Source organism: Aedes aegypti, chromosome 3 (assembly GCF_002204515.2).
Source record: "Aedes aegypti strain LVP_AGWG chromosome 3, AaegL5.0 Primary Assembly, whole genome shotgun sequence".
In the NCBI taxonomy this organism is placed as follows: Eukaryota; Metazoa; Arthropoda; class Insecta; order Diptera; family Culicidae; genus Aedes; species Aedes aegypti.
In genome coordinates, this window is record NC_035109.1 from 210,679,849 (window position 1) to 210,799,705 (window position 119,857).

The 119,857-nt window shown below is 38.4% G+C and overlaps 1 protein-coding gene, 1 long non-coding RNA gene and 1 other non-coding gene across 3 annotated transcripts; all 3 read right to left on the reverse strand.

Moving 5' to 3' along the window:
- Positions 1 to 4,101: 4,101 nt before the first annotated feature.
- Positions 4,102 to 113,323, reverse strand: LOC5572137 (zinc finger protein 2 homolog). Its single transcript, XM_021852086.1, has 3 exons — positions 112,642 to 113,323; positions 13,703 to 14,024; positions 4,102 to 5,654 (listed from the first exon to the last, which is right to left on the reverse strand). The coding sequence occupies exons 1-3, from the start codon at positions 112,647 to 112,649 to the stop codon at positions 4,416 to 4,418; spliced, it is 1,569 nt and encodes a 522-aa protein (XP_021707778.1). The 5' UTR covers positions 112,650 to 113,323; the 3' UTR covers positions 4,102 to 4,415.
- Positions 26,477 to 27,406, reverse strand: LOC110678763. The gene is made up of 2 exons (XR_002501919.1): positions 27,326 to 27,406; positions 26,477 to 26,507 (listed from the first exon to the last, which is right to left on the reverse strand). It is a non-coding gene; the product is annotated as an uncharacterized LOC110678763 (long non-coding RNA).
- Trnaa-agc lies at positions 67,615 to 67,686 on the reverse strand. The gene has a single exon. It is a non-coding gene; the product is annotated as a tRNA-Ala (tRNA).
- Positions 113,324 to 119,857: the final 6,534 nt, after the last annotated feature.

Genomic DNA, 119,857 nt, shown 5'->3' on the forward strand with positions numbered 1-119,857 from the left:
TTCATTTCACCGAAACTTGAATTGTGGCTCTCTGGGATCAAAATTGATCGATTTTGTGTGCAGTACTCAAGCTTAACCGTCTGCTTTTCTATCTTAGGAGGATAGAGCATGGTTGTAGTAATTCGTGGCTTCGTAGTTCGGAAAATGTTATTTTCGGGTAAATGAGTCTGAGCAAAACTGTACCCTTCATGAAAAACTGGATTACAGTTGAAGGGTATTGCTATGTTGCTAAGCATTATATTTTTCTGTTTCGCTCAAGTTTGATGGTTTTGATCTTTACTTTATTCTTTTTAAACAGTGTTGCCAGCCACATGAACATTTGTGATTCGGCCGACTATAGTCTGGCACGCAGTACTTCCTTCAACTTTGGTGAATATTCGGTATCGTTATCTTTAATTTTTTTTTGGTATTTGCATATCACACCCCCATAAAATTGGCTCTTTTGATAACAATTGAGCAGTGTTGCCATCTATTACCAAAATATGAAAACTTGAACGGCCATTTTGGAAAGTTCTCAACCCATGCTTCAACTTTGCCGAATATGTCGAATCAGTATTTCCGCATCTAGACGTTGCATTTTTCAAAAACATAATTATAACCCTGATTTTTTTACGCCCCCCGATAACGGTCGTAAAAAGAGGTTGGGGTGTATCATCTCCTATCCGTCGGATTGAATTGCTCTATTCAGATAATTTCTTTATTATGGTTTGAAGAATGAGTTTTTACTATGGGATGATAGTTTGTACTGTACATTACAGTGCATACGTGTTTGGATCATTTTTCAAAATTTCTCCATAGAAACCTACATCGTGTTTTAGCCACCTTTAAATCGCCACCTTGAAAGCTGAAAAATTCTCAGAGCAATATTTTTATGGTAAGGATAGTAACGAAGATATGGGAGATTGGATTTACAAACTTTTTTATATTTTGAATCACGCTAATAATGCAGTCTTCATTGAATTTCCTGGTCAAATACCTGAAAGATATCTGTGAGAATACTTTAAAAACCTATGAATCGATTTCCAATGTATTTTGAAACATATACCATAATATCAATTGGATGTTTTTGCGGATGGAAGATTTATGTTAAAACGGAAATGTTCGGTGAGTCTAGAACCATTTTTATTTTTCTACTGATTTCTGGAAATATTTGTTTTCGGGTAATTTATAAAGAAAGATGACGCACAATAGATGAGGGAACAAGCTTTCATTTGGTGGGTATGGCAAAGTGTGCTGTTTCGCTTAAGAAAAGTAATTAAATTCTCCACGCATCGAGATAGGCGATTCCTATTTTTGTCAGTAGCAAACCAGCCTTATCTTGGAGATAATTATTTGTTTTAGGGGGGTCTGTAGCCTTGAGGTTACGCTTTCGCTTCATAAGCGGAAGGTCATGGGTTCGATTCCCAGCCCCTCCACAAAAAACCCGTCCAGCCACCAGAAGACGCCTCACGGAGGACCGTGCTTTGGGGAGCACATCCATCCTCCGTCAGTATCAGATGGTGACTGAGACAAACTGACCCTCTTCGCAGGCAGCTAGCCTCACTAATAGCAGAGCTCTCTCCTACCTGCTCGGTGTTAGAGTAAAAGAGTAGGAGAGAGTGAAACTAGATGTAAATATAGATAAGTTGAAAATAGATCTGTATCGATAAAGAAGCTACAGATCAACTGAGTCCGGCACAGTAGTGGCCACGAGCACGGAGTGCCTATATATATGAAAAAAAAAAAAAAAAAAATATTTGTTTTAAGACACTTTGATCATAAGATCGTAAAAGCCTCATTCAGTACGCACGCTTTTCTCTCAGAGAGCTATCAGAGTTATTTCTTACCAGAACGTGAATGAACTAGATGGTCTGAATTGGATCAACTCTGTTCCAGTTCGGGCCCCAGGGTAGGGTGTTAGGCATAACATGACATGCCTTACAAAATTTTTGGGAGACTTATACAAAAACATCGTATATCCGTCTGTGCGCCACATTATCGCTGACGTACAATCGCAACTTCGTCAAGGCTGGTACACAAAATGGCACCGATGCACTATGGGCAAGGTGGAAAAATGACTTGAACAGATAGGGTTTTCTTTCTTTTAGTAATCACTTCTATTAAAATGTCTCTGTCAATGTTAGTTTTAAAGAAAAAAAAAAATTCAGTGCACACACGTATACCACGTTTGCACTGCATAATAGTATTATTTATACGGATTTTCATACACCGTTCGGAAACTATCTCAAAAGGCTATCCTACACACTAAGCTCATACGGTGAATTTCACCGTAATCTCAACAGCTGAACAGTTCGGTGAAATAAAACACCGTAATTCCGTCGAAATTTTACGGATTCCGGTGATTTTTAACCGAATACTGTAAAAATTTACCGTATTCCTTTAATTTATTTCACCGAACTGTTCAGCTGTAGAGATTTTACTGGAATCCGTAAAATAATTTAAGTGTGTAGAAAGAAAAGTGTAATGAAAGTTCGTAGTTTACTTCAGTTAAATGTGACCACTACACTGAATAATTATTGAATGAGCATGAGCATTGATGTCCGTACAATTCGTAGTTGCTACTCCGAGATTGACCAGAATAATCTAAATTGTTCAGGGAACCAACAGATATAGCTTGGGAGTAGCATACCATCTTCAATGTATAATTTTGAGGACTCTCAAATTAGTAATATCAATAGCGGCGCCGGCCACGTCTCTACGGTCATCGGGGAAGGGAAGGAATGTTAGTGTGACATCCATTGTTACTAAAGACCGAGTATACCTCTGCTTCATGGTGGTCTCGGGAAGGAGTATCGTTAGTGGGAGGGCTTAAAAGCTACATGACAAGCATTCATCTTGGTAAGTGATGCGATTCATGCAACCTCTGTTTAAAAAGTTATCTATCAATGTGTCGACATCTTAAACATCAAACTATTCAAAGGTTTGAGCCTCGATTTTTTTTTAAACATGAATAAGCGCTCATGCCAACACTTTAAGTGTCAAACCATCCATAGTTTGTTCAACAAATACATAAAAAATACATGTCATGGTACAAATGTGTTATTACAAGCATGAAACGAGCTCACCAGTCGGTAATTCATCCTCGACTGAACAGACACAATCTCAGCGTCAACACGCTCAAGCTGGAATACAAAATCACTCCGATGGCGCGCGAATGAAGTGCTAACTGAGAAAAAAATCGCTCCGAGCGTGAGAAAATGAATGCAACAGCTTGTGCCTTTGCAAAGCACTACTCATGCGAACAGAGCCAACTGAAAAAACACTTCGAGTGCGCGAAAAACGAATCGAACGCCTTGGGCCTTCGCAAAGCACTCTGGGACCACTACTCTGTATAATTATTGAATGATCGAGAAATAATGTTTCTGGGAATTTGGAAAACAATGACAAAATCAAAAAAAGATTGCTACTTATTATCCAGAAGTGAATGGCTTTATGAATATCAAATAAAAGTGTTTGATACAACTTTTACTGATTAAAAACTGACCGGAATCGTTGCCTCAGTTACTGTAATAATATTACCAATCAGACTCACTCACATAATTCTCTTCAAATATCATGGGGAACGTTTGTCATTTTTTCACCTCAATTTTCCGTGACAGAAATAATTAACGGTGACAAGGTTTCCTATTTCGCACACAGCTTTCCCACCCTCTCTTCCATCCCGCTAGTAATGCACAAAGGTGCCGTCCCCTAGACGCCCATATTGGGCGATTATTCTATTAGGTCTTCATCATACGGCAGGCTTGGATCATTAGTGTTGGCTGCGTTGGATGTGGAGTTTAGGGTACATGTCTTACTTACACGGATGAGACGCCATTAACATTTTATGACCTATGACGCGTGTGCTCGACTTTCGCATATGAATCTCTAAAGATAATTCCAAGACGTCGACCGATGGTGGGGGAATTCCTATGGGAAGGAGCACTATAGTTTCTTCTGTTGCTCCTTTGTAGACGTCCACTGTCTTACAGCAAGCGGGATGAAGGGACTGCAATAAACAGCAAATGGGCCGGAGACCTGTTTCCTAATTTCAGTGCAAAGGGATTTCGGAAGGAACACGCTTTTATTAAATTAAAATAAAACCAGAGCAAAGGTACGGTTTCCAGATATGACTAATACGATCTTTATTGTAATTTAAATTTATGAAATTATTGCCCCAGAAGAGTCAACTCTCTTATCCCTTTGCCTTTTAGTTGGCTTGTTCTTGCCTTGCTTGGGGATCTGTCCTAGTGGATGCGAGTGCATAATTAAAAATAATCTTATCCTAATCTAAATGTTGTACAATAAGAGAGTCCTAAATATTTCCACATATCACAACACTTTTCCTTTTGCTTATCTAGGAATGCATAAAGTACCTCCACTGACTGAGGGGCGCGTGCAAAAGGTTTCCGTTTCCCCTCTTGGTTGCTAATTACCTACGCCTGACTCAGGTTCAAAATCCCACACATCCCACACTGGAAGGGACAGTCGTCCGCCTCGTGCAGCATGAAATGTGTCGTCAGTTCGGATTCCTCCTCGAAGGATTTGCTACATATGACACATTTAAACAGCCTCCGTTGGTCTTCCTCTTCTTCACGGTGAACGGTTTCGTTGTGTTTGGCAAAGGTGGTCTCCTTCTCGAACACCAAACCGCAAATTTCACATATTAACGAGCCGGCCTTTCGGTGGGACTTTTTGTGGAACGTCAAGTGGCTTAGTTTTACGAAAGTTTTACTACAAACAGTGCACTGGTGTGGTGATTCATCCCTGTGAATATGTTGCATATGGCGCTGGTAGGAGTTTTTATACGCAAAATTGCGACCACATTTGGAACACGTGTACTTCTTGTCCTTGGTGTGGGTCATCAGATGGTCCTCGTAGTGCGATTTAAACCGAAATGTTTTGAAGCATGTTGAGCACTTGAATGCATGTGTCCCATTGTGTAATTGAAGGTGAGCTTTCAAATTACAAGACTGAGTAAAAGATTTCCCACAGACATCACAGATAAAAGGCCTTAGTCCTTTGTGTACTTTTTCATGCTTCTTAAACGCAAACTTGGACTTGAAGTCTTTCTTACACACATCACACTGATGTTCTTTTTTATCCTTGTGAAGCTCCTTATGAACGGTCAACGCACTGCCTTGGACGAAAGTTTTCCCGCAAATGTCACACCGAAAGGGGCGCTCTCCGGTGTGGATTCTCGAGTGCTGGCGCAAATTTGATCTTAGTTTGAACGTTTTTCCGCAGATGTGACACCGGTTTAGACTTTGGCCCGGATGTTGCACAGCGAGATGGTCACGAAGCAGTTTTTTCTTCGGAAACAGTTCCTCACAGATTTCGCATTTGTATGATTTATTATCGCTAGCCTTCCGCTTTTTCTTACTCTTGATAAGCGCAAAATTAATGTCCCTCCCATCGACTTCATCTTCGTCTTCCTCATGGCAATCGTGCTTTCTTTCTGGGTTGAGATTATTGCTGTTCTTGTGGTGGCTGTTGTTGTTGTCATCCGGAAGACTTTGATCATCCCCGGAATCATCTGTCGCGCTGAGGCCAATTCCTTCGTCGATGCTTGAAGTGGAGTCTTCTATTATCGTATCTTCAATAATTTTTGGTAAACGATCGGAGGTAAAATAGCCCAATGGTGAATGAAACTGCGATTCCAATCGAGTGTCAATCTGTAAACGAGGTAGAAATATTTTTTTTTATTAGGTATAACATTACAACATAATATTTTGTTTTAGCTTGGAATTATATGTTGAGTGATTACAAATTTGGGAGTGGTGTTTCAAATGTCGAAAGTTTCCCGCGTACCCGAGGACGAACGAATTACTTGTACATATCTATTTGTATCATATTTTCCAGAGCAGGCAAAACAAGCTTAGTTACAGCAAATTTTGATATAGATATCTAAAAAAAATATATTAACTTGATATCACGTTTTGATGATCAGTACTTCGCTTCTGCTCGGGTTGGTATTATACCTTAGTTAGGAATTGTGCAGTAGTGCAGGTTTTGTGCACATCTCAATTCGGTATTATTATGGTAATGAATATAAGGAGCCAGATTTTATTCTTGGCACTTTTGATTCACTCCGACAGTGGTTTTTTTAAGCTACAGTTAACTCTCCCTTACTCGATATTCCGTATCTCGATATCGAGTTAGAGAATCATAGTGAAAGTTGGTTTTCATGGCTAACTCGATGGTCCCTTGAATCGCAGTTGCATTGGTTTTGTGTTCTGTAACTCGATACCTCCCTAAGTCGATGGTCCCTTCAATATCGAGAGATGACTGTACTAAGCTCATATTTGGCCACAATATGCGTCGTACTGAAGCGCTTACACTTATTGCAAAGTTTCAGACAACCTCTCCATGCCAAAGTGAATATGAAGTATGCCAAAATGACGTATGGGATATCTATTGACGACTTCTTTGTTGGAGCTGGGAGGACAGTGGGAATACCATTCTCTCGGATGTGCTGAAAAAAAAGTAATAGCTCGGATACAGTTCAAACACAGAATGAAAGTTCTCAATTACTTTTTAGCGGTAGACCTGTGTCGAGTTGAGCGAAAAAGGATTGCCCGATGAAGAATAGGTTTTTGCTCGCTCGCCGATTTCTTCATATTAGGCATTTCACGGCGAAATTCTATCTCTTTCGCTCTTCAACTAAACTTGAAAACAATGATGCCAGTACCTGTCAATTTTGACAGGAACTGGCACCGTTGTTTTCAGATTTTCCGAAGGAGGAAAAGAGAGTGATTGTCTGATGACGTCACCGTGCAATGGGCAATAGGGTGGTTCTTAAGAGATGGAGATTGTCAGCACTCCTACACTCCTCCTCAATCTTCAACTCGTCCATCCGTGAGTCCCAGCATCTCCGAAAAACGATGATGTTTGATTGCGACAAGAAGCTTTGTGAAGATGTCCGCGATCATGGCATCTGAGGGGCAGTACTCCAAACGTATGTCCCGGCGGTCACAAAGGTCCTGAACGAAATGTTGACGCGTTTCAATGTGCTATGAACGCTTACTCATCCGATCAGAGCTGACAAAACTCAACTTTGATTATCCTCAAAAACAAGAATTGGTTGTTGCTGTTCTTCTTTGAAGTTCTTGAGCTAACCGCGTATCCAAAGCAGTTCTTGGCAGGTTTCACTCAAGACACAGTATTCGGTTTCCATAGAGGACAGGGTCACCGAATTTTGCTTCCTGCTAATCCAGCTTATCGCACCGCCGTTGTAGAACACACCCGGTCGTTGACTTCTGGCTGAACACATCTCCGGCTCAGTCAGCGTCTGAGTAACCTATAACCCTGTATCTATCGCTTCACTCATCCCGAACTTTCGAATCGTTCGCACAATGTAACTGCGCAGGCTGATGGAATACATTCCGTTCTCCTGTACTATCACCATTCCCAAGAAATAGTGGGCCAAGGTCAGAAATCTGGAAGAACTGTTGCAATCCACGGTAGATATCGTCGATCATTGATGGTTCTGACACCGTAACCAACATGTCGTCTACGTAGACTAACACGTAAATCCTTCTTTCATCCGGCATCGCTTTAAAGAAGAGGCATTGATTTGTTGAGCTTCACTGGAATCCTAGCTTCATAAGCACCGCCGAGAGCTTCTCACTCCAGCAGCGAAGGGACTGCTTTAACCCGTATGTACTTCGCTAAAGCCTGCAAACGTGGTTTTGTTTCCCCGGCATTTCGAAACCCGGCGGCCTTCTCATGTAGACTTCGTCGTCTAAGGTCCCGTATAGGAAGGTAGTTTTAATATCGAACTGGCTCAGAACGAATTTGTTTCTACCCGCCGCAGCCAGCAGCATCCGCAAAGCTATGTGACTAACAACAGAAACATAGACCTGGTCGTAGTCTACGTCGAACTTTTGTGCGTAGCCTTGGGCCACAACACGCGCCTTGTATTTTACGATGCCACCTTTCTCATTTCGCTTAACTTTGAAGACCCACCGGCTTCCAATAAATTGACGATTCGGCGGTGTCTCCGCAAGTTCCCACTTGGCGTTGTTGTCTTGAGATTTCATCTCATCCTCCATGGCATCGATCCAAAATTTCTTCTCCGGTGACTCCATGGTTTCACGAAATGTCGTTGATTCTGTGGCAGTCAAAGCAACTCCGTCAACGTAATCCGTTAACTTGGTGGGCGTTTTTCCTCGCGTCTTCCTGGACGGTAAGTGCTTGGTCTATATTCCAATTCTCCTGAATCGGATGCTCTTCATCGAAACTTTCAAATTCTTCATTTTCACACACGTCGGAGCCCTCTTCTTCGGATTCTCCAGAATCTTTCACCGACACCGCTGTCGCTGCTTCTGTCAGTTTGGATTGGCGTTCTTCCGGCTCTAGAGTTCCACCTGCGATGAGCCGTTGTCCCATTCGACGAAGGTAGCATCTCTGCTCAGCGTTATTGTATCTATCATACGGTCCAAGAATCGGTATCCTTTCCGATCCTCCGCATACCAAACGAACGTCAGTTTCCGCGACCGAGGATCCAAATTGCTCCGTTTAACGTCGGGTATATGGACATACGCATCGCTCCCGAACACTCGCAAGTGATCCAACAACGGTTTGCTACCGTACCATCTTTCATACGGTGTTCCGTCGACAGTTTTGGAGGGAAGCCGGTTTTGCAAGTACGCTGCCGTACGGATAGCTTCGTCCCAGTACCGCTTCTCCATGCCAGCATTTAGGAGCATGCATGAAGCCATCTCCTGCAGAGAGCGGTTCTTCCGCTTCGCCACTCCTTTGCCCTCTTTCGCCGACAATGCCGACTTTTCTCGCAGCAAGTATACAACGGTGAAGCGACTATGGTCATAAAATACTGGTTACCGCTCCGCGTGACGTTGTCGAACCACTCGCACAGGTCAGTGTGGACAAGATCCAGGGTGTTCTTCGATTTCTTATCTATAACACTGGGGAACGGCTTTCGAGTAAGCTTCCCCTCGAGGCAGGTTTTACAAATTTTTTCTCTTCGACATTCCGTCATTTTTACACCACTTCCGAGTTTTTCCCGCTTCACCTTAACGATTGCGTCCACATCACGGTGGCCAAATCGTCGGTACCACAAATGACGACACATTTCACTGTGGCATTCACCGACCGACTGCATTGCTCGTTCCACTTCACTCAGTTTATACAGATTACCGAATCGCTCACAGACCGCAATAACATTGCCCGAGCTGTTCGCGATGCCACAATCGTTTTCCACTTGACGCACTTCACGTCCTTTGCTTGCCATCTTACCGATCGACAGCAGACTACCGTCTAATCCCGGCATAAAAAAACACGTCGGTAATACGAATGTCTACCGGTTCTCCGTCACCACCGATACCGCGAATTACACCTCCACCCGAACCGACCGTTTTGGTTACGTTCTCGTCGGCGAGAACAACATCTGCTCCAGCACGCTCCGTCAATGACGTAAAGAAGCTTCTGTCACTAGTTATGTGGCAAGACGCCCCATTGTCCGTAATCCACGCATTTTTCACTGTATGTCCCGCAATAAAACACAACGGCTCACTCGTTTTCTGGACTTGCTTGGCCTTCGGAGGCGCTGGTTTATCGTCCTGCTTCGAATCACTACCTCCGCTCTTCTGAAGTGCCAAAAACTTCCGGCAATTCTTCCAAAAATGTCCCGGCTTTTTACAGAAGAAACACACTTTTTCGTTATCGCGTTTTGTGTTCGAGTCCATTGCCTTTTCACTGACGGATTTATCGGGCACCCGATACGCACGCCATTGGTGCGCATCCGAGATCGATTGTAATGTCCGCGTCCGGCTTTCTAAAGCCATCACTAAACTGTCAAACGAACTAGACAAACGACGCAAAATCATTGCAACTTTTAACGAGTCATCCAGTTTTTTTTTCCAACATTTTCAAGCCAATCCAACGCGACGAGATGTCCCTCCATATCACCGCCTTCGGAAAGGTTAATGGAACACAATCTTATTAGAAGTGACACTCGTGACGACATATTTGGCTTTTCATGGTACGCTTTTAGTGATTGCCACGCCTCCTTTGCACTTTCTTTCTTCTTCGACAGACTGTACGCGCCCAGTCGTCGTTCGGCTCCTTTGGTTTTTCAGCGTTAATCACATGCCAAAGTGCCTCCCGAATGAGGGGCATCTGCATCCGGAAACTCCACGATTGCCAGTTACTGTTATTCAGCCGTACGAAATAAAGTTTCAAAACGTCTGCCATTTGGTATCCACTTGTACTTTACTTTGCGTGCCGCAAAAACCGCCGCCAAAACGTACCGACCAAAAAAATCACTACCTCTGAAAACCGCATTATCAAACTTACTCCGTTTTACGGTAGTCCGATTCTCGATACAAAGCCGAAAATTACGTCGGCTGATATTAATTTATTTTTTTTTACTGTGCATCATTCTGTTCAAAATGACCTGGTTAAAAAGCTTACTGAAGGAGAAAAGCATGCTGATTTTACGATAGCTAGAAGTTATAAGACCTCTTTTTGACCCCGGAACCTCACTGCTCGGTTTCAAAAGGAAACCGCCCTACAGCCCCAGGCTGCTGGTCTAGAGCCAACGGCAGCCTCCAGGGTGGGCACTCACGGCCTCTTCTGGTTCCGGGTCTCAGGGTGTTGTGTGCACCGGGGGGAGTTTTCGGAGTGCAGGAATCTAACCGTTTTATTAGGCGTTGTAAATAGCCCTTGGATTCACTGGCCAGGGAATTCCCGACGATGACGAGGGGATGGCTTTGATGGAGGATTTCTACGGCGACAGAATGGGTGGCTTCGATGATGAACGGTGTGGCAGCGGAGGTGGGAGGCGTGAACAGCGGCAGCGGCACCGTTGGAGCCCTGGATGGCACGAAGAAGGGTCGATCGCTTCCCGAAGGTGGTAATGACAGCGCTCAGCACTTGATTAGCCTTAACGTGGAATTCCGTACGAGGTCCCCGTTCTCGGGTGATAGAGTACCTCTCCGCAAATGGATGCTTCGTAGATGACGGCCGTAGCTCTTAGTTTGCGGGTCCAATCGGCCGGAACGTACTTTGCGATCCCGGGGATGACCGACGGTTCGATAAAAATCGGACGCTAATACTTGGCACAGCGTTTCTCCTTGACCCACGTGGGTGGTTATTATCACTCCGAGTTTGTTGCTTGGGCTCAGAAACCTTGTGCTCGATTGCCTGTTGGTTATCTACTGACTCTTCAATTTCATCCGATCGCGCCTTTTCCCTCCACAATTAACCGAATACCCGCTCGTGCCTCTATTTCCGCCCACACCCAGCTATCGTTCAGTGGAGGCGATCACCCACCACACTCATGCACCCAGTTTTGCTCTTCATACGCATCACGCCCAGGTGGGAAGTATAAATTGACCGTTAGGGTTTCGCTTTAACTTTACAATATATTCCCTAATTTCCTTGCACTCCTAATTAATTGCAAGCAAATGTTACCCGCCGGTAACAAAGAAGGGAAACTTACGTCTTCTCGGCAGTCTAAGCCGATGTCGTGCTTCTCTTGTGATTTTTTCGGACATCAGCAGACAAATTACATGTTTGTTTACATTATGTGCTGATAAATCCTCTATCGATTCACACCGACAGACTCGTTAAAAGCTTTTTGGAAACGTTATTACAACGCAGCGAACATCTCTTGTCAGTGTGACTATTGTCGGCAGCCTCATTCCGTTCGGCTGCTTTCCCATAAGAGCTGCAAACAAATCACTTTGGCAGCTCCAAATCAGTCGCATTTTGAGGCGTGTTCATTTGAATTGCTGACATCTTTGACGAAATTGTTTGTTCCGCCTCAGAAATCTCGTTAGCGGGTAGCTGACAGAACGAAGAATCATCTGAATGTTTTCATTGGTGTGTTTTGATAGTAAAATACTGTGTACTTGGCGTTTGAAATTTGGTTGCCGATAATAGTCACAAGGTGCCAAAGCCGTAAGTCTCCCTATTATTGTTACCACTTGATGTTACTTTTATTTTTGAGGTATTCGAGAAACATTATCCAAAGATATATATAAGGCACACCGTAGACCACTGAAAAATGGAGGAATAAATAAATCAGGTACTCAAAAAGTGTCTTCATCCATATTGCAGACAATTTGTTATCTAAGTAGTTTACGAATACAATATAAAAAGCATGTGTGAGTGCAAAGAAATGTATTCAATTTAAAATCATACTCGCTTTTCGATAAGTTACACAGCGAAACAAAAATAGTCATTTCGCCATTTTTTGGGCTACTGAATCCCTGGCGGCTCTCAGAAATTTTAAAGCACGTCGCAATTTTGAGCTACATGTCGTTAAGTTGAATAAAATACTGGTTTTGACGATGTTTAAATGAAATTTAAACTATAATGTAATATCGTTTTTCGTTATTCATTCCACCGAGCTTGCAAAATATGCTTAAACTTGTGTATGAGACATAGTTTTTTCTCTAACCTCGACCAAACCGCAAGTGTTACGGTTCCCCAAAACGTTAAAAAGCAAATGTGATTTTGTAAAAAAAACAAAATCAAATTAATTCGGCTCCGTTATGCCTAACGGAGCATGATCCTGAGGAATAAATGATTAAGTAAAAAACAAGCCAAACAAATTGGATTTATATTTATTATTACCATAGCGAAAAACAATAAAAATAGGGTAATCCGAATTACATCAGGGAAATCAGAATCGGAAAGGGTTAGTCCAAGGCTGACTTCTTGGAACATTTTGTTTGCATATGTCTAGTCATGTCATATTATGAGTTAGCAAGATGCTCTCTTAGAGAAAAAGGACTATACTAAATTAGACTTTTTATAAAACACAAAAATTTTCATCTCGTTTATCGTGTTTGAAAGGTTAAAAGATACTTCGCCAATTGGACTGTCCATGAAAGCAAAATTGTCCGATACGGATTTTCAGATCAACACCTTTTTCGACCGCAACATTTATTTTTAATATATATGAATATGTAAAAATTAACGCAGTTTGTTTAAAAATGTTGTGTAAAAATTTGAAGATGGTACAGTCCCATATTAAAAAATAATGGCATAACGGATACTATATTTATTATTATTATTTATTTAGGAGGTTACAACTACAGAATCGTTTGCCTCCTGGGTACTATATGAACTTTCAACTCAAATAGCGACTGCAGAACGTGGATTGTGTTCAAGAGGAAAATTATGCAGAATATAAGCAAAATAAGTTATTTGTGCGATGATTCTTAATGCAATTCATGACAAACATCTCTAAATCTCTCAACACTGGACCAATGCACGAGTTCATTATTTGACGTTTTAGCGTTCGGCACCGCTGGTTTCCATGGTCACATAAATAACACGGCACCGCTCAAACGTCAAATAGTGAATTCGTGCATTGGTCCATAGGGCTATGCATTGTTTTGATTTTGCATGGGATTTTGACTTTTAATGGCCTTGTTGTTTACAAATTTTATGGAAGAGTGAAAGAGAGAGGATTATTTTTGTGCAGAACCCCATAAGCAAACAATTCATCGCCCAGAATGGCATAACTGTCCCAAATAGAAAAAGTAGGTATTGAGAAAATAATATTCAAAGTTTAAAGTTTGTCTTTTCATGCAATAATTCATATTTTTTTAGCGCATTTCTAGAAAATTATACAAATTACAGAAAATTAAACATAAGTGGATTACCTTAGATATAAAAAAGCTTCTAAAATAATAAAGAGGGCGCTTTGACTATTTGAATAATATTTTGTAAAACACTAATAGCTCACCTCAATTGATCCGACAAAGTCATCTTTAACGACCCAATTGTCCTTCAACAATCGTTCCCTAAGCTGAAATTCCTTATTTGGATCGATTGCCGGTGCGTGTGTATGCAAGTTGGTGCGATCGGGTTTTCTCCCAAATTTCATCTGCTGCTGGACCACATTCTCTTCCGTCAGTGCCTGCTGTTGCTGTATCGAAGCAACAGGACCAGGCCCATCCAGTGGAACTCGGATGCCATTGACAATTTCCACGGTAGCATACTCGAGCGTAGAAAGCTGGACAGCAGGTGTACAGTCGACCGTATGGGGCACGTACACGAGGTAGAGCCTGCAATTTGGAAAGAAGGGAAGAAATATGAAATATGACACATATAAATGACCATCAGAAACCATTTAAGGGTAAGTTTAATATCATTTCAGTGACTTTAGACTTGGCTTCGGATTACGGACGACAAAAGTCCATCACCCGGTGTGGGCGAACGAAATCGTTAGTGCTTTGGGAATAGTCGTATAATTTCGCCATCTATCTCGACAGGGTTTGCTAAATTGTATTATTACTTTCTCGGGGAAAGCCAATCCAGTCGGATACGCTGATGTGAACTTTCAAAATTGATTTTCGGGGTCATATGGGTAGTTTATCAATAAATAAAATTTGTGTCGAATAGGATTTTTTTTCCGAAATTTTATAAAAAAAAGTTTAACGATTTCTGAGCACAACATTAATATTTCAGATTTTTCGGATCGCATGAAATCAATGAAAATCGCAAACAGAAAATTTCACTTATTGAAAGGCAGATAACATAATCACAGCTCGCTTTTTATCACAAATTTAATTGATTATGGATTATCGCACAGTTCGTTTACAAATTTCAAAGGAGTTTATAAATGCTATGTGGTCCAAATTATTTTTTTCTTAAATATTAAAAAATAGTTTTTAAAATATTTTCGGAGCTCACATTTTTTTGATAATTTGGTTAAAATGACGAATATGAAAATGAAGTAAAAGTTTAGTATTCCTTTAGATTGTTTGTCTTTATTATCATATACTGTGTTTGATTGTAAAACAATGAATACGTTTCCACAATCCGCAATAAATTTGTTGGTACAAATTAACCTTCTGTCACCCATCATAATTAACATCCCGAATTCGATTCCCCCAGAAATTGGCAAATAGACCCATTTTCCCTACATCGCAAGCAGCATTCCTCTTCCTTCTTGAGCGATGATTTATGGTCCTACATTGAAACCGTTTGGTGGCAATGGAACGAGAATGATACATAATTTACTGCTGTCGATATTACATTCCTTAGAGTGGTGTTGGTGGTGGTGCGTAACAGCACTAGCTGGCCTCCTGAATTATGGAGGAATTTTTCATCTTAATTTTTTTCTTTGCAACCCTCGCAGATTACCAAAGGGTGCGATTTTTTTCTTCGACTCATTCCGGTCACACACACCGGAGGGTTCAAATCCAATAATTTGTCGTTTTAGTTAGTAGGCGAAGGAGGATTCTCATATTGGTCTTTGATCACAGGCGTGCACTTTTAGGGGTTGTGGTGCATATGAAGGGCAAAACGGTGAGTCGACAACTGGGATGGTGTGCTTGCCAGAGTTGTGTCCTCACAAGTTCCAACCTTACGTTTCCACGGGTCAAACAATGACAACGACCACCAGCTAAGGATTGTGTACTTAGCTCGTGCACTACACTGGGCACTGGTTCACCAGGAGGTGCGGCTCAAACAGCGTCTGCTCTGGTATCCAGCGGCTGAGCAAGAAATGCTGAATCGCGAACAGTTAAATCCAAGGTGGTAGCCCCATCAGCGCGATCGTCCTAGTGTTAGTTCAAATTCCGGACACTCTACTTTGTATGGGAAACATTTCACACGAAATTTTTCAATTTTTGCTGTTCAAAAGTTCTCACTTTCGAGGCTCGTTTTAATAAACTTTTTCCGTAAAAATCTATGCAAATTTATAATGTCCAACTGCCTAAGACGTCTCTTTAGCGGCTTGATGACTTCAACTGATGGTTTGACTTTTCTATCAATGATTTCCATGAGCTGTCCGGAATTCGAATCAAACTGTCCGGAATATGAGTCAAAAGTGAGGAAGCATCCGGAATAAAAATCATGAAAAGGCCACACATTTCGATTAATTTAAAATTATTCAAGTAGCGGAAGCGTATTCTTTACCTACCATTCGAAAGTTAAGTTCTTCCAACGCTCGATAACGCTAAGAAATCATACAGAATGATCTATTTTGTACGCTCTATGCTGAGTTATACTTCACTAAGGCCTTAAGTGTCCGTAATATGAATCAAAACGGTAGCACCGCAACAACAGCATTGCACTTCAGCAGCACTAGGTTCAGTGGCCCCGAATCAGAGAAGCAACTGGTACGACGGCGAATGCAAGCAGTTGAAGAATGCGTACAGCCAGCGTATTCGTGGTCTTCCCCGAAGCCGCCGACCTCTACCTGGTTCCCTGCTGAATATTATTTTCGCAATTATTTCTTCCGACATTCGCACTCAGTGACCAGCCCACTGAAGTCTGCTGTATTTTACACGCTTGATAAAATTCGCATCTTTGTACATTTGATACAACTCGTGATTCATGCGTCTGCGCCATACACCATTTTTGAGTTTCCCACCGAGTATTATCCGCAGCACTTTACGCTCGAAAACACCGAGAGCTTTCCGGTCTGACTCTTTCAACGTCCACGCCTCGTGCTCGTAGAGAGCCACCGGAAGAATCAATGTTTTGTATAGGGCGAATTTAGTTTCCGTTTGCAAGCTGCGGGACCTAAGCTGGTTACGTAGTCCGTAAAAGGCCATATTCGCAGCCGCAATACGTCTTTTTACTTCGCGGGGAACGTCGTTGATTTCGAGCCATGCAGCGTAGCACGTATCAGCTTAATTAGTTTCGCCGGAAAATCATGTTCAGACATTATCTGCCAAAGCTCATTTCTTTTCACTGAGTCGTACGCCACCTTGAAATCAATAAACAGATGGTGAGTCTGCTTGTTATATTCCCGGAATTTATCTAGGACCATTCGCAAGCTAAACATCTGGTCCGTTGTCGAACGGCCCTCACGAAAACCAGCTTCACGGTGCTCCGACAGACCGTTATTATGCAAAATAAAATGTCCATCAAATCTGAGCACAGGGCTCGATTTCTGAGATCATTCTGCACCTCTGGGTCAATTTTTTTAAAAAATCCCTAGGAGGAAGAAATCTTGATTTTAAGTTTTTGGCTTAAAAATTCAATATAATCCTTATTAAAATATTGCAATAGCACTGAAAAAACCTACTAAAACGTGTAACGTTTCTTCCCAGTGGGACCACAAAAACCTCCAGCAAAACAACGAATGCCCGAAACAATAAAAGTCTCGTTGGAAAAATCTCAGCTGAGGCGCCAATCTAAAAGTTGGATTGCCGAAATTTCGCTTTAGGTTTCCCGCTAGCTGTCGGCCAGTCGTAGGTCAAAGCCCTACGGAGCCCAGCCAGCCTGCGGAGCAGAGCACAATCAAGCACCAAGGTGGATTAATCCGCTAAGGGCCTGGTTTTCAATCTTGCTTTAATCTTGTTTTCAAAAATATTCTTACACAGTTGCCACCCCACCGGTGTCCACCGATATTTGGGTGCATTTCGACTGCATCGGATTTGCTCGGCTGTATTGCATGTGGAGGGAGAAGTGATTTTGTGCACGTGTCGACAACCGACGTAAGTCAAGCTGGAAAAAGGACCAAAATGTGTAGGAATTGTGACCTCTTTAAACAGTGCCTAATCTCAGTCGGTTTCATTGCACGATTTACGATCCGACTTCTAAGCGGCTGACCAGAGCAGAACATCGTTGGATGTGGTTGCTGACGGTGTTCCCTGTTCGATTCTGGCGCTGAGCGTAAATCGATAGCCAAGCGATCTTTTTGCAGAAGACCGTGATCTAGGCTCGGGCATCGACCTGGGTTCAAATATCGTTGACCCCCTAAGCTTTTTATAAAACTTCGGGTGGGCAGCGAGTTGGATGATCGTGCTCACTTAGGGAAATTGAATGCTTTCTCCCGACGGGTAGAGAAAGTAGTATGCGTAAAGGCGATTTTTGACCTTCGCGAAATTCTACTTCGTAGATTTCGCGTAATTCCGGCGACGAAAATTTGCAAATCTAGCGCCTATTATGAGGATCCTTGAACTTGACTCTTTCACTTCGTTCTGGTCTGCGGAAGAGGCGAGAGCGGTCCAAGTTCAGTTTAACCGCTCCGTGGTGTGATAGTTCAGGTGAACTAAAAGTGAACGTGAAAAGCCTTTGAATTTTACTGATATAGATCTTTCTTCAAAATTTTCCCTCAAGTAGATTTAGCTAGTTCAAAGTTAAGTGCTAGTGTGATATCTTGGCGATTATAGTGCGAGTGTTGACCATTTGATGCGACAGGTAATTCAGGTGTTGAATAGTGTGATAGGTGCAAATTCTGAATGTCCCGTATTGTTCGACGTTCTTTTCAAATAGATTCGTGGAAAGCTGCAAGGCCCGTCACACCACGCCCCCCAAGTTAGCGACCGGTTTCGACCCCGCATTCCAGCTTCGGATTTTTCCCGGCGGTACACGTGGGCCGGAGAGGGCATGCGTACCATCAACCCGCGCCCTTGGCAGGGCAGCAACAGCGAGCGAGTCGGTTTCGGACCGATATTCAGAGAAAGTTCCGTCGATCGTCACGAACCGGTTTCGAACCGGTGACCCCCGCATGAGAGTCACGCACGCTACCGATTGAGCCATCGTTGGTGACGACTGTACCCCGTCGAGCCAGACCACGAATCCCGTGTGAGGCGCCATTGAGGACGGCAACCCGATGAGTGAGTAGCAGTAGCGAAGTCCAGAGGAGAACCGCGTGTCGGCCACGTGAATTGCCGCAGCAACAGCCGCAACCGCCGATGCCTCCACGCAAGTAAATTCAAACCGTGAGCACTCATTTTCTATCACCCTGCGCATGGTGAATTTCGCCCCTAGCCAGAGATTAACCGCTAGTTTGGCCATACCGTTCATTTCGGCCCTACCGTTCGTCCCGTTTATACGTCGGTAGTCGGCAACATAAATTTAACCCCCGAATGGACACCACCCGTCGCACCGCACACAAATGAATTTACCGCACAAAAGAGAGAAAGAGAATAGCTAGAGTAAAGAGGGAATGCAGTAGTAGAATAGGCCTAGAGTTTAAGATTGTACATATGAAGAGAAACTGAATTGTCGATAAAGTAGAAGTGAAGCTGATGGAAGAAACAGAATGAATTACCGGTTGAAGTTCATTGTGGGCTTTGTGGCCGTGCGGTTAGTGTTACCAAGCATTTAGTCGCATCGGGTCAAGGGGTGTGGGTTCGATTCCCGCTTCAGTTCGGAAAACTCAGGAAGGTTTTTCGACTGTGCCACTAGTCCTTTGTCTAGTGGGGTGCTTCCTTCAAAGGGCAAATCGCCCACTGGAAGCATTAACGTGTCGGTGTCTTTTAAAGTTCAGATAAAGGCGTTTGAATAGATGATTACACTGCAGTCTAAAATTGTTTGAACAGCTATTTTTTGGGAGAAATCTAGAGTGGTAAATGTAAAGGGATATTCACGTTTCGTGTCGTTTTTTGTTATTTTTGGTCATTTTCTGGAGAGGTTGACTCCGAAATCAACCAGACAGCTTTTTAATCGAACGAAGATTCGTTCGAGGTGTTTGAGTCTTGTTTTCCCGTGATGATAACCATCGCGAGCACTACTTTGTCGTCGGCGAAAATCACCTTTACGCCCTCTAATTTCTTTATTCGCACGACTTTGATCGTGAGGCATCTCGTTTCCCTGATCAGCCAGCTTGTTTACCGCCCACCCGACCAGACGGAAGAAACAAGATTATAACAGAATGTGTTCCCCTGATATGATTTTTTTATATCACCAGTTATTACAAAACATGTACCATTAGTAGTTAAAATAACAAAAATTCTAGCAAAAATTGCACCAAATTAAACTAAAATATAACAAACCCTGTTACAATTATATCAAAATTATTACAGAATGTATTGCAAGGATGTTACAAAATAACAAAATTATTGCAAACTATGTTACTGTTTATGGCATCGGATGTTATTTGCAACAAACTTATAAATGCGATGTCAGAAATATAACAAATGTTGTTATAAATGTGTTACTTAAAATATAAAAAGTTGAGAACAAAGCCATCTTAATAGCAAAATTTTATCAAGTTCTGTTATTTTTAACTGCTGTTGATAGGAATTTGTTATAATCTTGTTATGTGGTTCTTTTCGGGCATTCATTTAGAAAAAAAGCAGAACCCTCCCCTGAAGGGTCTCAGTTCGGTCGGGCAACCTTTCAATCTCGGTAAGTGGTCTCCCTCGGGAGTGGTGCGTAAGCCATTTTTACTTGTTCCCGACAAACTCGCAAGGCTGTCGGGTTACATGGAATGAAACGAGATGTTCTTCAGAATTGACTGTTCAATACTGCGTTTTGCGCATATACTTCTTGATTTAGCAGACGATGACTTTATTGAAATCGATCGCAGTACAATAAAGCAGGGCTTCACTATTTTAAAGATGGACATTTAGGATAAGCTTGTAATGCCATGTACTCTACCCAAACGTATATGGTTGCATGTAGAGAAAGAAGCAAGTTCAGATATGTTGGTGCTGAAGCAGTGCTTGATGGAGATGTAGATGATTTTGTTGAAGAGCCATGTAACACTTGTGATGTATGATAATAATGATAACACACGTGTACTGGCTGTGAATATCTCCTTTTATGGATTACGTAACGAGCAACTTGCAAAGGGAAATGACATTTCTACACTGTTGCTTGATAAAGGCTTATCTGATGTTATAGATCCATTATTTAATTACCAACTTCGCCGAAACACCTCGCGATCCTTTATCGCACAACACTGGAAAGTGTTTCGAAAACTAAATCAGTTTTCAATAATAATGCAAACAGAGCAACGATGAATGCAAGCACTGTGCCCTGTAAAAAACGCTTATTCTAGGCTCTCTAGGCACATTTGTTTGAGAACAGGAGCGAAAACTATTTAGCGAATTAGATAGGCAAACTTCAGTGAGCTGGACATTAAGTAAGAAAGCCGCAAGATAAAGTTGCATCATTCAGGTGTACGTCAGCGGCCCCGTTGATGACATCTGCATATGTTCATTCTGATATTGACGTGAGCGTAGCAGAGCTACCAAATCATTCCAGATTTGAAACAAATGATTGATACTAGCTCTAATCGACTAAAAAAGTATTATTAATACCCGCTAGCGTATGACGGCTCGGCATAGTTGCATGTCCGGAAAAACTTGAAACTGTTGAGAACCAAAGCCCTGATAAAGATAGATGGTTGTGATGGTCATCAAACGTTGCTGAAACAAACGGACAATGCTGTATCGTGTCAGCACCTAGGAGGCAGTCCCTTTAGCACGATGTAGGTAGCCTACCCAGGTGGCCTATCGATGACTCTTCACCAGCCAAGATAAGAAAAAGTAGAGCAAACGGCAACCCAAAATTACTGTAGAAAAATGTTCTATTTCCCGCTGCATTTCCCGCTTTTAGAGCCTTCAATGACACTAACGATTTAGAAAATTCATTAACCCAACATAGGCTACTTGATTAGATTCACGTTTTTGATCTACTGTACTAGGAAGAGCCACGTGATTTTCATGAAATTCAAGCCTACTACTATTACCATTCCCAGCACTGGTCAGGACCTGAGAGAGACTCGCGAAGAGGAATAATATCAACGTCATATGCAGCCCAGATTCCGCTGTCACAAAACGTCAAATGCAGCCCATCGTTTTTATGGCTGAAAAAGTGAAAAGTATTGTGTTCAAAATAAACTATTATTAGAAAGCTCAGTCAGCGGAGCAGTTTTTCCAAAGATCCTGATAAATCTAAACAAAAAACTAGTTATTTATAATGTCTGCTACGTTTCCTGGCATGAAATTTCACTCAAAATGCCGTTTATAAGCATATATGCTTCGGCGTGATGCAAACGCAATTGTTTTTTGCTGAGATGGTCACGTGAAAGCTTGAACAGCTTGCGCAAGATTGATGTACACACCGAGTGGAATAAGAAAAAACTTAGCAATCGCAGAAAAAGAAGACCGACTCCGCGAGTCTCGTCTCAGGTCAGGACCTTCCGAGACCTCAATATCGACTCGTATCATTATCTCGTTGTACCTGAAATTCGGGCGCGATTTTTCAGCGTCACGAGTTCCAGAACTAACAGAAAGCTGCGCTGCTGGCAGCCAGACGAGCAGTTGGGAAGAATCAACAGTTCTGGAGATGCCGACAGCCTGTGGGACGCTATCCATGAAGCTGTGACAGCAACGGCACGGTAAGTAATTGACACTGGTCAACGACGAAGACCAAACGACTAGTTCGATCAAGAGTGACAGCCTGATTGCTAGTTGCTAGGCACGGTAAATGGATGGGCATGGCGCACTATGATCTTCCAAACATTTTGGGGGAATGGTCCTCCGAAAATCTAGGAGTTTGGTGTCAGGCCCTGCAAGCCATCCGTAAAAAAAATCAAGCAACGAATAAGCAACAAGGGAATACGAACCGGGACAATCGGCGAAGATCTCAGCGACGTAAAGGGACTAGCGATTGGAAGCTCGGTAGGTACGTGGAACTGTAAATCTCTCAACTTCATCGGGAGCGAACGCATACTCGCTGACGTGTTGAAGGACCGCGGATTCGGCATCGTAGCGTTGCTGGAAACACACTTTTCACGCGCAGCTCGAACGCGAGTACGACAGCTGTCTAAGCCACGACTTCAAAATCATCATAGGAGATCTAAATGCTCAGGTTGGCCAGGAGGAGGAACTCAGACCGACTATTGGAAAGTTCAGCGCCCACCGGCTGACGAAGAAAGCGGCTTACGACTAATTGATTTCACCGCCTCCAAGAATATGGCCATTCGTAGCACCTACTTCAAGCACAGTCACAAGTACCGATACACCTGGAGATCACCACAGCAGACAGAATCACAAATCGATCACGTTCTGATTGATGGACGGCACTTCTCCGACATTATCGACGTCAGAACCTATCGTGGCGCTAACATCGACTCTGACCACTATCTGGCGATGGTTAAAAGGGCCCAAAACTCTCCGTCGTTAACAACGTAAGCAACCGGATGTCGCCAATGCGTACGCGCAGCACCTCGAGGCTGCATTACCGGAAGAGGGTGAGCTGGATGAAGCCCCTCTTGAGGACTACTGGAAAGTAGCCAGGACTTGCCTAGGTAGTAGTGTTACGATAGACGGGGATACGTTCGAGGTGGTCGACGAGTTCATCTTCCTTGAATCCTTGCTGACGGCTAACAATGAAATACGGAGGTGCATCATCAGTGGAAGTTGGGCCTACTATGGCCTCCACGAGAAGATCGACGAAGATGGAGCTCTACAACACGCCCAGCAATGGCGTGACGCTACGTTGTAGCCATCAAGGTACACTGTAATCAGGTTTTGGAAAACCACCCAAGACAAAGAGAACTATGGTGTCGAAAATACAACAAGTCATCCCTTTAGTTTATCAAACAAGATAAACTGGTTTGAAAATATAAATAAAAGTTTTCATTTACAGTTAGAAGGGACCTGCTAAAGATTCTGAAAAGAATTTATGGATTTCTAGGTATTCACAATATCTTGTGAGAATTCTAGAATTTCATGAAAGTAACACACACATTTTGCGGGAATCACGTTCAGATTCTTCGAAGTTTCTATGGATGTGCTCCTGCTGGAGACCCCCCTGCTAAAAATTCTCAGAATATGTCATCAAATTTTCGAATGCCTGCATTCCACTAAATTGCCGACAATATCCATATCATCCGCGGAGCAAACAAATTGGCTGGATCTTGTGAAAATCGTGTGACGTTGACTTGGTCTAACTGAACAGTTAAGCTTGTAACACTACCACTATTCTAATCTCGGCACATTATTCTATCTCAGTTAAAATGCATTAAATGGAAGAACGTACACATAAGGAAAATCGAAGAAAATATCCATGATGCTGAAAAATCTGTTGCCTAGGAACGCCTACGACAATACTGGTATAGACAAACGAAAATATGTTTTTTGTCCTTGCTCTTTGGCATTTACTTTTTAATTTTAAGACGTCTCCTTGAGGTGGTGCTAAAAGTCCAGCCTTCCGTTAATTAATGAAATGCGAAGTACCAGTGTGAGGAATTGGATTTTTTTTCTTGGGCGCTATTAGATGTTGTAAAAATGTAAATTCGATTAAGGCAGGGCAATAAAAATACCGACTCTAGGATTATTTTTCTTCGCCGTTCAAATTCGCCTGAAAGGTTTAGCCTTCAAAGCCATATTCTTTCTCCCTTTACTCTGCAAATCGTACCGTTCAAAGAGATGCTAATTTTTCCAAAAAACTGTCAACCCAAGAAGTGCGCTTCCATCCCGCATAAATAACTAACTGCAAGCTACGTGGAAAAATTGCTCCCTCGCGACGAATGGATAAACTGCAAAGTACACAACTCAAGCAATTATAATAAACACTGTAATCATCTTGTTGGGCTGCGCACTTGGCGTATATTCGCTTTCGCGGAGAAAAGAGAGGAAAATAAATTTCACTTGTTTTATTTGAAAAAGATGTACCCATAAATTTTCCATCTGGTGGTGTGTGCGAGCGCGAAGGTGCAATTTGGGATGCAGATCAGGTCTTGGCTGGTTTTTTTTCGTTGTCTTCCGCCCTCTTTTTTTCCCGGTGGAAAGTGTGAACAAATGGAAGACGGCAGGGGTTATGCTTGTTATCTAAGGGACCTTGCCAATAAGAAACACCAGCGGTAGAACCATTTTTCACATGCAAATCATGCTAAATCAATTTTGATACTGCGACACTGATGTTTAGTTTGTCGAAATGTCGGTAGAACGAAGATCATAGAATGTCTTGGAATGATTTTAGGGGTGAAGTAGATGTAATATTGTACATTGCGAATGTTAGGAAGGAAGGTGATATTGGACTTTGCAATTTTTAAAAGTTGTTGGTAAGAAATTTTTGAATCTGGGACATAAATTTGATTCTCGATTTCGATGAACTATTTCAAACCTCAAGAGCAACGCGAAGGATGACTCCAAAACACAATGATTTGCGCGAAAAATTTACACACCGTAAAACTTAAAACCATGTAATATGCTTAAAGATGTTTGCAGTAACCTTTAATCGATTACTCTTCGCATTTATCACAAAATCTCTTCTAAAAGTAAGCCGTTCGATACGCTTCTCCACCAATTCAATAATTCGTCGAAAGTCGTTTACTAGTAATTGGGTCCTAAAATTTTGAATGAAATCTTATTTTTATTTAATCACACGAAAAGGCATGTTACTGTAACTACTTTAGCAATTTTTCCCGCTCAAATAATGGCTATATCATGTATAAACTTTAATTTAAAAATTTGGTCCATTAATGAACCTTGACACTTGTGATCATGTTTGACGTTCGCTTAGTCGACAAAAACACCACAGGGGTTTAGTTCGACCACTGGGGTTGATCCTATCTGACATTTCGTAAGGGACACGGAAAACAAAATACACCCAACATTTGAGTTAAAGCCAAAGGATGTGACAAAATTTAAAAAAATGTTTTTTGGGCTTAAACCAACGGAAAACATTAGAAAATTGAGTAAACATGTGTTTTTGGCCTAAACTTAAGCGTTTGGCTCTAAAATTGGGACAGGGCTTTAGGACCCTATTTGTACCAAACTCGATATTTTTAAAAAATGATGACTTACCCAATTTTATACAGTAGGGGATTTTTTTTATTACCGGACGATTTGGGCCGGAGGTTCTCCGATTTGGATGAAATTTTCACCAGAGGTAGAGCTCGTGGATACATGACCAAAAGTGAAATTCAAAAAATTATAGTGGCCTATTTTCCCGGGAAACTCTAGATAAATTTTCACGATTTCCCTATATACCTTAAACTTTAAAAATTCATATCTCCTGAACTATGCATCGTAGAACAAAAGTTTTTTAGTGAAATCGAAAGGAAATTTCCTCAGCAATCTATCAAAAATATAAAAAGATTGTAAGTGTAACGCAGTAAACCATCCGTTCCTTTCCAGTCAGAATAAGCTTTTCGTCAATCGGAGCACTCTTCATTGGTCTGTTGGGTGTTTTGTGTGCCTTTCATCAGCAACGTTATTTAGTATTAAAGCTAACAGCCTCTATGAGAGCCGCACGGGAAGTTCTTGTTTGAAGGATCAAATCTCAAGATCCATTTTTGCAAATATATTGTTTCGGCCTTTCCTACATTGTGTCTTTTACGATACAATGGACGACAAATCAAACGAACGACTTTCACTTTAATAGATTTATTGCCACTGAGAGGCAGCATGCCTACTCGGTGGGAAAACGAGAGAAAATACATTCCTACAAGTAAATTGGCGCACAATGCGGACTGACAAAACATTCAATACAGTTAGGCGCACTGTTGGGTTGGCGCCAACTGTAGAGGCTGCACGCTGACTGGCAGTGGAATATTCCACAACAGCCAACAATGGAACAATAGATGGCGTCCTTGAATGTTATACGGTTGATTGATATTATATACATATACATATATTCTTCCAAGCAACAATCAGAATTTATATCAAACATATCATTTTGTATAGAAAACAAAACTGAAAATTTATTCGCGCGTTTTTAGTTCATTATCTAATTATTCGATAAATTGTACAAAATTTGAAAAAGCAAGTAAATAACGAATAGCATTTTATGTTTGCATAATTATCCCTTTTTCTTGGCAACTATATGATAGTGAGGGTCAGTACCTATTAGACTGGCCCTTAAACAAAAAATTTGTAAAACTTAACGGGGCACCCCCTAGATATGAGCCTTAGGGTAAGAAAAACGCTCTCTCAAAATTTCAACTCAATTGGTTGCTCCACCAGCTGGCGCAATCGTTATGAAGTTTGTATGGGATATTCGTCTCAAATATATTGAAAATTGACCCTATGTCACTGTTTCGTTCCGTATACTAATTGTTCGCGTTCAAATAAGCCCAGAATGACAAATACACTAGTTGATACCCTAATGAACATAATTGCAAAAGGTTGTATCTGGATTTAATCTCATGTTCATTACTTTTTCAGTTGTTGGAAGTTAGGCTTAGATCAGCACTCCCGTACAGTCACTTATATGCATGCGACATGTGCCTCAGCTCGCCCAGCGTCATAGGTGGCTATGATGCGCTTAGTGGTTACCTCCAAGCTATGTTGAAGAAATACATGCAGTATTGCATGATATACTTCAGATGGTTAAAACACCAACTTTATTAATTTTGATCGTGGTACAATCTTCTACAATATTCTTCGCTATTATATCAAGTAGTGTTTTTGACATTCTGGGTCCAATTGAACGCGATCATCAATTTTCCTGAACCAAACAGTAGATGATGTGCTGTTGCTCATATGTTTGAGCTGAAAATCCCATATTAACTTCAATTCAAATGCGCCAGCTCATGGAACGACCAAATGAGCTGAATTTTTTAGAAAGGCTTCCTCTAACCCCAAGAAATAATCCTGGGGGGTGCCCCGTGGAATCATTCAACTTTATTTCTCTCCCATACTGAGCTGGGCCAGTCTAGTACCTATTACCTATATCATTACCAATATTATTAAATGTTAGGATCGTTTTCAATTAAAGACTGTTAGTATCAATAGTAAAGGTTCCGTATAAAGGACATACAAAACACCCAACAGACCAATAGAGAGTGCTCCGATTGACGAAAAGCTTCTTCTGACTGGAAAGGGAAGGATGGTTTACTGCGTTACACTTACAATGCGTGTAAATTACTGCCGCCGTTAACGCACGGTTATGAGGGCCACAATAGAACTCATTTTTCTATGGGAAGCGTGCGGGTGGTCATTGGTTTTTCAGTTCTGTCGCCTAAACGGTAAAAGATACCACTTTGGCGTCTATGGACGAAAGTTAGAGTATGGATTGATGAAACAAAAAATATTTTTTTGATTTTTTTTCATGATACAGACGATAGTTTTTTCGCTATTTTTCCGACAATTTTCTCCATGGTGAAAAATTTTCTGGGAAATGTTTTTCTTTTTATATTTTTAATAGATTTGCTGAATTTCCTTTCGATTTTACTAAAAAACTTTTGTTCTACGATGCATAGTTCAGGAGATATGAATTTTTAAAGTTTAAGGTATATAGGGAAATCGTGAAAATTCATCTAGAGTTTTCCGGGAAAATAGGCCACTATAATTTTTTTTTGAATTTCACTTTTGGTCATGTATCCACGAGATCTACCTCTGGTGAAAATTTCATACAAATCGAAGAACCTCCGGTCCAAACCTGTCCGATAATTTAAAAAAATGCCCAGTATTGACAACAAAGTTTGTTATATTCGTCGCAATAACAACAGTTTCCACTGCCGTTGGTCCCGAGATGAACCAGTTCAGGATTCCAAAATTGTGGAGGAAGAATCATAAGAGGATTTTTGTAAGAATTGTTAGGAAAAACCTTTTAAAATTTTGAGGGGTATTAGTGGGGGCATATTTGGAAACACTGAACAAATTTTCAATTTTGTTTTTGCAGGTGCGTCTGGAGGCACGCCTGGAAAATTTTAAACTGAATACCTGCCGTTATCCCTGAAGAAATTTAGCAAGGAAGCCCATAGGTTCCTAGAAGTATTACTGGATAAGTAAACTTGTAACGAATTCTTGAAAATCCTGCAGGAGTTTTCGGAGGAATCCCAAATTTCAGAAGGGAACACCAAATTGATCTTCGCAGGAAACTCAGGAATATTACCAAGGGAAATCTCTTGAATATTCCATGCAGGCATCTCTGCAGGGATTTCAGGAGGATCCTTGGAAGTGTAACTGTAGGAATTTCATGAGTTTTTTTTTTTAAAGAAATCCTTGAAGGAATATCAAATCAAAGGAATTTTGAAGGAATCCCAGGAGAAATGTCTGAAAAAATCCTTTTGGAGCCTGGTATTCCCGTAAGTAGAGTAAAACACCGTCTTGTTAGATGCGTGACTAAGCAGCTACTAAGCTGTAATTTATTGTAAGGTAATTAGATGTAATTCATTGGTAAGTATAGAAGTTTGTCTTACATTGTCAGTGTTTTTCTGGTATTAACAGGATCTCAATCACTCGGATTTGAACTACCACGCAATCTCGAAATCTACAGTTTTAAGTAAGGTAAGTATTAATTATTCTATTTCTTTTTCAGGTTATGTGGACAACGCTGGTACGTATATGCAAACGAGTTCAATTTCAACGTACTTTTAATGCACTTTTTTGTCAAATGACTAACTGCCGTTCGACCAATAACATTACTTCAATAACTAGGCTATAATTAAACAATTCATTACATAAAGCAATTCAAACTGACTAATTTCAATCCCACTTTATAGAGCAACGATTTATCACCATGAATTCAGGACTATGATCAACAATGCTTCTTTGGTGTCAACAACATTCAATTTGCGATGACATCTGATCTCCCTCACACCGACAGTGCGGGAACGGATAGTTGTTTCACCGTCTCTCTGTAACTATGAGGGTATCGTCGACACCTGGGATAACTTTCTTGAAGAAGAAACACTTAAGAAATATCTGGAGCAAATCCTTGATTAATTAATCGAAGAATATATGTAAAAATTCTCGAATTTATTTAAAAAAAAAGGTTTGAAGGAATCCTTGAAAGCAACCCTGAAGAAATTTCTTGAAGAACCCATGACGAAATTATTGACAAAATTTCTCGTGGAATCTTAAGTCAAATTTATGGACGAATCCTGGATTCAATTTCTGTAGCAATCCGTGTTGAAGTTCCTGGAGGAGTCCTTGTTGGAATTGAGGCATTCCATACTCTTTTATTTATTTATTTATTATTAGAAATTCCCGCAGGAATTCGTTCTAGGATTCCTCCTGATGGAACCGCTGGTGATTTTTTTTAGAGGAATTCCTGTTGTAATCCCTGGCGAGGTTGAAATTTTTTCAGTGTTTTCTGCAACATTAGAGAATTTTCCTTAAAAAAATAAAAAGGATCTTTTAGTATTTAATTTTAGAAATCTGTCGAGACATTTATTTTGAGAGTTTTCCTGCAGATTTCTTCGTCAATTCAGCGGCATTATTTTCTAAAATAAATCAGGGATTTCAAGTTTCAAAATTATCTATGAGCTTTTTATGATATTCCAGAACTACTAGGAAGAATCCTATCATTAAGTTGTTCGTTCATATATATAGCAAAATTCCACGTGAACATGAATGGCGCTTTGTGAAGCAGAACTTTTAAAAATAAGTAGTTGTATTTTCCGGAGATGTTTCAGTTTAGTATCTATTGAGTTAAAAAAACAATCATTATTCCTGTCGATGCGGAAGTTATATAGTATAAAACCAGTGCTTTTCAGTGTTAAAATAAAAAGGGTACTTGCAGTGCTATTAAAATAGTACTTTTCAGTACTATTTTTTCTACTATTGATCCTTTTACGATCCTTGTTTGGACCCGTGCCTTTGATTTTTCGTTGGACCCGTTGACGAAAGCTAGCGGTGGTAATCCTTCGTGGACATCGTCTTGGGAAAAAAACCTCTCGAAGGTCACGTCTTCTTTCGTTTATTCACTAAACATGGTATCAACAACAAACAAAAGGAAGGGAGAATCTCTGAATTCACTACTTCCTTCTAAAAAGTCCAAGGGTGAAATGAATAATTGTATCGAAATGAGCAATCCGTTCGATGTTCTAGACAAATGTTCCGAACACCAAATCGAAGCAGCCTCTAGCCCAGGCTCTTTGATTCAAGTGAGGAAGCAAAGAGTGCCGCCTATCGTAGTCAGTTGTTCCGAATTTGGGGGATTTAGGCAGGAGATCTTGAACTCCATTAGGGGAATCAAGGTTTCCTTCCAAATCGCAAAGAAAGGAAACTGTCGCGTTTTGCCGGAAACTCTTAAAGATCGCGAACTTCTTCTCAAACATCTTGAAGAGAAGAAACACAATTTTTTTACTTATGACGACAAAACTGGACGTTTGCTTAGAGTCGTCTTGAAAGGTCTCTCAAGTGACTATAAGTCACCTGAAGAGATCAAAAATGGAATAAATGATTTACTTGGATTTTCCCCAGTCCAAGTAATCATTATGAAAAAGAGAACCCAATCTGGCATTATTCGGAAGGGGCTTTCTCAAGAATATTATTTAGTTCACTTTAACTAAAAAGATCTAAATAATATTAAAGCTTTAGAAAAAGCAAAACTTATGTTCGATGTCCGTGTGACATGGGAACATTTCCAGAAACCTGGAGGAAATTACCAGAACCCCACTCAGTGCCGTCGGTGCCAAAAGTGGGGTCATGGTACAAAAAATTGTCGCATGGATGCTAAATGCATGATTTGCGGAGGTTCTTCTCACGCTAAGGACGTCTGTCCAGTGAAAGAAGATACCACCAAGCAGTGTTGCATTTGAACGCGTTCAGTTTGCGTTCCAGTTCAAACCTTTGAACGAGGGATCAAGTAGGCTTAAACATTGAGCAGTTCAAAAATTTGAACCCGTGCGAGGTGAAAATTGAACGTGAAATGAAAACTGTCGTCATGGGAGATACACGACATATGTCAATGCGGAAGTTTTGCAACGATGTTAGGAAACAATCATAGTTCCATTTATTTGTATTGATATGAATTCAATATGTTCTGACCTGAGAAAGAGGAGACAGCTCATTGACAGTTGGCCTGTTTTCTTGCCTTCTTTGACTTCTTTTTTAAATTCTTGGGTTGTGCACAACGGTGAGGTGAACTTATTTTGGTCAAAATTTATTCCCTTCTTGTTGTTCACCATGAAAAAGGATATGAATGTAAAAAAATCAATAGCAGTTTTGCAAAACACAACTATATTTAGGTTTTCAACTTTTTGAAATGTGAAATCATCGAAAATCACTTAGAAATTTTGATTAATTTTACTTGAATTTTGACGGTTTTTCACGCTTTGCCGGTGCCGGTTTCCCAGTGACAGTTGGTGACAGGTTCCCGTGACTTTTCGGAGCTCGCAATCTAAGCCAGCTGTCTCCTCTCTCTCAGGTTCTGACGTAGGTTTTTCTGGTTTCACCTTCATTGTGCATTTCGAAATGAACGGGCCGTTCATGAGCAGGTGCATAATCTTGCACGAGAGCTCAATGCTTACTAGGATCTCGTGCAAAATTAGAACGCATTCAGTTAACTTTTGGCTCGCGTTCAGTTTAAAATGCATCACTGCCACCAAGTTTATATGCTCTAATTGCGGGGCCAATCATAAGTCAAATTTTTGAAATTGCCCTCCACGCAAGAGAGTCGTTGAGGCTCGTGCCAGGCAGATGAAAGATAATATCCGTTACGATAACGGTCGTTTCCGGAATTTGTCTGGTAGAGTATCGAACAATACTCATTTTTCAGTTAACGATTGCTTGATTAGGAATCATACCCATCAGGAAGATCATAATCATGCTCATTCACAAACTAATTTTAATCCGACGGGTATCCGTTCGAATCTTTTAATTTCGTATGTACCACGGTTAATCCTTTGCCGATATCGTAGCAGGTAATTTGAACTCCTCCCCTATTCGTACTATGAGTACCCGTTCTACTTGTTTCAAATCAAATGAAAAAAAAAACCCTACCGCCACAGGTAACTCCTACTCCGCTTCTTAGTCCACCGAAAATTCTAATGGGAAATCATCAAATGTACCCACTTCAAGTGATATGTCTGCCTCTGATTTTAATTTTCTAACTGAACAATTGAATCTAATGATTGATGCAATGTTCAAAGCCACCACTATGACTGAAGCAGTCCAAGTAGATGTAAAATTTACAAATCAAATTGTTATTGGATTACGTTTTTCTAATGGATCCAAATAATAATTTAAATATTTAAAATTGGAATGCTTGTTCTCTGAATGGTAAAGAGGATGAGCTGTTTATTTTTCTTACAGATAATAACGTGCATATAGCAGTTATTAACGAAACGTATTTAAAACCTGGATCTAATCTCAAAAGAGATCCTAACTTTTTTGTTTATCGTAATGATCGACATAATGGGGAATGTGGGGGAGCTGCAATCATAATTCATAGGCGTATAAAACATCAACTGTTTTCGTCATTTGAAACTAAAGTTTTTGAAACTTTAGGTGTTTCTGTTGAAACACAACTTGGTAAATATACTTTCATAGCTGCCAATTTGCCTTTTAATTGCTCTGGTCAGCAAGTTAGTTTGCTCCAAACTGACTTACGAAAGTTAAGTCAATAGGCCAGGGGAAGTGGTTCACCTAGAGTGAATTTCTGTCAAAGAAAAAGTAGATTTTGTATGAGATTTGACAGAAAAATGAATGACAAGTTCATCCACTTCTCCTGGCCTATTGTTTTTGTCATAGGCAGTGTTGTTGATCGGCGAGAGAATCACCGAGAGCCAGCGATAATTATTCTCTTTTTCACCTTCCCTCTTTGTACCGGGCGGTAGGAGAAGCAGCGCATGGGCAAGTCAATAAATGAACGGATTGTGTCATTCGGTTGACTTGTTCATTTTCTTCTCTTCTTGCAAATGAACAAAGATACACAGCGTAGCCGATTGATTCATGCCATGATAGCGGCTAAATACAGATCGCATACAGGAGAATCGCCGCCCGATAATTTTCAAAAAAAAAAGGGATTTCCACTCATTTGATCGCAATCATTCCATGGCGGTTTTCGCATTATTCGTACCTATTGCGATACCTTTTTTTATTTGCTATGTTGTTCGTTTTGGACACGGCTCGCACCTACGAAGATCTATCTGGCCGTTTGCAAGCTTTTGGAAGTCCGACTGATTGTGCGTGCGTATAATTGACTTTTGACCCTTTTATAATACTTTTTGTATGTTAATTTGACAGTTTTGTATGAACTTTAATATTGTCAATTTCTTTCACTACTGGACTGCGAAGTGCGGCTTCATAAGTGCGAAAATGCAAATAAAAGTGCGGGGATGCATCGAATCATGCTGGTGTCTTCAGAGCGCTTATGCATTGAATTGCAAAGAATAAGCCCGCTAAAGACACCGACTCGATTTGATGCAATCGCGCACTTTTATCAACGTTTCCGCACTTGTAAAAACTTCTGCGATAGGCCAGTGGCGAAGGACATGCGCAATATCATGAGGACAATCATTTGCTGCTTCCTTCAGCGTTGAGCATAAGGTACCCCGGGGCAAGTGAGAATCCGGGGTAAGTGGGGCGTTTCGTCATAGCTCAACTAAGAAAAGTTTTTCATGGGGGTATTCTTCTAGAAAGTTGAAGATACAATGACAAGGAATGTGTTTAGTACTAAAAATATTGTTATTTTTATTACCATGTGGTTAATGTAACAGTTGTCAGTTCAGCGCCATTTTCAACTTGCATGACAAATTGTGACACGTTTCACGTCTTGCATTGACTCGCAAAAAATAAATGTGTTTTAAATCGAATTTCCATCAGTAAGCTATAATTTTTAGTATTATTACAAGCTGCTAACGATAAACCAGTATTTTGTTTTCATTTCATATGAAATTTTCGATGGTCTATCTTACCTCAAAATATATTTGTACCTGGGGTAAGTGGGACCTATCAAAACAAAAACTATAATTCAAACCCTTCGTACACATTTCATACATTTTGCTAGAGAGTAGCACTAAAACATTCAAACAAATGATTTTTATCAAAAAAGATCAACCTCTAATTAAGTAATTGCATAAAAGGAAGAGAAAAAGTGTTATTATTCTTTATTGTTCAATTAATTTTTTATTTTTGAAATACGACTTTAAAATTGAACAAACACACAGCTGAAATTTGAAATGCATCATGAGAACGATTACTTTTCTATGTTATTTGAACTTTTTTTTGTTATTTCTACCAAATTAAGTAGTGATGGAAAACAATTCAATCCCATAAGGTGGTTTTCTGCCATGCATATATAAATAATATCAAAACATATTTATAATTTCGTCAATTTTTGATTGTTTATGTGCTACATTTTAATTAACAACTTATAAATGATATATTTTGAACATGTTTAATTCCTCTTTAAGCTTTTATTGAGGAATTTTCAGTTAATATTAAATGTTAGGTGACATACTATTAAATAAAGGGTTTCTTCCTAAAACGTAACGTATTTTATGATTGATCCCTTATGTACATCAAATATGTACTTAAAATTAAAAATCTATGACTTATCAATCCTATGATTGTAATGGTTGACGTACTGATGTGGATTGACGCATGAAACGGGATGTGTCCCACTTGCCCAACTTAGCGAGGCTCATTCTAAAACTTTCTTCCAAGATTTTCACAATTTCGAAATCATTCGATTAGTTTCATGCACACACCAGCAAACATGTTTCCAAAACGTGATTGTGTTGTTGGATTTGAAAAATATTGGCATTTGAAAATTTTATTGAACAATTTGTTTGAACTATCGTTTTTTTCGTTCCCACTTGCCCCACGGTACCTTAAATACAATTAAATTAAGATTTTATAACTTATAATATACTGCAGAAGAAGACGTGAGATATCCTTGATATTATTTGTTACACAGTTTAAACGGATTAAATTGAAATATCAAACTGCAATACTTAATCGCCCTATTTCGCATTCAACAAAGCGTTCTGCTTATTATTGAAACGCTGAAGAAAACTGTTTTAATTTTATTTTATTTGGTAAATATCCAATTTTTTCGAATTGTTCATTAAAAACGGGAGATCAAATGTTTTTAACAAATTATTTCGTATTATTTTCACAATTTTCGTTTGCAATAAAAGCCAAATTTAGAACGACCTACATCATAAACCTTTTGGAAGAGTGGACATTTTGAAATAAGTTTCGAACATTTGAGCGAATTATAATATGGATTCAATGATTATATTCATAACCCAGAAATAGAACATCTAATATGAATACTGACGTGCGTAATGTCGTGTGGGTGTCAAAAAAGTAATCCATGACCATTAGGGTGCGGCTTATTTTTCAAAAGTTCTCAAAACCAAAAATTCGTATGCTCTACTGAATTTAAATCACATTAAAAGAGAAACCTCAAAATCCGAGCCAAAAATATTAACATTTAGAGGTGGCGCAAGCGTCTTGAAGTTGAATTTTCAGGTTATAAAAAATGACCTGCAGTGAAGGACACATAACTTTGTAATTTTTCAACCGATTTTAAAACTTTTAGCATCAATACCTTCAAAATTAAATTTGTAAAAACTTTGTTGAACACCAAATTTGTCTAAAATTTAAACAAGATTTAGTTAAAAGTAATTTATTCCAATTTTTTCCTCATTCTACTAAAAATTTACAACCTATTCCAAATCTTTTTACATGCTTTTGAAGCTAATTTAATTATTTTCAAACCTTTCATATATATCACTAAAAAAAAGTCTTGACAAAGTTATTCAGCAAAAACTGCACAAAAACATTATTTTTTACGAAAAATGCCAGTTTTGTCAAATCTTTGGCAGTTAAATATTGTTTCTTAAGCTGAAACTGATTTTTCTCATTTGTTAAACCTTTGGGAAGGACTTTGCAACAATTTTTAAATAATTTTGAAACAAAATTATGTTTGCATATGTTGAAAAATATATGTACTATTCAACTCGTTATTAAGGCAAGATGCTTTACATATTTAAGTTTCATAGAAAAAATGCTACTTTCGGAAAAAAAAACTTAAATAATCCAAAGAAATTTGATTTTTTCATTGGAAAATCATGTTTTTCGGTAGTTTTAGTTGAATACCTAAGTCAAAAATATTTTTTAGAAAAAAATGTTGTATGTACAGTTTGAAAACAAATAAATTTGCTTCAAAAGTATGTAAAAAGATTAAGAATCGATTGAGTTTTAATGAAGTTATTGTCAAACAAAAATGATTTTTTTAGCAAAATGAGAAAAAATTTGGATAAAAGTATTTTTAACTAAGACAAGTTTTGATTTTAGACAAATTCGATGTTCTACAAAATTTTTATGAATTTAATTTAAAAGAAAATGGTGCTTAAAGTTTTGAAATCGGTTGAAAAATAACAAAGTTATGTGTACTTAACTGCAGGTCATTTTTTATAACTTGAAAATTCACCTTCAACACGCTTGCGCCATCTCTAAATGTTAATATTTTTGGCTCATATTTTGAGGTTTCTCTTTTAATGTGATTTGATTTCAGTAGAGCACACGAATTATTGGTTTTGAGAACTTTTGAAAAATAAGCCGCACTCTAATCCAGTGGCTATTTATAATGTATTATTCAAATATACCACATTGTTTTCATTATTCTGGTTTTATTTTGCTGTAAAATATTGGCCCAAAGTCATCATTAAGGACCAATGTATATTAACGTTATGTTGGTGTCAATCGAAACTATTATTCTATATATTAATCAGGCTCTTTTCCCAATGTGTTTATTTGGTGACTATGAAATGGATAGGTATATATCTTGTTAACATTTGTTTTTGATTTCTTGGTGTAAACACTTTTTTAATTCAATTACATTCAAAATGTTGTGTTGTTGTCAGGTCTAGAGTTGGGTAAGTATATTGTCGCGCGCCCGCCAAATCGGAACGCGCGTATGGAACACGCGACGTGTGACTCGTTCCCGACATAACTATCATAATGACATGTGTGGCGCTGCATTCTTACGATGTTTGAACACAGCATAATATTCAAATATTAGTCGCGACGCTTGGAGATTGAGAAAAAATACATTTAAAACAAAATGTTTGTCCTTATTTCTGTCGGATCCATAATATGTTATGCATCCAGTATAAGTAACAACACAACAAAATAAAACACTATTAGCCTTATTGAGCTGTGTACATTAGTATGGAACAAAAATCAGATTCTCGCTTAATTTCACTTTTTGGATTGCATTTGAGTCGTGTAAAAACTGTGCAAAATTTCTGCTCGATCGGTGATACCGATCGCGCCAGCCGATCAAAATTTAAAAATTTATCTTGGCGAATAAAAACCGCCGGAGGTCGCTCAATGAGCATTAAGCATTGACTAATCTTGATTGATTAGTTAGAAGGTTTTCTCAAAGTGTTGTAATTCTAAGCTCGTTATAACTACAACTTTTATAGTGACAAAAACTCTCTATAGCGACATTTTTCGGCAGCTTGAAAAATATGTTATTGTAATAACTATTCTCTATAGCGACTTTTCTCTATAATGACGGTCCCTTGCGATGTCGTTATAACAAGCTTCGACTGTAGATACTTTTGGATACTTTGATAAGAATAATGGAAAGACGAATTGCGTTCGTGTGTAGTTTATTTGGACGATCTCGTTCACAGTAACTTGAACTAGTTGAGAAGAATTTTATCTAAATTGAAAAGAGAACATCTAGAAATAAACAAATAATAAAATCTGCCGGATACTCCCATTGGGTTGACCACATTTAAACTGAGTTCACTGTACAACACCATTTCAGTAAACCAAAATTAGTAAAATATAGCAATCGTCAAAAAGGCATAATATAATTTTTCATTTATAATATCAGAAATGGTTTTTTTTGTAATAAATCTTATAAATAAATTTCAATTTCAACATTCACATTGTCAAATTTGAGTATTTATTTTGAACTTCATCGCATATATTCATCTTTACTATCATAAATTCATTAAAACACTAGTTTAATAGAATTTGGTTTAATCTCAGTGGGTTTGATCCTTTGGCCGTGTCGCTCTTGCGAGGGCGAGCGAACACTTGTTCGGCGTGCAATGTGTTTATCGAATAATATCGCGAATCCGCTCAGGCGTGAATATATCATGGATTACATCACCAACCAATGGTGGGTCCCCTCATCCCACTAGCCCAATATCCTCCCCATAACAACTGTGGAGTTGCAGAAGATTCTTCGGTCTCTGGTAACAATCGTTATCTAACTAACATTCCTTTCCTTCCCCGATGACTATAAGGATCTGGCCAGCGTCATTATTGACTTTTAAATTTAGAGCTCTCGATTCGTGCACATTGAGAATGGTAAGCTAATCCCAAGCTCCATTCATTGAATCTCTTTGCAATTGCTTCGATTGCTCTGGTCAATCACGGAGTAGCAACTGTTCGGTCATCTATGCTCATGCTCAATTTGGTTTAATCTCAGAATCCCGGGAATTCCCGAAATCCCGAATCTCGGGATATTCGGAATATAAATTTTCAATGTTTTTTAGCAAAACGGCCGTAAAAATCCACTAGTGCCTATAGTTACACTAAGGTTATGCACACTCTATGCGGCAAGAATTACACAGCGAGGGAAGAAAATTGTCGAATTCAAATTGCTGTTAAACTCAGAGTATAACTTAGAATAATTATAAACATTAATAACCATGCAGTTCGATCAACCCATTTGTTTTTTACTTTTTTTTTCCTAAATTGTCAAACGGTAGTGCAGTCGGAAGGAGTGCGTCCAGACCTATCGCAGGGGCAATTATGGAGTGAAATTTCATTAGTATCAACTTCATGTAGCTTAGCAAAAAGATAATGGTTAAGGCGAAGTAGGCCTTCATTGAAATTTGTATGCGTCATCGATGATTGTGACTAGTTCATCTCTTGACAAATTATTGAAAATCAGTTGGTTTTTCACTGACCTAACTAAAAAAGTATCAGCATACTTTCTGCATGTGAGCGTACATAGTGATCGTTTTCTGAATCAATATTCAATATAAACACTCAGAGTTATTAGTTTGAATTTGCGAGCTGCAAAGTCAACATACAACAGCAACTTACCCTTAAAAACGTGCAATTTTCCCTCTCTAAGTCAAATACCTCTTTAAGTCGATGCTACCCAATTCGATGGGATCTGTTTCAGTTTCCTATAAATATTTATCGATATTTTCAAGAAAATTTACAAATATTCTCCAAATAATAATAATTTTCTTAAAATTGAATTTTATGTTTATTTTAATAGTAATATAAAGGTTTATAACTCATTTCAGGTCACCAAAATTTGAAATTTTTTGATGCTGCTTAAAAACTGTCACGTAGATAAAAATTTTACTATTCTCCATGTTAAATTTTTTTTTAATGTATTTTGTCAATATAATTAAAAGTTGAAGAATATTGGAAAGATTTGGAAAATATGTGTTCTGTATCTCGATACCAACCTAACGCGATTATCCATTAAATATAGAGTTAGGGAGAGTTGATTGAGAAATAAATTATCATGACAAACGCACGGTGACCAAACTTCGGAATTAGTAAATCATAATGAAAAATTCTGAAGGGAATTAAATGTTGCAGATATTGGATTTGTCTTCATTACATAATATCACAAGGTTTGAAAGTTTAATATCTGAAAATAAATAACAATCATTTTTACCACCACCAGTCACACTATTCTATTCCAAGCAAAAAGTGACAACTATGACAATACAACAATATTATGAATTACATGGATAAATTGTCATATACTTAATGCATAGCTTTCTTAAAGCGAAGTAGGCCGTCATTGAAATTTGAGCGTGTCGTTGATGATTGTTGCTAAATCATGTCATAATTTCGAATTACAGAAAATCAGTCGGTATTGCACTGATGCATCTGAAAAAGTATCAGTATACTTTCTGCATATCGACGCATGTAGCGATACTTTTCCGGATCCATGAGGACTGAGATTTATCACTTTGAAATTGCGAGCTGCTATGCCAACATGGCTGCCAAAATGAATGACTGGCTACTTAGCCTTAAAGCACTGGATAATGAAACATTCGAACATTATTCATCCAGAAAACTTCTATCACGTTATAATCAATAATGCTATAAAAATAAAATGTAAAAATTTCAATGAATATGTCTTACTCCTACCTACAGAACCATTTCAATTGCTGAAGACGATACTTCATATATCACAGACATTTGTGAAAACATTGTACTAAACGACTGTTCACGTTAGAATTTTCGTCGGTTTCTCGAACCCTTCTTCCCCATTGCTAGTGTAAGATTTTTTGTTTAAAAATTGAAATCATTTTTGAACAGTGACATTGTTGAAATATTTATTAAAGAAAAAAAATCTTGAAATTCGTGCGAGATGCCGTACTGAATATCAGCGCATATACGAGTATACATTTCAATTCTAATCATAAGAATCACATCCAAGATTCGGCAGACAGTTTCTAATTCTCTACCACGCCAATAGGTATCTTCTGATATACCGTAGGAGTCTCTTATGCATTCTGTTACAAAGTTTAAAAACACGTGACGAACGGGTCGAGTTTTCAAAACATTGACACGCACCGTCTATAATCTATATGGTCGCAAATATTCCTAAGAGCGCCCGAGCGACCGACGCATTGATGCAGGTACCGATAGTATCTTCACACAATCGAATAGTGATCCGATCGAGCGATGCAAATTGACGCGCAGGATCGGATCACGAAACGATAATGAACAGCCTGCTGGCAATGAAGAATGGATCACCAGTCAACACAAGTGGACTGCAATGAACATACATGCCAATCGAACGATGCTGACTCTCGCGCAATGTTCATTTCAACGTTCTCTTTGCCATGTCGCCTTTCGCCTGAGAGGATGAACTCGGTTGCCCTCTCCAAGTGCAACAATCGATTCGGCAATAATTTCGGATTGAGTGTGCATTGAGGCGAGAGAAAACATCCTTGGTCATAGGTGACTTTAATGCCAAGCATCGGTCATGGAATAATTCTCAAAGTAATTCCAACAGCAGAATTTTATTTGATGAGTGCTCTTCAGGATATTTCTCAATTCAATACCTTGATAGCCCTACATGTTTTTCCTCTTCTAGAAATCCATCTACGATTGACTTGGTCTTAACCGACTCTAGCGATCTTTGTAGCCAATTAATTACTCATGCTGATTTGAATTATGATCATGTTACATTTCAAATATCCCATGAAGCGATTCTAAATCCTATCAGCTCCACTTTCAATAATTTTCGAGCTGACTGGAATACATATGAAACGTATATTGACTCTAATTTTGATGCCAACATTTCTTTACAAACTAAACTTGATATTGACAATGCTCTTGAAATTTTAACAAATTCCATTGTTGAAGCCAGGAGCATTGCAATTCCAAAATGTGAAGTAAAATTTTAAGTGAGAAGTGAGAACTATTTAAAAAAAAAAAAAAAATATGAAAGCTCCTGGTGATGATGGAATTTTCTACATCCTCATCAAGAAACTTCCAGAAAGTAGCTTATCATTTTTAGTTGATATATTTAACAAATGTTTTCAATTAGCATATTTTCATGACAAATGGAAAAATGCTAAGGTTGTTCCAATTTTAAAACCAGACAAAAATCCTGCAGAAGCTTCTAGCTATCGTCCAATCAGTTTGCTTTCCTCCATCAGTAAACTTTTTGAAAAGGTTATTTTGAACAGAATGATGGCCCACATCAATGGAAATTCAATTTTTGCCATTGAACAGTTCTGATTCCGCCATGGACATTCGACCACTCATCAACTTTTACGTGTAACAAATTTGATCCGTTCCAACAAATCTGAAGGCTATTCTAGTGGTCTTGCTCTTCTAGACATAGAAAAAGCATTCGACAGTGTTTGGCATGAAGGTTTGATCGTAAAATTTAAAAAAAAAAACATTAATTTTGCAACATACACTGTTAGAACAATTCAAAGTTATCTGTCATTTTTTTTTTTTTAAATTAGGTAATTTATTTCATTATATCTACAAAGTTCTTGACATTGATTAAGACTATTTACAAATACTTACAATAAATACATGTATTGTTTGAATTGATAATTGAACAGTTTTTTGTTACTCCAGCGTTTAACACTTATTTGCTGTTTTAAATCTGCTATACAACCAGTTGAATGATTTTTAATACAATAGGTTAATGTTTGTATGACTAACCACAGAGCTGCTTTGAATTTACAATTTTTAGGTTTTATACCAAACTGCACTAAATCTATCGCGTCTTCTACCGTTCTGATTCGAATTCCGGACAGCTTCAAATTCCGGACACTCAACTTTGTATGGGAAAGGTTTCAATTGAAATGTTTTAAAATTTCCCCCTCAAAAGTTCCCAATTTGAAGACTCGTTTTAATATGATTTTTTCATAGCAATCCATGAAAATTTACAACGCTTAACTAGTTTTGACGTTCTTCTTATGGCTGATAGTGTTTATTTTACGATTCAACTTTTCCAACTTTGCTTTTTACGAGCTGTCCGGAATTTGAATCATAGCGTCCGGAATAAGGAGCAAAAGTGAGGTGGTGTCCGGAATAAGAATCATGAAGAGGACACACCTTTCTATTTATTTAAATTTTTTGAAGTTGTGGAATCCAAATCTTCAACTTACATTCGAAAGGTAAGTGTCCTGATAGCATGATAACGCTGAGGAATCGTATACATTGATTTAATTTTTATGCCTTTAGGTGGCTCACACTTCCAAGAGGCTTTAAGTGTCCGTAATATGAATCAAAACGGTACATTTATTTTAAATTTTGATTTCATTACACCATTTAAACAGCTCCATATTTTTTCAGATCCCGAACAATTTTTGATCCTATGCTCAACAGAGTCGATTCTTCCGCAAGAATCGCAAGTTGGAGAATCAATCCCTCTCACTCTGTGCCTATATAGTTTAGATTTGCATGGAATTATGTCCCGAAACACGAAAAATAAAATCGACTTGGACTCACTGCATACAAAGTTTTGGTTAACATTTTCATACAAGGTTTCCCATTGCAAATGGGGCTGTTTATCGTGCTGTTTAATTTTTATATATTTTTTCTGTAATTAAGTCATCGTAAATTTGTTTGCTTGTTTTTAAATTCCGCTCTTCAAATTTAACTGCAAGTTAAATCCACTCTCTCGTGTTTCGATTCAATTTGTTATTCATTATTTGCTTCATCATAAATTTATCACTAGTGGCTTGTTTTCCGGATAATAGTAAGTTTTTTATAAAAAGTGCTTTGGCTTTCGATTCCACACATGTAAGCGAGAGACCGCCCTTAAGAGCAGGAGCATATAATTCATTCCGCTCCACTTTATAAAAACATCCTTTCCACAAAAAATCCCCACATTTTTTCCTCAACACCGCAATATGCTTATTTTCCGGTGGTATGATTTGTGCAACGTACCACAATTTTGACAGAATATAGGTATTTAAAATCCATATTTTTTAACAACATTCAGTCTTCTTTTATACTGCAGAGATAAGCAGTAATTGATATTCCTAATTAATTCATTGTAGTTTGAATCGATCATTTTTTTATAATCTTCATCAAATGTCAGTCCAAGTATCCTAATGTCTCTCGCTTCACTTATAAGCTGAGGACCAAGAGAACAATTGTTCAGTCTCAAATAGTGTGATTTACTGAAATTTATTTTAATTTTTGAATATATACTAAAGTAATTTATCAGTTCCAATGCAATGCTGAATTCTTCGTCATTTCTAATGAAAATATTCAGATCATCTGCATAAGCAATGACTCTTACGAAAACATCATCAATAAGTACACCTTTAATATGTTTGTCAATCATCCTCAACAAAGGCTCAATATACATCGAAAATAGAGCCATGCTTAATGGACATCCTTGTCTTACAGAACATTTAATTGGAAACGAATTTGTCAAAAAACCATTGAACAGAACTTTGGAGCTTGCGTTCTTATATAACTTTTGCAGACACTCAATAAATCTATTCGGGATCTCAAAAGTTTTCAAAATATCCCAAAGATATTGATGATCAACTCGATCGAAAGCCTTTTCCAGATCAACGAACAATATAACCCTTGAATTTCCTAGATTTATTTGCTTTAATAATAATGTTTCTCAATAACGACAAGTTATTTATACAAGAACTATTTTCAATACTTGCTGTCTGCCCTGGGCCTAGTAGTTTCTCCATTATTGGTTTTAAACGGTTGCATAATAATTTTGTAAAATAATTATAGTCACTATTGAGCATGCTGATTGGCCTTTTATTACCTAGATCGAAGTTATCTCCTTTTTTTGGAATCAAAGCGATAATTCCGGAGGACAATAGTCCAGGAGGATATTCTCCATCAACAAAGTAAGAATTGTATAATGTCTGCATATCATCTTTAAGTAGATCAAAATACGTTGAATAAAATTCATAATTGATACCATCCGGACCAGGTGAACTGTTCTTGGATGCTTCTTTGATTGCATGTTCAATTTCAATCATTTTAATCGGTTTAATCAAACGCTGTTTATCGTTTTCGTCTACCCGCCTGTCAAGATATTCTAGGGTATTTCCACAGCCATTTCGCACATTATTATCGATCTTAAATTTTCCATAAAAATAATTAAAAATTTCTTCTTTTAGCCGCGATGGATTCGAGGTGACTCCATCATCCAATTTCAATTTCAACAATTTTGAGTCTGAAGATTTGTTTATGAATGATGAAACATGGAAAAAAGACAACTTTTCGTCCGAGTGCAAGGAATTCGCTTTTAGTTTACTTCTGAACCTGTTCAAACGACTCTGTTCCAGGTTCATCAGTTAAGACTTTGCCAATTTCAATTCTTCTGAAACATCTGTGTTTAAAGCTTGATATTTTACTGCATCATTGAAGCATTTGTAGTAAAAACTTTTTTCACGAGATAGTTGCTGGTTCATTTTAAACGATTCACCCTTAAAAAAAATTTTAATCCCTCTTTTCAAATCATTATTCCACCAAAAGCTAATGTTTTGAAACGAATTTCTGGTTTTCAACTGGGCATAAAAAGATTTAAATTTTTCTTTTATAACTTCATCCGCAAATAGGCTAGAATTTATCTTCCAGTACCCTCTACCATAAAAATTCATTTGTTCACTGTTGATTATTTCCACCGTCACAACTACACTGTGGTGGTCGGAAAATGGAACTGCAAGTATTTCAACTTTTCTAACGCGTTCTACGAAATTTTTCGTACCGTACAATCTGTCAAGTTTGGATTTCGAATCACCTCTCAGAAAGGTAAAAACGCGATGCGAATTTTTTGAAAGTTCAACATCTAAAAGATCGAGTTCACCAACCAACTTGTTCAGTCCGTTACAAATGTTTTTCACTGCCCCCGTAGAGTCCTTTTTATCAATTATACAATTGAAGTCTCCGAGAACGACGTTCTCTTTGAATTCGCCTAATATTTCATCAGTGAACAAATTATCTCTTTCTCGCTTGTACTTCGAACCGGAATGCGCGTAGACGTTGATGAAATTTACACCATCAATTACAAGTGATGTGATTCGACCATTAGTGTTCATTACAAGATTTGTGTAACTGATGTTGTTGCGTAACAAAATCCCAGTACCCTTACCATCTTCACTGATGTTTACCACAGCTGTGTGTGTTGGTACAAATGAAAAGTTTTCAAATGCCACCTCCTGCATGAATACTACATCAAGATCATTATTCCACACAAACTCCTTCAGTAGGTGTTGTTTCACTCAACAGCTAATAGCGTTCAAGTTAATTGTAGCTATTTTTTGAATGTATCTCTCTACACTACGATACTCGGTAATAGAACGACTACAATCTAAATAGAACTCCACCGAAACCATCGAAACCAGGGCTATAAACAATTCACCCAAAAACGTCCAATATTTTCACACATACCGTCACCGTTTTAGTCGTGTATTATTCTATCAGAAGCTTCCACGAGAGTTACCACGCGAGCGGCTTCTGCTAGTATTCGATGAATTCCCGGTGTGCTGCTTCTTTTTACGACCACGTCCTTTACCTTTCCCTTTCTCCACATCTGAACTATCGTTTTCGCTGGTGGTTGCCGGTGGTCTTTTCACACCGTTCTCCTCCGTGTGTGCGCGTGATGTATCATCCGTCTCCATCGAACCAGCATTGTCTCCGTCGTTAGTGTGCGAATCTTGCACATCTATTTGAGCCGGCTGGATTTCAGCCACGTTTTCAGCACTCACTTGCTCTGCACATGTCCCTATTGTTTCCCTTGGCGTCGCTTTTTCCCCTCTCTCCTGGATCTTACCTGCACTTGGGTGCCACGGAACTTGGAGCACCGTCATCGACGAAGACGGCCTGCTCTCATTTTCACTAGAACTAGTTGCTATTCGTAGATTTGCTGCCACCTGACTGTACATCCTGCTGTTGGCTGGACCAGAGACTCCTTTTTCCTTGATTTCCGCTAGCTTAGGACAGTTGGCCTTATTGTGTCCCTCCGCCTTGCAGAAGAAACATTTATTCTTCAATCCCTCGTAATAGCATCTTGCACGAAAGTGGCCGATGTACAAATTCGCCGGAATTTCCTTTTCGATCTCAATGTGGACTCCTCTTACGCCACTGAACACCTGGTAGCCATAGTCTGCAGGATATCTCTCACGCACGTGTTGCCGAATCCTTCCGAACTGTCCCAGGACTGCTGCGATATCTTTGTCCTCTGTTTCAGGGGGCAAATTGAAAATTCGGACATACTTGAACTGTCTGCTTGCCATTTCGAGTTGCACTCGGATCTTTTCCCCATCTGCATATTCGAACCAGTACTGTTCCTCCATTGTACTGCTGAACCGGTTAAAGCTGTTCTCGTCGATGAATTTTACGTAGAAACGCTGATCATTTTCATTTTTGTACACCGAGTGTACATCGGTCGCCGGAATCTTCAACACGCGCATCATGAACCGAAGAACGTCCAGATGTATCGGCACCCTTACTGACGTAGCAAAAACCAGTTTTACCGTATTCTTTCTAGTCTCCATTCTATCTATTCACTGAATAGATTCCGCTTTTAACAATAGAAAAAAAATCACACTAGGTGTGAGCAAAACGTTTATAACTTGACAAGAACTCTCGAGTACGTGTTCACTCTACAGCGTCCGAGTATAAATTGCCAAATCGTACACTTCAGGTTAATTATCAGAACTCCAGAACTGAAAGACTTCCTGTAAAAGCTGGTGTTCCTCAACGCAGCATTTTGGGACCAATTTTATACAATATTTTCACATCTGACTTATCTGAGGGATGTCAAAAATCTTTGTTTGCGGATGACACAGGCCTCTCCGCCAAAGGACGAAGCCTGTGCGTCATCTGCAGTCGGTTGCAAAAAAGTTTGGATATTTTTTCTTCATACTTGCAAAAATGGAAGATTTCTCCTAATGCTTCCAAAACTTAATTATTAATATTCCCACATACACCAAAAGCTTTTTATTTGAAACCTTCAATTAGACATATTGTCACGATGAGAGGGGTTCCAATAAATTGGTTAGATGAAGTTAAGTATCTAGGGCTCATGCTAGATAAGAATTTAATTTTTAATAATCACATTGAGGGCATTCAAGCCAAATGTAATAAAAATGTAAAATGTCTCTATCCCCTTATTAATAGAAAATCAAAACTTTGTCTTAAGAACAAGCTTTTGGTATATTAACACATTTTCAGGACAGCCATGTTTTATGCTGTACCAATATGGACTAGCTGTTGTAATAGCTCTGCAGAGAATTCGAAATAAAATTTTGAAAATGATTCTGAAGCTTCCTCCCAGGTATAGTACCAATGAGTTACATAGAATAGAATATGTCAAATAAAATAATTAATAATTTCAGGCAAAAATCGTTACAATCTTCTATTGACACGATTAATGCGTTATATGTTTAGGTTAAGTTAGGTTAAGTAAATTGAAAACGTTTTTTTTTTCTCTTATCAGCAGGTGAAATCAACTCGCCTGTAAAAAATCTGAACTGCTATGGCAAATGAAATGTAATATGTTGTTAGCAAAATGTTGATAAAATCTTAAATTTGTTTTACCTAATTAGGATGATAGTGTTGTCCAATAACACAGAACACCTAGATATAAGAAATTAATGTAATATTTGGAATAATACTAATAAATAAAAAAAAAATCGATAATCCTGTTGGTAAGCATAGAACTGCTAAATCATTTCCGTTGAATATCTCCACCCTTTTTCAAATGTTCCGAAACATGTTTTTAACTAAAACAAGTTGTTAACAATGAGCGTGCTTCTAACGTTTCTATGTGTGGATAAAAACCATCCTAAGCACTGAAAAGATGATTAGAATAAGCCTTCATGTAATACGCTCCTTGAATGACCTGAGAAGTTCGTCGTCAAACATGTATTGTGTAAAGAATATAGATTCAAACGATTATCACATTTTTCATCAGCACCGAAAATACCGGTACTCAATGCTTTCCTGTACCGGTATTTCGGTACCAAAAGTTGATCGGTAATACCGATACTTTTAGTACCGATACTCCTGGTACCAGAACCTCATCCGAAAGTCTTCGCGTCGTGAATCAGAAGAAATAAGGATGGTCGGACGATCGAAAGTTGGAAGCATCACTACGTTGAACACAATCATAACACGGAGCAAATAGATAAAAATGATCAAAACAATGTCATATCTTGACGTTAAATTCCTAAGATATTTGGTATCAATAAATATTTCGGTATCGGAAAAACTCATGGATGAGTGAAACTACCGTTATTTTAACTAAGTTCAGATTGAAATCGTTTGATCACTACCTATTTTAGGAACTCAAGAGTGTTATTTTCATTGGCACTCTATTTTGTATCCTGTGATTACTTTTCGGTTTCAATGGATAGCTCGAATATCGCTTCGTTTATATATCCGTTAGTTGACGGAACAGGTTGACGAGCATGGCTCAAAATTGCTTAGTCACAGCGTGAAATTAGATGTAAATAGGCTTTCGGGGATGAAAAATGGACACCGCTTAAGTTGCGAATATTTCTCACTGCAATAAAAAGACTTTCTTCGATAGTAGGCAGAAAAAAATCTGCACACGAAGTTGAAGTTGACCGATAGCAGATGGAAGTTCATTTATCACGACGGGTTATCTCGATTCGGGCGTGCAAAATTCATTCAAATCACGTAACAGATACATATTGTCGGCAGCAATATATGGTTGACTTTTGCCATGGCCCGTAGGAAAACTCATCAATTATTTCTGTACGGGCCAATGGTTTCGAGAGATGCTGCCATTGCCATCGCCATCCGGAAGGAATAACGTAAGGGTAAAAGTTTCTTCACATGCCACCGACTGTGGATGAGAACAAATTTCCTGTCTGTTTCCTTGCGACATTGTCTACCGATCTTGAGAAAACGCCGACGGGAAGAATTTGTTTGCTATTGCTTATCGAAAGCCTTTGAAAGAAACGAGGAAACTTTAAACATATTTTACAAGATTCCTTGTGTCCTCTTGAAACACATGTTCCAAATGGCTTTGTTTCAAAATTGAATCATAAGTCACAAAAATTACATTTTTTTCCATAAGTAGACACTAAATATGCGGCATCGAATCTTCCAACTCCGCAACGTCATTCTCTGCTTCATCCCTATTCATGGTTTAATGATTCCACACCCCATGACAATCAGTCTGTACGCGCTCAATTTAAGTTACGACAGCGAAAAGTCATGTTGGCTATAATTACGTAATTAAACCGTAGTATTACACAAATTGGGTATTTATGAAAATAAGTTTTTCGCACGCTGCCAGCGAGAGAAAACAGGGAAAAAAGAGGGAGGCATCAACTTATCACGATCTACCTCACAAAGATTGAGGAAAGGGCAAGCAGTGAGGAAAATTGACAGCCATCAAATCGCGTATTTAGAGGTACGTGCACATGGTCGACGATGTTAGTAACGGCATCGGGAAAAACTTGGGGGAGAAACAAAACCGATGAAAATATGATGTGAAATTGGTAGGAAGCGTTTTACGAGTGCGAAAAAATTAAAAAGTTTTCGGTTTACAATTTTATTGCGGCACTCTCCTCCGTGCTAGGCGGATCGTGGGGTGCAGAACTCGAGTGTAGGCTCACAAGAGTGGTGTTCTTTGTGGTTCGATATGAGGGGACATTTGTGTGGTTTGACAACATGTGGAATTTATAGGCACAATTCAACAGAGGAATTTTAAAATTTACCTCGGGTGCACATTGGTTGCATTTGTGAAATGAGGCAGATTGAAAGTACATGTATGTATGCACCCTGATTTGATAAAATATTTATTCCATTCTCACTGCATTAAGGGCAGTGTTTTTTACGTACAACGAGTTACGTACAACATTTCTTGCAATTTCATAGAAGACCACTTGAGGGTATCAGAAATTATATGGGAATGCATTCACCAATGCATTTACAATTTGAGCATGAGCAGAGCATAGCATAGATGACCGTACAATTCGTAGTTGCTACTCCGTGATTGACCCGAACAATCGAAGTTGTACATTCAATGAATGGGGCTTGGGATTAGTTTACCATTTTTCAATGTGCACAAATCAAGAGCTCAGAATTTAAAAGTCAATAACGGCGCCGGCCACGTCCTTACGGTCATCGGGGAAGGGAAGGAATGTTAGTGTGACTACCGTTGTTACTAGAGACCGAGCTCACCTCTGCATCTCCACGGTTGTCATGGAAAGGACATTGGGTTAGTGGGATAAGATAGAGATCTGGGAGTCACCAATGATTGGTGATGCGATCCACCATATAATCACGCTTAACCGGATTTGCGATATTATTCGATATTCGCATGTACGCCAAACAAGAGCAAGTGAAGCGATCAATAGATCAAACACTACTAACGACACGCGGCGCTTTTTCATTTCCCTACACAAACGACGCGCGTTATGTTCGATCCTGACCTCATCGCCCGCCCCCGCAGGAGCAAGCATCAAAATCGAAGGATCAAACACTACTCCATTTTTCTTAATCACGTTTATGATTTAAACTTAAAAAATGGGAGTCAATAAATTATTCGTTATATCGAGGTAAAAGTTACGAGTTTTTGGAGAAGAACATCAACCCTCACAATTGCTTTTTTATCACACGTTTTCATATTCGAGAAATTGGTAGTGTAATTACTTTTCCCATACAAAATAAAACGATTTAAATTCTTTTGTTCCATTGTGAACATTAGCATAGCCGGAAGTCCAATCTTAAAACATACACCATTATTTTACAATTTCTGAAAAAATGTTGTGTAATGATTCATTACGCATCTCAAAACAGTTACATAATGAGAAAGCGTTGCGTAATGAACCATTACAACACTGGTTACAGTTGCATAAAGACTATTCCTGCATTGCATACTTCATGACAGATATTACGATGAGAAATTGCAAAAATAACTAAATTTAACTTTATAAATCTGAAATTGCAACATAACATTTGTCTAGATTATTATGAAATCGACTTTATCGAACACACTAAAGATTTTTCATTTCACTTCCTGCATCTCTTTCCCGCGCCAAATTACTGGTCAATCGTGGATTCTAATCTACAGAAATGGCTTCTAATGGCACGCTGCAGTCTGTTATTCGAAGAGTGCGGTCTGCTCAGGCGAAGGATTATCATCTAATGAATAATTTATTTCACTTATTTCGACATAACGAACAAAAGGTCCCGATCAATTCGGGTCAATTTTCGTCAAATCAATAGGCCGTTGGATAAACATTTGTATTCAGCACAATTTCCTCTACAATCAGTTTCTGGACCAGGGCGTTGAATTAATTCTGCTCTGACAGGTCTTGTCACCCCCTATGCACAGAGTGACTGGCTGTTTCAAAGTCCAGCAATACTTCTCGGACCTTTTGGTTTTCCATCTCTCTCTCCTCTATTGGAGATTGAAACGTCTTGGCCCCGAGGCGACAAGCAGTCTACAAGTCAGGCCTTCCCGATTCGAGTGGTGTGCATTGTAGAAAGGGGTTGCTCACTCAGTCGCTTGGGGATGCCATTTTTACGCACTTCCAATCGCTACACAGTGTACTACTTTGCGATAAAAAATGGACGGAATTCTTCTGCGATCGAACGGCTTATGGAAAATATGCTATCTCAAGCAAAAAATACGAGGAATCTTGTGAAGCCCGCTAGCAATTTTATGATCAGAAATATCTCATAATGTAAGCATAAGAAAAAAAACCGAATTTAGTACTTTACCATTTAATTCCATTAGAGTTTGTATTCTTTGACAGATACGCGTATTTCGACCTCAACTGTAAGGCCGTCTTCAATGTCGTGTACTAGACTCGACTGCAAAAGCCAGCCATATTTTTTTGTTATTATCTTTTGTTCTTCAGAAAATATTATGTACAACATGAGTTTTTCACAAAAATTCGGAAAAAGGGCAAAATGAAATACGATGATGATGATATGATAAAATAGCATATTTTTCATAAGCTGTTTGATCGCCAGCTAGATTTCGTCCGTTTTCCCCCCCAGAATAGTACACTGTGTGCTTGAGGAGGGAGGAACGCTATACTATCAGAAGAACAACTTGGTTGGTATAACCCCTCTCGAACAGTTGTTAAAGCGAATCTCAAGAGCAGCTCATGTTTATTAGCACAACAGTTCATGATTTCCCCAAAAGGGGAAAACTCGCTGTTTCTTTGCCCTGATCAATAGAAAAGTTTCCTCCAGAAAAAAATGCCATGCAAAGAAGGGTGATTGCGGGTAAAAGTTGTCTTCCTTGGAACCGCAGGGAAAATGCGAGAGACGGCGATAGTCTCAATCCCGACAGTTTTTCATATGCGATAAACATCTATATGTAAAATACGGGAGGCGTATGTCACACGTGTCTCCCTTGCTTGGAGCAGCATCCAGAAGGCACAAGTGTTTCAGTCGGTGTTTTACATGTGAAAATATCGGCAATCGAAATCCCAAACATTAGTATCAGTCAGTAATAATAATAATACCATTGGATGGTAGGTGGGCGAAATGCTTGTTGAATGCCCCTCGAGTCAAATAATATTTCCAATTTTGTCGCATTTTTTCCATTCTCGGAAGGTCGTCGTCTTTTGCATGTTGGATTGAATCTACCTACGGAAGATGATCCGATATGGATGGGAAAAGCAATAATCCCGTCGGGTCCATTCATGGTCAGCCAACGGAAACGGCAATCTATTTTTATCGCATCCAATCATCTTAATCGATGTCGGACGATTAACTATCTAATGAGGGTCAATTGCGAACCATTCCTGTGATGATGTGAGGGAATGCGTGTAAAGTGAGATGTACTATTAAGTGTTTGGAAGGGTATCGATAGTTTTACATTTAAGAGATTCTTGCGTGTTTTTCCTGCCGTATAATTTTCAAAGCAGGATCGCGAGTGCATTGAAATTGCCTTATCCTCACGTTTTTAAGACGGATCAAGAGTTTAAGATTGTTTATTATGACGGATGTGAATTTTTCTTCACATTTTGGAATTGCAATGCCCCTTGCATCAACAATGGAATTAGGAAAAAAATCAAGATCGTTTTCAATATCATGTTTTGTTTGCAAAGAAATGTTAACATTAAGACTACTATCGATACATGTTTCATATGTCGGCTTGAAAATAATGGAACGTGGAGCTGATAGGATTGAGAATCGCTTCATGGGATATTTGAAATGTAACAGGGACATGATCAGAATCAATATCAGCGCGAATAATAAGTTGGCTACAAAGGTGACTAGAGTCGATTAAGACCTTATCAATCGTAGAGGGTATCAAATGACGACAAAAGTTAATGTTTTATACGCCTATGGATGATGATTACAACTTCCCCACATGCCCCATCAAGTCAATCATTGACGATAAACAAAAAAAAATGGATCTCTTTTGAGTTTGGATACAGGTTTCAAATGAGTTTCAGTAATAACTGCTATATGTATGTTATTAGCTGTTAGATAATTTAACAGCTTGACCTATTTGCCACCTAAAGAGCGAGCATTCTAGTTTAAAGTATTTAAATTATTATTTAGATCCTTTAGAGAAACGTAGTTCAATAACAATTTTATTAGTACATTTTAAACCAACTTAGACTGCTTCAGCCATAGTGGTAGTGTAGATCATTGAAAATCAATGAAAATTCAGCAGTTTTGCTGAACTAAGTAATACGGCACTCCCTATTATCGACAACACCTGAGAAACAGCCATTATGATGATATGCAAGCAAGAGGACATGCTGGAAGCTGGTTTCAATTCATGAGGATTGGCACACAGCTTCACGGAAACGTTTTTTTTTGGCAGAGTTTTGTAAATTGAGAAATTATGATTTTTAACTGCTATTTTGGGATAAGTCTCTGGTAGTCAACAAATATTTTTTTATAACTTATTTTTCGTCACATCCTCCTGAAAATATAACTACTTCTCTCACTTTCTCAAGTGATTGGGCTGGAGGAAAGGGAAAATCTGTAAAATCCCTCCTCATCCTATAAAATTCTGCAAGCTGAATTCTTTTGATGGGTCCGGTGCAACAAGTCACAATAAATTGGATTTATTCAGCTCACACGCCCTACCACCTCTGGATCAGAAGGTCGGCATCGGAAGGTGCGTATGCTTCTCGTGGCAGGCGCTAGAGACAGCAGAAGCCGAGGGTACCCTATTGAATTCATTTTAAATATTTAATAGCACTTTGCAGCGGGACGGCCCCCGGTGCGAACAGAAATGTTCGACATATTGAACGGAATCCGAGGGTGCAAATGATGGTACATGTGTTAGGCGGAGTGCGACATGAGGACAATACATACTTCCAGAGCATAAATCTAGACAAATTTTCGTTGCTTGGAGTCCTCGAATCGATTGAATTTATTAGGAAATTCGTTGCGGTATGATTGCGGTGAATTATGTTGTGTATCAGTCGTGTCAGATGCTTTCAATGCTCTGATTCATACTTTGGAGATGATGGGGTTATATCGAAGTCCGTATGCTAGTTTTCGTCAGGCTTCACATCTTTTGATGGACTTTCACAAGTCTTGTTTCTATTTGTTGATTTGTTTTGCTTAGCTTTTGTTCAAAACTTGTATTCTAGTATGATTAAAAGTAAAAATCGGTATTTGTTTTAATTTTTTTCATATCTTTTCATTATTACTTCACACGTTACATTCATTACTTACACTCGCATGCAAAGTTTAGGTTCTCTCCCTAAAAATCATACAAAAGTGTTCAGTCCATATCTCTGTGACTACACGTCCAATTGAAACTTTGTGGCACATTCGAAAGGTAATGAGTTATTTTTACTTCTTATGTATTTTTCCAAAAACATTTTTTAAACTTTGAATACTAAAGTTGCACTTAAAGTTGTGACATTTTTCAAAAAACACACTGAAAAAACATGGCTAATTTCTAGTATGATGCAAATCGTGCAAAAGTTTGGGATCATCTGAGCCGCACGCTACTCATTTTGTCAATATCGCTTCCATTTTTTGACCGATTTTAATAGTTCATATCTTTTTCAAACGCAAATAATCTTGTGTACATGATTGGTTCGAGATTTCACAGAATATTCGTGTTTTAAGAAAGTTCAGGTGAACACAAACTTTCGCACGATACATAATACTGAGGAGTGAACCCAAACTTTTGCAGGATGACTTGACTGACTGTTTCATTAATTTTAAATAGTTTTTAGATTTATCCGCCAACATTTCGTGAGCGCTCTTCAAAGAATATAAGATTACGAATTTAATGACACACTGATTTAAAATTTTGGTCGATCCAATGCTGAGAAAATTAGCCATATTTTTTCAGTGTGTTTTTTTGCAAAATGTCACAACTTTAAGTAAAAATTTAGTAACAAAATTCAAAAAATATTTTTGGAAAAATGCATTAAGGATAACTCATTATATTTCAACTGCGCCACAGAGAGTTTAAATTGGACGTGTAGTCACAGAGATATGGACGTCGCGTCAAAAGTGCCAAAAGTGGGGTCATGGTACAAAATATTGCCGCATGGATGCTAAATGCATGAGTTTCGGAGGTTCTTCTTACACTAAGGACCTTAGTCCTGTGAAGGAAGATACCAAAAAGTTTATACGGGGCAATCATAAGTCTAACTTTTGGGATTACCCTTCGCGTAGACGAATCGTCGATGCACGTACCAGGCAGATGAACGGCAACGCTTTCCGTAGCCAGAATTCCCCAGGCAGAATATCCAATAGTGTTCATTTTTAGTTAACTATCGCTTGCTTAAAAATCATATTTAGTTTTTCGTGGAAATTGCTTTTATAAATTCATGCAGTTTATGAAATCGCAATGGAGTGCAAAAAATGCTTTGCGCGAGTCGGAGTCGTAACAAAGAAAGAGCCTTTCATTTATTGCAATGGACTGTGTGCTGCGCTGTTCTATGCTAATTGCGTTGGATTGAATATATCTGACCTAGCTGCAGTGTCACTTGCTAAACGAAACAGCTATGGACACCAGAGATTGCAAAGCAGAACGAAACAAAAAGACATCGAACATCCCAATAGACATTGAGCCAAGGTCCACACTTCAACGTGATGTTGATGAGCTTAAGGCAAAAGTTGATTCCATTTTGATTGTATTAGCTACGATTTCAACCTGCTCCTTGGACTCTGTGATACATCATTCAACGCTAAAATTCTTCACGGCAATTTAATGACATGATACGGGAAGCAAATCCTCGCAGAGAAACCTCAAGCGAAATGCGTAGCCTGTGCATCGGAACGATTGGGACTGTTTTCTAATATAACTGACCGGGATGAGAACTTCGCGCAGCGTTTCTGAGCGTGAAGTGCAAACGAAGGTTTCTCAATATATTGGAGCCTGTGATGCTCCAACAAGTGAAGAAGCTCGTTTCACAGTGGGCTGATACCAGTACTTTTGACTGCATATCTTTTAAAATCGTTTCAAACCGCTAATATAAGTCTGTTGCTATGGAATCATCTACGTGGCCAAGAATTATTAAACTCCCAGAGTTTAGTAGAAAACAATGCGCATGGAAGCCATTTACGTTGTAGTTATCGTGAAGTATTGTAGTATGTGAATTAGTTTTAAGGTTTTTGTTTGATTTGTTGATTTTGTATTCTTATCTCTAATGTTATGCACTCCCGTGCATAAGTTCTGACAAAGTTCTTGCAAGAGCTGTTGTTCCTCAAGGCAGCATTCTTTTATTGATACGCGATTGAAACCATTTTTGAAAAGCATATTTTTAGAGGAAACATCTGCGTGCTACTTGGGGTGATTAAGTCCACACCCGTCTGCTCGGGAGAACATGTCAAAAGAAGTAGCAACAAGCTCGGGATCGTTTATTTGCGAATAACCGAGCAAGGTGTGATTTTTTTATGGTTTTGACAGGCAAATAATTTGTATAAGTAAACTACTAGTTTGTAGTAAAAAAACCTTGGAAAGCATGAATCTCGGAGGGGAAGCAGTTTTTTTTTCTCAAAAGCACAATATGACTTTGAACAGCTTCGAACACGATCACAAATCACTTTAGCTTCGGTTACTCGAGAGTACGACAGATGCGAGTAAACCAACGCTCTGACGCTCGGGAGCGTTTTTTTTTTTGTTTTTATTCCAGTTCAGCAGAAATGTTCGTCACTTTCCATCACTGTTTCGGTGCGACTATGGGTCGGAAAGGTTCTTCTCAGAGTTTGATCGTTTGTTGGACAAGGCCTTGTCGAACGATTTGCGTGTAGATGTAGTCTCCCTCGATTTGTCCAAGGCCTACGATATGGCATGAAGGCTTCCTATCTTACATACACTAAAAATGGAACTTCCAAGGGCGCATGTTAAACTGCAGGGTGTGACTATAGATAACAAGCTCACGTTTGTTAAGCACATTAAGGCAGTTAAGGAGTCGGTCAACGCCCAGTTTCACAATCTCCGGACCCTAAGTGGTCGTTCATCAGAGGGCTCCCGCTGCACTTTGACTAAAGTTGCTAGGGCATTGATTGTCCCAAGCATGTTATATGGAACTCTGGGGCAGAGGGGTCTAGCCAGTCCTCAAAATTCTAACCCCTCAGTACAATGAGGCCTAAAAAGATTTGCTGGAGCGCGTTAAAATCGTAACCGGTAGTTTAACTGCTGGGGAGTGTGGTAAGTTATCATTGCTTGACGTGGTGACTAAGGATCTGACGACCAGGGCCTTACGAACCCTCGAGAGGGATAACCCTCTGGATGAAGCGCCCTTGGTTAAAAGGGCCTCTTCCTGGTGGTACAGGCATACGGATACTGACTTACCCATTTTGTGCATAAGGCCTCGATTGTGCCTGAGTTGGCTCCGACGGTCGACTGGAATGTATAGGAGCAGCCAATTGCCAAAGCCAATCCTAATGTAGAAATCAAGGAACGGTGAAGCATGGAGGAGGAAATGTGATGGTCTAGGGGTGTTTTTCATGGAGTGGAGTAGAAAGCCTCGTGAAAATCGACGGAATAATGACGGCAGATTCCTACATTATCATCTTGCGGGAAAATCTGGAGGTTTCGCTGATCCAGACGGGCCTTGATGAGAAATTAATATTTCTCTAGAACAACGACCCGTAGCATACTGGAAAGAAGACCAAGTCTTTCTTCCGGTCTAGTCGAATTAAACCGCTGGAATGGCCTTCACAAAGCCCAGACCTGAACCCCATTGAGAATCTGTGGGCGATTCTCGATGCCAGGGTTGAAAAAACTGGTATTACCAACAGAAATAATTATTTTGAAGCCTTGGAGTGCGCCTGGGAAGAACTAGATTTACAACACCTAAAAAACCTGGTGAAAAGCATGCCGAAGCACCTCCAGCAAGTCCTTAAGGCCAAAGGAGGACACATTAACTATTAAATTGCTTTTTATTTTTCTTAAATCACCTTTTCTGGGGCCAAGAAGGAAGTGGGCACTTATTTTTGTCACTACTTTTTTTTTCAATACAAATTGATTTTCTTTTTCTTTGAGTAAAATTCTTTTTTTTATCAAAATTTCGTAAGTGCAACTTTAAAAGAACATCAAACATAAAATATTACAGAAGATTTAGGTGTGTTAACTTTAATTTGAACCAAATCAATGAGAGAAATTCGAAAACTGGTAAGGTGGGCACTTTATTTTGCCTATCAGTGTATGGAATACCATGTAGTTTAACAACCAAGAGGCCTTCCAGCGCAGAATTAAGAACACAATAGAAGAGTGGCGAGAAAATCCTAACTCTCGAGATCAAAAAATTCGGACTCGGATGAGGATCGGACATACTGCGTATCGTACGACTCATTGCCCAACCCGGACGCAGAGTGTGTCGTTTTTGGATCAGTACGAGAAGTACTATTCAATAATCGCAGCACAGAAGCATCGGTACTCAAGTTAATTAGAGCTCTGGGTTACTATGACGCTATTTTAGGGTGGTTCGATAGAGAGGGTCGATGCTACGACACATGAGATGCCGTGTAAGGTGCTTTAGGTGGTAGCATCTTGCTTGGAGGTTGGCTATCCAAGCTAGCGGTACGTTTAAAGGTAAGGTATCGAGCCGGCATGCACGATAATGTATTGTGAGCTTCAATACTTGATATTGGAAGTGGTCCTGCAATAACGAGGTCGATATTCGACAAGGTATTATACACGGAAATACTTTACTTGGAGGTGGTACCGTAATCCGGGGTAACATTGATCAGCGGGGTAAAATTGATCGCAATGACCCTTTTCGTAAAAAGTTCGAATCAACATTTGTTGATGAAATATTTTCAATGCATGAATGGCGATTCTCTTTCTTCTAATCATGAGCTAATAAACAATAAGATTTTTGCGAAAATAAAGTTGTGTTCATGCGTAAATTTTTCAACTTTTGTAAACAATGATTTTCATGATTATGGATGACACCATAAAAGAATCATGTCTAACATGAGTTCTGTAAACGATGTGAGCAAGAGAAATGCGGTTGTTACTATAAATGACATCGCCGAAAACGACTCCGTTGTCAAAATTTTCATAAATATGTTCAATAAAACATAATTCACAAATTATTATAAAGCGTGAAGAATTTCCTTAGGAAATTGCATACATTTAGGCGCATTCCACAATTCAAAGTGTTTTTAATTTTAAAATAACTCAAAAAGTAAATGACTTATAAGAGTTTGACCTTCATATTCGGCTTCAAAGACCATGATTTTAGTAAGTAATGATATTTTCAATATTACCGAACGATGTTTTCATGGTGTGATCAATGTTACCCCATATCAGCTAAATCAAAAACTCACTTAAAACATTTTTTTAAACATGCTTTAAACTTTCAGAAAACAAAATACAGTACATAAACACGAACAATGGGTGGCAGTACTCGTTTTAAAAATATAAAATTTGCAACACATGCATTTTCAAATCAAATGTTTAAGAAATATTCAAAAAAATGATCAATGTTACCCCGGATTACGGTACTCCAAGTTAGCAGTACGTAGAGGGGTCGATGCTACAGAAAGTCGAGCTGATGTACACGATAAGGTGTTGTAGATGGCAATGTTAGAAGGTTTGCTCTCCTATCATTTGAACAATCGGGTTACGTGAAAAGTTCAAAGTTCGACAGGATATTCCAATGGTAGAAGATCACCGACCCGGTAGTCTTGTCCGTTCTTCGGAAGTGGAAACTCAGCTTGCCAGTCCAGGAGATTTTCGAAATCATGATGCATAAAAGGTGTAGGAAAAACATCTGATTCCCAAGTCATGAAATTCATAATTTGGTTAGGTCACGAATTATGGTTTCTGGAGTTATAATCATGATTCCTCATAAGCGTAATATCCAGAGTGACAACACTAAGCAGGGTGCATCGCATCATTTCATTCGTTTCGATCACCTTCATTTCAACATGATAAAGTAGTAGTGTGGTATGATACGGAACTCTCAATCAGAAAGTTCTGTGTTCGAATCTCGCTCTAGCTTTTATTTTTGTTTTGTCGATCACAAACCCGACGCATGATTTTAGGCATGTGATTCATGATTCGCCTCAAAAACATAACTCGTGTGTTGCGTTACGGCAATTTGACTCATGATATCATGAGTCCAAATCATGGTGTGTAAGCTGAAAACTCTCTGAAATCATGATATCATGAGTCACAATCTTTTTTTTCTGATTTCTACCCGTGAAGAGTATTAAAAGGTACAATAGGTAAAATGAAAGAATGCGCGGGAGCCTCAGTGTATCTCTTCATCGGCAAAATCACCGCGCCTAAAGTGGCTATCTACTGTCAGTGTGTTACCCAAATTGTGCTGTCACAAATAACCTATACTTGCTCCAGTAATTAGGTTAAAGTGACATTAATAGGATGAAACACAACCATAAATAATCACGTCTCGATAACAATTGCATCAAATCGCTTCATTTTTTTCACAACAGACTCTCATCAAAGTATTGTCTCGAAAAGTAAATATTCAAACGCAAAAAATAATCTTTAAGCTAAAATATTGAAATTGGCTATGGCCACGTGTCGGCCCCCCTAGGAATTTCGGATCCAGTCTAGCGTTGGGCGAATTTGAATCGATGTTTTCATTCCGATTAATCGATTTTTCGAATCGACGTTTTAAGCAAAAAAAAATCGGGTGAATCGATTTTCTTCATTCGATTTTTGATTCGATTAATTTTGTTGAAACCGATAAATATTCCTTAATGAGTTGGTGAAAAATAAAAAACACAATTTGAACTAGCCTTGAAGTAGTTAATCTATTCGATTGATTTTCAGAACATATTCGATTGAAAGACGTTGAAATCGAATGCAAATGCATTTGGTCTAATAAATTTATAAATTTCAACGTGCATTCGATTCGAATCGATTCAAAAACATCGATGCAAACGATTTGATTAAATCGGTGAATCGATTTGGCAGTTCAAATGTGAATCGATTCAGTAACATCGATGTTCTGAACAAATTCGCCCAACGCTAATCGAGTCAGCCAATCATTAAAATCGCCACGTATTCAAAAAGTAGAAAACTTTTTTTAAGAAAATTTGAAAAATGGTGCAAAAATATTGAAAAATAAAAAAGTTATCGCAATGCGAATATATTTGTTACTGTACAAAAGTTATGTGATAGTAGAGAGGTTAATTTAGTTTTACTAAATAAGTTTGGATGATAGTGTTGCCTAACACAAAATAGATGTAATGTTTAAAATGCTGCTAATAAAAAACAGTCAGCATGAGAACCCAGTTGGCTACAAACAAACGAGTCTGTTAAGGTGAAGATGAATCGAAGCCAAACTTCAAATTTTAAAAAGCACAAATCTGGAGAACCAAACATCCGTTTAAGCTGAAATCTTAATAGATTGGTCACTAGCTGGTGGTGACCAATCGATTAGGTTTTCAGCTAAATCGAGTGTTCGGTTCTCCAGATTTGTGCTCTAGAAAATTTGAAGTTTGGCTTCGATTCATCTTCACCTTAAGGTGAATCATCTCGGAATCCAAAGATGGTCAGCACAATGGCCGACTTCTGCGCCTACTCACGTTTTCAAAGGCACAAAACTGGAGAAATAGTTGGCAAACGTTCCTGATCTTCTTATTTTAAGCTCTCTGCTAGTGCACAAAGCCAAAATAGAAAGTGCATCAAATCAAATTTGTGGGATGCTTTCTTCGCGAGATTTGTGCCTTTGAAGTTTAAGTGAAATCTTAGAAGTTGATTCCAAACTGTTTCACCTTAAGACCAAATCAATAGTTGAAGGGTTCCGTATTACTGGTACGGTACCAGTATGTTTAGGAAGGAAAACCGATTGTTGAAGAGCATGATTAAAATTCAACTGGTTCTTCTTTTTTCTGGCGTTACGTCCCAACTGGGACAAAGCATGCTTCTCAGATTAGTGTTCTTATGAGCACTTCCACAGTTATTAACTGAGAGCTTTCTTTGCCAATTGACCATTTTTGCATGTGTATATCGTGTGGCAGGTACGAAGATACTCTATGCCCTGGGAATCGAGAAAATTTCCTTTACGAAAAGATCCTCGACCAGCGAGTTTTGAACCCACGACCCTCAGCTTGGTCTTGGTGAATAGCTGCGCGTTTACCGCTACGGCTATCTGGGCCCCTGGTGAAGGGTGTAATTTGTGAATTGAAAAATGAAAGGCATGCGTTTAACGCATGAAACCTCCATCTCATGCATTTAACATATATGCGGAACATTTGGTACAATGGCTCTACTATTGGAACCACTAGTATTGAGTATGGTTCTAAAAATCTTCTTCAGTCTTGTGTGAATGTAATCATGAAAATATAAGTTTTGATTTTCCAAATCTTCAGCATTATTTGGATCTCTTTTGTTGAAGTAAGCTGAATGATGTTTTCCGGAAAACTACAAACAAGTATCATTTGTCTTTCCAAATCGTGATTCAGATTGCAGCAACTGTATTCTGATGACCAGTGTAAATTTGAACTTGAAAAGATATGTTATGTCAGTTTTATTTGACATATCTGGCATTTTACGCTCATTTCAGTCAGACGCCAAACACTCTTCCTACATATTCAACATCATCAAGTTTGAACGTATCATATCGTATTTGTCATGAACGTCGGGCTGAACAGATTCGCACATCGATTGAACATAGGATTCAATACTTACGACGGCAAGCAATAAATCCATCAAGCGACACACGATTGACGCCGTGATTGTTTGGATTTTTCATAAATTTGCAATTTTTCTCGCCGGGAAATCCTCAGGAGATCCATTCGTCTATTTTTCCTCACGGTGCAAATTTTCCCCAGAAGCAATGTCTGAACAGAAATCTTCAGCTCGATGTGATTCATCGCGCGCACAGACAATACTCTTGGGAGGAAAAGCATCACCTCCTCGTCCGTCTATCGTCTTCCTCTTCGCCATCGGAATCTCACCTTTAACGGTGCGGGATAAAAAGTGCAAACGATACCCTCTTGTAGGCTCAAGGTTCAAACCAATGGCTTTCGGAAACCTAATCCGGTGCGGTATGGTGGTGGTGCTGCCGTTTACTTTTTGCCACCCCCGCATTCCAGTTGGAATCACACAGAGCAACGCCAGAAGCATGGCAGTGAGAGGTGTCGGAAAGGGCACGTTTTACTTCCCTCATAATCGTCCCATAAAAAGATTACCAAGTAATGCCGTTTTATTGTGCGTCCCGGCGTCGTCGACGTCGTTGCTGCTTCACGGTAGGACAATGCTTTTAAATCTTGTATGAACATCAAAAGTTACTATGTCGAAGGCAATAGACCATCGAAGTGTTACGTAATGGACTAGGAGTGACAGCTGAAGTGTTGTGATGTGTTTTCGTTTTGCGTTTCGAAGCATTTTTTATTGAAGGCTACGTAAGTTGAGCATAAGAAGAATAATGTTATTGAAAAACAAAATAGGGAACGAGATGCTCCAAAAGTAGGCTAAACGATTATAGTGTTTATCTCGATATTCCGTTTTTTTTTTTCCAAAAATCATATCAAAGCAGCCTCTAGCCCAGGCCCTTTGATTCAAGTGAGGAAACAAAGAGTGTCGCATATCGTGGTCAGTTGTTCCGAATTTGGAGGATTTAGGTAGGAGATCTTGTTTCCTTCAAAATCGTAAAGAAAAAAGACTGTCGCGATTTGCCGGAAATTCTTAAAGATCGCGAGCTTCTTCTTGAAGAGAAGAAGCATATTGTTTTACTTATGACGACAAAACTGGACGTTTGCTTAGAGTCGTCTTGAAAGGTCTCTCAAGTGACTATAAGTCACCTGAAGAGATCAAAAATGGAATACCGTCAAACGGGGTAACTTGCAACATGGGTGAAACTTGCAACACTTCGACATGTAACCGAATAGTCGTTTCGTTCAGCATTGAGTTGAATTTTTATAATTTATTCCGCCATTTATTGACCTCAGGTATACAACAGAAGATTTCGGCGAGGGTTTGGGTATTGTTTCTTTTTTGCATGGTTTGCTTTACTTGGACTTTCCCCAGTCCAAGTAATCATTATGAAAAAGAGAACCCAATCTGGCATTCTTTGGAAATTAACAAATCATATACCTGAATAAAACTGGAAGGTTTTTAGAATGTTATTTTGGAAGAGATTTGCATGTGCATCGCCCAATATCTGTCAAACTATTCCAAAGCTTTAGGAAAATAATTTTCGTCATAATTTAACACGTTCAAGCATTGGGGAGCAAGAACTGCCAAACATATGTTAGGCAAGTACTTCGATTTTCTTCAATATATATTACACGCTGAGTTAACTTATCGTATCAATATTACGCTTCAACTGATTTTGGTGCATGCCGCGAAAAAAATAATGGGGGAAGCTTACAGCTGAACCATTTTCATGCCATTCCTATGCGATCGAAGTATTGACTAACCAATATCATTATCACAAAGCGAACGTGCAATAAAATGAACTGTTGTTTGTAGGTATACACTCTCTTCGGCTATTAGCACTGTTCATAATAATAAAATTTAAATTTGCATGACCAAATTGCTCGCCGTTGTCCCCAGATGCTGCATTGAGAAGAAAAGAAAAAAAACCCTAAGGTGGGTGGACCAGAATACCCGAAAAAGAAATCCCCTTCCCATTTGTTCCGTTAGCCGGGAAATTCGAAGGTGACTACAACATTCTCTAAATGTATTTCCAATAAATCTGCATTAGCGTCATTTCGCAGCAATAAGTCGGAATTTTCGAGCACTTGACTTGGAAAGCACAGGGCGTAAAAAGGGATCGAGCATGCACGCATTGGAAAACGAAGAAAACATTCCTCCATTCACTGCCAATAAATTTAAATAGAAATTTACATAAAGCAATAAATGCGCTCTGCTACTGTGGAGAAGGGAAAAATTCCTATGCAAACGATTCTTTTTTTTTATTGTTGGGACTCTTGGCGGGTAAGTGGCTGTAAAAGAAGTCAAGTGCGTGCTGTATTACGGAGACTACATCGAAAGCTAGCGATGCCAGATCAACGGAACTTTCCGTAGATGTGCGGAATCGAACAATTTCTATGGATCTGTTACGAATTTTGCTACTGAAATTAACGGATTATATTTTCTACAGGGATATATTTTTCTACGGATTATATTTTCTAGGGGCCCAGATAGCCGTAGCGGTAAACGCGCAGCTATTCAGCATGACCATGCTGAGGGTCGTGGGTTCGACTCCCGCTGGTCGAGGATCTTTTCGTAAAGGAAATTTTCTCGATTCCCTGGGCATAGAGTATCTTCGTACCTGCCACACGATATACACATGCAAAAATGGTCAATCGTCAAAGAAAGCTCTCAGCTAATAACTGTGGAAGTGCTCATAAGAACACTAATCTCAGAAGCAGGCTCTGTCCCAGTTGGGACGTAATGCCAGAAAGAAGAAGAAGAAGATTTTCTACAAAATTTAAACAGATTGAATGTTGAAGTGGGGGAGCCTCTGTGAAAAACGCTCGATATTTTGTGATTTTGGGGAACATGGTCCAATTAGGACCTAGTAACAGTTTTTTGACCGTAAATATGTTCCAACGCGATAAACGACGTTTTATGTTTTCGTGAAAGCCTGATTCAGCGCGCACTCCTTTCGCTCAGAGAATTTTGTAATATCTCTTACCAGGAATCATGTCCATGACATGTTTAAACAAAATTCTCCAGAAGGTCCGAATGAGACCAACCCTGTTTTAATTCGGACCACCATGTATTTTATCGTTTTTTACTATGATAGTAATAATATATAACCCCGTTTTGTTGGTATCAAAGTTTATTAAACATCTTCCGTAAGCGCAAGCATAAAATATAAACTTAATGAGAAACAAATTTAAATTTAATCATAACTAGCTCAAGTAAAATGTGAATCTCATCTTTAAAAAACGTGAGGGAAATTCGAAGCTGGTTCAAAATCGGGTACTGTCAACTCTCCTTAACTCGATTTTGAACGAACCCATACACTATGGAGATTTCAATTTAAGGCTAAGTAGCCCGTCATTCGTTTTAGCAACAATGATTACTTTTCAGTTTACATTTCAAAGTGATAAAACTCAGTCTTGATAGTTTATATTGACTTGAAAAAGTATCACTAAACGTGCTAACATGCATAATGTATGCTGATACTTTTTCAGCTGAGTCAGAGCAACCCCAATTGATTTTCTTTGGTGCGAAATCGTGAGATGAATTAGCAACAATCATCAACGACGCGTACAAATTTCAATGACGGCCTTCTTCGCCTTAAGAACACATATTTTAAATTGACGCTTATATTGAGCTGTTCGGTAATCCAATCCGCATGGTTATGAAATTAATTAACTCATTACGCGTGGTAAAGATGGACAAATTATGGGTGAAATTATGAAAAAAATCCACGTGCTCGGCTGGGGTTCGAACCCAGGACTCTTGTATGCTAGACGAGCGCTTTACCAACTAAGCTACCGAGCCACTTGGTGACCCAATAACTGAGTTGGTTACAAGTTTAGAATTCAAATCCCTACAGACCACGCGGACCCCTTTCATAACCCATATCCATCCATCTCATGTTAACCACACACGCGAGAAGAGCGAGTGCGATTTATTTAGTGTTGAAACTGTTTGCCTATCGTACCTACATCGCTTCCACAACAACTGTATTGTGGAAGAGTAGAGATGTGGGAAGGCTATCAACGTGTCGTTCTCACTCAAGTGACGACATGACTACTACAGAGAGGCAGTAACACTCTAATATAAATAGACGCTTATATTGAGCTTTTCGGTAATCCAATCCGCATAGTTATGAAATTAATTAACTCATTGCAACAGATTGCACCATGTTGAAACTGTGCTTAAAACATCTTAAAACAATTTTACAGAAAAAATTTGAAACAAAAATCGAAGATACCTAATTTTTGCCATTTGTGTTTTAAGGTTTAATTTCGATTTTTTTATGAAAATAAAAGTTTTTTTTTCAGTGTATATTTTTTTACAAAGCCTATTTGATTGTCTACCATCCCTCCTCAGACACTATTTCTCTATAACAAACGGCTTCCGAGGTACAATTTTTTTTAAATGGTGGTGCCAAAAATACATACGCCCTTATCAGAAGTTACTCTTGATTCTAAACGATCCCCAATTATATGAGATAATTTTCGTCTCATGTATGTATGTATGTATGTAGGTAGCCACCAATCCTTGCTTGAGTCTTGCTCTGCATGCGGCTCCACTCAACAGTAAGGTCAAATTTTATTACCAATCTGCATTCAACATATCGCTGTATGAAGGGCCAAAAGGGGGGTGGCGGACCCGTAAGTAGAAACACTTACGCGAAACCCGCGGGAAATAGAGAATCTCCTTCCAGCCATATGATCCAACAGATTGAGTATTAGAATTTGCAATACTTGTCGAGCTTTCCACGGAAAGGTTTGTTTGAAGAAGGGCGCGTCAAATCTTTTACAACTGTTGGAGAGAAAAGTACTAGACGCGAACGACTAACACTTTTCCTCCTGACTCCGATTGGCACTCCACTTCATTGTCCAGTTGTAAATTCAATGATGCCCTGATGCTCCCTCCCTCCCCAAACGTGATAAATTCAATTATATTGATATGTTATATAGTAGATAAGATTATAATATATATAATAATATGATAATAAAATATGAAAATAAAATGGTAGTAACATTAAAATATGACGCAGTAATACAGCATCTGAATGCATGCAGTATTATATCGGCCGACATATATTTTTCTGATGAATATTTGTCCTACTGATGATATTATGCTGGTCGAGGGAAGAATGATAAAATTAACCAAATAATTTGAATACAAATAAAAAAATCAGCGATTTGTTAATAATGTTTCCGGGTACATCAAAAACAAAATTCCAGCTTCCATATGTTTAGGGAGGACAAACAAAATAATATTACATCCGACGCTTCGTTTGATTTGCTGTACTGTAGTAAACAGAGACAATTACATGAAAGTCATTTTTAAGTAGCAGCATGTAGTGCAAGGATGTTACGGCACATTCTCCTAGATTCCGGCTGACACCCTACTACATCGTCCATCTGTGACTTCTCTGATGCCCTAATGCACCCTCTCAATACCCAGCATATAATAAATGAAATAATTATAATAAAATATATAAAATGGAATATATAGTTGTATATGATATGAATACAGATGTTTCAAAACTTCCATTCTTTAATTGTGATGAATTGAACCTCGTTAGGTAGTCACCAAAATAAGGACGTATTACAATTTCCGGAATAGAACGACATGCTGAAATATTAATAGCAGTGATTATGTTAGTATCTCCGATGACTCCATGATGCTTCTGAAAATTATGCCAATATTGACTCCGATTGGCACTCCACTTAATTGTCCACTGCAACTTCATTGATGCCCTGATGCTCCCTCTCTTTCCCGTAAATGTTGTATACAGTAACAGTGAAATGTTGTATATGATATAAAATATAATATATATAATAATATAGTATTAAGATATGAAAACGATATATCTAACAAAATACCATGATATACAGTACAACACGACCCAATGAAATATAACAAATCATAATAATATATTTATATATTGACACGGCCCACGTACGATCTCAATCAAGAATGGGTTTGCTCGGCTCAATCTGTCTGCGTTTCACTACGAGATTCTCTGTAAAGAATGTTACACGATCAAATTTGAAGCCAGGTTTGTTAAGTGAAAATTTCAATTCATATACTCTGTGGACAAAGCCTGTAAATGTTAAAAGTTATTTTCTTGAAATATCTGGTTTGATTTGATATGAGGACTGTGACAAACTTAATTAAAACCAAAAAAAATAACCAATTTATATGCACACTTCAAGCAATGATCAAGAATAAGTCAAAAGTATAAAAAAAACTTTTTAAACCTGTGCTACAACAATCAAAAAGAGCTTAAACAATTTGATTTCGTCAATTTAATAGAACCAAACAAAGGATAAAAAACTGAGCAATTGTCAGACCGTTAATCTGAAATTACTTCATTTAACATAAAGGGATATCAGTCTACTGTTCCATATTTTCGGTGCATTGACACATATTGGACCAAGCATAATTATCAAAAAGCTGGTAAATATTTAGGAGAAAATATTTTGTTCTTTTCTTTCACGGATGTTGGAAATTGAGAGATACCATTAACGTGACATCAAAAAATCAAGTGGCGAACCTTATGGAACAGGTTGGTGTATCTTTTGGTCAAACATGAAATAATAAATTAGAGTTACGTTAACTAATGCTACAATTATTCTGCAGCATGCTCTACAATGACGTTTAAATGAAGGCAATTGCGCTGTTCGGAAAATTTACAGGGCATTTAATTTGTCAAAATTTAGTTTGCCACAGTCTTAAACAAAGTATAATGACAGACAAACAGACGTAACACTTAGAGCAAATTCATGCACTTATTCATCTATGGTCAATGCTAAAATCCGTGTGCTTGGTCGATAGGCCAACATATGCTGGTAGTATGTAAATGTCAAATACAAACATAAACGATGCGGGCAATGCGAGTGGTGGATTAAACATCTGCCATAATTTTAATCTACCGTTGAAAATGTGCCCGATAGACAATGAGAGTGTGGCGTCTGTTTGTCTGTGGTAGAATTGAATATAAATTATTTAAATATATTATAACGGATAATATAATACAATACATAACACTACGCTATATAGCATAATATAACACTGTATAACACAAAAGAATGTAATAAAATATAATCAAAAACAAGCAGACGTAACATCTAGAACAATTGTCAATTCGAAACCTAGTCACGAATATACTACCGCCCAATGCTAAAACAGAAATGTTGTTTGAGCGTCGCAGGTTTGCTTCCGAATGAGTCTGTGAATCAAAACTATTATTTCTCTGTTACATTTGCTTATGAATCCTAAGTGTTTCTGCGACGATAAATTCCAGAAAATTATTGAACAATAGAAATAAAAATAATAATAAAAAAAATCATTTAATTGAATTTTAAATACATAAAAAAAAATCTGGAAACCATGTAAAACTGAAAGTATTATAACGCATGGTAAAATTAGCTACAAGCATACTTGCATACTAAATATAAACAATTTAATACAAGACCATATGAATTAGAAAAAGAACACAACATTAAATTTAGTATACGAGTCAACAGTATATCAATTATGCACTCCCTCTCAATACATGTTACATAATATGAATTGATCAATATAGTTAAACATAAAAATCTAATGAATTGTTACTAATGATAAACAAACTTGAAAAAAAAAACTACTTCAGCAACTACATGGGCTTGAAAACAGCAGAATTTGCAATCTCAATCATCGTCGTGAAAACGTATAGACGAATGCTGAAATCACGATGTTTGGCCAAAAGAGGGACCAGTTTGCTATAGTGTGAAAACATGAATTGTGAATAAAAAATATGTGACCGCAGTGGATTACTTAATGAGCTCCTAATATATATTTGAACTGATCGTCAATAGATGGTTCATGTTTTGCTGAAATGATGTGAGATACTGAACTACTTTATCTGGAATAAAAAAAAAAAAAAATCCGTAACGTACATGTAACTAACAATTGAAATTATTATTCATAAAAAAACATTTAGGTTTTCACCAGTGACTAAATAATGAAAGCAAAAGTGATAAAATCATCGGTTCGTTTGTTCCTAAGTGATAAAGTGGCCAAGATGTACATAATAATACTATGTATCAATGTATTGGAAACTGTGAACGTGTATAACCATCTCTACGTAGTCTAAAAGTTTTTTTTTTTAAATTATGCATAGAATTATGCAGTTATTAATACAACTGCATTATAGTAAAAGCACTAAATTTCGACCTATAAGAAATCAAATTCCCAAGCAAGTAGGCCCGATCGTATGGATGGGTCGAAAACTAATGGTGGGTTGAAAATTGGTACTCTTCCGCTATCTGAACCATGCGCAACAATCCACGTGTCGCATACAGCATATGGGGCTCTGCACAAAACTCAATCCCTCTATTTCATGCTTCCATGAAATTAGTAAACAACAAGACCAGTAAACGTCAAAATCCTATACAAAATCATAACGGTGCAGCGCTCTATACTGTACCAACGCTCTATAAATACAAGATCGACGCCGCTACTATGAACATTTACACTTTAATACTGTAACAAGCTCAATAAACGTGCGCGTGAGAGTGAAACAACTTTTATGTGTATTAGTAATTACGGTACGGCAGAAATCCGGGCCGACCGCGAAACAACACTATGAATCCGGGCACTGAATTCAGCATGCTTCGATATACACACACTGCCCCTCTACGCCTACTTGTCCCATGTTGTATACACGGTAAAAAATAAGCACCATGCTATCAATAGTTCTGCACTTGGATTTGCACTACTGTTGAATCTTGGCAAAATCAAGCTAACATCACTTGAATTCAACGTTGCATGTTTTGATTTGAAATAAAAAAAAAGTTATAATAAACCTTTCCGCCTGATTCAGATTTGAACCACCAATCTTCGTAGTGCAAGCCTAGTGTCTAACCTCGACACCAACTCGCATCTGTTGAAAGGGGTTGAATTGATCTCAATCACTTTCTACAACGAGCTGTCAATGATTGCTTTCATATAATAGACACGATGTTCAAAATCAACGACTTTTCACTTCAGAGTCTAGTTCTAGAGACAGTAGAGCAAATCCAAAGTTGGAACTCTTCAAATCATGGTGATTGGTGTTTTGAATTGAGTCAAGTGATCAATCTATTCAATCGAACGTGCTGATTTTTTACCGTGTAAAATCCTTATGGAGTGCGGGACATATATGTGTATAACGGTAGCACAGTACATCACACTGAAAAGACGCACAAATGGATCGCTCTCACATGTATGGAAAAATTACTTGCGCATATGGTGTAGATTCTATGTCCTAATACTCCACATCGGTGTAGATTGGAACAAACTCACCGGATTTTTCTGCAATCTGATCAGCATCTCCATCAGTCATCGTTCCGTTCCTCTCATATGGACAAAGAAGTACATAATTCCAATGGTGCGTCGTTCACTCTTTCACACACCCACACATTTATCCGCTTTCGGATGCCGTTCGGCAGTCTGCACTTCACACAAACAACGGGTACACAAAACTGGAAGCACTTTTTTCAACTATTCAGCCACGTTTTTTTAAAAAATGCACGGATTCAATTACATCGAAAGCCCAGTCAAAGTATGCTAAAGAAGACACATAGTATTCCTCCCGAAAAATCACGCATATTTCTGTCAATTCTTTGATTAAAACATGAGACGAATGCCTGCACTTGCGGAACCTAAAAAAAGAAACGACTGCTCGCGACGGCGTTCTAAGCCAAACTGTATGAGATAATTTTCGTCTCATATACATAATACATCTGCCAAGTTTCATCCAAATCGGAATGGTACATGTCAGATTTCAGCATTTTATGGACGATTTCGCGTGGAACCGCTCAGTACATGCTGGTGGGGCCGAGCGTGACAGGGCTCGCCATGGTAGCAGTGTTACGATAGACGGGGATACGTTCGAGGTGGTCGACAAGTTCGTCTACCTTGGATCCTTGCAGACGGCTAACAATAATGTTGGCCGTGAAATACGGAGGCGCATCATCAGTGGAAGTCCACAAGAATCTGCGGTCAAAAAAGATTCACACCCGCACCAAATGTACCATATGCAAAACGCTCATAAGGCCGGTTGTTCTCTACGGGCATGAAACGTGGACGATGCTCGAGGAGGACTTGCAAGCACTTGGAGTCTTCGAACATCGGGTGCTTAGGACGATCTTTGGTGGTGTGCAGAAAAACGGTGTGTGGCGGCAGTGCATGAACCACGAGCTCGCCCAACTCTACGGCGAACCCAGTATCCTGAAGGTGGCCAAAGCTGGAAGGATGCGATGGGCAGGGCATGTTGCAAGAATGCCGGACTGCAACCTGTGGGCTTCGTGGCCATGCGGTAAGTGTATTTAGCTGCATCGTGTCAAGGAGTGTGTGTTCGATTCCCGCTTCTTTACGGAAAACTTTTCATCAGGAACGTTTTCCGATTGTGCCACTGAGCGTTGCATGCTAGTCCGTTGTTTAGTGTGGTGCTTCCTTCAAAGAGCTAATCGTCCATTGGAAGCCTTAGCGTGTAGGCATATTAAAAAAAAATTCCTTACGGAACGGACCATATTTGAATGGTTTGATTTTCAAAATACACCCTATAAACTCATCATCTCTTTGAACAAACCTTTTTTTATTTAGGCTATTTTATCAATCCATAAACTTTTTAGGGTCGAATTCAAACCAACACAATTGTGGTTATCTAAAAGGCGGTCGATACCCAATAATATTTTAAAATTTGTTCGAAACATGCCATTTAAAAATATCTGGACTCGTATTTTCTATTTTATTCCTGGCGACGCTATTTTGTTTTGGTTCTAAATTAAAATACGTATTGTCGAGTATCTGTCTCAGGGAGAATATCATATAATATCAGAGATTCCCCCTATATTTTCTTAGAATTCATTCAGTAGTTCTTCTATCGACTTCCGTAGTATTTCCTTCAAGATTTTTGTTTCGGACACCTTCAAGAATTCAATCAGCAAGTTTTGCAGGTATGCGTTCAGAGAGTTCTCAGGATTGTCTCTGAAATTGTAATACTGGTTTTATTAAGGTTTAAAACAGCTTAAAATATCTCTCATTGATGATAAATTTCCTAAGAAACGTCTCCAAGGAATCGAAATTATGTTCGGAAGTTATTGAACAAATACCTGTAAATCTTGGGTTGGTATATCTTAAGGAAATTATTTATCATCTCTGATGAAAACTCTGTATAAAGTCCCGATGAACTCCTGCCAGGATTTCTGAAAGAACTCTTAAACTATTGAGGAAGTCTTGGAGAATTTTCAAGTTGATGTAATTATTAAAAAATAGTCAATTCGTATATAGCCCCTTCAGATTTTCCGAATAAATTAACTGAAAACATTGGACGGAATTCCTGAAATAATTTGTGTAAAAATGGTCAGAGAAAACTGTTGATTGCTGAAATATTTTCATGTTTTTGAAGAATCCATGAAGATTTTACTTTAGAAATTACTCGAGAAATGTTTGAATATACTATTAGGAAGAAACTTAACTAGGAATTCCTGCTCAAAACTATTGAGAACATGGAAGAGCGTTTGAAAAAATTTCCTGAAATAATCCCTGGCGGAATTCCTGGGTTTCTACCTTAGGTGAATGTTTGACAAAGTCTATGCGAAAATCACTGGAAGAATATCCAGAAAAATCGGCGTAGATGCTGCTGGAGGAATCTTATAGGGTTTCTTAGAAAAGAAACCCCAAACAAATATCATCAAAAAATCTTAAATAAACCTTTGTGGATTTCTGTTTTTCTCTGAGCAGAATCTCAATAGAGAAACTAACTGAAAATGTAGAAGACTGCAAATGGTAGTCGAAATACGCGTATCTGTCTAAGATAAGCATTTAGGGCGCAATTTAAAGGTACAAGGTACTCTAATCTACTTTTTAGTTTCTCCTTCGTGGATTTACTTGAATGAACTCCTGTAGCAAACCTCGGAAGCTTTCCTAGAGTAACAACTGGAGAAATCGGTGACAAAATATCTGGAGAAAAATCCAACGACAATTACTTGAGATAGTAGCTTTAGAATACACAAGGCTTTGGCACAATCGTTGAACCAATTCTTGGGAGGAATGGTGAAGGATTTTCTGAAGGTGCTGTCAAAAGTACTCCACAAGAAATATCTGGTACAAACCATTTTAGAAGAATTATGGAGCTTTTCATCGAGGCATTAAGGTGAAGATGCATCGAAGCCAAACTTCAAATTTTCAAGAGCACGGATCTGGAGAACCAAACATCCATTTAAGCTGAAGACTTAATCGATTAGTCACTAGCTGGTAGTGATCAATCGATTAGATTTCCAGCTCAAACGGATGTTTGGTTCTCCAGATCCGTGCTCTCGAAAATTTGAAGTTTGGCTTCCATTCATCTTCACCTTAAATAAAACAATCGTGAAGAACGAGAAAATAGTAACTTTAAACACCATTTTGGTTAGAAAAGACAATTTAGAAACATTTAATTAAAAATAGAAACTTTTTTAGAGACTTGCAATGAAATAGACACCAAGACTCTAAAATGAGACCAGCTAACAGCACAGTTACACAGCGTAACAAAAATGACATTTTTGCGTGTCTCAAGGATCAAATTATGTGTCTCTAGTAGATTTGGGGTTGCTGAATCTGGTGCCATTCTCAGAAATGTTCTAGCACGTCACAATTTTTAGCTACAGGTCGCCAAAGTTGTATAAAACACTGGTTTTATTAATGTTTACATGAAATTTAAAGTACGATTTGTCAAATTTTTTTGTGATCTAATCCGCCAAACATGCAAAATAGAACTTGAACTTGCATTTCAGACATAATTTGATTGAAATTGCGCGATTAAATTTCGATTAAACCGATTTTTTCAACATGCTTGCAGTCTCCATACAAAATTCTTCGTTTCTTCTATATGGCAAAATACAACCATTCTCTAAACCATCAAAAAATAACTTTTCCGCATCAAAAGTATTACAAACTTTGATAATAAGTATTGTTATACACTTAAAGTTTGAATTCTGTGGCAAATTAAGCCAATATATTACCTTACAAGCTGGCAAACTTGCATGCAAGTTGGCTGAAATAGTCATTTTTTGCATTTTCAACCGTCAATATCTCAAAAACTAGACGTGCTATGACATTTCTGAAAACGGCAATGGATTCAGCAACCCTTAATTAAGTGAATAGCGGTATTTTGGTGCTGGAGACAAAAACGTGTTCCGCAGTGTTATTTAACCATGTCCTCAAATCTACGGAATCAAAGCCCTGAAAATCCGGCATCACTGTACGAGAGCTTCTGCTGATGGGTCGGCGGATGTCCTATCTATTCAGCAAGCTGTTCGATTCGAGGAACTTTATGCTTTGATGCAAATGGGTTCTCTCGGCGGCATTGCTGTCTTCTGGCTGGTCAGGCGGCAGTTTGAACGGGGCCTCAATACGTGACAGCACGTTTCAACAGTCAGACACGTTTTTGAGAACAGTCAAACCCTGCACGGCTGGGGAAATATGCATTCGTGTGGTGTGCACATGGAAAGGCCCCCCAAATGCCTTGCAGCAGCCGAAGGAGAGAAAGCATGCGTATTCGTTTTTATGATTATTATGCCCCACCCGTCGTCGTCGTCATCGTCATCGGGTAGCTCTAAATAGTGTATCAGTGTTGGTGTATGGACGACGCCCATACCCTACCAACCGACCAACATAGCCGAACGACGGAGAAGATGAGTCCGTGCGGGCGTGTTATGAATACCGAAGCAGAAAACGATCGATCGTGGCCGCAAAACAACGCAACTGAACGCCGCACTCGGTTTCGGTTTTTGTATGGCATATGGCGTGACTTTGCCTTCTTCATTGAACGAATCAACCTCGCTGTGGAGGAATTGAAAATGATTCAAATCAAAATCAGGTGTATTCAACAAAGACCGCTAAAATTGGTTATGTAAAGTGTGTTTATAAGAAGCGATGACAGCTAATGCTGGAATGAAGATATCATTGAGAAGTCATTTCAGTTTTGGAACAAGCTTTTTTTTTCTTTGAAAATTGAATCGCTGCATTCATTGTAGTAGGGGAAGTGTATCAGTTTTGGCCACCCTAAGGAAAAATATTGTTTATACATAAATCAAACAACCTTTGGTTACTGCCAAAACATTAAACGAAAGCTTTCAATCTATGCTCAGCAGGGAAAATATAAAAACTAATCAGAAACTTTGTTTTTGTATTAAAAATGGGGGTTGCGAATACTGGACCACTTGCACCAGTATTCGCCACGATTTTAATTTCGGTTCCTGAATTCGCCACCTACGTTGATTTCTTATGCCCCCCTCCACGAATCAGGAACACCATGGCGAAAAATAGGTGCAAAGGAGCAACAATTTTAAGGAAAAATGATTTTTTTCTATTATTTTCTGAGAAAATTTTGCGTTTTCCAAAAATGTTTCCGTATCATCTTAAAGCAATATAGCGAACACTAAACAATTAGCAACCATATATGTCGTAAAGCAATATATAATCCGGGGTGGCGAATAACTGGTTCATGGCGAATATCGGTACACCTTCCCTATACCACATATGGTTAGTGTGGCTCTTAGTAAAACTAGTAACTATACTTAGTAAAACTAGTAACTTTACTGAAACCAAAATTTGCACGAGTTTTGGTGAAGATGATTTAGTCGAGTTTTGAAGATCTCTTGAAAAAATCGTAGGCACGCTTCGGAGAGTCGAATCGAGCATCTCAGAGAACCGAAGGAGGTGTAGAGTTGTGAAGGAGAATATGGGGTCGTGACGGACTTTGGTTTCAGGTTGGCCGATTGCGCTGCAGAATCGTTACCCGTTCTGTGGCGTAGTTGGATAACGCGCCCAGTCTAGCGTATTGGGAGTCGTGGAATCGAAGCTTACCAGAACGATTCTATTATTTTTCGCAATTTTACATCTCTATTTTTCCAAATTGGCTTTTGTGTCTACGACGACCTTCAGGTATTTTCAAAACACCGTCGGCTGATTTAAGCCGTAATAGACATGTCAACCCTAGTTGAGTGAAAAATAATGTTTTTTTAAGGAACTGCTCGTTCCACCAAGGGGAAAACGCGAATTTTAGTTTCCCTAGGTGTATAACTTTTTCGATTCTTAACGGAAAGCCTTACGATTTGTTACAGTCTATTTTATATTGATAAGATGACCTTCAAATCAATAATGAAAGAAATTCATCGACTACGGCGCCATCTGTAGTCGAAAATGTTATTGGAACCGTTTTCCCCATATAATAGGGCGTTTCCCTCCATACAAGTATCAAGCTCGTTGAGTTTCACTTTAAAGTTGGTGGATTTTTCTCAAATTTTCATTTTCATTTTCAATTGCTTCAGGGAATTTAAATGAACAATTATGGGGGAAGTAAATTAGGATTTTGAGGTTTGTTATTATGGGCCATCCTAATGTGCACAGTAAAAAATGGGAATATTGAGCAACGTAATTTGGACATCGACTGAAAATTGACGAAGGATTCATTCATTATATTTTAATATTCGTTTTCGAAAAAAAAGAATTTTGATTGAAAAATACTTGGTATGATACAACCAATATGGGAATTGCATTTTATTATGAACCGAATAATTTTGTAGTTTAAATGAACGATTTCAGTATTTGAAAAGATAAAATCAACGTCATTCAATGCTTTTACAGAATTCAATGCTTTTACAGAAGTGAAATTACATTGATTTGAATTTCGAAATGGGTCGAAAAACTCCAGTCTGTTCTAAAGTACCTAATTCGAGTAACTACTGTACAGATTCAGAACAAATTCCACTGTTTCAGAATAAAGTTCACTTCAATTGCATTAAAGTTAAATCATTTGAATTTTTCCAAACCTACATTACTAACAAAACCCGTTGCAAACAAAGCTATTCATTGAACACCGCAAATATTTGTCCATCCTTACATCACACCATAATACACGCAGTAACATACCATTCAGACGAATGTTTTGGCTGTTGATGATTGCCCGTCGTCCTCAGCCGTGGCAACCAGTGATGTATATAATTGATTTCACAAAATCAATAAACCGAGTTCAAGTGATCGATCGATCGGTCACTCTTTTCAACATCAGGTTCGGCCGAAATACATTCAAAGCATATGCTCAGAATCGAAGAAAACCCCTTCCATTCCACACCACCAACTGCAGACGAGATTGGCACAAAGTATGGAACCTGCTGAAAGCAAGAAATTCTTTCCCTCCCTCCCGGTGGAACACTTGCATTCCATGTTCGAACATCCAAACCAAGCGATCACCGCAATACAACAATAAGATTGGTCATAAAAAATGCGCAGAATTGGAAATTAAATGACGGAAAAAACAATCTCTTAAAAATAAATTAGTGAAATGAATGCAGTTTCTTCTGACCACAGATTGTCTCCCCCGAGAGGGAGTGGAAGCATCTCCGGTGTGGTATGCGCACTGCGTGAAAATTGAGGCAACTACCAAAAATAAGAATAAATACGCGAAATAAAATAAAGTTCTTTCTTATACTATAAATCAAGCTAATGTTTTTTTTTTCCTTTATTAGTATCACTCCAAACATTACATTCATTCCTTATATTTAGGTGTTCTGTGTTAGACAACACTATCATCTTAATTTGGTAAAAAAAAATAAGCTTTTATTAACATTTTGTTAACATCATATTACATTTCATTTGTCGTAGCAGTTCAGATTTTTTACAGGTGAGTTGATTTCACCTGCGTATTAGAGAAAAAAAAAACGCTTTCAATTTACTTAAAACTACAAATTGAACTTTAACACTTCACTTTTGCAAAAAGTCGAGCACTCGACACTGAAGAAGTCTGTAAGTCGCAGACGAAATAGGCCTATCTGTCAAGATAAGCAACACATATTAGAGTTTAAAGGTATTTGCTCGTCTTACTAGTGATTTTGGTATTTAATTTGTGGAAAAGTGAAGTTATAATGTTCAATTTGTAGTTTTAAACATACTCTAAAAATCCCTCCCCTAAATTTAATATAAATTTACTTAACCTAAATATATAACCTCCATACGATTTTGAGAAAATTAACTCAGAAGAATCACAACCTGTCTTTTAAAACTGTTTTAAAATGAACCACCTTTAAAACATTTTTTCGACGTGTACATTACTTAAAGTTTGCATACAATGAGCTCGCGTTCAAAAACTATGGAGTTCCTATAATTTTACACAAGAATTTTATGACAAAATTATTCAGTTACTTGCGACGTTTTTCTACCAGTGTAAAATCGACTCAAGTAGTGTTTTGTTTTGATTCGTGGTTAAGTCACTTTGTCTCTCCATACAGCGGGCGGCAAAAGTAGTGGTTAGGTTGCGAAATTTGAAAATCTTACCTTCGCCGTTTTGATAATCCAGAAATTAAACGTTCTAAAAGTGAAAAATCGAGGTGATTCAGAGCGAAACGTGTAGAATTTCGCCTGCAAAACACGTAGGATCGATAAAGTAAGTTTGTATCCTTTTTTGACTTGAGTCTTTATGAATAAGTTTTCGCGATTTGTTCCAATGTTGCAACATTGGATATTCTATGTAACTCATTGGAACTATACCAGGAAGGAAGATTCAGAATCATTTTCAAAATTTTATTTTGAATTCTCTGCAGAGCTTTCTTCCTGGTATTACAACAGCTAGTCCATATTGGAACAGTATACAACATGGCTGGCCTGAAAGTTTGTTTGAATATCAAATAAAAGATGAGCGGATAAAGACATTTTATATGTTTGTTATATTTGGCTTGAACGCCCTCAGTGTGATTTTTGAAAGTTAGATTCTTGTCTAGCACGAGCTCTAATACTTAATTTCATCTGACAAATTTAGAGCTGTTGGTTTATGTGGGAATATTATTAGTTGAGTTTTGGAAGCATTAGGAGAAATCTTCTATTAGGAACGAGAAATTATTTGACTCAGGACGACTGGAGTTGAAGAAGAGAGGGGAGAAGAACACCTAATTGTGCATTGTCAGAATAAAGGTATTGTATATACCTATAAAGTACAAATCAATGTTTCAAATATGGAAAGATAAAAAGGATAATAAAAGGAAAGTCAAACAAGTATAAGTTATATTGGGAAGGTTTAATCTAATGGTAAGTGAATTAATTACAATATATTACCAATAGCACCAATCGTAACTATAATATATTATATACAATACAGGATACCCAATTGAAGCAATATGGATGAGAAGAGTGGAATTGCCAACTCCTTATCACTAACATATTGCAGATAGAGCGATTGTCCTTAAACCCCACTCATTGAGACATCCCTTAACATGATGAAATGACCGGTAGATCGGTGACCAGTATCTGGGTTATAATTTTGGGAATGCCTTAGGTAAACCTTAAATAATAACAGAAAACTGAAACAATCAATTGGATAACATCATATAAAACGGACAGTCTACTGTCTAACGGCTGTGCCATGCAACAATGAGTGGTTACCCTTACATACATACATACATTAGGAGAAATCTTCTATTATTGCAGCCTGGTGTTGAAGAGCAGGTACATCACACACCCTGTAGCGGAGGTGTCTGGAGGTAAACATATTGTAAGATAGATGTAAGAGAAGGAAGTTGTAATATATACCCAGACAGTGAATAAACGAGAGATGCTGACATGGTACCAACATCAGCCAGTAGCCTGCGGTGTGGACGGAAGTTGTTAGTTGTTATTTGTCGTTCATTGATTTTCAACAGGTTATGGGCCCAGGAACGCCTAGAGGAAGCTGAGGCAGCTTCGATAAGGGACCACGAGGAAGCACCTGGACGAGGAGGCAGAATCTCGGTGAGGAGGTAGAGTCTGGACGGGAGATGTCTTGGACGAGGTGCCAAAGAGTTGGAGGCTGAGATGCTGAGAACGAAGCTGAAGGTGCGATGCTGGCTGATCGTACGACGAGCTCAGAAATGCTGGAGGAACTCGGAAGTCAGGAGGAGCTCGGAGGACTGCGTGGTTGACCAAGAGGACGATGGTGCAGCTGGCGAGGAGATGCTCGACTAGGAGGAGTTCGGTAGCTGGAGCTCGGTGCCAGGAGGTGCTTCGTGGACAAGAGAGCTCGGGTAGCAGATGGCGGTTTGAAGGTTATTTGATGAGGAGGAGTCAGTTAAATACGATTCAAGCCATTTCAGCAGTCCTGGCTCTATTTAAATTTTTTGTAGTTTGAAAAGCAGCATTGGTATGTCTATGCGATCAAACGCCTTGCTAAAGTCCGTATAAAGAGCTTCTACGTGGTTTCCATCGTCCATCGCATTCAATGAATAATCAACAAATTGAAGTAAATTTGTTGAGGTCGAGCGACCTTTAAAGAAGCCGTGTTGCGTGTCAGTAATTATATTTTTGATTTGAAGCCCACTAAGACTAAGACTAAGCCCACAATTGTGAAACTTCGCATTTAGTGCCTCTCGTTAATGATGTTTCACTAACGCATAACGCCCATGAAGGCGAATTCAACGAGGGTAACCCCATATCCGGGGCGAAAAGGTGAGGACAGCGAAAAGGAGAGGACACGGAGAAGGTGAACTTGACTCCTGATAACCCAAGTTACCGCTAAGTGCACATGCAAAGTGAAAAAAAAGAATTGATCAGCCGGTAACCTGAGCCGTGCATTAGTTGCCTTCACACATCGAAGTCCCGTAGAACATAAGCCAGATCATCCGTACCAATCGTCCAAGTAGCGCCGCCCGTTGGCGTCAGCCAACAATCAAGCTAAACCTATAGATTCGGCGCCGGCGGAGTTGCCAGATTTCTCAATTAGGAGGATTCACCAGACTGCCTGGCGGAAAAATCGATCTGAATTGTACATCTAGCCCAATTCCCCTTACTGCAACGGAGGGCTGGAAGGTTAGTCTTGCACCCCCACGTGGTTTCGTAAGGAAGCCTTCCCCAGACTGCATTGTGAAGGTCCCTTCCCGAACCAGCCATCTAGCTCCGTTTTTCTACTGCCTCGGAGGGCCCGTAAGATATCATCCTCGATTTCGGTGGCCAAGCAATTTTGGTTAACTGCACCGGTATTCTCTACGAACTCCAGGTTGGACGTCGACCACCCCGTGGCCTCTTAAGATGGCCGGCCAAATCGACAGCTTCAGCCAGCCACCACTAATTCGTCCACCGCTCTGCAAGGTCCCATGGCAACCACGTGACCGGAACCCCCGGCTAGAACTCGGCAGCAGAAGCGATAGGGCTTCCCACTCACTTCACCGTCTCAAGATACCAGTGCAGTTGTGTAAGCTTCTAGAAAGCTTTTATTGGTACCTCACGTACCCAGTGAACCAAAATGTACCGCCAAAAACTGTAGTGAGCGTGACAATCACACATAGACTACCATGACTTTCATGCAACAAAAACATTAATGTGATACTGAAAATAAAAGTCATGCGCGACTGTGACTATTTTTTGGTCAGCAATAAATGTATCATGGTTGTAATGAATTACTGTAGTAGACGTTAATTTCTATTATCATAATGTGCCACTCACAATGTGCACCGATTGAAATATGTTTTTCTTTTCATTCTTGTATCAACCAGCCGCACCAGCTTGAGGGCTGTCCATAACTCACGGGTTATTTTCTATTTTTAGACTCTTCTTCCTTCGTCGGTCGGTTTTTCGTCTATACAAAAAAAATCTGCCGATCGTGATCTTTGGTCAAACAAACTACCCCCGCCCTTCTACCCCCATGGATGACCACGTAGTTTATGGACAGCACCTTGTGCGAGAACGGCTCGAAGCAGAAACCTACGAATAAAGAGGGTAGAAGCAAACTTAAAAAAAACCCTGGTGCTCCGTTTGTGCCACTTTTTTATTGCTTCCAATGAACGCCCTCTCCTCCAATGGACCAATGCACGAGTTCAGTCGTTGACGTTTGAGCGGTGCCATGTTTTTTACGTGACCATGGCAACGAGTGAATTCGGCACCGCTCAAATGTCAAATTAGTGAACTCGTGAAAAGGTCCATGGACCAATGCACGAGTTCACTAATTTGACGTTTGAGCGGTGCCGAATTCACTCGTTGCCATGGTCACGTAAAAAACACGGGACCGCTCAAACGTCAAATAGTGTACTGGTGCATCGGTCCATTGTGCAGCAGTGAAAACGCAGCTGTGATGAAGTGGCGATTTGGGTCAGAAGTAAACGAATGAAGAGTTGTCGCTACGATCGCAGCTGCGTCGTGATTGTTTTTTACATTCATTTCTCATTCCCGTCATCCACAACAGCATAAAGTTCATGGGAGGCTGAAAAGAATTGCACGCTACTCTTATCCATGTCAGGTACATTCATGGCTGCAGTAAGAATACATTCATGGCTGCAGTAAGAATGTATCAGTAGCAACCTGAATGTCACAAATGAATTTTTTGAAACCTCTTGCATGTGAATGTAACAGCAATGCGACAATAGCATCTAAAATGTATTATACGCTTCACTGACCTCACGTACCTACATGAATAAAATGTGGGTGGTCCTTGGCCTCTTGCCCAGTAACTCCCTACCTCCTCGCGGCCGAAGTACGTGCAACCTTAGGGAAGATCGGGTAATTAACCTCGGGGGGAAATAAGGGATTCGCTTCTGCAAACCTGGACCCTTTGTACTGTTAGGAGCAGCTCACAACATTGTCTGTTCCCCATGTCAGGGGTGGCTGATCATCATCCGAGTTCCAGAGAAGGACTCTAAGCTAAACTGTGCACCCTCTGAACATTTAGGGGGAATGGTGGTCCGGGAATCTAGGGGGTTGGTACCAAGCCCTGCAAGGCAGCCGTAAAAGCAACGAACAATCAACGATAGAATATGAACCGGGCCAATCGGCGAAGACTACAGCGACGTGAAGTGACTAGCGATTAGAAGCTCGGTACGTGGAACTGTAAATCTCTCAACTTTATCGGGAGCACACGCATACTCCCCGATGTGCTGAAGGATCGTGATAGAACTCACGACAGAGCTGTAGCAACACACACGAGCTGGAACAGCTTCAATAGTGATGGGTGGTATGCAGAGGTGCGTGATCTGGTGGTCGCCGATCAATGAGAAAATGTACAAGTTGAGGATCAAAGGCCGGTTATTCAACTTCAGCATAATAAACGTGCACAGCCCTCACTCCGTAAGCACTGATGACGATAAAGACGCTTTTTACGCGCAGCTCGAACGTGAGTATGACAATTGCCCTAGCCACGACGTCAAAATCATCATGGAAGAGAGTTCTAAACGCTCAGGTTAGTCAGAAAGAAGTTAAGACCAACGATTGGACAGTTCTTCGCTCACCGGCTGACGAACGAAAACGGCCTATGATTAACTGATATTGCCACCTCCAATAGTTTGGCCATTCATAGCACCTACGCCCAGCACAACCTTCCAAACCGATACACCTGGAGATCACCACAGCAGACATAATCACAAATCGACTACGTTCTGATTGATGGACGGCGCTTCTCCGACACTATCGACACCAGGACCTATCGTGGCGCTAACATCGACTCTGACCACTATCTGGTGATGGTGAAACTGCGCACAAAACTCTCCGTCGTTAACAACGTATGGTACCAACGGCCGCCCCGGTATGACCTAGAGCGGCTTAAACAACCGGATGTCGCAACTGAAAACGCGCAGCACCTCGAGACTGCACTACCGGAAGATGGTGAGCTGGATGAAGTCCTTCTTAAGGACTACTGGAGAACAGTGAAAGCAGCCATCAACAATGCAGCTGAGAGCAACGTGGGGTACGTGGGGCGGAGTTGACGGAATGAAGGCAAATTCTTGAGGAGAATAATGCAGCGCAGGCGGTCATGCTGCAGCAAGGGGCCAAACAGAACGTAGATTGTTTAGACGGAAACGCTAACAGCAGACCTGCCTCTTTCGAAAAAAAAAAACGCCGCCTGAAGGAGACGAAGTGCGAGAAGATGGATCAACTGTGTCGGTCTCAAGAAACACGGAAGTTCTATCAGAAGTTCAACGCATCTCGCATCGGCTTCGTGCCGCAAGTTGAGATGTGCAAGGATAAGGGTGCAAGCATCTTGACGGACGAACGTTGGGTGATCGATAGGTGGAAGCAACACTTCGAAAAACACCTGAATGGTGTTCATGGCACAGGCAACGAAGGAAATGTCCTCGTCAGTAATGCTAACGATGGAAATCAACCAGCTCCTTCTTTTAGGGAGTTTAAGGATGCCATTCACCAGCTCAAGAACAATGAATCAGCTGACAACGATGGTATTGGTGCTGAACTCATAAAAATGGGCCAGGAGAGGGTGGTCATTCGTCTGCACTGGCTGATAGGCACAATCTTGGAAATAGAGTAGCTAACGGAGGAATGGAAGGAAGGGGTAATATGCCCCATCTAAAAGAAAGACGACAAGTTAGATTGAATGAATATCCGAGCGATCACCATTCTAAATGCGGCCTACAAAGTGTTATCCCAAAACATCTTCCGTCGTCTGTCCTACAGGTCCGAGGGAAGTTATCAAGCCGGCTTCGTGGACGGTCGTTCAAAAATGTCATGGATGCAAGGCTCCAACGCATCACTTTTTATCGATTTCAATAACGACATAATCGGGGTACGAATTTCAACATATTCGGCCAAATATGAGCATAGCACCCTACAGTTCGTAGTTGCTACTTCGAGATTGATCAGAATAATCGAAATTGTACTGGGAACCAATAGACGTAGCTTGGGAATAGCATACTATCTGCAATGTATATATTCGAGGATCCCAAACTTAGTTATGCCAATAATGTTGCTAGCCACGTCCTTACGGTCTTCAGTAAAGGGAAGGGTTGTTAGTGTGGCGTCTGCTAGTGGATGGTTTCAAAAGCAACATGATTTGGATTCACCTAGTTAGTGATGCGATGGTGATCTCGTTTCATTCTTCTGTTTCAAATGAGTTAAATATGATTTATTATTGATACACTCACAGGTATACTACGCATATGCTCAGTAACAGTGGAAATAAACATTATTTCAAGTTTTTCCAAGCATTCAAATGTTGCATGTTTAACAAAATATCTAAAACCAGTTCTTTGAATGGTTTGGCACTGGAGCTTACCAGGAAGTAATCCATCCTCAACTGAACAGTCACAATCTCGGCATCAACACGCAACTGGGATATATAATCACTTCGATGGCGCGATGGCCTTCCTTAGCCGAGTGGATACCATCCGCGGCTACTAAGCAAAGTCATGCTGAAGGTGTCCGGGTTCTCCTATCGGTCAGTTCCGGTCGGTCCAGGATCATTTCGTAATGGGCATTTCCTTGACATCCCTAGGCATAGAGTATTATCGTACCTATCACACGATATACGAATGCGAAAATGGCAACTTTGGCAAAGAAAGCTCCCAGTTAATAACTATGGAAGTGCTCATAAGAATACTAAGCTGTGAGGCTCTGTCTCAGTGAGGACGTTAATGCCACGAAGAGTTTTTATTGTTCGTGGAAAAATTTTATTGCAATATTTATAAAAATGCAAATATTACTGAACTTTTGATTCATGCTGATATTATCTAAAGTCTTCGGACAACAAAATGTTCTGGTAATTCAGGTGTCATTTAAAACAATATTTCGTTTTATCTAGTAAGTAAAAAACAAATGAAGTATTTAGGTTGATTTTACAGAAATAGTTAATAAAATAGATTCTATTAAAACTTTTAAATGTCGTTTGCCTTAAATTTCACATAAAACACCATTCCAACCTAGTGCTAAAGCGCGAAAAGAAATATTCCACCGTTCAAGATCGTAGTCCAGTTTTTGCGCAAAATAATTATGAAATTACAAGGAACAAGTAATGTGACCGCAAGAAATTGGGCCTCGGTACGTTCCCGGGTAGCCGATTCGTTGCGTGCCAGCAGGGGAGAATCCGTTCCAACTGTGCCACCAGATTTGTACGATCCTACACCACGCGGAACCGAAAGCGAGACAGAAGGCCGGCACTTGTGATTGATATGAAAAACGGAGCCATCAACAGCCGCTACAGAAGCAGAAGCTGCGAGCGATGAGTCAGGGAAGATGTTTCCCGACTAGCAGATTATATCAAAATTATTTGATTTGAGATGTAAATATCTCCCGTTGAAAAATTAATTTTGGTAAATATGCATACATGCTTTAAAAAGTATAATTTTTTCGTTAAAACGACCATAAGGAGTAAACTTTAACTTTAGAATGCGGTTCAAACTCACATACAAATATAATTTCTTTAGTAATCAAATCAAAACCAATTTTAAACACGTTTTTACTTTACTTTTTGCTGGGAGTAAACATATAGTAAAAAACTTGTAAAAAAAAGTTAATAGAAAAGATGTAGCGTTAACAAGGATTAAATTATTATTATATTAAATAACCCAAAGTGGTATTTGTAACAAAATTTGTTACAATTTTTATACGGTTTAGTGCTAAACTTCAGTAATTGTTTTACATGCATTCTGCCTCTTATTTATAACAACCGTTGTGCCGAAAAATAAATCCGTTACTAAATAACAATACAAGTCATAACTCTGATAGTTTCAGCTAGTCGGGATTGCCTCTTTGCAAAAGAAACAGATTCAGATCGAAAAGGTGGAACATGATAACAGCAAACGACAGCGAATTCACGGCGCAAAAACTGGTTCGCGGTGATTTATTTGATGATTGTATTTTGCCGCCGCCGACGCCGCTGGTTTCGATGATGACTTCAGGGGATGGATGGACGGCAAGTGGTTGATGGCAAAAGCCTACATACGTCTGGATGTTTTCCAGTGTGCATTTACAATTGAAATTAAACGGACGTTAATTGAAATTACCACATGTCGATGAGGGCTTTTGGGGACAGTTTTCGGAGGGAGATGTTTCGATTTTAATTTATAGAAAAAAAAAAAAAAAAACACAAAGCGATGCAATACATTGCAGATCATTTTCTCTTGATAAAAGGAAAATATGTTACTCTATCATTAACCCGTTAACGCCAAGGTATCTTACAATTGTGTTTCAGTTTCCTATTTTTTTTATCAACGGCAAATCAAAGCAGCCTCTAGCCCTAGCCCAGGCTCTTCGAATCAAGTGAGGAATCGAAAAGTGCCGCCAATCGTGTTCAATTGTTCCGAGTTTGAAGGCAAAAGGTTTTGAACTCCATTGGGGGAATCGAAAAGATAGGAGACTGTCGATTTTTGCCGGGAACCTTTACATATCTTGAAGGGAAAAAAACACATTTTTAACTTATGACGACAAAAGTTATCATCTGTTAAAGGGCTTGCAGTAGGTATTATATACCACTATAGATACCAAAAATAAAATAAATGATACACTAGGACCTTCCAATGCGTGTGACATGGGACATTTCCAGAAGTTTTAAGGTAAATTTTAGAATTCCACTCTGAGGTGCTGGTGAAAACAGTGGGGCCATTGCCGCATGGTTTTTAAAGGCACGATTTGACCTATGAAAAAAGAAAACCGAAAAGTTTTGGAATCGCTAATGGCAGGGGCAGCCATTAGTGAATCTCCATCAAATCTGCGCTCACTAGTCGTTGTCTATATCTAAGCTGCATGTCTGGGCAAAATTTAAAAAAAAAATCGTAGGGCCCGTTTTGAAGTTACGCCCTTTTGATTGTATAAGTCCATGAATCCAAAGGAAATCTGAGATATTTAAACGGATTTTTATTGGCCGTGATTATCAGAAGAAATAAACCATAAAAATTTGATTCAAAATAGGTGTTTTGAGTTATTTGTAACCCCTGGGCGGAGTTTTGAATGAGAAGATCGTCGAAATTTTAAGTACCGATTTTTTTGAAGTGAACTATAAAAATCACTAACTTTAAATTCTTTATTTTAGCAATTCTTATAACGGTAAGCATGTGTAAATGATTTCAATGATACATTGCACTTACATGTCGTCAAAGTCTTTCAAAATTGATTGATTGTTCATATGTTCAAGCGATATAAGGCATTACGTAGCCAATTTTTTATTGTAATTATTAGTCATAAAATATTGGTATAAGCCAACTAGCTGCCCTCGCTGTCACCATCAAAGCTTAAAATTTGCTGATCACATCAACATCATGCTGTCCACTCCATCACCAGTGCATTGATGACGATATACTATGGCTATCAGTGACGGTTTAAATTTAACCTTAAATTAAGCAAATAAAATGGCAATTCATCAGTACGATATTTTTGATAGTGCTACGGTTAGGATGAAACTATTTGTTGGTCACTAAAAATAATAAAAGCATGGATGATTACCACGTGATTCTGTGGTGATTCTGATCTAGAGTGCGATGTCGCATTGTTGCTGTTGGTTGTCAAAGCAAAGTGATATTGATAGTTCGCAAGTGATATCCCGAGCAGAAGCGAAGTTCTGACCATCAAATCGAGATATTGATTTGATAGACATAAGAGATAAAAGATCTGAAGATAACATCTAAATTATATTCCTGGAACTTCTAAGCCATATCAAAATTTGATGTTTGCAGATCAAATGAATAGCTCGCTGATATTGGTTAGATCTTACAAAAGCTAAATATGATATGCTAATGATATTCTAGGAGTAAATTTTAGATATCATTTTCAGATCTTTTATCTCTTATATCTATCAAGTTAATATCACTTTTAGATGTCCATATCAAAATTAGCTATTGCTGAGCTTTTTTCACCTGCTCGGGATTGATAGTTTAAGACCATCAGCCACTGCCCCCAGCTGTTCTGGCTAACTTTTTACTGCCACAGAACTTAAACTTCATTTGCTGAGTAATGCACTATTGGCCAAACTTTGGCACTCTACATCACTGTCAATACTTTTGTGATCGTTTGTAGCATACATTACAACATTTGTTTTTTTTTTCTCAAATTTATGGTTTTTTCGATTTGACAAACACGGATAAATACAATAGTGAAAGAATTGTATAAATCAATCAACCCATTCTCAAGCTGAAGAGTATGCATCAATGGACCGATGCACGAATTCACTATCTGACGTTTGAGCGGTGCCGTGTTATTTACGTGACCATGGCAACGAGTGAATTCGGCACCGCTCAAACGTCAAATTAGTGAACCTGTGCATTGGTCCATGGACCTGTGCACGAGTTCACGAATTTGACGTTTGAGCGGTGCCGAATTCACTTGTTGTCATGGTCACGTAAATAACACGGCACCGCTCAAACCTCAGATAGTGAACTCGTGCATCGGTCCATACTTGAAATAAGTTTATGGAGTAAGACACATTCATTATGTTGAACAATGTTGATAGACTCACACTCAAATCTCAATCAATATGCTCTCCCGTGAGAGCAAACTCATTAGAGATCTGCTTCGCAAATCTCACGCTTGAGATTCTGATGCAAAATCAACTCAATCAACTCAAACAGTAAAAAAATATTCAGTCGCAAAAACTCGTGAAACCCGAATGTTGCGGTTTACGTTAGAAAGGATTTCTATCATTTTACCAGACTTACAAGAAATTATTGCAGTGTGTGAGTAAACTGTGGAAATACCAGACAATGCGTCAAAAAGGTGAGCCAACTCATCCATGATTTTTTGACTGCTGAGTTGCGTGATTAACAACTCACGCATGAAAAATCTCAAGCATGAGTTGTGAGAAATTGAGTTTTTCACAACACTGATGTTGAATGCTATTGTTCTGAATTTACAATAATCTTGAATGACATTGCCCCGTGATAAAAAAAATGGAATTTGAAGTAATGCCATTCTAGGAACTAGAATACGAGGTTATGGTTTTCAGGTTCATGGTATTCGGGGTAATGGAATTCAGTGGAGTATAATTTAAAAAAGACTTAATTCCCAGTTTTGTTACCGGAAAATCTTAAATTGTTCTATGGCCGTGTTGGTTGACACTTCAGTCCTCGCGCTGCTGTATTTTCTACAACACTGGTGAAAAAACATCGCTTCTCGTACACAGCTGCAGCATGGTGACGACTGAAAGGTTAACTGCTGATTTAACTATCATAACAGAGTTGGAATCCTACACAAACTGATGATTTATCTGTATAGTATCATTTTTTTTTTTTCGATCGCACTTCACTGTGTCTGTGAAGTTAAGACTCACCCGCTGCTATTATCAGTGTAGACAAACGAAAATAAATCATACTCTACTAAACAAACTTTTCTTAGGTGTCAAAGACAAACATTTAAAATTAAGCTCTGTATGTATTACAATTTGAATTCCCTAAAAAAAAATGATAACGGATTGTAGAACATCATAAATTATTTTCTTCCATTTTGTATCGCTGCTTCCTACATCGTTAATTTCAATTTATTCCATACCCTGTCACACATAACCGAAAGCTCAAATCAGAAAGTATTCTTTGACGTCAACTTGCGCTTCGATATGCAACATGAATTGCATGTTATATAATCTGAATCGTGAGCTTATTGCTTCACCAAACTATCCTGTATAATGTTGTATAAAAACTAATTTGATTACAAGATGAAGTTGGCTCCGTAATGCCTTTAGCACCTGAGCGTATCGAAAATCAGTTGATTGTGGAAAACTTTTGCAGCATGTAAGAGCAATGTGTCATTGAAAACATTTGAACATGCTTAACGGTATTTTATAGCCTAATTATTATGTTACCGATTAGTGTCTTTAATGGTTACACCTCCAAAAAGGGCGTTACTCCATATTTTGTTGATCTTTTCATTCAAAACTCCACCTAGAAGTTAAAAAAAAATTAAACCTTCAGAGCTGCTGATCCCTTTTGTTGAGAACATGGTTAGTAGAGGCGTTTTGTCTAACTTGCTCTATATGATCTTATAGGGATAAGAATGAAACCTTTGTAGCATACGATATCTCTAGATCCTGATATTTTGGAAGGCTGATGTCTTCGCAAGAGTTGATCAGTAGCTCCAAGGCTGACATGCGATGGTTATCTAGATACGGAATTCTACCACCAGGCGGCGAAACTTTTATGTATATATTATTGGTAATGGGGCATTATGTCTAAAATCTGGTGATTAATACATTTTTAAGACTTATAGGGCGTCCTGAAAGTTCCTAGCGGGATAATGTGGATTTCAAGTGGTATTTTGGCGATATCATGCGGATTTTGAAAAGGTTTACAGCGGAATTTGAGGAATGCTGTTGATTCCTAGTAAAATCCTTAGCGAGATCCTAGAGCCCGTTTTCCCGTAGATTCCTCACGTGCACCTGTAGATTCCTATTAGGCTCTTGAGGGCGTTGAAGCATAAAAGATATGTAGAACGTTTGTCGCAATTAATATAACGGGGCTATAAATTCATAGCATAGTACAACCCTACGGAGAACCGTTCCAAAGTCTCGATGCCACATGGTTCCATAAAGATGATGTAATAACATTCTAATAATGTTTTCAAAACCAATAGTTGAAAAATAAAATTTAAAATATGGGTTCCGATTTTGGCAACTGAAAATTACGACTTTGTTGCCAAAAAACATAATCCCACTATATACTAGTAGAGTTTTCAATGAAGTTCTGAAAATTTCAACAAAATCCATCCCGAAACAAATTAGTGAAAGTCGATGAGTCGATAGTTTCCATTACTCGATGATCTCCTCAGTCCCTTTGATTTTCCATACACTTTTGCCCCCAGTAGTCGATATTTCCTTTACTCAATGCCTCCTTTGCTCGATGGCCCCACCAGATTGCCATGACTGTGTTTGGTTTCTATGACTCGATGTTATTCAATATTCGATTCCTGAATCGTGAAGATCGTTGCACATTCGCTCCGAAAATGGAGAAAGTTGAGAAACGGAAAATCAAGGTGCTAACCGTTGCACAACGGAACACCATAATTGACGAGTACAAGGCAAGTGGTGCAAAGGTAACAGAAATTGCGAAGAGATTCCAGGTACCTCAAAGTACCGTTTCAACGATTCTGAAGAACCGGGAGAAATGGCGATTGAGGAAGCTTCAAAATGTGAATCCAAAAAAAAGCGAAGGCACCGGTAGACGAGCGACTGGAACGGGCACTTCAAGTCTTCATAAGTCAAGTCAGGGAAAATAGTATTCCGTTGTCGGGATTGTTTATTCGCGAGAAGGCGTGCCAGCTAGCGAAAAAGCTTGGAGTCCCTGAATTCCAGGGTAGCAGCGGCTGGCTCTTCAAATTTTTAAAACGACATGTCGTTTAAAAAAGTTTGTGGAGGAAGCGCTGCGGTTGACTCTACAATGGCTGGAAACTGGATGACCAACGTTTTGCCAGGTTTCATTCAAGAGTATGAACCGAAGGACATTTATAATGCGGATGAGACCGGCTTATTCTACAAGTGCCTGCCGCATAGAACATATGCGTTCAAGTCGGAATCTTGCCATGGCGGAGAGTATTCAAAGAAAAGACTCACCATTCTTTGTGCTGCTAACATGGACGGAAGTGACAAGCTTCCTCTGCCAGTTATTGGGAAAAGTCTGAAACCTCGATGCTTCAAGAGTCAAGATGCTTGTTAAGTCCCTGCCTGTTGAATTGGAAGCAAACTCAAAAGCCCGGATGACGTCATTGCTATTTGAAAAATGGATGTTGAAGTTGGATCAGCGAATGAGCGATGAGAACCGAAAAATTTTGATGTTTGTGGACAACTACGGCGCATCCGAAGATCCTTCAGAAAAATTTGAAGTCGATCAAACTTGTATTTTTCCCTCCAAATGCAACTTCTGTTTTGCAACCTCTGGATTTGGGAATTATCAAATCTTTATGAGCTATGAGCTGGTTAAAGAACGAATCCATTCAATGGAAACAGATCAGGTATATTTGGTGTTAATTAAAAGTAATTATTAATATTAGCTTCTTCAATTCACTTTTTACAGGAACATCAAGATATAACCGTTTTGGATGCTATCAAACTTGTGTCCAGGGTATGGGGCGTCAAAGTTAAAGCAGAAACCATCCAGAACTGCTTTCAAAATTCTGGTTTCGTATTAGAAGGAGAATATGACATTCCATTAGCAGAACTTGTTAGAAGGGAAGCGATACGAAATCAGCAGGATTTGGCACTTGCAGAAGACGAGCTGTTTCCTGTTGATCCTGTGGTATCGTTTTCTGACTATTGTAATGTTGATAAGAATGTCATATGCAGCGAGATGATGACTGATGATGACATACTTGAATTTGTTACTGGAGGAGACCTCGCATACGATGAGCCCGAAGATGTTTTGTCAACCACATTTGACAACATTGAGTCTTCAGAACCACCACTCGAGTTACTGCAACAACTGTAGAATCGATTTTAAAAACAATGGAGTCACTATTACACTCAACAGATAATGTTCCAATCGAAATGTTCGAACATTTTTTTTAAATTTGAGCAGTACTTTTTTGGTAATATCACATTGCAGATTGTGTGTTTTTAAAGTTAAAAAAACTCTTTCAAATTAATCATATTAAATAATTATGATTAACTAATACTTTTATTGATATAAAATGTTTCTTGAATAATCTTTTAATAGCGAACACATACATAAATAATGTTGGCAATTGTTCTATGAGTCGATATTTCCATGAGTCGATGGTCCCTTCAATATCGACTCATGGAGGTTTCACTGTATGAACTGTATGAATAACGTAAGCAGGAAATGGTTCGCCATGTCATTTCGTCGAGTTTGGGGAATTATCGAGATACAGAATATCGAGTAAGGGAGAGTTGACTGTATTATAGAAAAGTGACCTTTGAAAACATACCTTATTCCATTAAATGAGCTTCTTCGGGGCAATAGCCAACATTTTTGAAGTACGTATTTGTCGATTTGTACGTTTGTCAATTGAACAATGTTTTATTCTTTTTTTTTTGTTTGATATAAGTTTTGTTTTCTATAAATCATCAAATTTTCAAAAGACACTTATTTTGTGCAAGATTTTGTTTTTTAAATGATAGATGAAGCATTAAGCATACTAAAGGTTTGCTTGAAAACAGATTTGATACAGATCCACTGTGCTCTGATATAAACCATTTTGAATGTTTGAACCACTTTTCGATACACTCTTTAAAAATGAGAGACATGTTACACTACAATAGTTTAATCAACGAGATATGTATGTCTTCGAAACCAATAACGAAAACACCATCCACCGCCATAAAACACACATGCCATTAGAGATTGCCAATACTTGCTCGAACATTAAAAGGCTCGACCGCAATAATCTCATGTATCACCCCTTCTTCCCATTTGCTGCCGTTTTCCCATTCTGGGCAAACACATACTTAAAATTATTTATGAGTTTAATCCGCAATTTAATAACTTAAAATGCCTCTCACTCTCTGGAGAGGGACATATGCTTCGTCGAGGGGCTTTTAATCTGGTACACATGATTCAATTCCGTAAAACATGGCCCATCGGCGACCACACCATCGAAAAAAGGGTATTCTGGTCGGGCGTCGTCCAAAATCAACCCCTTGTTTTTGTGGTTGTAATAAAAAAGATTTGTATTTTCTCATGAGTGGTGGTCTCTAGGAATCACAAGTAAAGGATTACGCTCGTATTAGTATGTCAGTGAAGGCAGTATGAGTTTAGTTCAATCATTTTTTTGGAAATAATTGGATGAATACGTATAGGTTGACTTGGAACCATTCAGACGAAAATCATGCAAGTCCACAGCAACTGCTCGACAAACATCTGCATTCTTCTGATGGAACCCAATCTGGCACAAAAGATGCAATTACTGTGTGAACCGGTCATCGGAAATCATTATGTCACTATTATTCGATCAAACCCTCTAATTCGCACTGCAAAAAAAAAGTATCATTCTCAGGTTTCGGGCATCATTATCGCCCAAACGGAAACGAAAATTGAGGATTGGAGGAAAGCGAAACGAAACAGATTCGTCTAATTCCAGACAGTCAGTGGTGGTTTGCAGTCAATGATGGTGCTGCAGTTCGATTTGGTTTGACATGAATGCATTTGTGGGCCATTTGGGCTCCAGTCAGTGGGACCTACAAGTTTTGATATGGTCGCCTTTTTCGAAGCAGATCAATATAATTAACAATAATTCAATGACCTTGACCAGGTATGCTATGCAATCATCGCACGGGGCTCATCCTTTTTTAGATATACAGAGTCGAAAAGGTTCCTATTATGGTACTCTTATATCCGTTATACACAATATGTCCAAGTGTTTGCTGAAGTTCTTTCGTAAATTATCCGTTTTAAGTCATTTACTGCAAGTTAAAACGTTTTTATGAATTTGCGAAGCCTTAACTTGATCTTTGCTTTCTATTAGTAGCAATCAATAGTCGTCGCTTTAGCCTTTTGATTGAATGTGGTTCCAGTTGCAAACACTTGTGCAATCAGTTTTTCTTTTATAAATAGGCTAGCTTGTTGTATTTCTGTCAAGATTGTTTTTTTTCTTCGTCGTCGAATGATTTTTTTTTTCTAAACCTTTTGAGCTCGAATGACGTAAGTATTTTTAGTATAAAAGTGCATTTTACTGCAAAATATTAGATGTTTTGGCCGACAAAAAACTATCCATGACGAAGCGACAAAAAAGCCGGAAATGCGTAAACTGTTTCTTTAACCCCAGAAAATTAGGAGGAGAAATTTTTCTTTCTCTAGCTCGATGCTCTAACTTTGCTCCGCTTTGAAAGGAGACTTTATACAAAAGAAATTCATGACAAGTCTTACCTTAGTTAATGGTAAGTGTATAGTGCAATAGTGTATAGTGCAATAGTGTGGGACAAAACTCAAATTCTCGCTCAAGTTCTCCTGCTGATCTTATATTAATTCCATAACAAATGTGCAAAATTTCAGCTCGATCGATGAATTTATAATTAAGTGTTAGTCGTTTAAAGTTTGTGTGGGATCTTATTTGGGAAAACTTACTTTTACCAATAAAAATGACATAGAATAACGAATACACAACATAGTTTCTATAAAGGTCGTTTTACTACAACAAACCTTTTGGAATTTGTAAATTACACTTTGAATGCAATGGATAGAGGTAACCACGTCGAAGCACTTTACACCGATTTTAGTGAGGCATTTGACAGACTAGACATTCCTATGTTGATTTTCAAGCTCAATAAAATGGGAATTGCGATGAGACTCCTCAACTGGATTGAATCGTATTTAACAGATCGCCAACAAATAGTTAGATTTTAGGGAAAAATGTCTAAACCTGTTCACGTTACATCAGGAGTTCCCCAAGGTTCGCATTTAGGTCCATTGTTATTATTTGTTAACGTTATTTCATATGTGCTTAAACATCTTAAAATTCTTAATTATGCCGACGATATGAAACTTTTTTACGGAAATCAATAGCAACAAAGATAGCGACATTTATCTGAATGAAATAAGTATATTTGATAAATGATGTAGCAAAAGTTTGCTTCAATTAAACGTCAAAAAATGTAATTTAATTACATATAGCAGAAAACGGAATACACCACAGATTACTGTCTCTTTATGAGATCAAATTGTTCAAAAGTGCAATAATATTAGAGATTTAGGTGTCATATTAGATTCTAAGCTTACCTTTTCTGATCATTATAATACGATTACCCATAAAGCTACCAATATGTTGAGCTTTATTAAGCGCTTTAGCTACAATTTTCAGGATCCATATACGATTAAAACCTTGTACATTGCTTACACAGCGTAACAAAAATGACATTTTCGCTTGTCTCAAAGATCAAATTATGTGTCTCTAGTAGTTTGGGGTTGCTGAATCTGATGCCGTTCTCAGAAATGTCCCAGCACGTCACAATTTTTAGCTACAGGTCGCTAAAGTTGAGTAATACACTGGTTTTATAGATGTTTACATGAAATTTTAAGTATGATTTACCGAAATTTGTTGTGATCTTTTTCACCAAGCAAGCTAAATACGATTTTAACTTTCATTTTAGATATAATTCCATTAATAATTCATTTTAGATATAGGCCCACAATAGAACACATTTTCCTAAGGGAAGCGTGCGGGTGGTCATCGATTTTTCAGTTCTTTAGGCGACAACGGTAAAAGATACCACTTTGGCGTCTTGAAACAAAAAATATTTTTTTCAATTTTTTTCATGATACAGACGATAGTTTTTCCGCTATTTTTCCGACAATGTTTTCCATGGTGAAAAATTTTCTGAGAAATGTTTTTTTTTTATTTTTAATAGATTGCTGAGGAAATTTCATTTCGATTTCATTAAAAGACTTTTGTTCTGCGATGCATAGTTCAGGAGATATGAATTTTTAAAGTTTGAGGCATATAGGAAAATCGTGAAAATTCATCTAGAGTTTTCCGAGAAAATAGGCCACTATATTTTTTTGAATTTTCTTTTTGGTCATATTTCCAAGAGCTCTACCTCTTGTGAAAATTTCATGCAAATCGGAGAACCTCCGGCCCGAATCGCCCGATAATAAAAAAAATCCTCTACTCTAACATTTGCTAACTGACAACGCAGGCTGAATATAATCACCAAAGGTTTATCATTGTTCAGCGCAAGTGTACTAGGAGAAGGGCTTGTAAATATAAAAAAAGACACCGACACGTTAATGCTTCCAGTGGACGATTATGTCCTTTTAAGAAAGCACCACTTTAGACAACGGACTAGCATGCAACGCCCAGTGGCACAGTCGAAATACATTCGACTAAATGCTTGGTAACACTAACCGCACTACACTAACTTATTAAGAGTTTTCCAAAAACTTTTAGGATTGAGAGTGTTCTCAGTAAGTCATCTGTTGTAATAATTTCGTTTTGTCAATTTGAAACGATTAGTCAAATTATTTCTGTACTGGACATATTCAGGGGTATATCTAGGCTAATAATCTAACGTCCCTTTGTGAGTGTTTGTGGAGCCTATTTTTTATTTGAATCATTGATTGATCAAAAAAGATATTACCGTTTGGGACCGAAATCCGTACACCTAAGCACTAAGCCAAGGGGCTCAGATAGCCGTAGCGGTAAACGCGCAGCTATTCAGCGTGACCATGCTGAGGGTTGTGGGTTCGAATCCCGCTGGTCGAGGATCTTTTCGTAAAAGAAATTTTCTCGATTCCCAGGGCATAGAGTATCTTCGTACCTACCACACGATATACGCATGCAAAAATGGTCAATCGGCAGAGAAAGCTCTCAGTTAATAACTGTGGAAGTGCTCATAAGAATCTGAGAAGCAGACTTTGTCCCAGTTGGGACGTAACGCCAGAAAGAAGCAGAAGCACTAAGCCAAATAAAAATCTCTTTTAAAAATATTTGGATTTGTAAAAGCCAATTGATCACTCTTTTTCTATGACTTTAACATCTTTTAAGACATAATTAATCCCAAAATGAGTATGAAGTTGAGTAGAAACCTTAAACAAAACAGGAATTAAAATCACTTGTCGTGGATCGACATACGTACACCCTAATAAGGTTGAATCAAAATCCGTACACCAGTGATTAGAAATCCGTACAGCTGCCCAAAATTCAAAACTTCAATGTTAAAGACGTCAGTTTTATCTTAGTCTTTTTATTCCAAATGAGTATCAATCTTTATAAAATTGATGCTTCCGGAAGCAGTTTTAGAATCACCGTCTACCATGGACAGTAGGTTCCATGTGCCATTGAGGATGTGGAGCATTTTCAGATGTAATAACCACTCTATACCCAGACAACCAGAAATCGCATGAAAGTTCACGTTACAACTCGTTTATTCATACTAATTACATCAAACCCGCAAAACACTGTGGATAAACTCGTCAGATTGATGAGCTTCCTCGCATAAAACACTTCTTTTCTGAGTTCATTTGTATATTTTGTTTCGTCCTGTACACTCGTACAAAGTAAGTCGAATCAATCCGTAGCAGCTGTCAAATCAATATTTGTTATCATTAGGTAAGTCGCATAAAATCACAGGTTAGTTCGGTAGGCAATTTATACACTCGCATTGTATGTTATTATTCATTGCATGATATATGCACGCATATCGCCTCCACTTTTGTACGCAGAAGGCCTTTTCGCGATATCTTATGAGAGAAATTTTGCACATACAAAGCCTCCAGGTTATTTCGTTATACGTACATTTTGGTTGTCTGGGTAGTAGATTCAAGGGGCCCCTAGAGCAGTGGTCAACTCGGAACATTTACCTTCAGAAATCTTGAAGTTTGACACCCATATTGATATGGTTCCAAACATGCTCCTAATTGGCCTCTTCCCTCAGAGCACCTAGAACCTATTATACAGTGGTCCGTGCATTTAATGGTGCTGCCGAAAGCATAATTTTAAAGTTTCAAAGAGGGTATAGCTCCAGATAATATACAAACGACAAAAAAATGATCTCGGAATATTCGGAACATTTCCGGTGTCCGAAAGCCAATTTGCATGGCCAAACAAGTTCTGGAAACTATACCGATTTACCGTCGACTGCTTCTGGATGCTTCATCCTTTAGGCAAAATTTTGCCTATCTCGATAATGAATCAAAATCCGTACAGAAATTAACTCCTGCGGAATAACAAATACTCACTATAAGAAGTCATCACGACCAACAGTTGGTTCAGAAAAAGAGCGAATTCGACTATTGATATGTTGGAAACTATTCTCACTCTGCTTATCAAAAAACTACTTGTATCAAATTAGCATGAACAACAATTTATAACTTATTGTAATTAGATGTGTAATTTTGAAACTGTATATTTATTCATTTTAATATTGAAATAATGAAAATTGAACCAAGTGTATGGATTTCGGTTCCACACGGTATCCGACTCACATAAAACTCTCGTCGTACAAATATCGACACACCCCCTCCACGACTAGAGTCCGGTGTGCAATGGTAAGGTTGGTGATTTTGTGTGTAAACAATTTCCCAACTGGTGAAACAAGTTTCGCTCACTACTGTTACATATGTATTAGCTATTCTAAAACTTTAGAAACATCTAAATTGCAGCTAAACCCTTTTTGAAATTGTCGATCAAAGTCGTGAAAGAAACAGGATTAAGGCCGAAAAATGCCTGGTACATTAGTTTGATCCATGAAATTATTTCAAGCAACATTGCTGAACATATATATAACTGAACTTATATCGAGTTTTTGACAGGTTCCTTTAATAAATTGTGGTTGGTATTAATGAAAGTGCTTGTCTTACCTTCCAAACAAGTTATTATGATCAATCCCTACAATATTTATTCTTGTAAGGTTTTCAAATTACACTATGTCTGTCTTTTGAAAATTTAAGGTAAAGATGTATCGAAGCCAAACTTCAAATTTTCAAGAGCACAAATCTGAAGAAGCGAACACCCGTTTGAGCTGAAAACTTAATCGATTGGTCACCACCAGCTAGTGATCAATCGATTAAGTTTTCAGCTTAAACGGATGTTTGGTTGTCCAGATTTGTGTTCTTGAAAATTTGAGGTTTGCCTTCGATTCATCTTCACCTTAAATATTTTGTTTATGCTGTTGAGGTTTAAGAAGCTGACCCAGTCCATAGTAGCATTACACCAGGTCTTGAAAATAATGACCTAAGAGACCATTTAACAGAAAACAAAGTAATTTTAGCTCTTGATCGTTTTTGTTTTAGAATAATATTTACGCCATTTTTACTATGACAGTGCAGCTTTGGGGAATATAATATTTTGGTGATTCACATGAATTATCATTTCTATAAACCTTCAAAGAACATCTTGTCAAATCAGTACAGCAAAAAAAATTAAAATAAATTAAAATTTATTGGAATACATGTTTTCGTAACGAATTCGTCTTCTTCTGTATATATACAAATTGAAAGCGTAATATATACAAATATTAAAACCGTAATCGTCTTCATTGTGTTGTGTTAACGTTATGAATCTATATTGCGTTGAAAAATATAAGCATATTTATGGGGAAATTGCTCCATAACCATAAGAACTGAATGTAGTATAACTGCCATCGAAGCTGCTTTTCAGAACACATTTTCTCACATTCACCAAGGTTTGCAAAGAACATAGCACAAGTTGGCTTAGAAGGGCAATAAATCTCATATTGCCAATTTTCTTCATTTTTTTTTCAAAACTGGTGAAATACTTTTACAACCAGAAGAATATGTTATATCAAATTAGAACAATTTAAGTTCAATTTCAAGTTCCAAGTACAACATTTTCGCAATGTTCCTAATACTGTAACTAGTTTAAACACAATTTGAAGGTTGCTCTTGTTGATTTTATCAAGTTAGTATTTTAACTCACCAAAACCCAAGATTATGGGAAAGAAACCTGGAGATTGCTGTTAAGAAAATTCTAATTATAAAAAAAAATATATATACTGTGGTACTCTGCAGGTATATACAAACCTGGATACAGGGTACATTGCAATACAGTTTATGGTACACTATAATTAGAGTGTTGTTCTGAAGTGATCGAAGCAGTGAAGGATCAGAAGTGTCGGTGTAGCGTGTAGAGGACGGATGTGCCGTGTAAGTATTCGGAGTGTGATCAATCGGCAGGTTACGGGAATACCACAGTGGCGACGAAGATGGGATGTTCGAAACCCATTTGGACAGAAGTTTGAGTGGAAAGAAATAGGTAAGGTAGTTCATTTTGTTTGCTGTAAAGCAAAAAATGCTCCCGGAGAGCGTGAAAAAAATATAAAATGGTCTCAGACCGATATTGTTGAATGTGGCTGGTGCAGTGCACAGCACTGCTTCCGGAGAGCGTGAAAAATTTCCAAGATACTGATTTGAAATGGCTGGTGCATAGCACAGCATTGCTCCCAGAGAGCGTGAAAGAAGGTCCGTGAGACTGAAATAAAATGGCTGGTGCGGAGCACAACATTATTCCCGGAGAGCGAAATGGAATAGTTGGTCCCGGAGACCGGATTAAAGTGAGAGAGCATAATGCAAAATATGTGATCTTGGGAACCGGATTCAAACCGGATGTAATGAACAGCATGGCTCCCGGGAAGCGGAAGTGGAATTGTGGATTTGAATCTCAGAGACATAATTGTATGCGTCTGATGCCCATTGACTAGAGGCCCATATAACCGAAGCGGTAATCGCGCATGGTAATGGTCAGCAAGCTCATATTAGGGTGATGGGTTCGATTGTCGAGGGTTGCATATTTTTTCGTGAAATTTCCCAGGGCAAAAAGTAAGCATAAATGCCACAGACAAACAAACGTAATAAATCGTAATCAAAATCGTAGTCGAGAGAACATGCTAAAATCAGTGTGTTTGGCCGATGGCAGTAGTGTGTAAACGTCAAACGCGAACGAAAACGATGCGAGCGTTGCGGGTGGTAAATTTATCACCTACAATATATTTGAATCGACTGTTAAAAAGGTGGTCGATCGACATTGATGAGAGTGTGACGTCTGTTTATCTGTGATAAAGGCGTTTGCCACACGATGTTCAAGTGAGAAAAAATCTTTCGACGAAAAAAAAGAAAGGCTCTCAGTTGGCAGCTATGAAAGTGCTAAGTTGAGAGGTAGGCTCTGTCAAAGTTGTGACGTACACTAGGAAGAAGAAAAAGAAGAAGATGCATAATGGCCATGTCAGGGCTGGTAGCAGTCAGACAGCAAAATAATAGTGACTTTAGTGACCAAAATGATCAAAAAAGTGACCAAATAGTGACCAAAGAGTGACTTGAAAACAACAAGTATTAGTCATAAAAATGGCTAGAAATCTGCGTGTATATTTCCCCCCCACCAGCACCATCAATTTCTTACAACAAAAAAGTATTCATATTGCGGTATTTTTTTTTGTGAGCACCATTTTTTAACAAATTTTTTACACTTCTATTTTTGAAATAAGTGTCGATTTTATTCATTGGTCGTCTGGATCCAGTGATATTCCCAAATTCCTTGGGGGACCGAAGCGTAGCCATAGCCCACGGTAATATTTTAGGCTACAGATTTTTTTCTCGTGTTCGGTTGTTCATTTTTTGAAACAATTTAATACGAGTCTGTGGATGATGTCTGAAGAAATGAAACGATTTGGTGCAACCGATTTTGAGATACGAGCATTTTTGTTTGTGAAACCACTCTGGCCGAAGGAGGATCTTGAAAACTTCAAAACACACCATATTCTAATTTTAAGATTGCTTGGAGACGACTCAACCGATTTGTATGATTTTTTTGCGGAGAAACTCCTCATTATCTAGCATTGTACATCTCATATTTTATTATTTTGATAAAATGACCAAAACAAAATGGTGACCAAAAAAAAATTTATAACCCAGACAACCAAAATGCACGTATGACGAAATCACCTGGAGGCTTTATATATGCAAACTTTCACTTATAAGATGTCGTGAAAAGGCCTTCTACGTACAAAAGTGGAGGCGATATGCGTGCATATATTATGTGATGAATAATAAAATACAATGCGAGTGTATAAATATTCTATCGAATCAACCTGTGATCTTATGCGACTTAACTTATGATAACAAATGTTGATTTGACAGCTGCTACGGATTGATGCGACTTACTTTGTACGAGTGTACGAGACGAAACAAAATGTATAAATGAACTCAGAAAAGAAGTGTTTTTTGCGAGGAAACTCATCAAACTGACGAGTTTATCCACGGTGTTTTGCGGGTTTGATGTAATTAGTACGAATAAACGAGTTGTAACGTGAACTTTCATGCGATTTCTGGTTGTCTGGGAAGGGAAATGTCGGTCCCCCAAGGAACATCGATATATCTTCAAATCCATACAAAACTGAAAATAGGAGTTTTTTGAGAACTTTTTAAAAAATGGTACAAAAACATTGAGAAACAAAAAAGTTATAGCGATTTGAATGTTTTTATGGTAAACAATGAAGCTGCTTGTAGAGGAATTAATCAATCTACATACTAAGCGAATTTAGAATGTAGAGGACTGCACTAATCTCATATCTTTCTCAAGAGTTATCTGAGACTTGATTGTCATGCTTAAATGATCAAAAAGATGGTACATTTGAGTTTTCATGTATCCTTTTTTTACGAGACGAACATTAGCTAATAGTTATTTATGCAACAATTTGCAAAATGATGATTTTTTCAGCACGAGTTGTACATTTATCCAACGAGGCTCGCCGAGTTGGATAAATACAACGAGTGCTGAAAAAATCGAGTTTTGCAACGAGTTGCATACAACATTTTTTGCTATTTCGAAAAATGCCGTTTCAACTGGATGAACTCTAGAAGCACAAAGAAACATATCAATAGAACCCACATGGGCATACAGCCAAGCGTAGTTTCAATTTAGTATTTTTCAATCACGTAGGCCGTGACCCATGAATGTCACAAATTTTCTCGCTCCCATCGGTATCATGCATATATATATTCCCTATTGGAAGAATAAACAGGTAAGAACGGTCAGACAGTAGCTGACGATCTGATCCCACATCAGTCGCTAACCTGTGTCGGAACCAGATCGCACAACGGATGTAGACTCTAGTGAAGTGACTCGCCGTGTAAACCAAATGAAAAGTCACTTCACTCGAGTCGAGAATTGCCACCTCGCTATACGACAGAATCAGATGCAATTGTGCTTATTCTGTGCGAGACGAGTAGGTGAGGTGTCGACTCGCTTCCATTTGATTAACATTAGTCGCCTCACGACACTCTAGGTGAGAACTACTCGTTTCGACTCACACGCCGCGCAGAATAAGCATGGCATGAAGAGAGTGGGTTGACGCCTATCAAAACAGTACTGAAAAGTGCTACTTTTCAGCACATAAAAGAATGCTGAAAAGTAGCACTTTTCAGCACTGTTTCTTTAGGTAGGAAAAGTAGGCCGTTATGTTGATCAACTTCTCAATGAAAAGTTGATTGATTTGCAACGGAATTGCAAAAATATAGGTTACTATGTTATATTTCTGATTTCAGTCGAAAAAATAACAAAACAAAACAAATACATGAACTCTGATAAACAAACTCGTGATAGAATTTTTAGCAAAATTCCTGTTAATGAGGATCGTTCTGGTGAAAATTCATTGAAGATTTTGAAGTAGAGATGCAAAACGATAAAAAATCGAGGGAAAATGTTTGGTTGCAGACAAAATTGTGGCGAAAATCGTAAAACATTCTGAAAAAATCCTGATAGAATTCAAGGTTCAAATCCAAACGAAAAGGGCTCATTCATTTATTTCATAACGCTGATATTGGCCATTTTGGACACCCATTCACCCCCTTGTAACGCTTGTAACATCGTTAGGATACCCGCTCACCTCCTTCAGCGTTATGAAATTTATGAATGGGCCCAAAATAGAAACTCACGCTAATTTTGTGGCATAATGTCTGTAAAATGAAACCATTTCTCCCAAATAAACAATTAGATGAATGTTCCGTATAAAGAATTAGAATATGATTGCATGCCTACTTCAAATATCTATATTTCAATTGAACGTTTCAGTAAATAAATTACTGAAAATAATCATCACTCAGTGGCGACTCGTAACCTCACGTTTTATCTGATCTACGACCTTGAAAATTACTATTTTTTCATGCTTAGATTACAAAGCAAACAGTAACCGATGGAAATTGCATATTTGTGGCTGAAATTAATGAAAAGGTAGATTTGACGATAGGTAATCGCTATTGATCTCACTATTGAATAATAATAAGTACTAGCTATTGAAGTCCTGGACAAGTTTCTGACAAAGTCAGATTTTTTAATGTCTTCCGGAGCAGTTTTGATGATGCTCATATAGAAAGCTGGTCTAGGAGTTCTTCTAAAGCCGTAGATTACTCAGATGAGATGGTTTTTGCCAAAATTTTGTAAAATATTTCGGACAAAAAATTCATCCCAGAGTTGCTTATTAATTTTTGCCAGAATCTCCTTGAAAACTTTTCCCAGGAAAATTTTAACATTTTCGGTTGGAATGTCTACGGAATATTGACTTGAATACTTCCAGAAAGTTGGCCGGGAGTCCATACTTTTCTTGAGTCAAGAATCTTGACGCTTTGATTCCCAAAACAAACTATAATTGTCTTTGTGATAACAAATATATATTTCTATCTGTTTGTGTTTGAAAAGCTAACCCAACCCAGAATATTAAATTTCATTATCATCAGATCACAAAAAAGTGACTTTAGTGACCATTTTCCTGAAAAAAGTGACTTTAGTGACTTTTTGTTGGAAATAGTGACTTTTAAGTGACCAGATCAAAAAAAGTGACCAAGTCACTAAAAAGTGACTTGCTACCAGCCCTGCCATGTTGGTGCCTATCGCAAGCTACACATTGGGAAATGGAGAATGTTTGGTTAAAGATTATAATGATATTAATTGGTGACACATATAAAGTGTGTGAGATAAATCATCGAAGAAAGAATTACTCATGTTAGCAATCTTAGTGTGTGTACGCACTATAATAAGATGGTTGTGACTAAGCGTTTTAAAAATTTTTAGAAACATCATACCTGACAAAAGAAAAAAAAAGGGACCAAGCAGTAAAAGAAAACAAGAAAAAAGATAGTAAATAAGACAGCGAAAAGAAACCAGGAGAACTCGAGGATTTCCTGGAGTGCATTTTATGAAATAGTTTTTAGGAATCCCTTAAAATAAATCAATGGGAGAGTTTCTGCACTACTTCCCGGGAGACTTTCTGGAGTGGTCCCTAGAGGAACATTCTAAGAGAAATCACTTGAAGAATTCATAAAGTTTGTTTCTTTCAAGGAAAGCTTGCATTTGCATAAGGATGCAAGAATAAAGAAAGTGATTTCAAGAGAGCATTTTTAGTCCGGAAAAAAAAAATCTTTAGGATTATTGATTAAAAATAAAGACTGTAAAGAAACTTATATTGAAATGGTGACATAAAAGAGAGACCAGCTACCAGCACAGATAATTACAACATTTAGAAAGTTACATGTTATTAACTGCAAAAAAAAACATCGAGAGATATGTTGTTTCCTCCATAGTATGGTATTACATAATATGTTTTGCTGATATTCCGAAAAGCATTCTGACCGTTATTACGTTTCCATATTCTTGGAAAATAAGAAAAAAAAATATATGTGCCGCGTTATATTGATACAGTTTAGATGGAGTTACTACGTTAATAAAATATTTTATCGTTAAGTTTAGTTGCATCAGGCAAATGTGTCAAGCATTTCCTTCCATTCGTTTCCGCCTACAATGGTTAATATGCTGGAAATTATAAAACTACCCTTTGTCATCTGATGAATGATGTGAATATTAAAAATATAATTAACAGATTTATGTATTTTGATGGCTGCACTTCTTGAGAAATAAGAAAAAATAAAACGTTAATATGACGATGGCAGATTTGTTGTATCTAGATATTTAACAATGATGGACAATATGCACCGGTAAATAAATTCCATATCTTGAAGCGTTCAATGAAGTGTATATTTTACACAAACCGAACTAGTAAAAAAAATAATGGAAAGACTTTGTGCAAAGAATGATAGACTACTAAATCGGTAAATGATAGAAGAATCGTAGTGTGGGTTTTCACATAGTTCAGATTTAATTGCAGAAGATAAAAATAGTTGTTGTCTATGGAAATCATAAACAAATTATGGTATGTTCGAATCACAAAAAAATATAACGAAAAACTAGAAATTACTCTCATGCAAATCGATTTCGTAGAATTTCCATTTCGTAGAAAAGGGGAGATGTGGTACTCTGCAGGTATATACAAACCTTGATACAGGGTACATTGCAATACAGTTTATGGTACACTATAATTAGAGTGTTGTTTTGAAGTGATCGAAGCAGTGAAGGATCAGAAGTGTCGGTGTAGCGTGTAGAGGACGGATGTGCCGTGTAAGTATTCGGAGTGTGATCAATCGGCAGGTTACGGGAATACCACGTATACGATCAATGTTATGAAAGAAAAGCATGTGATAATAGTTCAAACAATTTTGATTGGCGGCTATATGTTGTAAAACCATGGTTTTGCAGCATATGAGAATAAAAAATGATAAATTTACCTGAACTTCCATTTTATTATATATTATATGTTGGTTTTCATGACTAACTCGATGGTCCCTTGGATAGCATTTGCGCGTTAGGTAGAGATGACTGTATAGCGTATGTTACAACTGATGAGTTTTTTAAGAGGATAGTAACCGTGATCATTTTTCAGATTTTCTAAGCCAGTTTTTCACAGAAAATCGACACAATGATCATAAAAATGTTGAATGATTTTTATTCAAATTTTTTTTTCTAAGGGGCTGTCCATAAATTACGTAGCATTTTTTCACAGATTGTTTACAACCCCCTCCCCCTCCCCCCTCGTAGCATTTCGTCTCAAATGCTGGTACTCCCCCCCTGGAAAATACGTAGCATATCAAGCACCCCCCCTCTATATTTTTTTATTTGTTTTCCGTAGTGACTGGGTTGAAACAAAAAATTGGAATTGAGAAGTTCAATACAAAGTTTGATAATAATAACTGACTGAAATGTAAGGATCATCTAATCTAACAGTTTTATATACATTAGCGCTCAAAAGTAATTTGGAAAACAGTTTTAAATAAACATTTTCCTTGATTTTGGTTTCCAGTTTCATATAGGCTTAATTATATTACTTTTGCTGTTGTTACCATGAAAAACAAGTTTACTATATTTTATAATATATTGAACAAAAATTTCGTTATATTAGAGGATTGTTTGTTTAATTATTCGTTGTTAGGAAAGAAGATGATCAAGAAAATATATAAATTTGAAATAAATCATCGTTTATATTATCCAATTTCAAATCCTTTTAGCAAACAGTGGCCAGATACATAAAAGATAACACTTGAAATATTTGGAATGGTTAGAAAATTTTAGCGATTATTTTACAAATACAATTATCTCTATTAATATTCTAGTTGAACTTCATTATCGTTTCCATACTGAAATAATCTTACACAACCTATAATGAAACAGTTAAATAATAAAAATTCTTCAAATTACCAAGTTATTAAGAAAATTGACTAATAGGGCAATTTTGATAACATTCGATACTATTATCCATCAAGAGCATTGATATATCAAAACAAATGATGAATTGATCGGGTAGAGATCTCCTGCAACATTGAAGGCATAATTCATGGAATAAATATCTTGTTTTAAATGTAATATTTTCCAAGAAAAGCATCTTGAAGAAATAAAGCCCTAATAAAAAATATGGATAAAACTAAAACGGCTGACTTTATGTCATGTTAATAAATGGCAAAACAATTTACTCCAAGTAGTTAAAGCATTGTTTTTTAATAAATTTACTAAACTATTATTTTGTTTATTTATAAATTTATAAATTTAGACACGAATATAATATAATATTCACATAACTTTTTAAAGCTTTAAAACATCTATTTGGTTGCATTTATCAAGAAAATCTAAAGTTTCATAGATATTTTTTCAATCTTGTCATATGAATGTTTTGAAGCTTAATCATAATTTCATAACCCAAGTTTATAAATAAAAAAAAAGAAGTTTGAGTTTTTACGGACTTGATTCAAAATGCTATGTCTACTAGCTAGGACCCCTACCTCCCCCTCGTCACACTTCGTCACAAATTCGTGAAGACCCCCCTTTCTCCTAAAAGCTACGTCATTTATGGACGACCCCTAACTAGAAGATAAAACCATATTTGCATCTTTTGATAATTTCTGATGATTGAATGTCCCTTTAATAGAATTAATACTACTGAATTAATGAAGCAGACCTTGGCAAACTTGGACTCATCAAACAAATTATATGTTACATTTGTTGAAATTATTACCGTGAACTTCTATTTCGTATCATAAATTGACTTTTCTGTTATCACAGAGAAAAGCCAATTTATGCTATTGAATAAATTATATGTTGTGCGGGTTTGATAATAATTTAACTTTCTCACGACCTTCTGTTATTCACAAATTTAGGCTTTCTCGCCTAGAATTGTCGCGCATTCCATGGATAATATGGAAAGCAAGGGTAAGAAAAATACCTGTTGAAAATAAACATCATGTGTCGGACATCAAAGCACAAACCACTTACGTGTTCATCGCAATTGTTCGCCGGATCAACGATTCGCACGGCTCCGAAGAGCTAAGTAATTTCTCGCCTGATACGCACGGATCAAATTGAAAATCGCTGATCACAGGCCGCTGGTGCCGCGCTCTTTCTTTATGGAATATCCGTGTGCTTGAAACACCTCCGACCTTCGACACCGAAATGATCACGTCACGTCCTTCTTGGCTTCTTGGCCGCAACTCCGATGACGATGCCGAGTCAGTGCCGGTAATGGTCGCTAGAATTAAATCACGCCCCTGCACGAGCTTCCATCATGAATCCCGGACAAATCGACGTATATACACTTGTTCGCTTATATTCTCTTCGGTATTGCACACCTATGTAATGAAAATTTCTTCCAATTTGCAGTGCCGTCACGTCGCCCGGATAAGCGAGCTGAATATGAATGAGTATTCTTTCCTTTCTTCAGCAGACTACACCCACACTGCGGACTATATAACACTTATCCACAAACTATAAGCTACTGCACATTACCACTATTTCAATATTCAATCACTGCTTCGACTGCAATAGCTTTGCACCTTCTTCAGCACTTATTGTCACGGATATCAATTTCATTGAAACGCTCGAAAAACAATCAATTTCTCAATTAGATTTCAAACGGCGAAACACATGTAGTCACTCCGAAAACGCGTGCTTCTGCTGCGACAGCCGACAGAAGAATGAAGAAATGACAGTCGTCGTCCTCATTGGCCATGCAGCACACGCGACACGACTTCGTGCCATATCCGATTCTGATGGACGTGCTCGATTTTGCGTATGTGTGAGTCTATGTGTGTAAGTGCTTCCCATTGATATGCCAGGCAATGCCTACTTTCTGTGGAGGGGATGCGAGAAACTGCGCATGTTTGTGTGATTTGTTTACATTCTGTGCCGGTATTTTACACCACGTGCGCTAAGAAGAATTTTCAAGATTTAGTTTTTTAAATTATGAAGTTGTTCACATGCTAATTTATGACTTAAGTAACTTGAATAGCAACGCAACTACGTTAAAGATAAAGCTTACAATCACTAAATCTACAGGAATCTATCTTTGGCTATAAATTCGCACGAATAGCAGTATGTTGCGCAACAGGTTGCTGGGATGTGTTGGTATGTATGCGGAGTAGGAACCATAGAGGGAAGACAGCCAATCGCTGTTTGCTTTTTCGGCAAGATGCCTTCTCAACCCTAGCAAGCCAATCAGAGCCGGGCTTCGTATAAGGGGAGGAAAATGTGTTCTTCCTCATACCTACTTGTTTGCATATTTGCGGGATTCATCGTTATGGTGCTATCTCTATGTGGTCGTGGTGATATGGTATTGGATTATAGAAAGATTTTGTTTGCATAAATGAATTTTTTTGGTTGGTTGAGATAACACAGGTTGTTGATTTAAGGATACGAACTTACATTAAAACGTTACGGAAGCCGTTAGCCGGTTTTCTATGGATATATTCACTAAAGACTGAGACTTAATTTTGAACAAAATCCTTAGAATTCAAATGCAATAGATTTTTTTTTGAAGTAAAACTGAAATTTGTGCTTAAAAAAGTCAATCGGTAATAAAAAAGTAATATGTTTTCTAATGTTTTCTGTTTCAAAATGAGTTGGCTCCCCAAAAAAGTTGAAATTCAATAAAACGGACACAAGCTACAGTGACTCAACCTCATTTTAGTACGGGGCACTGTTACCACATCAAGTAGGTTTAAAACTATTAAATGATGTACGGACTTCTACATACTTTTAAATTTCGAAGGTCGTAGGTGTCATCTATTGCTCGGCAATCATAAACTCTATTCATTCGCTGAAATCTTTGGAATAATGGAAAAGTATTTCATTTGTGTCTAAAATTGAGCCAATCCCATATTCGTACACCTAACAAAAATCAAACATACAACATTCAAAACTATTTTTTTATGTTCTAGATGATTGCTCAATATCTTCATTACGTTGTTCAGATGCAGTGGCACGGGAAGTGGGTAGGACAGGTAGGACATGTACAGCGGGGATTTGCTGGTTGGACCACGACTGCCTTCCATCTAGCGAATCAGTAGAAGCATTAGCCGTAGAACGCTAATGTCGCGACTGTTCGTGTGACCAACATCTAGTTTGCTACGCTCAGGCAGCTTGAGTACCGGGTCTATAAGTGTCAAATCAATTTTTTCGACCAAAATAAAATATTCTCTGCAACATGGGACAAAAAAAGCAATCAAAAACTTCAACAATAAGTAATAATGAAATAATTCTATTTTATGATAACAGCGCCACTAGCGTTCTACAACTTATAATTCTATTAGCAAATCCGATCCGTTAGTTGGAACGACTGACAGCTGGTGAAAATGCTCCACACTAACGCATCTGGAGAGCAAATCGTCACGAAACGCACATATACATACGCATTTGTTCTATATATGGAGGCTGCAATGCGACGGTACTCAGGCGACAAAGTTAGTTTGACATTTTCTGTTGACATTTGAGTGCTTTTTAGTTGAAATATTTTCCAACCATTGAGTCATTACATGTAGCGGAACCCCAACGAGCGAATCCCCACTATGTACTACGCACAAACAAACCTGGGTAGGACAGTCAAATGATTGTCCTACCCACGACTCAACTAAAAAAAAAATCAGCGGAAAGATTGAAAACCAATTTTAATATACATTAAAGTTTCTCCTGAAAATTGTATTTAGTATACTTTCAGGGTTTTCTTCCGGGGTCTCACCAGAAATTCCTCTACCGATTCTCCCAGAAATTCTTCCAGATGGTAAAAAGAATTTCTCTACAATTTGATCAAGGAAATCCATTAGAACTCCAAAGTAATTAGTTATTTCCTCAGGTATTGCTTTGATATTTTTCCTAAACTATTCTAGCATTTTCTCTAGATATTTTTACACTAATCCTTCAGCCGAATTCACCAGTTGTTACTTTAGGAGATCTACCAAAGATTTCTACAGAATCACTTTCGAAAAAAAACATAAAGGTTTAGTCCAGAGTGTTATCTCAAGGGTTCTTTTTCCAATAAACCCTGCAAGAATTCCTCCGCTATCATGTAGATTCCTTCAAGAATTCATCCACGTTTTCTCTCAGAAATCGAAAAAAAAATGCAATCTTCAAAAAGTTTGTTTCAGTTTTCCCACCAGTTTGTACTACAGCAATTTTTCAAATTTTTCCTTCGATTGTTTTTTTCTATAGAGATTCTGTCCAATGTTTTTCGATTATCTTGGCAAATTATCAAGGAAACCTTCCTACAGAGAGCCCAAAAGTTATTTCACAGAACCTTGTTCATCAAGGGTGACTTTTAAACTTACCCCTGTTTTAACAGAGGTTAGGATTTACTTTTAAAATACCACACAGATTTATTTTCCAGAAGGAATTCCTAGGCATTTCCCTGGAGATATTCCTCGAAGAATTCTTGAAAAAATTTCAAGGCTGTTTTGTTCAACAAAAGTAAAGAAATCCTTGGACTGAATGGGTCAAGAAATTTCTTTCAGAGAGGGCTATTTGAAATTGAATATCTTCTAAACTGCGTACAGCGATCAAAGGAATGTGATACCGTTTTGTCTCAAATTCCAAACATACTCATATTCCGAACACTCGGGTTTTGTATGGTGAGTTTGAGATTAGTAGTTGGAGACCAGTAGAACAAGCTAAGATAAATTTATTTGCGAAATTATTCATTTGAATACGATTTATTTGGGCTGTTCGGAATTTGAATCAAGGTGTTCGGAATATGAGACAGAATGAGCACAGTGTTCGGCATTTGAATCAAAATGTTGTTCAATATTTCTACGTGAAAACAATACTAAAACTAATTAAATCAACATTATTATCGGTACACCCAATAGTTAACAGTTAGACTTTGCGAAGAAATTAAAATTTTCACAAATATCAGCCAATTTATGCCAATCAGATGCATTTGAAGTCACTGTTAGCCTTAAGTGTTCGGAATATGAGTCAAAACGGTATTCTTTATTTATTTATTTATTTATTTGATTACTTCCATCGGACATCATGGTCTTAATGAAATACTAACACAAAAAAAAATGTAAACATAGTCAATAGGGTAACGACTGTTTATTTCGTTCATAACCACTAACAGTTGGCGCCAGCGGCAAAAATTGCAGACAACAACCTTTCGAACATTCAGTTTCTCTTACCGGCCGCCGAGCGGCGACACTGATGTTTGTATTCCTCTCACTGATCGCGCTACGCTGGATTCTCAAATTTCTCAAACTTTCAACACAAGCGCATGGAAGAATGGTAGTCGGAGAGCTGTCAAAACGTATGGAAAATAATGAAAATCGTAAATTGCTCGCAATTAGGAAACTGAATCAAAAAAGTAGTGATTAGAAATCAAGTGTAAAGTGAAAACATAACTTTTTGTGTTTAGTTCATCTTCCGTGGTGCTTTCTTTGCTTCAGGATTTCGTTTTTACTACCATTGAAAAAGAGCCATCTATTGCCTTTTCAGTTTTGAATATCGCCCTATTTATAAAACGTGTTCTGCTTAAGCGTTGTCTAAAAGTATTTGTCGTCAAGTTAAAATCAAATACACCATAAGTTTGTCAGAATTCATTGCAAATGGAATTTAACGGATCATTTGCTCCATAACCAGTATTCCTGGTAGCTATCTGGAGCAGTTGCCTTGTCCGTAATACGCGTTCTGGAGCATAAAATTGCACATGTTGAAGCAAAGCAGGACAATCAACCTCCGTACGAACAATTTTCGATTCATAAACAGCTCGGCTATTTTTGCGCCGGACGTGCAGCGGTTCCAGTCCCAGCAATCTGCAACGATGGTCGTAAGGAGGCAAGTTCAACGGATCACGCCACGGTAGATCCCTCAAAGCATGTCTCACTCACAAACTTACGCTGAACTGCTTCTATTCTGGTTATCCACATTGCCTCATAAGGTGACCATACTATCGAAGCAAATTCTAAAATGGATCTAACCAGAGAACAGAACAAGGAACGCAGACACATCGGGTCGTTGAATTTTTTTGTAATTTTCAAGATGAAGCCCAGTTGACGGTTCGCCTTGTCAATGATAGTGGCATAATGCAGTTTAAATGTCAATCTGTAATCCAACAAAACGCCCAGATCTTTGACCTTGTCCACACGTTCGAGTTCCTGACCATTTATATTGTAATCGTACAAAATTGGTGATTTACAGCGACGGTATGAAATCACACAGCATTTGGAAACGCTAACAGCCGGGAAATTCATGGTACACCAGCGTGCGAACTGGTTCAATAGCTTCTGGAGGTCTCTGCAGTCCGCTTCAGTTCTCACGACGAGGAAATTTTTTGGATCGTCTGCGTAGATTAACAAACCGCCATTTGCAAGAACGATAGTCACATCATTGAAAAACAGCGAAAACAGTAAGGGTCCCAGGTTGCTGCCCTGCGGTACCCCAGATGCAGGGCGAAGAGGATGCGATACAGTAGATCCAACCTTCACACAGAGACTCCTGTTTCTAAGGTACGATTGCAGCCAATTACACATTCGTGTTGAAACACCGAGTCGGAGTAATTTCGCCAACAGAATCTCGTGGTTCACAGTGTCAAAGTCAGCCTTGATATCCGTGTAAACAGCGTCTATTTGCGCTCCATTATCCATGGACCTAATGCAGGTCGAAGTAAAATCAACCAAGTTACTTTTTACCGACCGCCTAGGGAAGAAGCCGTGTTGAGCCTCACTAATATAGCAACAGAACGAGCTGAACATTACTTTATTAACAATGGTTTCCAAGCATTTCGCACCTGCTGAAAGGGATGTTATTCCACGGTAGTTGGAAAAATCGGTCTTGTCGCCCTTCTTGAATACCGGCCGCATGTAGGATGTTTTCCAAGCAGTTGGAAACAGTTGCGATTGCAGCGATTTGTTAAAAATGCTTACCAGTGGAGCCACCAAAGAAGCACCGCATTTTCTAAAGATGCAGGACGGAATACCATCAGGTCCAGGGAAATTCGATAATTTAAGCTTCTGTAATGCAGCATAAACCATTGATTCATTGACATGAAAGATATCAAGATCAACAACGTCACGTGGCACTATACAAGTGGCAGCTTCAGTATCCTGAACAGTAGGAATGCGGCCAACGAAAACGCTTGAAAACTGCTGTGCAAAAAGCGCACACTTTTCATCTTGACTGCTTGTGAAAACATCTCCTCGGTGCATTGTTGTTGGAAGGCCGTGCTCTTTCCGTTTTGAGTTGACAAAGTTCCAAAAACTCTTCGGATTCCAACGAAGATCATTCTGCTTCCTGGAGACATAATTTTTGTACAGAGAGCGATTGTATCCACGGTATATACGACTAGCCTCGTCCAACTGTCGTTTGAAATGTGCACATTTTTGACGATTGTATTGTTGAAGCAATTTATCACGTCGACGTCGGAGGACACCAAGATGTCGGTTAGACCAAACCGGTTTTCTTGGTGGTCTGTTCAGCGGAACTGTTTCAGCAATGTAATTATGAATAATGGCATTAAAGCATGTTACTGCACTGTCTACATCAGAGCACTGGTGTACTTCGGACCTTGACAACTTGGGAAAGAAGACTGTTTAGTGCATCAAAATTACAACGACGGAAGTCTCGTTCCGAAAGGTCGATGTCCTCGTAGAACGTCATTGATGATGGTATTTGCACGGAGAAATCAAGAGCAGGATGATATCGATCAAGTGGGACAACATGTTCTGTCGCTGGAGTTGCAAGTACACTGTTTTTACTGGAGTCATCGCTAACCACAAGGTCCAACACGCGGTCACTGGAATTACGGATCGAATTACGTTGTCGCAAGCCTTGGAATGCCATGTTGTCGAGAAGAATTTGACTTGCCGATGAAATGTGGGAGTTTAGTGCATCAACGATAGCGTAACCGTTGCTCAATAGCCATGCCAAACGGGGTTGGTTGAAATCACCAAAAACTACAAGCGGACTTGCATCGCTGCGTGAACTGCAGCGACGGCGAGAACTGTTGGTAGCGCAACGATCAACCCGAAATACAGAATAATCCGGAGAAAACAGCTGACGAGATTCAATGCACTCATCAAGCCACGTCTCAGTGAAAACGTAGACATCGTAGTCTAATTCCGCCGTAGACAGGAACACATCATCAATTCAAAATTCACATTCAAAATTCTTGAACATGTTTGGAAGAAAATCGAGATAGGCGTTTACTTTTCTTGTCATCAGATAAGCG

Coding starts and splice junctions, on each gene's coding strand:
- LOC5572137 (XM_021852086.1), bottom strand. Junction 5,655..13,702: donor ACTTTGTCGGATCAATTGAG/GTGAGCTATTAG, acceptor CCTCGTTTACAG/ATTGACACTCGATTGGAATC.